Genomic DNA, 144,179 nt, shown 5'->3' on the forward strand with positions numbered 1-144,179 from the left:
TCCCTCTGCGCACTACTCTCATACTCCACTGCTACTCCCTCTGAGCCACATCCCATAAATTTTGGTACGTTGTGTCTTTTTTTCCATTTATTTCAAAGTGTTTATTAATTTTCCTTGTGACTATTTCTTTGAGCCACTGGTTATTCAGGAATGCAATATTTAATTTCTACATTTTTGTGAATTCCCCAAATTTTCTCTTCTTATTGATTTATAATTTCATTCCATTATGATTGGAGAACATACTTTGTATAATTTCAATCATTTTACACTTATTGAAGCTTGTTTTATGGCCTAGCATATGGTCTGTCTTGGAAAAATGTTTCATGAGTGCTTGAAAAGAATGTTTATTCTGCTGCTATTGGTTGGGGCATTCTCTAGATGTCAGATTAATTTGGTCGATAGTATTGTTCCGGTTTTCTGTATCATTGTTGATTTTCTGTCCACTTGCAGCATCCATTATCATGAATAGAATATTAAGTTTCCAACTATTATCATTGGATTATTCATTTATCTATTTAATTTTGTCTTTTTTTTCCCCCAAGCATTTTGGGGATCTTTTGTTAGGTGCATATATGTTTTTAGTTGTTAAAATTTCTTGATGAATCATCCTTTTTATCATTATAAAATGCTTTAACATTTTAAATATTTCTCCAAGGTGTCACATTTCTCTCTAACCCCCACTACTCTAAAGCAGGTCTACATCATCTCTTGACCAAGTGATTTGTCTAAAATGCAAAGTTCACCACATCACTCTCTTACTTAAAATCTTTCTCTTCAATAACTACTAGATAAACTCTGTTGGGCCCAAGAGAGGAAGTAATCTTCCCAAGATCAAATTAAAACAGTGACCGAGCTAGGACTACACCCCAGGTTTCCTAGCTCCCAATTGAATACCCCCCTTTATTGTATGTACCACTGAGCTGGGTACTCTGGACTAGCTTATTCAAACTTCGTTTAATTATCCTTCTTGTTTGAAAAGCTGGAAAGTCAAAAAGTCCACTTTATATACTCACTTGCAGCCATAATTCTGGAGATAAAATAGCATCTATCAATTAGAATCGAATCCTCAAGATTTGGAAAGCAAATGTGACATCTTCCAGTTACATTTGCCTATTCCTGACAAGTGAATTGTACAGACTTGTCACACAAATAATTTTGATGTTCATTCATCAGCACTGTTTGCCAATAATCAGTTATGATGGTGACAGGAGAAGCTGTGGTTTTTCACTTTGGCTTTGGTGTACTCTTAAATTCATGGATGCAGTTGGAGCCTCACAGGTACCAGCAATTCTGGTTAGTTTTTTACTTTTGGTTTTGTTTGTTTGTTTGTTTGTTTGTTTTGTTTTGTTTTTTTGTTTGTTTGTTTGTTTGTTTTGTTTTGTTTTTTTGTTTGTTTGTTTGTTTGTTTTGTTTTGAGGGGTAATCTGTAAATTCTGCCCTAGTTGGGGCTGCCAGAACCATGGATCCATGGTCCCAATTCTAATGGGGACCCCATTTTCCTGGGCCCCAGAGTTCACACTCACAATCTTAGACTGGAGTCCACAGACCCAGTGGAAACACTGTAATCGCCCTTCTGGGAGTACTTAAACTCTCAAGCCCATATTCTGGATTTCCTAAACCCTGTCTTAAGGGCTTCCAGACCAAGAATCTCTGATCTGAGCCCCTGACCCACCCAAGACCCCTAAGTCCAGTTCTGTGTCTCCAAGGCTCAGATTTAAACACACAGCCACAGTGAAAATTACTTACACCAGCTTGGAGCCTCCATCTAGAGAACCCCCACCAGACCAGGACCTCTACCTTTAATGATGCCCACGCAGAGATTCACTCCATGGTCCCTCAAGCCAGATGGGGATATTTTGGATTGGGAAAGGATTTCAAACCTGATCGATCCTTTTCCCCCATCCCACCCATCCATGAGCTACCTTACCCCAGAAGCCCAAACCCTAGTCCAAAAGGACTCTCAAGCCCCCAGACAGAGGACAGGTCCTCACTGCAAGGCCTCATATTATTTCTCCATGTCCAGCTGCCAGAAATGTATATTTTGTAGGGAGGGGGCAGGCTCAGGGCAAAGCAGTCACCTGACTCATTTTTTTCCCTCGGGAATCTTAAGTCTCAGCCATGTTCTCTGTGAGGTGGTTTTTTGAAGGGTGGTGGCTGCTGGGGAAGCAGGGGCCTGGGCAGGGGGCTGGGAAATGTGCTTGCAGGACTTTGGTGGCAGCAGCGGTGGTAATAGAACTCTGGTTGGTTAGTTCTATATTCTTCTGGGAGTTATTCCTTGAGACTCCACCTAGAACCTGTTCCTCTTTTCCTTCCAAATAGTTTGTAGGCATGCAATTTTTCATATTAAACTCCTTCCTACATCTAAAATACAGGTGGGTTTCCTGCTCCTTACCATGAATCCTGACTGATACAAATATCTCCTAAATTATAATTATGACCTCCTTAAAAACATACACATCCTCTAAAATGACATCTTTGCTCTCTAACCAGATACCTTCTATTATCCATACACAAGACTGGATGGATTCTAGGCCTTAGTGTATCTCATTTTTGCCCACTGGTTGGATTTTTGTTGCAAGAGGTTTTTTTTCTCAAGTAATTTATCAGGGAGTCAATAAACAAAACAATCCCATTACTTGATCTCTTAGCCATTTTGTTCACATATTCAAATTAATTAGCCTTTAGCAATGAAATTAAGGTCATTACTAACATGAGTTTGATAGTGTACCATCTTGCCAGTCTCTGTTTTCCCATTGCCTCATTACTCAAAAATGACAAAGAACAGACAAGTTCTTGTGCCAATGTAGACTAGTACTATCATGGAAAAATTATTGGACTCTGAGAAGACCAGGGTACTTATTTCCTCAGTTGTTTTATATTCTCATAATGACAGCTTTTGCAAATTTAAGTCCAGTTCCATGTCAGATTTCACTGATGCAGAATATGACAATGCAAAGCTGTATTCAAGGGATTAAGAGTGTATTCTTGATTGCCTCTTCTCCCTGTACCCCAATCTCAGTTCAGGGTATTCACAGGTTTCAAGAAATCCTCTGTGTTAGTCAGGATTCTTCAGAGAAGCAGAACCAACATGATATTTATCTATCTATATATATATGGTTATATATGACCATACCAATATGATACATATATATCTCCAACACGGCTATAGTTAATATATCTATAATTATAATTATATATTTATATCTATCTGGGAAGCCCAAAATCTAGGCAGAGTTGATGTTGCAGTTCAAGTCTAAAGGCTATCTGCTAGGAGAATTCTCTCTTGCTTGGGGAAGCAAGGCCTTCAAATGATGGATAAGGCCATCCACATTATAGAAGGTAACCTGGTTTACTCAAAGTCCACAGATTTAAACGTTAATCTCCCCCAAAAACACCTTCACAGAAACATCCATAATAATATTCAACCACATATCTAGACACCGTGGCCCAGCCAAGTTGGCACATAAAATTAACCATCACATCCTCTAGGAGTATAGGGAGAGGGAAATACAGCCTCAGAATGTCAGCCTAAAATGGGTGGATAAATTAGGTCTCCAAATTTCTCCTTTACCACTTTTGAGGAGCTGCTTATGAACTGGGAAGTTCAGACAAATAGGTAGGCCCAGGACTCGAAGTATTTTATAGGATTCAAAATTTTCAACTTGTGCCTCCTTTTAGAAATTCTCTTCAGATGGGACCATTGTAGATTATCCAAGTTTTTTTAAAAGGAAGAGAAGTGGAAATAGCAAGTAACTCCATCTGCAAGAATTGAGGTCAGACCTCAATTTTACAATACTTAAAAAAATGAATGGTGTCCATTTATTTAAAAAGGTAAAGCTGCTAATTAGAAACATGGAAAAATAGTTAAGATGACACATTGTTTCAACTATAAAAATAAAAATGTCAATGTTAAAACATTACATATTTAAACAAAAATGTAAACACAAAGATATACTAATGACATGAGGTTTCTTTCTGGATTAATGAAAAATTCTAAAATCACGGTGCCGGGTGTACAACTCTGAATATACTACAATCCATTGCACTGTACACCTTAAGTTGGTGCATTGTAAGACACAAAATTTTGTCTCAATAAAACTTATACAACAACAAAAATAACAAGAGAAAATAAAGGCAGCCAACGGGGAGACTTGGCAATGAAATGGTGAGCTAAGAATAGGAGAGGCATTGATGAAGGAAGGATGGAAGGATGGGCTGAAGAAGGGATGGTGACGGAGGCCGGGTGGAAGAAGCCGAATGGGCTAGGGCCCCGGCCCTGAGGAAAGGGTGAAGGCCTCAGGGTTAACCTCCGAAAGGCGGTAATGGGTGGGGGTGGAGAGAAGAGGGCGTACTCAGCGCATGCGCCAGAAGTCTATTGCGGCGATCCCGGAGAGGCAGTTCTTTAACTGGCATCAGCGCTGCGGCTTAAGGCGCCACTGGTTCTCTTTCGCCTGCCCAGCCACCCTAGACCCGCGGAATCTGTGCCGCTGCTCCCTCTACCCTCTTTTTCGGCGGCCAGCACTAAGAATTCGTGATACGAAGCTCGATTCAGCCAGAAGGTAGGAGAAGAACATGGAGGGCGGCGAAGGGAACTCGGGACGGCGAGATCCTTGATCTGTGTATTCTCCCGGTTCACGAGAGGAAAAAGTGGGGGATAGCATCGGTCTCAAACCTACAAAGGGATGTTGAGCGTGTACTTTCCATTGTGAAAGGCTGCAGACTCCTTTAATCATGGTTAAGGCACATGAGCGTCGGTATTTTCCATAACGTTAAAAAAATTGGGGTTCCTTGTAGCAGAGGTGTATTTAAAGGATGGGCCTTAGGAGTAGGCTTATCCAATTATGAGAGCTTTCTTTGCCTTTGTTCTGGGTGGTGGGTCTTATTACGGAGACTGAGGGTCCTCCAGCTTCTCCCTGGGGGCCGGGGCGGATTCCGTCGAGATTCGCTCTCTGCAGTCACCTGCGGTGTTTCCATTTCCCTAGCGTATTACACGCACCCCCATTAGGAAATGCTGGTAGTGTCCCTCCTTGAGTAGTGGGGCACAGCTTTACCGATATATATATACATGCATCAGGCATGTATATATAAGAAACGGAGGAGGGGGGGCTGGGCATAGGAGAGGACGGGCTTGGTGCGCATGTGTATTTGAGAGGTTGGGGGAGGAGCGGGATCGCGCATGTATATTTAAGAAGGCTCTGATGCGGGGGGGAAGGGGCCCCAGTTGGGGAGAGGGGAGGTGAGCACGCGCAAGCTTGGGGCGTTGCGGAGGGCGGGGGCGGGGTGTTGAATGCGTTAAATAAGAAAGCAAAGTTTCTAGTACACAGTTGGCAGCGGCAGTTGGGAGGGAAAGTGAAGGCGCGCATGCGTACTTAGGGTGAGAGAGGGGCGCAGGCGTATTTCAGACGGAATGACGGGCAGGGAGGCGCGCGCCGTGGGTGTAATTAAGGTTGCAAAATGGCGAGGGGGGAGGTAAGTTGTCTTTGCTTGGCCATCTTGGACTAGGGGGCCCTGCAGAGAAATAGAATCTACCTTTCTGGTTGGGTGAGGGGATCTGTCGACGGGAGATGTCTTAGGCTGTGGCCAAATCCACCGGAAATTCACCCAGAATCTTAGCCTTTCACTGGCCCGTTCATAATATGTGGGTTTGAAAATGCGGAGATGATGACTGTCTAAAAGGTTTCGGCAGCTGACTGTGTGTAGGAAATGCATAAAATTGGAGCACTGGAGCCAGGCCACATTCCGGCTATACACATTTGGAGGGCTCGCTATCAGACTTCGGGCCGCCGTACTTGGCTCTGGACACATTCTCTCATCCCATCTGAGCAGCAGAATACAGTGATCGCAGTATTGTGAGAATGTATTGTTATGTTGGTCAGAAGCCCTTGATTTCCCCCACTGCAGAATACTGGTGTGAGGATTTGGCCGTGTTTCCAAGTGCTTGTTACACTTTAAACCTAGAATTTGGGCAGATGGTAATGATGGTATGAAGGTGATCTGGGTTCATATCCTTTCCTCTAAATTATTTTTTTTTCTGTAAAACTTGAACCTAGGGAAAAGATTTTTTTTTTTTTTTTTTTTTTTTTTTTAGGTAGCTGTACTGTCCTGGATCTCAGAGGGCTGTCAATGAATTTCTACTGTAAATCGCTAAAACTTATAGTTTAGCACTTAAATATGTAGCACAGAGGGCACAGGATTCAAAATAGAAGAGACCGTGGTTGCCCAATAATCCTCGCAGTGATCTCATACTGGGCCTTTTCCTTCTCTGAGCCCATTTCTCTGTAGTAATAATTCTGTTTAAATGTCTGTAGCCCATAAAACTATATGCCAGGTGCTGGTCTACATGCTTTTACACATGCCTTAACTCATTTAGTACTCTCGACAATCTAATGAAATAGCAGTACCATTATTCATATTTTACAAATGAGAAATGTAATTTGCCCACGTCTTTACTTCCATTTGGATGGCTGAAACTGGATTTTTATCCAAGTTGTATGACTCCATAATGCTGTGCTCTTAAACATTATGCTTTATTACCCTGAAATGAGGGTTCAAAATTTAAAAGACCCTTCTTTTATGATTTCAGATTTTGTTTGTAATTTACCTGTGCTGTTTAAGAAAGGCGACCTGCTTGCTCTTGGCCGCTTTTTATTCAGTGCATTGTACAGGGCTACACAGGGAGAAGACAAAAAGTAAAGAATTGTTGATTTGGAGCCTATCCGGGTGGCCATCCTTATCTACCCTTGTCTTCTATGCTTTTTGTTCTGCAGAGGGTTTAAAATGGCCGACTGCGGCAGACTGGACACACCCTTCTTGTTTTGCCTGATTGGAGATCTGGTCAAATGCTTTGAGACAGCGGTCTTTTGCTGCAGTAGAGATTTTTTTTTTTTTTTTTGGTTACCCATTATTAATATTTTGGTGTGTTAATGCAAATGTTCGCTAATAAAGGAGAATTTTTTTTCTTATAATAAAAGACTGAAAATACGTGCATTTCTTTTTTATTATTGGTTAGGATGGATTCGCTGAAGTGGAATTACTATTGTCAGCGTTTTTAACACTCAATATGTATTGACAAATTTCATTATGAAAAGGTCATACCAGTTTTTACTCACACAGGCAATGAGTGGTGTTTGTTTTAAAAAATATGTTATGGATAAAAAACAGTAGTGTTTTAACTTTGCATTTCTTCGGTTATTAGTGAGTTTGGACTCCTTTTTCCTCCATATATTTCTTAGCAGTTTAATTTTCTTTCGTGTGATGTTCAGGTCTTATACTGATTTATCTATTGGAGTTTTAGTTTAGTGTTATTGTTCTTCTATTTGAAAGTGTTCTTCAGATAAAGGCTATTACTCAGATTTCTGCAGTGTTACATACATCAGGTTATTGTTTGCCTTTTAATTTTTGTTTTTAAATTTTGGGTTAGTAGAGATTCGAAAGCAAGTGGCCAAATATCTGTCTTCTATTTTGTAATTTTTCTTCCACTGTTTAAGTTTGAATAGTTCCCTCAATCTAGAAATTTGGTAAATATTCATTGTGGGGGAAAGGATCTGTAATTTCACTGCCCAGAGGTAACCCAGTGTTTATAAATGTGTTCACGTCTTTTCATTCCCTGCATTTTTCTACAGTTGATTTTATATTTGTACTATTTTATGTTGTGTTTTGTGTTTAACATTATAGCATGCATTTTTTCACATTAAACATTATTTGCAGTTGTCATCTAGTGGTTTCATGGTATCTACTTATATGGAAATATTTTTAAATTTTCAGTATTTTAAATGATGTAATGAATGTCTTTTCATTTTCATTTAGTTTTTATTGTTTGTTTATTTTGAGTTATTTCTTTATAGAATGGAGTTCCAGAATGAGAATTGTTCATCAAAAAGTTAGAACATTATAAAGATTTGCTATGTAGTAACATTAAAAAAATTATGTCATTTTTTGTACCCAGCTCTTTAGGTATTTAGAAAAAAAATTTTTGCTACCTTATATGTAAGAGAATGGTATCTTTGTTTTACTATCCATTTCTCTGATCCTGGTGAGGCCGGACTCTCAAATGTTAATTATTAGCTCTTTGTGAACTATTTAATTTGTGTCTGAATGTTATGTATTTGTAAGAGCTCTGTATTATGTGTTCTGTATAAGGGTCTATTATCCTCTGTCATTTATTGCAAATAACAAATGTGATTTGTTGCACATATACTCCTGGTATATGTTGCCACTGAGCGTTAAGAAATGTTTGTGATTCCAAAGACAACTGTTTAATGGGATACATATCAGATTCTTGGTAGCCATTTTGAGATAACATTTGTCTGTCCTTTAGATAGCCCTGTGTTTTTATTTAAATAGAGAGCAGTCTTGAGTGCTGCTGCATAGCATTGGTACACCTTGGCTTTGGGTGTGGGAAGAAGACATGGCAACATTTTGTCCCTAATAAGACACCAACTTAGGCAAGACACAAAACAGTAGAACCCTCTCTCCCATCCGTTCTGGGACTGATATTATTTTGAATACTTAGGAGTGATCTGGAGGAGGATATGGACATAGTGTGATGTCTATATTTACAGATAACATTGAGCTCTTCGGGGGTGTAAAATGCTAGGAGAAACAGACTGTAACACCTGAGAAAGCATTGTGAATGTGGGCTGACAGTGGCAGAATGGAACAGTATAGGCAAGAGCAATAAGAAGACTTCAGGGGGAAGTAGTATGTTAAGCATATAAAAGTGGCCTTGAAGACATTGGGTCCCAAGACGGGGACCTCAGTGTTAAATGGCAACAATCTGTTGATGTCATCAGCTCAGTTTACTGGTTGCAGAGACAGAAGAGCCATTAAAACCCTTGGCCTTATTAAGAACAGTATGGGGCACAGAGAAATTCATCCTGTCTTTGTATAAGACCATCTGAACCAAGTGATTAGTTAACACTAGTAATCTCTCCTCAAGGAGTATCTTATTATCACTCAGTGTTGAAAAATAATTGGGAAAAGTGTATTACCTCCTTGTTTCATATTTCCTATTTATTTTGTTATTTACTATTATGTAGGTAATTTAGATATTCTTAAAAGTTTGGGGGTGAGGTGTCTTAAAACATTTCCTGAGACTGGGTCTCTTATTGGGGTCCAGAGAATCTTGTTTAATTATATTTATTAAGTAAAGCTTTCTAAATTATCATTCCCAATATATGGGCTCTATACTATCTCATATATTTAATAGCATTCTGATGTTTACTTTTTCAGTGAAGGATGGGGATTATAGGATTCAGAGGTACCCAGTGATTTGTTACTTACTGCTTTTTGCTGTCGAATTACACTGGGTTAATCCAGGTAGTTGTAAGCCCCCATTTTCCAGCATTTTGTTAGTTGCAGGTGTTAAAGGAGGCTTGCTGCCTATTGGGGGGAGGTTCACAGATGTGTAATAAGCAAAACAAAACAACAGAGCTTGTAGAGGAGGTGGTTGAGAAGATCCTTTACTGGATGTCTCTGTCTTAAGCGTGGGAGTCCCATTTTACATCATGGCCAGTGTCTAGTTCCCAAACCTATCTCTGATCAGGAGTTAGGGAGAGCGTGGGTATTTGAAATAGCCTGAAAGCCTTAACCTTTGATTTCTACAATCTCTTCCTCCCCTCTCTTGATGTTACAGCCAGCAGCAGCCTGGAGCAGCTCCCCCTGGAAAGAAATTTTACATCGGCCATTATAATACAACCTGATAAGTGTTGCAGCACTTACCAGGTTGTATTGTAATTGTCTGTGTATATGCCTTTCTCCCTTCCTATGTTCTCAGTTAGACTGTAAGCTCCTTGAGGGCAGGGACAGTGTCTTCTTCAGAGCCCAGCCTGGCACATTAGTAGGCCTCAGTAAATGTTTATTGGATGAATAAATGAATGAGTCATCAACAAACATTTATCGTGTGCCTGCTAAGGTGATCTCCACAGGCTCTGGACTGTCAACTGTTTATTCACAACGCATGTGGTCAGAAACGTGGTGTTTCTTTCTAGTTATGTATATAAAGAGTTTTTCTGAGATAATGCTATTTTTGTGTTTGGATTTCAGTCCTTGATACTTACAGATGTTGCTACTGTTACTGCTGCTGACACCCTCTTCCTTGGTGGGACCTGGGTGATGGCTGCCAGATCAGGAGCCTCATCCTCACTGCCCAGGGTGCGCTAAATGGCTCCTATCTGTAGACTCATCCCCTTTTCAGTCCTCCTCAGGTCATCCTTCAAGTGGCGTTCCTAGGTAGGACTGTACGTTCTAGATGAGGTGTAGGCAAATGGAGCCCATGGACTGCCTTGTTTTGCAAATAAAGTTTTGTTGGACCACATGTTATTTGTTGATACTTTGTCTGTGGCTTTTCTGTCCTGCAGCAGCAGCGTTGAGTACATCAGAGACCTGGTGGCCCATAAGGCCTGTCCTTTACAGAAAAACATTGCCTACCCTGCTTTGGATCACTAAGCGACGGTGATGGTTTCACGTTCCTCTCCATTCACCAAAGATATTTTTAGCATCTCAGAAACTCATTTATTTTACCTCATTCATTATTCTTTATAACAGGTCTTTTCCTATTTTACAGGTGGGCCAGCTAGAACACACTTCAAGCTAGATTGATTATAAGGCCTCCACCAGGGTCCGACAGTTAGTCAGTTATACCATATACTTCAGCATCAAGTTTGGAGCTTCATCTCTAGAAATTCATTTCATTAAATCCTAACTGAAGAATGTGACCATATCATACCTTGGTGCCTTATCCCTTGACCCCCTCCTTCCTGCACAGCTCTTTGCAGTGAGAATATGGAAAGTAACAAACTAATGTGAGCTAAAACAGAAAGGTAGTCCAAGGGAAATGTTTACCAGGTCTGAATGCTAACAGACAAAGAAATGGGGTTTCTGAAATACTCACTCACTTAAACGTCATACAGTTAGGAAGCCTGGACTTTTTAAAAAATATTTATTTATTTGACAGACAGAGATGATGAGCAGGCAGAGAGGCAGGCAGAGAGAGAGGGGGAAGCAGGCTCCCCGCCGAGCATGGAGCCCGATGTGGGCCTTGATTCCAGGACCCTGGGATCATGACCTGAGCTGAAGGCAGAGACTTTAACCCACTGAGCCACACAGGCGCCCCAGGAAGCCTGGACTTCAAGAGCTTAGGGCCTTCCCCTTTACCCTCCCTAACCTTCCATATATTGTCCTGGTAACCTGCCTGTGGGTATATTGTGATTCATTTCATGTCATTAAAAAGTTAGACCTCCCAAGTCCAATTCAAGAAAGCTATATCTAAAACCAAAAAAAAGAGAGAATATAGAATAGTCTCATTCTAGGAGTAAAATGGTAGGAAAGGCCCTCACAGCATTGTTTTATGAACTGCTTGTTGGATTTTTCCCAGCATCTACTATGGAAAAATTTTAAATATACATATAGAAAAGTTGAAGAATTGTATATTGAAAACCCATCTACCTACCAATTGGATGTTGCAATTAACATTTTGCTGTATTTGTTTTATTGCATATTCATACATCTTTGTCAGATAGGTTTTTAAAATGATTGTGGTAGTGTCCATTTTGAGCTCATCTGTATCTGACCCACATGGTACTAAAAAAAAGTTTCTTTTTATTCTTACCTGTATTTCCCAAGTTGGAATGGATACTACTGCAGCCTAACTACGTGTAAGCAGATCTGCCTGGCAGTGAGATTCCAGGGAGAGAAGCCATTTGGCGTCTTAAGGAAAATGGTTACAGCTCACTGTTTACTGGAAATGGTAGGAGAAGGAAAGATGGAAGTCCAGGTCCAGTGCCAATGAATCCTTCCAATAAAACATCACCTACACTTCATTCGTTTTACTGCCTGGGGCTGGTTGGAGGGTGGGGTGGGGAAATGGGTCATTCTCCCAGCAGCTTCTACTTGGTTCTTAACTTAGACTTGATGAAGGAAAAACAATGAAGTCACATCAAAATGCCACCTAGGTGATTGAGGATTAGCACAACTATTAGAAGATGGATTTTTAATTTGGAGTACTGTCAAATAATACTCTTTTGGACCTTTTCTATTAGCAATAGCTGCAGAATCATTTAAGGAAGCACCATGAACTGAACTCTAATTTCTCTTCATCATGAACATGATAATGGTAAATGTTACCAGTTTCTGTCTGTCTCCCTTCATTTAGTCTCAAGGGCAGAGACTGTATCTTACTCATCTTTGTAATTCTCTTAATAAATGTTTGAACATAAAAAAATGTATTATTGCATTTAATACCTATCACATGGGCAAATACCAAAAAAATGTTATACCGGTGTTGGTGGGGTTATCCAGTTTCAGTGTAGTCCTTTGTAGGGGCAGTTTGGCTATATATATATATATTATGGCAAAATAAGTATTGTATGTCCTTTGACCACACAGTTTCATTTCTAGGGATATACCCCAAAATATTCTAAAGAAATCCTAAAGAAATGTTCTAAGGATATTCTAAAAGATTTAGGTATGGGAATGTTTACAGTGTTCATAGCAATAAAAAAAATGGGGAAAAAAACCTTAGCTATTCATGAGTGATCATTTGGGTAGGTAAATTTTGATCTACACATGCATGATCATTTGGGCAGGTAAAATATTATTCATGTAATATTACAACATGGCATTAAAATAATCTTGTAGATGAATATTTTACTTGGAAAGATTATCAAGTATATTAATTGAAAAAAAAGGTAGAGGGCAATAGTATGATTTTCATCCACTTTTTGTGAAATAAAAATTAATGTTGTTTGTGTACATGAAAGTAATTGGAGGAACATACCCCAAGTGTTAAACTTCCTGGGATTCTGCGATTTTTACTTTCCATCCTTAACGTATTTCTGGAATTTTTTTCATTCATGACTTTCAAAGTTAGTCAAACATGGAAAGTATTCCCATTTTGAAATTTGTTGACTTAAACAGAAGTGGAATAAACTGAGTGGCAAGGGGGCTAGGAACTGGAGTAGTTTAGTTTAGAAAAGATCTAGGTGGAGTGGGAGAAGGGAGTGGTGGAAATAAGATCTCTGTCTTCAGAGAGAGGCATTAACTACCAACCACTTTCTGTTCTTGGCTCCTTAGTGCAGGCAGTTCATGGTGAGGTGTCTACATTTATATTTGCCATTATTTCCCAATTATGCCCTATACAAATTTCTTTCCTGTTCTTGTCCCTCACGGCTGTAATAAGCTCAATTGCTAGTGGCTGCTGCTGCTTGTAGGTGTGCAGATCTTGTCTAGTAACAGCTGCTTTACTTTATCCAATAAAGAGATGGCTTGAGCTGATCAAGATCCTGCTCCCTTTCCCCAAATGCCTGGCAGCATGAAATATTCCCCACTTACGGTGGGAGAGCTTTCTGCCTGGCTCTCATGATTACTAGTAGATTCTAAGACATTTTTTTTTAATATTTTATTTATCTGACAGAGAGAAATCACAACTAGGCAGAGAAGCAGGCAAAGAGAGAGGAGGAAGCAGGCCCCCTGCGGAGCAGAGAGCCCGATGCGGGGCTCCATCCCAGGACCCTGGGATCATGACCTGAGCCGAAGGCAGAGGCTTTAACCCATTGAGCCACCCAGGCGCCCCGATTCTAAGACATTTTTGCTGACAGGGAATGCAGTAGTTAAAAATGAGCCCTGAGAAACTGCTCCTTGAATTTTCCTGGGGTTCAAGGATTGTCTGCCTCTCATTGGGTAACAAGAAACCTAGTTGCATTTGCTGGTGCTGCCAGCATCTAATCATTTTAATAGCTTGGGCTGTGGGCCATTGCTGAATTGCCAGATTTCTGGGTTGCTTTTCATGCTAAGTAGCTAGGGACTGGGAAACTTAGAGGTATTAGGCTGCTTTCTTAGAAACAAAGGACCCTTGGGGATCTTTGGCTTAATCCTGTGTGGGTCTTAGGTCTCAGAGTTCCATTCTTCCTAGTGGCTGAGTCTTGGGAGATAGGGGAGTAGCCATTGGCCTGCCTAGCTCCCTTTGATCATTTTGGTAACCTGGGGATCGGATAAGGCAATGGATAGTTTAATTCCTTTTCACGCACAGTTAAAGTGAGTCCTGGTGGAAGTTGAGACTGTGAATGACAGGCCTTGGCCCAGAGCCCAGGGTTTTGTTACCTTTCCTCATTAATGTGAACCAAATGCCATCCAATGACCAGATAGATGGAGGTTTCATCTGCTTTGAGGGAGTTCTTTAATTACAGAATGGAAGGTCATAACTGCCAGATAGAGAAGGACCCCCAAGGAATCCAGTTTACCCCCACTCAGAGGTAGGGATATTGAAGTCTAAAGAGGGGGAAAGACTTGCAGGCAGCTAGGAAGATCAGCATGAGTTAATATCTGAGTTCTAACACTTTGATATGGGCAGTTACTTGGTGTCTCAGTATCCAAGTTAATCTCATTTAAAATGGATACAAGAATTCTTATTAAATAATAATCATTGACATTGCAGCGGTCTGCCAGATAAAGAAGAGAGCAAAATCTGAGGTCCAGGGTTTGGGCTGGATGACTTGACTAAGGTGGTAAAACTAAATCAAAGCTATATCTCAAACCTTGGCTATTCGGTGTTAACATTTGTTTCTTCTTTTTTCTTGCTATTCTCCAGGTGGCACCAAGTGTGATCAGAAGCCATGCCACTGGTAAAGAGGTACATTGAACCCCACCTGGCCCAGTGAGGTTACTAGAGAATTGGGGAGACTTAGATCAAATATCCTGCACATGGTTATCTACTCATTGTGAAGTCTTGGTAAGTGGCTAGTGGCTTTGGCGGGCTAGCCCAGTTAGTGGGAAGGGGCAGGGAATATGGTCTTAGTTGGTGTTAGGTGATTACTTGATAATTTCCCCATCACGGTATGAATAAAAAAATGTCTTCAAATGTTTAGACTATGTTAGAAAGTAATGAGAACCTTTCCTTTTTTCATTCTTCCATTTTTGCAGAAGAGGGACTTGCTTATCTTGCCCAAGATTATAGCTGGTTGGTGTAGGAAGTAGATTTGAATGTAAGGCAGTGCTGTGTCTTCTACCCAGTGCTTCCTCTAGGTTCCATCTGAGTCCAGGGAGGCTATGTAAGACAGAAATGTTTTTTATTCCACACTGAAAGATTTTTTATAAAGATTTTTATTTATTTGACAGAGAGATCACAAGTAGGCAGAGAGGCAGGCAGAAAGAGAGAGAGGTAGAAGCAGGCTCCCTGCCGAGCAGAGAGCCCGATGAGGGGCTCGATCCCAGGACCCTGGGATCATGACCTGAGCTGAAAGCAGAGGCTCTAACCCACTGAGCCACCCAGGTGCCCCAGCACACTGAAAGATTTTTATAATAGCCTCTGAGATTGTTCTTACCCAGTGAAGGGAATGTTCATGGTGTAAAAATTTTTTATGCAGAAAATCGCCTGGGATGCCTGTTAAAAATGCAGATTCCTGGGCAACCAGAACCTTGTCATTGATCAGGAGCAACACTAAGACCTACCTGTCACTTACGTTGAGGCTTCTTGCCCAGTGGGTTCATCAGCAAGCCAGAATGAATTGCCATTGCCATGGATGTCCTTTTGAGGCAGTTGGGAATTCTTGGTAAGTTGCCAGTGGTTTGGGTGGAGGTTCCCCAGTTGGGGGTAGAGAAGAAATGGTTGTGATATGGCACTTCCTCCCTTCCTCTAAACAGACAATTATTAAGTGCTCACTAGTTGCCAGAGACTATTCTAGATAATAACAGAGTTCTGCCATCATGGAACTGTCATTCTTGTGAAAGTAAAAAAAGGAATAAAGAAACAGAGCATAAAGTATCATAAATGTTACATCACAAGTAGGGTAAAAAAATGGGTGGGTTAGACTAAGCAACACCTTGTGTTTTCCCCCCACTTCCCATTCTCCCTTTTTAAAAAAAAAAAAAAACAAAAAACATTTATTTGGGAGCAAAGGAAAGCAAGTGAGCGAGCATAAGTTGAGGGAGGGGCAGAGGGTAAAGGAGAGAGAGAGTCTTAAGCAGACTCCATGCTGAGTGTGAAGCTCGATGTGGGGCTTGATCCCACGACCCTGAGATCATGACCTGAGCTGAAATCAAGAGTCGGATGCTTAACTGCCTGAGCCACCCAGACACCCCACCCTCCATTCTCCCTTTTAATACTTGCCATGTCTTTCAGTACAGTGGAGGCTGACTGAGCTGAGGCTGGGAGGGTCACAGATGATGAAAGCAATCTTTTTCCTTTTTGTAACTCCTCCGTAGCCTGAATTGTGAAGGACGTCTTTTGGAAAGTGTTTTAGAGAGTCTGCTAGCTCTTCCACATGAGTGAACATGTAACAGAAGAGGGGATCCTCTTGGTGATTTAGGTAAAAAGGGGAAGAAAGGACGACTGTCCTGACTCCTGTCAGGGAGACTCATAGAAATGTCATTTGCAGGGACCAGTGCCTTTAAAGCCTGCCATTTATTCTGTAGTACATCCTCCTCAAAACAGTTGGGGTAAATTACATGCTTACCCAGTCTGTGATCACCCCTGCAAAGGATCTGAACTGTAATGGTTCCCACGTAAACCAGGTAACATGAGCTACATGTCACAAATATTGTCAGTGTGACACTAATTATATTTCCCTTATGGGGAGAGTCTATTCTTTTTAACCAGATTTGTTGGGAGTTTTTATCAGGCAGTGGAGCTCCATGTATCTTGTCAAAAGTCAGCTCATCGCAGAGGCTCATTATTTCAGTGGCAGCCAAGTATATAGCACTTTGGGTTACTAATTTCAAAGGCAGCAGGGTCTTCTGGATTGCACTTAAATCAACTGGTCTAGTATTTGTTTTTAGCTCCTAAGGGGTCTGCCTCCTGATAGGCTCCAGGGAGCACTTAAATGGCCCAGAGTTAAAGTAGGCAGCATATATAGTATGAACATCCCTGGGATACCTCTGCAGAGGCCCACTCTGACTTGAAGCTTTTTTAGGGAATGCCAGATCATTCATTGGTGTCTGCCATTTTTCATAAAAGTAATAAAGGTCACCTTTTCCCATGAGGATGGTCTTGAGATGGTGCCTTCATAGCATAACGTTCCTCATACGATCTCTGGCATATTTGGATAATTTCTACTGCCAGTATTTAGATAATTAGCCTGCACAGGGAACTGAAATAATAGGAAAATTGTCTTTTCCCTAAGGAGAAGCCTGGGCTAGCCATTTATACAAAGGGAGTCCCTATATTCCATGTCCTTCGCAACTTATTTTTTTTAAGATTTTATTTATTTATTTGTCAGAGAGCAAAAGCAGGGACAGCGGCAGGCAGAGGGAGTGAGAGAAACAGACTCCCCACTGAGCAAGGATCCTAATGCAGGACTCAATCCCAGGACCTTGGGATGATGACCTGAGCCAAAGGCAGACGTTTAACTGACTGAGCCACCCAGGCATCCTCCTTCACAGCTTATTTTAAAACAACATCGGTCTTGTATAACGATACGAGTGTTAACATGCTGTCAAAAAGCACGTCTTTCTATCTCTTTCTCCATAGGGGCCAAAATGGGTTGTATAAATCTGGCTTTTGCTATCTGAACTAGGGCTTCCCTATTCCCATTATCTGCTCTTTATTTTTGTTGACAGCAGGTCTGGGTTTTTTTTTTTTTCTTTGTATCTCTCTTTAGGCTAGCCATCACACCTGTAGGAACACCCATGCACAACTTTTAAAAACTTTGTGCCTGAGGTCATATAATAATAACAGTGATTATCTGTTAATTATAAGTGCCTTTCATGTTCTAGGCAAGTGCTTTACACATATTTGTCATCTCATTTTAACTTAACAGTAACTCTGGGAAGTCTGATTTATTCCTACTTTGCAGATAATAAAGCTGAGGATCAGAGAGGTGGTGTCCCCAGCATGCCACAAGGAGCCAGTGGTGGAACTGTACGTGCCGCACTCCAAAGATCTTAACTACCTTACTATACTTGAAGCACTACAATGTGGCGAGCATATTCTTCGCTCTTGGAACATCCTGCCTCCTCCTGGAGCCCTGGTCACTGTCTTCTTCCAGGACACAGGCATGTGCGTTTCAAAGGGGGATTCAGATGTGCAAGAGAAATGGTGTGAGGGATGTGTAGGTCCTTCAGTTTCTGGAAATAACCACTTTGGATGAAATAGCGATTTCCCCCCTCTACAGCTATTCACTGTGTGTTTATCATCATCTTTTCACCTTTGAGTATTCTCCCCACCCCCATGCTCCTGCATGATGTCTGTGTTGGACAGTATCCATGGGGTTATGTTTTCTTCTACCCCAACAAAAAGGAATCAAAGGAGTCAGAGTCACAACTGAAAATCCACTGTTTACACAATGTTAGCTCAGGTGCAGGCACACCAAGGGCTGGAGCAGCTTGCTGTGCAGATCAGTATGTGCCTGCTGGAATTCAGCATAAACACAGCATTCTGCCAGTGGACGGTACTGATAAAATTACCCTTTGTACGTAGTGAGTGGAAAATAACAGTGATACCGATCAGTTAATACTTCCATAAATTATATTGCTGGTAAGGTAACAGTGTCCAGACAGTTGGCATAGGCTAAGGTTTGGCCAGCTCTGGCCCACATGGCAGCTTGTTTTTGCAAATACGTGGTTTTTTTGGAACAGAGGATCATGCTTATTCTCTCTTGCTCACGGTTCCTTTTGTGCTGCAGCAGCACTGAATAGTTGCAATGAACTCTGGTCCACAACCTAAAGTGTTACCATTTAGCCCCTCACAGAAAGTGTGCCGACTCCAGGCAAAGGTTAAATGTACTGTGTCTACAGATCCACATTTATTGGAACATAGCACCACATTGATGTGTGTGTTGTCTGTGCCTGCTTTTTGCTACAGTTCAGAGCAGTGAGGCAGAAACCACATGGCCTGCAAAGCCTAAATTATTTACTACCTGGCCTTGAACAGAAAAACGTTGAGGTTGTTCTTTTGCAATAGTTACAGATCTCTTAGAAGGATCATCTTTGATGGCTTTAAATGCCTCATTAGCAGTTTTGTCATAGACTATTAGGGACTGTTTTTCTCTTAAAATATGTGGGGGAGATCCTCACTTCGTTATTCCTAGATGTGATTCCCTGACCAATTCCAGAATACTCACATTCTTGGTGAGCTTCAGTTGTGGCTGGAATCCTGTTAGCGATTTCTGGTATTGTTGGCTTCTTTGTTTTCAAGAACCAGACTTCTCTTGGGCCATCCAGGCGATTTGGACCACCTACAGCTAAGTGTGGCCAGCCTCCAAGACAGACAAGGATTGCCTATGAATTCAAATACAGAAAACCCTATATTCGAGTAAAGACAATTTAAAAAATAAAATTCACTTTCCCCTCTGAGGAAAATGGTCTGAGGATTAGACATGGTGGTTCGAAGACCGATCTGGGAACATCGGCAATAGGGGCTTGTATCCTACTTCTGGTATGTCACCTTTAACATCATTTTAAAAAATAAATATTGGATATAGTTAATATATAGACCCAATGTTTTGATATACATTGTGAAATGATTACTATAGTCGGACGCCAAACTATCTTCTCACTTAGTTAAAATTTTCTAGGAAGGCACCTGAAATCTACTCTCTTAGCACATTTTCAGTATTCAGGACAGTATTAATTGTGGATACCATGACATACATCATGTCTTAATTCCTCTTTATTGCTCCTTTTCTTTTCCTTTTTTTTTTTTTTTTTTGTTTCCGCTTCCTCATATCTACTCAAGCTTTAGTTTACCTCCTAGCTTTGTAGTCTGCATCCTCATAAATTTTCAGTTACTCATCATTAAACCTTGCTTATCTCTCTGGTATCCTTGGCTGTATCTCATGTTTCCCAACTCTGTCCTTTACGGTTCAGCTCTCTTGGCTGTGGGCCTCACTGTCTTTGCATTTCACAAACTTCATTGTTTAGTGCAAGAATTTCAGTGGCTTAGCTCAGGGCTGCTTGGGTAGTCACTTTCTGAGTTATGCAGTAACACAGCACTTGGGTGGTGTATTCTGCACCTGGTACATTCTCTTTTGGATGACAGGACAGGTCATATTCTAAAATTTATTGCTCTCTAGGACTTTTGTCCAGAACAACCTCTGGCTGGGACAGTTTTCCTTACATGGGACTATGAGTGTGGCTACCATTTAATTCAGATGTGTTCGTATTACATTTTTACATCTTGACCTCTAAGTATGTATGCTCATCATTTCACATATTCATTTCTAAAAATGCTCTGTACTTTTCCAACTTGTACTTAGGTATAAATGTTGGAGAGTAACTTAAGTCAAGCCAGATGCCATAGTCTGAAGTAATACCATAAAGACACTTTTGAAATTTGCTTTCTAATTTCAGAAGCACTCACCCATCTGTGATCTTCCTTAGCCATTTGAATTTTTGTCTGTTGTGATTGTGTCAAACTTAACATTCACTAGATGTGTGGTCCTGTGACAATAACTTTGCCACACCTTGAGGTTCTTAAAAACAGCCAGGGTTGTGGTAGATGTAGCTGCTCTATATCCCAGCACCAGGTAATAATCAGGTCTGAATATTTCACATTCCTGCCAAAGGTCTGTTCATGTAGCCCAGCTCCTTACTATTTTCTAAATTACATAGGATTTCTGGTTTCAAGAAATAAGACACAGGCTTAGGTCAAGAAGCAGGTGTTTATCAGACAGATACACATAGTAAGGAAAATAGCGATTTCACGGGAATCTCAAGAACAGTGGCATGGAAATTCATCTATGGTGGCTCTAGGGATTAAGCACATGGAATTAGTGGACCTGTTCACTGTTCCACTGACTTGATTCAGCTTTCTATTCGACTGTCTTAGCTACATTTTCCCTCATTCATCTTCCCTCTGCCTGGCTTTGCCATTAGCTTCGGATTTCACCATTAATTACTTTTTCCCATTGTTTCTTCTCAAATTTCAAAGAGTTTGAGCACATCTAATTGGTTTAGTTTATCTTTGTTTGTGTGGTGTCTTTTCATGCTTAGACAGTTTATAGGCTGCTGGCAGTGTATGGATTGATCCCATCAACTGTACTCAGTGGAGAGGATATAATACTGGATAATGTGAAACAAAACCTGATCATAAAGGGCTAAGCAACAGCTGTGACAATAAACAGGTCTTTAGAAGGAGGTGGGTGGGGGCACCTGGGTAGCTCAGTTGGTTAAGCATCCAGCCTTTGGTTTCGGCTCAGATTGTGATCTCAGGGTCCTGAGATGGAGCCCCGCATAAGGCTCCATGCTCATCAGGGAGTCTGCTTGCAATTCCCTCTCTCCTCCACCCCACCATGCGCGCTCTCTCTCTCTCTCTCTCTCTCTCTCTTTCTTTCTCAAATAAATTAAGTCATTCAAAAAAAAAGAAGGAAATGGGTATATGTTTGGAACCAGAACTGACAGAATTAGTCCAGTGATTCTCAGATTTGTGAATCTGTTTTCTATCCATGTTACTCAATGCCTCTTGGAATGGTAACTGAGAATCATGCCTATCTATAGGCATAGAGAAATCTGTAATAGACACAAAATCATGCTTTCTAGTGTCAGCACCTCATGATTGTATCAGAATTTGTACATCATTGTTGGAAGGGAAACTGTCAAACCCTGCTTTGCTTATTTCTTTGAAGTTGCTGTAATACCAGCCACTACAATTGCCTCAGAGCTTCACCCTGAATGGGTACATGTCTGAGTCACAAAGGCAATTGCGTAACTAGTGGCTTTGCCACAATATAAGCTGGACTTCTAAAAAAACGTTTCATCCTGGTATGTGGCGGGGATTGTGTGTGATTTTCACTCTAGAGTCATACCCTAACAATTTCAAATGTTTCTTTCTGTGGAGGGTTTTTCATGCAACTATATACCTGATCCTAATTTCTATACTAATTTGGTTCTTTTGGTCCCAGGAAATGAAGACTCAGCCTACCACGTTAATAGGGGTTTACTGTATGTAAACATGTGGAACCTGGTGGAAGATGGGGATTTAGTGGGACTCTGAATGAACAATATTGAATACGGGAACTAGATTGAAGCAGCCCTGAGGTACCTTAACGACAGTACATTTGGATCGTGCTCTTGTGCGTCACCATTGACATCATGCGGCAGCTCTCTGTTTGCCATTTCCCCTAGCTTAGTGGTTTTCCATCACGGTTGTACTTGAGAATTAACTGGAAAACTTTAAAAATAAACCAAAGCAAGATATTGTGATTTAATTGTCCTCGAGTGGCCCCCAGCACCCACATTTTTAATAAAACTTCTTCCCACTCTTCATTCTTCTTTTGCAATCAGCTGGCTTCCCCAGCCTTTATTTCTCTACCTTCTACCTTCTGCTTCCTTGTGGTACTCATGGATTGTAATACCTCATAAATTTGCCTTTTCTTGGCCTGCATGAGCTCCCTTAAAGCAGAGGCTATGGATAAGGCAGCATAATTGAAGAGTCTACTGTGAGGGTTGGCAAACATTTTCTGTAGAAGTCCCAAATAGTTCATACTTCAGGCTTGTGGGCCACACAGTCTCTTCTGCAATCATTCACTTGGAGAATCAGCCACACACGACTAATGTAAAATCTGTCGGCAGCCAGATTTGACCCATTGGCCCTAGTTTGCTGACCCCTAATCTATGCCCTTCTTGTTCATAGTAAAACTTCTTATTTATTCTTTCCAGTATTTTCTTAAACTACTCTTCCCTAATTTGTTATTAACTGAATTTAAGAAGTATTTTGTAGGGGGTGCCTGGGTGACTTAGTTGGTTAAGCAGCCAACTCTTGGTTTTGGCTCAGGTCATGATCTCAGGGTACTGGAAACAAGCCCCTCATCAGGCTCTGTGCTTGGTGGGCAATCTGTTGGAGGATTCTCTCTCCCCCTCTGCCTCTCACCCTGCTTGTGCACACTGTCTCTCACTCCTTTGCTCTCTTGGTCTCTCTCTCTCAAATAAATTACTACAAGAATTATTTTGTAAAATTCTGCTTTGTATAGGGGCACCTGGGTGTCTCCGTGGGTTAAGCCACTGCCTTCGGCCCAGGTCATGATCTCAGGGTCCTGGGATTGAGCCCCCAATAGGGCTCTCTGCTCAGCAGGGAGCCTGCTGCTTTTTTTTTTTTTAAAGATTTTATTTATTTGACAGACCGAGATCACAAGTAGGCAGAGAGGCAGGCAGAGAGTGAGAAGGGGAAGCAGGCTCCCCGCAGAGCAGAGAGCCCGATGCGGGGCGCGATCCCAGGACCCTGGGGTCATGACCTGAGCCGAAGGCAGAGGCTTAACCCACTGAGCCACCCAGGTGCCCCAGGGAGCCTGCTTCTGCTTCTCTCTCTGCCTGCCTCTCTGCCTACTTGTGATCTCTCTCTCTCTCTGTCAAATAAATAAATAAAATCTTTAAAAAAACTGCTTTGTCTAAAAAATTCACTTGGGGATATTGTAATAGCATTTGATTTGGACATTCATTTGGTCAGACTTAACATGTTTGCAACATTTCTTCTCCCCTTCCAAAAACATTTATTAAACTCTTTTTATATCCTAATGATCATAATTTTCATCATGTGAATCTCTAATATTTCTTAAGTCATTCCTTGCTTATTTGATGCCATATATAGCCAAAAATTAATTAGATTGTTTTCTATTAATTTTAGTAAGTGGTTAATTTTCCTAGATTATTTCAAAATGAAAGTGCTGTTGTTCCTGGTTATAAAGTGAAGAGGTACTTATAAACAATTCATATAACACAGGATATAAAAAATACAGTCAAAATAAGCTGTAATCCCACCATTCAACCAAAACTACCTTTAAACTTTTGGTATATAAACTTCCTGAATGTGAGGCTGTCTTTGTCTAATGTTACTGAGCATTTATTTTATCTAATTATGCCACCTGTTCAAATTCTGTACTGATTAAGCAATTTTATGATATAATTTGGCTACAGGAAAAAGAATGTTCTTCATGTGGAAACAAGTATTCTGGTTGCATTGATGGGGCATGTTTACAATCTTGTAAATTAAAAAATTGGCGTGTTGAAGATTGTTTACTTCTTACATGTCAGCTGTGGTGAATGCCCTGTAATTTATTTTTACACTTGACTCATCGTTTCCTTACCAACTGTAATTTTAGTCACAGAAGCTGCAAGGAATTCTCTCATGGCCCTGAAGTATGGTTTGTTCGCATGGAGAAGAACCTAACAGAAGATTGATAGCATGGACATGTTTCTGGCATCAGGGATGATGGTAAGTATGCATTTGAAAGTATTAAAAGAAGATAATGTGGTAATAAAAATCAACAGCTATAGTTTGTTAGGAGAAACTCCCTCATTTTCTAACTGAACCTAGAGAACTACTTTAGACAGTTTAGAGAGAGCATGTATATATCTGAGGCAGGGTTGCTGGAAGTTAGCTACAGTGGGCTATCAAGGGATTTTTTTACACTCCTTGAAGTCATCCAAGTAGAAATGCTTGAACTGTTTAAACTTTAAAATAAGAATGACTGTTTTTATCTGGAACTTAATAGTAATGTCACTAATTAAAAGTAGGATATGGGATATATTACAACTGAGACCAACAGCTTAAGATCTAAAAAGAACTTTTGCATCACTAAAGAATCTTGCTGGGAACAAGTTAAGGAAACAAATGTACCGCCTTTTTTTCTTTTCTTTTTCTTTTTTATGAAGAAAGGTACCATCTCAAAACAAAACAGAATGATTTTCCTAGCTAGGAAGATGCTTTTTTTTTTTTTTTTGGCCTAAAGAGTGGCTTGACATTTTGTTCTAAGTCAGAAGTAGCTGCCAAGCTGTGAGTTTATGTTCTGTAGATGAAGCCTCATTTTTTGACAGATCTAATCCAATGATTTTACAAATTTGACAATAAGAATAACACCCCCAAACATCTGATTATCATTAATGTAAATAGATGTATGTAATTGTGGTTATAAAAACCCGGTTTTGAAACCTAGAGGAGAATACATAATTTGGCATCTTAATATCAAAAAATAGATGGTTTGTTGGGGGTCACTAGGTCACAGTCCTCAGCATTTGAGCATGTGAGTAGTTGTACTCACAGCCAGGATATATGACAGTAACACAATAAGGATATATAACCATTCTAAAATTGTCATAAGGGAAGAAGAAAGAGAAGGGTGTGGAGAAATCTGTATGCAGGCTTCTGTATGTTCTTCCTCCTGTGAGCAGTCACAGAGTACATCCTCCAGCAACAAAAATGCAGCACCACGTGTGCACTGTTGCTGCCAGGGAGACCTGTTTGATAGAGACACAGTAGCCCATGTTTTTATTGCAGACTGGTCATACTGGCACCTTCTGCTTCGCGTGTACCAAAATTCACTTCTCAGAAGGAAAGTACATGTTCAGCATGATCCACTTTACTTCTACCAGTAATCTAGGCATAGTGAGCCACCTTTATCAGTTAGGAAAAGCTTTCTACCAGCATAGGGAACTGTTTGCCTGTAAAGTTCCCAGGTGCCAGCCAAGGCCAGCCTTGCAAAGCAGGCCTGAGTATAGTAGTCCTAGGCTTGCTTATGTTAACTCTTCTCTGTGTACATGTGTTGAATGTATAATAAAAGATCGGAATTAGAGCATTCCATAATTGATCACATTCAGACCCTGTTGAAGGGAAGAGGGTGGGCCATTTTGATAAGAGTGAGTTTAAATACATGATTTCTGTTCTGTTTGCAGCATGTGAAAAATTTGAGAGTGTCTGTCTGGGACTCTTATGTCAAAGTGTGATTTAAGCTTATCTCTAAAGTATTTTTAACAAAATCTTTGACACACTGGCTTTTTTTTTCCTGCTTCCTTTTTTTCTCATGCTGTTGTGACAGTTAACCATGAAAAGTGTGTTAATTTAAAAATTCTTGTATCATTCCTTCCCCACACTTTAATTTGGAATTTGATGTTCAAGGAACCATTCTTTAAGAAACAAGTCTAAGAGGGGGCACCTGGGTGGCTAAGTGGGTTAAAGCCTCTGCCTTCAGCTCAGGTCATGATCCCGGCATCCAGGAATAGAGCCCGGCATCAGGCTCTCTGCTCAGCGGGGAACCTGCTTCCTCTTCTCTCTCTCTCTCTCTCTGCCTGCCTGTCTGCCTACTTGTGATCTCTGTCTGTCAAATAAATAAATAAAATCTTAAAAAAAAAAAAAGGAAAGAAGTCTAATGGAATGTGAAATTTTTGTTCTGTGGTCTCACATAAATTTAATTAGAAAACAAAGTTGGTTTAAAATAATGGGCCAAGAGATTTAAAAACAGATTAACTGTGCTGTCTGGACATAATTCAATTTAGGTAATCCTGTTTTTGCCCATTATCAGAAATTAAACGAATTGTTGTAACCTCTTTGATGCATTTTCCTGGCAAAGTTAAAAATGTGAAGGGGCCCCTGGGTGGCTCAGTTGGTTAAACATCCAACTCTTCGTTTTAGCTCAAGTCCTGATCACGAGGTCCTGGGATCGAGCCCCAGGTTGAGCTCGCTACACAGCGGGGGGGGGGGGGGGTGATCCGCTTGTCTCCCCCTCTCTCTGCCTCCCCTTGCTCACACTCTTTCTCATTCTCTCTCAAATGAATAAATCTTTTTTTAAAAAAAGTTGAAATCCGTACGCCAGAATGTTCACATTAGTTACCTTTTGAGGCAGGTTTAGCTAAGTAATTGTTATTTTGCGGGGGTAGAGTGGTATTGTGGTTTCCTTGATTTTCTTTTTCTTAATGAAAATATACTGTGTTGAGGAAAAGTAAATAATTTACTTATTTGGTGGTTTAACAATGAGAGATTGATACTGTTCTGTTACTACCTGGCTGTCCTGCAATTCAATTCATTTCTGAGGCCAACTACCCCAAGTTAATGCCATATCCTAGAAGTTAAGGGCAGAGCCTTCCTGAAAACTGTCTTCTCTTCAAGTCTTTTTTTTTTTATTTGACAGAGAGAAATCACAACTAGGCAGAGAGGCAGACAGAGAGGAGGAAGCAGGCTCCCTGCGGAGCAGAGAGCCCGATGTGGGGCTTGGTCCCAGAACCCTGGGATCATGACCTGAGCCGAAGGCAGAGGCTTTAACTCACTGAGCCACCCAGGCGCCCCCCTCTTCAGTAAGTCTTAAAGCTACCTGTATTTCTGACCAGCTGGCTAAATTTGGGAGTTCCCATGGCCATTTCATGTTTGTTAATTTGCTAGAACAGTTTCCAGAACTCCCTGAAAGCACTATACTTAAAGTTTTATTAATAGGGTACAGCTCAGGAACAGCCAAATGAAAGAGATACACAGGACAAGGTCTTGGGGAGTGTGGAGGGGGTCGCAGTGTTCTAGGTAAGGAGCTTCTATACTCTCTCGCCTTGGACTCCAGTAATGTTGCCTTTTTGGCACATCAGTGTTTATCATAATCAGGAAGATCCCTGAAGTATGGGTGTTCAGAGTTTTATTGGGAGTCTTATGTTGTTGGCCACTTGATTAAGTTCAGTCTCTAGCCCTTCTCTCCCTAGAGGTCTAGGAGCTGGGACTGAAAATTCCTGCCTTCTAATCTTGTGCATGGTCTTTCTGGCATGGCCATCCCTTCTCTCTGGAAACTATCCTAAGGCCCACCTTGAGTCACCTCATAAGCATAAACTCAGTTGTGGTCAGAAGGGGCTTCTTATGAATAACAAAAAATTCTCCTTTTCTCTTCGTTTTTTGGAGCTCTGTGCTATCAACAGGGGACAAGACAAATTTATTACGCGGTTTTGTATTTTACCTCTGGCTTTGTAAGATTTTTGTTATGAGGAGCAAAAATGATAGATCCATTGAGGGGATCATAATTTACAAGGCTGCAGGGAACAGTGAGCAGTAAGGGAGGTAGGGATTTTGGTAGAAATCCATGAAAGGAACTGCTGAGTTGGCTGTGCCTCTCTGGGCTGAAAACTGGAAAGCCATCAGCAAATGGAGGCATCTGGAATAACCCTCGATGTTTCTTCATTGGGTATATTTGGTCTACATTTCTGCTCTATCACCCTGCCTTTGATTGTTTTTGTTCCCTCCTATGTCCTTCTTTACCCTTGAGCTTTTGCTGACTCATAATTTCTTTTTTTTTTAATTAATTGTATTTTTTGGGTGCCTGGGTGGCTCAGTTGGTTGGGTGACTGCCTTCGGCTCAGGTCATGATCCTGGAGTCCCAGGATCGAGTTCTGCATCGGCTTCCAGCTCCATGGAGCATCTGCTTCTCCCTCTGACCTTCTCTTCTCTCATACTCTCTCTCAAATAAATAAATAAATAGTCTTTTTAAAAAATTAATTGTATTTTTAAATTTTAATTCCAGGATAATTAACATATAGTGTTGTACTAGTTTCAAGTGTACCATACAGGGATTCAGCAACTCCATATATTTATTACTCAGTGTTCAACTCGGTGTTCATCAAGGTAAGTGTACTCTTAATCCCCTTCACCTATTTCATCCATCCCCCACCACTTGCCTTTTGGTAACCATCAATTTGTTCTCTATAGTTAAGAGTTTGTTTTATGGTCTCTCTTTTTTTTTCCTTTTTCATTTGTTTTGTTTCTTAAATTCCACATATGAGTGAAAACATGTGGTATTTGTCTTTCTCTGACTGACTTATTTTACTTAGCATTATACTGTCTAGCTTCATCCATGTTGTTGCTAACAGACTTAGCACTATATATAATAGCCACCAAATAACATTTTTAGGGCTTAAGTTTCAACTATTAGAGGTTCCAAGGGACCTAATTTTGTACATTAGGTGTTCTGCTAAAATTACCGTAATTTTGCACAAGGAATCATGTCACTCATAAATGTAGCCTTTTTCCTGATGTTCCTAGATAAAATTTTGTCCATTTTTATTTCATATTAAGCTATTGGTGGTCATCCATTTCTTTCTCTTGGAGTCATGGCACTTTGGTACCCTAGAGTGATTTCCAGATTATTTTCATTTTGTAGAAACTTAAAAATCTGTTGAAGTAATGTCAACTTAAGTTCTGACTTAAGTTCTGCTTGGGCATTTCTTTGACCCAGAATGGTAGTAATTTTAGTGAACGATCTTTAATTGGTAATTTGGTACTTTGGGACTGGTTATTTTCTAGTTAAGGGACTACACAATATGTCTGTCAGTACCTGAGTTTGAATAATTGTTATATAAGTATTGCACCCTGGATCTGAAATTACATTGTTAAAACGTAAGCTATAGACTTAACCACTTTCAACAAGTTGTATGAACCTCTTAAAACCAGTGAATTTCTATCAGTCATGGAGGTCAAAGGTGTATTTTAGAATTTTTAGGAGTCCACTAAGCATTAACACTTGAGACTCCAGTTAGGTTGGAATTATATAAGGTGGCCTGCCAACTTGCTTTGGTGTATTTTCCTATAACGCCTGATTAATTTGGCAGCCTAGTGGCAGCTTGGTTGCTGTTGCTGATATATAAGCTTCTTGCTGATATATATATACAAGGATTTGTGCGTCTGTGACAGAGGATTTTTATATTTTTAGATGTGATTCCAACTCTTAAAACTGCCTGGCATGTAGTAGATACTCATTAACTATTGAATAAACGTTGCTGTGGATACAATACCAATACACATATATATGGTACTATATGTATCATCCCCTAAATGCAAACAATGTGTTACATTTATTTATATTTTTTTATCTTAATACAGTTGTTTTTGGGTACTTGGCACTAGTAATTCTGTATCATAATTTATGAGTAAAGAGTAGATAGTTGTAATAATTTGATTAGTTCGGTTGCTAAATTACCCTCTGAAAGTGTTCTAGTCTTCCTCTTGTAGATTATGTTTTTCAAAAACAATACATGCAAATGGTAAATAATATAAAATTCAATTTTTACTAAAGTTAATTTAGTTAAAAGTTTCCTTCCCACCCCTAGTTTTCTAGTCCTCAGTCTTCCTTCTTTCCAGATACAGGTGTTGTTCCTAATTTCAGAGATAGTCTCTACATGCATAAGTCAATAGTCTTGTTATAAAGACAGCATATTGTAGAAAAATAGCCTGATGCAAACTGAAAAAATGAAAGAAATCTGTAGAACAACCTCTTGTAGTGATATAGAAGGAAATAACCCAAATATAAATTTGGTGCGAAGATTCCACAGGGCGGGACCTGTGGCTCAGTTGGTTAAGCATCTACCTTTGGCTCAGGGTCCTGGGATTGAGTCCCACATCAGGTTCTCTGCTCAGTGGGGATCCTGCTTCTCCCTCTGCCTGCTGCTCCCCCTGCTTGTGTGCATTCTCTCTCTCTGACAAATAAATAAATTATTAAAAAAAAAAGATTCCACAAGTAAATTCATGAGGAATACACAGGCAAGTAGTATTCATGCCAACTGTGCAAGGATGGTTCGATTTTGGGAAATATGTGAATATTGTTTAAGACATTATAGGTCAAAGGAAAAACTACCACAAGAGTAGCTCTACAAGTTGAACTTCCTTTTGGTATTTTTTATTTAATTAAAATTACCAATCCATTTGGATCATATTTTGATGTCAGTCATTATATCATCTCACATTTGATTTTTAAAATGGGACAGCCAGTTGTCTGGTACTATTTATTGAAAATCCATCCTTTGCTTACTCATTTAAAATTATATCTGTCAAATATGAAATTTCTCATAATCTGGGTCTACATTTGGGCTCACTGGCTTCTGTCATTAGCTCTCTTTTCCTGGCAATTACGAAATTATTTTGATTTATAAGTATTATAAATGTCACTATTTGGTGTGCTTATTTGCTGCTGTCCACATTTAGATTCATTTGTGATACCATTTTGTAGACTCCAAATTTCTTGGTTCTACACAATAATTTTTGTATCGATGACTGTTCATTATGGTTCCTGACTTCCTCACTTCAACAGTTTACTAGAGTAGGCTCCATCTTGAGTTTTTTCATTATTCTATTTTATGTCAGTTCTGCCCAGGGTTTTGTTTGTTTTTCTTTGCTGCTCTTTTATTTTCTTTCTTCCAGATGGCCCATAAAGATGTCACATGGGATGTGTGTGTATGCATGCACATGCATGTTGTGGAGAGAGATGTTATAATGAAAAATTTACATGTTGAAATTAATATGCAGGGTTATTTTAATCGATGCATGTAATGTAATAGACTTATATCAGAAACAGTATAGGTAATATTTCATGATCAAGGCTTTCTTGCCTTGTTGCTGCACATTGCTATGTTCTTGGTTGAGTAATCATTTTTATGGGATGTTTCATGGCTGTCATAGTCATAAAGAGACATCTCCCTGGCCCTACATCTTTGCATGGCTCAAAGAGGACCCTTTGTCATTACAAGTCACTCAGCTTTACATTCTAAAAATCACTGGTCTTAGTTAACATTTAATGTGACTATAGGCTGTGCATCAGACTACATGGCTCTTAATTTGAAATGAAAATTCATGTATACCATAATTTATTAAATATAATTTAAGAGTTTACTTATTAATAAGCCTTTTGGTTGTCTTTCATAAATAATGGTGCAGTGAAAACCGGATCCATGTATCCTTATTTCTGTATGACCACATGGCGGAATCCTTGCAAAAGTTGATAAAAATATGAACAGTTTTTGGTTATTAAAGCTCCTACCAGTTGCCCATCTAAAAATGTTTTAATATAGGAACGCCTGGGTGGCTCACTCGGTTAAGCGGCTGCCTTCAGCTCAGGTCGCTATTGCAGCATCCTGGGCTCAAGTCCCACATCAGGCTCCTTGTTCACTGGGGACCCTGCTTCTCCCTCTGCCTCTGCCTCTGCCTCTGCCTGCCAGTCTGCCTGCCAGTGTGCGTGCGCTCTCTCTCGTGCGCGCTCTCTCTCTCTCTGACAAATAAATCTAAAAAAATTTTTTAACGTTTTAATATATGACACAGTGCTTTTATTTAACTGTTTTATAGCTGCTTAAGCAATTTTCTTCAAAATACACAAGATTGTGGACTGCTTAACCTATATTTTAGGACTGTATCACAAAACAGGTTTTCCAGAATTTTCCTTGCATACTCGGGGTCTCACAAGGATACAAACTTGATTCAGTTTACTTTGTTGAGTTTGTAATAAGTCACATTTTTAGTACACACCAAGTATCAAAATGTATGGTAACCTATCTATAGAGTAAAAATTTCGAGTGGATGTCACCATTCTGTTCATTATTAAACTTTTTTGTTTTTAGAAAAGTTTTAGATTACATGAAAGTTACAAAGAGTTCTCATATACCCCACACTCAGGTTATCTTACATTAACATTTTATATTACTATGGTACATTTGTCACATTCCCCCTCTCCCTACCCCTTGGTAAACTCTAACCTACTTTCACTCTCAGAATTTGCTAGTTCAGTGTACCTCATATAATCAGAGCAGTGCAGTATTTGTCCCTTTGTACTTAGCTTATGTCACTTAACATATCTGCAAGGTACATCATTGGTGTTACTGCATGTGCCAGAACTTCATGTTTTTTTTTTTTCATTGTATAGTCCACATTTTGTTTAGCCATTCAATTTTTATGTGCCACATTTTGCTTTTATATATATATGTATTAGCATATATATTTATTTATACATGTGTTTTGTTTATCCATCATCTGTCTAATGGATAGCACTGCTCTAGAACATATTTTTGGTTGATTGTTATCACATTTTATTAGTCTAATTAAATTAGTCCTAGTAAACTGTACAATAGGAAATTATTTAACTCTTGCAATAGAATCCTGAAATTGTTTCTGGAGTATTAAGATAAAACTTCAGTCCACTGGAATTATGAAGCATCCATATTTGTATTAGCACAGGCTATCCAAAAATTACCGAAAATGTTTTCTTATTCTAGAAATATTTCGAATCTTTGGCATCACTGTCTGTTTTCCTCAGTTAAAAGTAAACAGTAGGGGCGCCTGGGTGGCTCAGTCATTAAGTGTCTGCCTTCGGCTCAGGTCATGATCCCAGGGCCCTGGGATCGAGCCCCGCATCAGGTTCCCTGCTTGGCAGGAAGCCTGCTTCTCCCTCTCCCACTCCCCCTGCTTGTGTTCCTTCTCTCTCTGTGTCTTTCTCTGTCAAATAAATAAAATCTTAAAAATAAAGTAAAATAAAAGTAAACAATAACACTAATTGGGTGGATAGTTTTGTGATTTAAAAAATATTTTTCTTTTAGTTATAATTTTTTTTAAGATTTTACTTATTTATTCAAGAGAGAGAGACAAGCAGACACCATGCTGAGCATGGAACCCAATGTGGGGCTTGATCTCCGGACCTTGAGATTGTGACCTGAGCCGAAACCAAGAGTCAGACACTTAACCAACTGAGCCACCCAGGTGGCTCAGCTGTTATTTTTAGTGTAGGTTGGTATGTTATGTAGGATTATTATCCACTTCCTGAACATCTCTTTTCTTTCCTTTATTCCTTCTTAGTCTCTTTGTACTTTCTGAGGGCCTTCAGTCAGCTTCTCTGGGGAAGAATAAATTCAAATCTATACCTATTACTCGAAGAATGATTTTCTTTCCTTCATTATACAGTGTATTAAAAAATTACAAAAGGCATAGGTATTTGTAAAAAAAAAAAAAGACAAACCATAGTACAGTTTAAAAAATACATAGAAATACTCGGCCTGTTGGTACATTTTTTCTGGCATGTTTATGTATATTAATAATGGTTTTAGATACTCTTGAGTATAGTTGACATACAATGTTAAATTAGTTTTAGGTGAACAGCTTAGTGATTAGATGGCTCTTGAGTTAACAAGGACATTTTCCTGTCTTTTTTAAAAAAGATGTTATTTATTTGACACAGAGAGACACAATGAGAGAGGGAACACAGGCAGGGGGAGTGGGATAGGCAGAAGCAAGCTTCCTGCAGAGCAGGGAGCCCGATGCGGGGCTTGGTCCCAGGACCCTGAGATTATATCCTGAGCCGAAGGCAGAAACTTAGCGACTGAGCCACCCAGGCACCCCGTATTTTCCTGTCTTTAAATATGAATGCATACAAGTCTTTGCTTTGGGCCATGATTTTTTATATAATATATACATCTTTTTTTTAAACATTAGGATTATTTTAAGTTTCTTAAAATAAAATTTGAACATAAAGTAGTTAACATACTTGTAGAAACATTTTTGTATATGTAACGTCCTTGGTGATTTCTTTTATGATAATCTTATTAGAGACTGATTATTTTTTTGTCTGTTTTGCATCTCTTGACTGGCTAATGTGAATGAAGTCAAGTGTAAAATAATTAGACCCACATTCAAGAAGCAGATATTGTTCATATACCCCCTACATCTCTTCACACTGAATTCATTCTCACCTCTGGCAAACAATCATCCTGTGCCCTGCAATCATCCACTATTCTTTGCTTTCCAAGACAGCCCTGTGTAATGAGATGGCTCTGTTCCTTTCTCTTTCATGAAATGACACACTTTAAATTATCATAAGAGGGGCACCTGGGTGGCTCAGTGTGGTTAAAGCCTCTGCCTTCGGCTCAGGTCATGATCCCAGTCCTGGGATCAAGCCCCGCTTTGGGCTCTCTGCTCAGCGGGGAGCCTGTTTCCTCCTCTCTCTCTCTACCTGCCTCTCTGCCTACTTGTGATCTCTGTCAAATAAAATGTTTTAAAAAATTATCATAAGAGTATTCTACCCTTTTAATTAGTTTTTCCAGCACTTCCCACTAAATTCAACAATTTTTTTCTCATTTCACTATTGCTTAATTGTCCCTTATTCTGTTTCAGGCAGCATTTCATTTTTATGCAGTATTCTTTTTTTTAGTGGTCTTTTGATAACAGTTCACATTAACTGAGCATACACAGTAAGTATTACACACTGTTGTACATCTGCATCAACTCAGTTTTAATGCTCAGGAAGTATATTCTAATATTATCCCTTATTTTTTCAGATGGGGTAATTGAGGTCAGTTACGCTCAATAACATTGCCCCCAAATGTCACAGAGTCAGGTAGTTTGGCCCCAAAGTCTCTGCTCTATAGGCCCTTTCTCTCCTTTATCAATGATGCTTTAGTTGTGGGTAAAAAAAAAAAAATGAGGTCCTTTTCACTGTCTGGTGGTGACTATGCTCCTAGGAAGATCAGGAACTCTCTGATTTATTTCTTTTAGAGCGAGCAAGTGAGGATGCAGGGGAGAGGCAGAGGGAGAGAGAGAATCTCAAGCAGACTCCCCAGTGAGCGCAAAGCCCAGTGTGGGGCTCAGTCCCACAACCCTGAGATCATGACCTGAGCTGAAATCAACAGTCGGAAGTTCAACCCACTGAGCCACTCAGGTACCCTACCCTACTGCCTTTTAGCTAAGTGCAGTAGTGTAGGACGTACTCTTAAGTTAGGAGGTCTTGGATGAGATTTCAAAATAAAGGATTTAAGAAATCCCATACCTTATGTTAGGGCGAGAGCATGTGGTAAGGAATGTAGTAACATGGCTTTTTGCCAGAAGGATGGTTGTAGGCGTTGACCCCAAGAATCATCCGGAACCGTTTCGCAGTAAAAAGAATAATGGCTAGCCCTGCCTTCTTCGGAAGGAGGGATGAACCTGATGCCTTTTGTTTGTGGTACACTTAGCCTAAAATGCTTTTTGATGCCAGTGAACTTGATAAAGGTAATCTTTGATCACTGCCAGCCAGAATGCCTGGTGCACTTTGTATTCAGTACCCTCCCTATATAGGAGTTGCCTGTCCTTTGGATGAGGTGCTTTTACTGTGCTTCCTCTTTAAAAGGTCCCCAAAAGCTTCCTTTACATTTCGTGGCTCACATCTCACCATCAAGTACCTATCAAAAAGATTGGTTTATATTAAGCTTTAAAAGTGATACTGGCAGTGATGGGAACAAAACCAGCTTCTGAATTGTCAGTTTTAGACTCCACAAAAGAGAGAAGGAAAAAAGGGCATTATTAACTGAAAAGCATCTAGTTTTATGCATGGGTTAACTATAAACCAGGCAAGCTTCCTGCAAGGAGGGAGGAATACTTACTACTGTGTCCTCGGAGTGTGGCTGGGATTCAGGCTTTGTGCTTGGCCTTTTTAATGATTAAAAGAAGCCCCATGCTGTGAGTGAAGATCTCTCATCCTTGGAAGTTAAGGTCGGTTTACCCTCATCGCTCCATGCCTGTTTTGCACTAGAGTATGTGAATCAGAAACATGTAGGTCTCCCTGTAGTCTGGCCTGGACCCCCTCCATACACAGGTCCTTTCTAGAACCGCTCAGCACATGGTGAAGTGCCTCCCATCAAACCTCAATACTGATAAATCAGAATTGCCTCAGGACAACATTGATATCTCCTCAAGTGAGATAAAAAGCAAAACTCCATGTGGGAGTTTGCCATCAACAAATATGGACCGATCTTTTAGGTGATGGAATTCTTTAATGCTGTTTAGTCTGAGTTCCTATCTTCATCATGTTTCCTGTCTGAAAAGGTTCTGATACAACTTTTTCATCTGTGTTGCCCCTTCTCTGTGGGAACCAAACGATTGCAATTGCATCTCCACCTACTGGCTTTAAGGACAGTCTTCATGCAAGTGAAGAGGATGTTGTTTTAGTACAGTGCTAGCACTTTGGGTCTGAGCCGACCGGGGTTCTTCTAAACATGTGGTTCTCAACTATCTGCTGATGGGCTGGGTTGGCTTTTTTTTTTTTTAGTTCGTGAATATCTATTACAGTCAGTAGCCATTATTGTTCCTTTCCAGCAGTCTGCTGCCTAAGACATACTCCGTAAATTTTCATAAGTTAAGATTTTACAGCCAATTCCCTACATTGGTAGTGCAACTAAGTTTAGCATGTTTTTTAGTAAATGCTTTTGGAATATTTTGTTTTCTTGAAAGTGTGCAGACTCGTGACTACTGATGGTTACCAAAGAGAAAGGTCGGTGGTCACATGGGTGAAATAGGTGATCGTGATTAAAGGGTGTGCTTGTAATGAGCACCAGGTGATGTATGAAAGTCTTGAATCACTGTATTGTACACCTGAAACTAATACGACTATGTTAACTAAGTGGAATTTAAATAAAAGCTTTAAAAAAAGAAAAGAAAGTGAGCTACCGCCATCCCTCTCTTCTAATTACCCATCTGCTCCTCCTGAGCATGCTCTTGTAGACACTGCTTTGTTGCGTTGCCGACAGCAACCACTGGAGAATCACGGTCCTGAAGTAGGATGCACATCTCAGACATGGTGCTGCTGTTATTTTTCTAGCTGAATTGATTCTTTTTTCATTTTTTTCATTTATTTATTTGACAGACAGAGATCAGAAGCAGACAGAGAGGGGTGGGGAGGAAGCAGGCTTCCTGCTGAGCAGAGAGCCTGACATGGGGCTCCATCCCAGGACCCCGGGATCACGACCTGAGCTGAAGGCAGAGGCATTAACCCACTGAGCCACCCAGGTGCCCCTGAATTGATTCTTCAGACAGGATTTAATACCCAGTCAGCTGCTAAACTCAGCAAAGGATTATCTTGCCATGTATACGGTTGTGATGAATTTCTAATTTGGGTTTCTGTGTGGACAAAGGAGAAGCAAATCTATTATATGTAATTGTGACCTTGTCCTTTGGAAGTTTCTGGTGCACAGCTCTGCTCCAAAGTTTAGACCTAGTAAATTTCTTGTAAAAAAAAATCTGCTTATTAAAAAACATTGTTTCTTAAGGGCTTTCGATTTTTGGAACTGTGTTCATACATACACGTATAAACACATAGTGATACACCAGTCATTATGTTTTTATGTGCAGTATTTAATTTTCATTAGAAAACCTATTCCCTAGTTGGGCTAGTTCCATCCTGTGCAATTAGTACTGTCATATTGCCCAATAAAATTACAGGTTGGACACCCATTTTTCAAAATACTGAGACATTAACCATATTTTGTGGTACAATAATATAGACTACTATCAGGTGGCAGTTTTCTATGGGAAATTCGGCATTCTGATCAGACACTGGGATAGGTAATATCAAAACTCTGGATAGCTATACTTTCACTTATTTCCATATTACATTAACTTGTGTTACTAATATTCTGTACTCTTCAGTCCTCTTCCCTTCATTTGACGACACTGCCTAGAAGCTTACAAATAACAGTCTGGCTTTATGGAGTTCTTAATGGTCTACTCTGCATTGTTCCTTTAGGGGTGGCATTACATGGCAGCTTATCAGGGTCTTTTCTGGTTGCATTTCATCAGAATCCCTCATTTCTGTGCCAATGCGATGAGGCTTTTAAAGAATTTGCTGCAAATTATTGTGCTTTCGTGTTGGCACCTGTGTTGCTCAGCACATTACAGTGCTCCACGTATGTAACTGTTCATTATTTACTTTTAGTTTAGTATTGCTATGTAGATTGGGTATATTCTAGTAGTAGTAACTATTCAGCTGTTACTGTTTAGTATTAACTGTTTACCTTTGCCCCCTTAGTTGACTGCCTGGAATTCTGTCTGTTAGTAAAACATAAGGCATTACGGTCTGCCAACCATGGGTTGAGTGGTTCTGGAAGGACTGTTCTTTGTCATGTTATGAAACCATAGGTCCATGAGTTGTTTAAACTGCCATAATTCACTTAATCAAAAAATATACCCAAGAATTTTAGCATGGTGAGCCGTCATTTGTTTAATAGTATCCATCTAGACCATGGTCACCAAGGTGATCAAATACATTTGGTTAAGTCTTGGACTTTTTCCACATTAAGAAAGTTTTGGTATTTCACTGTCTTGTTTGGTTGTGAGCTGTCAAATTTTCCTGTCTGTTGCCAGAAATATATGTTGTCTAGTTGTTGACTCGCAGTTCCTCTGTATTGTAGATAAGGCCCTGCTAAGATTTTCTTCTTACCACCTGTGGTCAAATGAAGGAGTACCTTCTGGTTTTGAGGTTCTTTATTGACCTTTGTCAAGTCTTGCTTCTGCTACTTCACTAATAGATCGTTATTTAGCCCAGTTGAAATAGGGGATCATCTTTTGACTTCGTGATGTCACTGGAAAACTTACATCTCCTAATGGATGAAAATATTTCAGTGACAGGGCTAATATCCGTGTGGTATTTCTTTATCTCTAATCTTTACTTACATGTTTACATGTTATGCCTACACATACTGGGCAGTTTGATACTTTCACAAATACTTAACCTGCATTCATGGCCAGGATACTGGTAACCACTATTTGGGGGCAACTTGTCAGTAGGGTTATAGCTAACAAGTGTCCTCTCAATTTTGTCATAGGATTAAATGGTTTAGAAGATTAAATGCTGGGGTGCCTAGGTGGCTCAGTGGGTTAAGCCTCTGCCTTTGGCTCAGGTCATGATCTCAGGGTCCTGAGATCGAGCCCCACATCAGGCTCTCTGCTCAGCAGGGAGCCTGCTTCCCCCTCTTCTTTTGGCCTGCCTCTTACTTACTTGTGATCTCTCTCTCTGTCAAATAAATAAATAAAATCTTTTTTTTTTTTAAAGATTACATGTCTGTCTAAGCAACCCTGCTAATCAGTGTAACTCTGAATAAGGCAAATAACTTCTTTTAAAAAAACAATAGTAACGGGCACCTGGGTGGCTCAGTGGGTTAAGCCTCTGCCTTCAGCTCAGGTCATGATCTCAGGGTCCTGGGATCGAGCCCCGCATTGGGCTCTCTGCTCGGCGGGGAGCCTGCTTCCTCCTCTCTCTCTCTGCTTACTCGTGATCTCTGTCAAATAAATAAATCTTTAAAATAGTAACTGTGATATAGTTCATATACTATGAAATTACCCTTTTACATTTCAGTGCCTTTTAATCTATTCATAGAATTGTACAATCATCATTTCTGTACTACTGTAAAACATTTTTATCACCCCAGAAAGAAGCCCCATACCTATTAGCAGTAATTCCTCATTTTCCTCTTCTGCAATCCCTGCAACCACTAATCTAACTTTTGTCCCTGTGGGTTGGTCTGTTCTAGACATTCTTATGAATGGAATCCTACAATATGTGGCTTTTATGTCGACAGCTTCTATCACATAGCACGTTTTGGTGGTTTACCCATATTACGGTATATGTTAGTACTTCATCCGTTTTTATGTTGAATAACATTCCACTTTATGGATTAACTTCATTTCTTCTTTTCATCTGTTGAAGGACATTTGGGTTTCCACCTTTTGACTTTTAACAAATAATGGTATAAACATTCGTGTACAAGCTTTCATGTGAACATCTTTTCATTTCCTTTGGTATACATATACTTAGCAGTGAGATAGCTTTGTAGTATGACAACTCTATTATAATGTCATGAGTAATTTTTACAGACTTTATAAAGTGACTGCACCATTTTATGGTATCACGAGCAGTGTATGAGAATTTCATCTTACCCCATTCTCGCTTGTTACTTTTGATCTTTCATAATAGCCATCCTAGTGAATGTGAAGTATCTCACTGTGGCTTTGACTATTTCTGCATTGAGCAACTTTTTATGTGCTCATTGGCCATTTGTATTTCTTTGCAGAAATGTTTATTCAAATCCTTTGTTAGAATTGGGTTGTCTTTTTTGTGGTTTTGTTGTGAGAATTCTTTCTATACCTGGATAATAGACCCCTATTTGGTATTTTGATTTTCAGATATTTTTCCCATTCTCTGTGTTGTCTTTTAGCTTTCCTGTTTGTGGTATGTAAATTTTTAATATTGATGAAATCCATTTTATCTAGTTTTTGGTCACTTTTGATTTGGTATCATAACAAACCATTATATTGAGGTCTGACCCATTTGGCATTTATTTTTATATATGCTGTGAGGTGTAAGTTCAACTTTATCCTTCCATATGTTAGATATATAATTGTCCTACCACCATTTATTGAAAAGACTATCCTATTGAGTTATCTTGACACCTGTATTGAAAATCCCTTGATTCTAAATTCAAGGGTTTATTTTGGGCCTGTAAGTTTTTTCATTTATCTCTTATATCCTTATATCCAGATCACACAGTCTTTATTATTTTAGTTTTATAGTAAATTTTGAAATCTGGAAGTATGAATCTTCCCAACTTGGTTCATGATTGTTGGACGCTGAGTTTCCATATGAATTTTAGGATCATTTTGTCAGTGGCTATAAAATAAGAGCTGGAATTTTGATGAACATCACATTTAACCTGTAGATCACTTTGTGGAGTATTGCCATGTTAGCTGTTGTTCTCTTAGTCCATTAACATGGGATGTCTTTCCATTCATATAGTCTTTAATCTCCTTCAACACTGTAATTGTCAGGATAAAAAGTCTTATATTTCCATATAAAAATTATTCTAAATGTTCTGCATTTTCTGATGATATTAAAAATAGAATTGTTATTTCATTTTGATTGTTCATTGCTAATATATAGAAGTAAAATTATTCTTAATTCACACTGTATGTTCTAAGCTTTCTGAACTCATTAGAGTTGCTTCTTTTTATTCTAATAGTTTTAATATTAGGTGGGGTATGATGTTTTTTTTTTTGTTTTTTGTTTTTTTTGTTGTTTGTTTTTTTTTATTTATTTTTTCAGCGTAACAGTATTCATTCTTTTTGCACAACACCCAGTGCTCCATGCAAAACGTGCCCTCCCCATCACCCACCACCTGTTCCCCCAACCTCCCACCCCTGACCCTTCAAAACCCTCAGGTTGTTTTTCAGAGTCCATAGTCTCTTATGGTTCGCCTCCCCTCCCCAATGTCCATAGCCCGCTCCCCCTCTCCCAATCCCACCTCCCCCCAGCAACCCCCAGTTTGTTTTGTGAGATTAAGAGTCATTTATGGTTTGTCTCCCTCCCAATCCCATCTTGTTTCATTTATTCTTCTCCTATCCCCCTACCCCCCCATGTTGCTTCTCCATGTCCTCATATCAGGGAGATCATATGATAGTTGTCTTTCTCCGATTGACTTTTTTTTATTGGCAGATTCCTTAGGATTTTTATGTATAAGCTTATATCCCCTACAAATACAGATCATTGTACTTCTTTCTTTCTAATCTCATTGGTTTTTATTTCTTTTTTCTGTCTAATTACTCTGGATAAAACCTCCTGAATAGTATTGGCAAGAGCAGGCTTCGTTGTCTTAGTGAAAATACACTTGCTTTTTTTCCATCAGTTAAAATGATAGCTGTACAGTTTTTGTAGATTCCGTTTGTCAAGTGTAGAAAATTCCCTTCTGTTCCTAGTTTGTTGAGGTTTTTGTTTCTTTAAATCATGAGTCGTTTTCATGAAATTTGTCAAATGTTTTCTACATTTGTTGATATGATCATGAGGTTTCCTCTTTATTCTGTAGAAATAGTGTGTTAGATACATTGATTTTCCAGTACTAAACCAACTTTGCTTTACTGAGGTAAATCTGACTTGGTCATGATACATAATCATTTTCATTTCTAGATTTAGTTTGCTCCTGTTATGTTGGACATTTTTGGGAAATCTATATTCAAAAGGTAACTTGCTCTGTTTTCCTCATTTTATCTTTGTCTGGCTTTGTTATCAGGCTAATATGGACCTCATAGAATGAGTTGGGAAGGGTCTCCTCAAATATTTTTTTGGGAACATTAAGCAAGGGCTTGGTATTCTTTAAATGTTTCACCTATGACCATTAAAGTCATCTGTGCAAGGACTCTTTGGGACTTATATAGATTAATTACCATATGTATTTTTCTATTCAGATTTTTCTTCCTGAGTCAGATTTGGTTGTGTCTTTTTATGTTTAATGTAATTAAACATACTGCTTATTTAGGACTGATGTCTGTTCTTTTCCTTTTTGTTTCCATGTGTCTTAAGACTTTTTGTTTCTCTTGTCATTTATTACTGCCTTCTTTTGTGTACCATTTTAATTCCTTTGTTTCTTTTACCATATTTTCTAACATTCCTTTCATGGTTGCTCTGATATTTCAGGGAACATCTTACTTAAAATATTTGTTTTCAGATTAATATCAACTTAATTTCAATTGTGTACAAAATTTGCTCCACTTTATCTTTGTTCCCCTCTTCTTTGTGCTGTTATTATTATGCAAATTACATCTGTATGTAATGTAAATACCTCAAGGCAATCTTCTAGTTACTTGTTTATGCTATTGTCTTCAAGTCAGAAATGAGCAAAAAATGTTACAAATAAAAATAGAATTTTTTTATCTTTTAAATTTATCCAGTTACTTTTACTTGTCCTCTTTATTTTTCATGTGTATATGAGTTACTCTCTAGTGTCCTTTCTTTGCTGCCTGTAGGACGCTTTTGTACCCCTTGAGGGCATGTCTATTAGCACTGAATTCTTTTAATTTTTGTGTATCTGGGATGTCATCATTTCTCCTTCACTTCTCAAGGATAATTTTGCTGGATACAGAATTCTTGGTCAACATTCCTTTTCCTTCAGTAGTTTGAATATAATCATCCCACTATTTTTGTCTTAGTGAAAAGACAAACCACCCCGCCTACTTGTGCTCTCTGTCTCTGTCTCTGTGGTTTATGAAAACTTACTTAAGATCCATTACATATGATGAGTTGTTTTTCTCTTGCTGCATTCAAGATTCTGAAGTCACTTTGACAATTTGATTATTAAGATTCTAGATTTGATTTGAATGTCTTTGAGTTTATCCTTCTTGGCATATACTGATCTTCTTGTGTAATGTATAGATTAATACTTTATCATCAGATTTGGCAAGTTTTGGCCATTATCTATTCACATATTCTTTCTGCGCTCTTCTTTTTTTTTTTTTTAATTTATTTATTTTTATTTGTTTATTTACAGCATAACAGTGTTCATTGTTTTGGCATCACACCCAGTGCTCCACGCAGTACGTGCCCTCCCTATTACCCACCACCTGGTTCCTCAACCTCCCATTCCCCCCCCCACCCCCCCGCCGCCCCTTCATAACCCTCTGGTTGTTTTTCAGAGTCCATAGTCTCTCATGGTTCATCTCCCCTTCCAGTTTCCCTCAACTCCCTCTCCTCTCCATCTCCCCATGTCCTCCATGTTCTTTGTTATGCTCCACAAATAAGTGAGACCATATGATACTTGACTCTCTCTGCTTGACTTATTTCGCTCAGCATAATTTCTTCCAGTCCCGTCCATGTTGCTACAAAAGTTGGGTATTTGTCCTTTCTGATGGAGGCATAATACTCCATTGTGTATATGGACCACATCTTCCTTATCCATTCATCCGTTGAAGGGCATCTTGGTTCTTTCCACAGTTTGGCGACCGTAGCCATTGCTGCAATAAACATTGGGGTACAGATGGCCCTTCTTTTCACTACATCTGTATCTTTGGGGTAAATACCCAGCAGTGCAATTGCAGGGTCATAGGGAAGCTCTATTTTTAATTTCTTGAGGAATCTCCACACTGTTCTCCAAAGTGGCTGCACCAACTTGCATTCCCACCAACAGTGTAAGATGGTTCCTCTTTCTCCACATCCTCTCCAACACACGTTGTTTCCTGTCTTGCTAATTTTGGCCATTCTAACTGGTGTTAGGTGGTATCTCAATGTTGTTTTAATTTGAATCTCCCTGATGGCTAGTGATGATGAACATTTTTTCATGTGTCTGATAGCCATTTGTATGTCTTCGTTGGAGAAGTGTCTGTTCATATCTTCTGCCCATTTTTTGATATGATTATCTGTTTTGTGTGTGTTGAGTTTGAGAAGTTCTTTATAGATCCTGGATATCAACCTTTTGTCTGTACTGTCATTTGCAAATATCTTCTCCCATTCCGTGGGTTGCCTCTTTGTTTTGTTGACTGTTTCCTTTGCTGTGCAGAAGCTTTTGATCTTGAGGAAGTCCCAAAAGTTCATTTTTGCTTTTGTTTCCTTGGCCTTTGGAGATATATCTTGAAAGAAGTTGCTGTGGCTGATATCGAAGAGGTTACTGCCTATGTTCTCCTCTAGGATTCTGATAGATTCCTGTCTCACGTTGAGGTCTTTTATCCATTTCGAGTTTATCTTTGTGTACGGTGTAAGAGAATGGTCGAGTTTCATTCTTCTACATATCGCTGTCCAGTTTTCCCAGCACCATTTATTGAAGAGACTGTCTTTTTTCCATTGAATATTTTTTCCTGTTTTGTCAAAGATTATTTGACCATAGAGTTGAGGGTCCATATCTGGGCTCTCCACTCTGTTCCACTGGTCTATGTGTCTGTTTTTATGCCAGTACCACGCTGTCTTGGTGATCACAGCTTTGTAGTAAAGCTTGAAATCGGGTAACGTGATGCCGCCAGTTTTGTTTTTGTTTTTCAACATTTCCTTAGCAATTCGGGGTCTCTTCTGACTCCATACAAATTTTAGGATTATTTGCTCCAGCTCTTTGAAAAATATCGGTGGAATTTTGATTGAAATGGCATTAAAAGTATAGATTGCTTTAGGCAGTATAGACATTTTAACAATGTTTATTCTTCCAATCCAAGATCATGGAACAGTCTTCCATCTTTTTGTGTCTTCTTCAATTTCTTTCATGAGTGTTCTGTAGTTCCTCGAGTACAGGTCCTTTACTTCTTTGGTTAGGTTTATGCCCAGGTATCTTAGGGTTCTTGGTGCTATAGTAAATGGAATCGATTCTCTAATTTCCCTTTCTGTATTTTCATTGTTAGTGTATAAGAAAGCCACTGATTTCTGTACATTGACTTTGTATCCTGCCACGTTACTGAATTGCTGTATGAGTTCTAGTAGTTTGGGGGTGGAGTCTTTGGGGTTTTCCATATAAAGAATCATGTCATCTGCGAAGAGAGAGAGTTTGACTTCTTCCTTGCCAATTTGGATACCATTTATTTCTCTTTGTTGTCTGATTGCCGTTGCTAGAACTTCTAATACTATGTTGAACAAGAGTGGTGAGAGTGGGCATCCTTGTCGTGTTCCTGATCTCAACGGGAAGGCTGCAAGCTTTTTCCCATTGAGGATGATATTTGCTGTGGGTCTTTCATAGATAGATTTTATGAAGTTCAGGAATGTTCCCTCTATCCCTATACTTTGAAGCGTTTTCATCAGGAACGGATGCTGGATTTTGTCAAATGCTTTTTCTGCGTCAATTGAGAGGACCATGTGGTTCTTCTCTCTTCTCTTATTGATGTGTTCTATCACACTGATTGATTTGCGAATGTTGAACCAACCTTGCAACCCAGGGATGAATCCCACCTGGTCATGGTGGATAATCTTTTGAATGTGCTGCTGGATCATGTTTGCTAGGATCTTGTTGAGAATCTTTGCATCCGTATTCATCAGTGATATTGGTCTGAAATTCTCCTTTTTGGTAGGGTCTTTGCCTGGTTTTGGGATCAGGGTAATGCTGGCTTCATAAAAAGAGTCTGGAAGTTTTCCTTCTGCTTCAATTTTTTGGAACAGCTTCAGGAGAATTGGTGTTATTTCTTCTTTGAAAGTTTGGTAGAATTCCCCAGGGAATCCGTCAGGTCCTGGGCTCTTGTTTTTTGGGAGGTTTTTGATCACTGCTTCAATCTCATTACTAGATATCGGTCTATTCAGGTTGTCAATTTCTTCCTGGTTCAATTTTGGGAGTTTGTAGCTTTCCAGGAATGCATCCATTTCATCTAGGTTGCTTAGCTTATTGGCATATAACTGTTGGTAATAATTTCTGATGATTGTTTCTATTTCCTTGGTGTTCGTTGTGATCTCTCCCTTTTCATTCATAATTTTATTAATTTGGGCTTTCTCTCTTTTCTTTTGGATTAGTGTGGCCAATGGTTTATCGATCTTATTGATTCTTTCAAAAAACCAGCTTCTAGTTTCATTGATACGTTCTACTGTATCTCTCGTTTCTACCTCATTGATCTCTGCTCTAATCTTGATTATTTCCCTTCTTGCATGTGGAGTTGGTTTGATTTGTTGTTGATTCTCCAGTTCTTTAAGGTGTAGAGAGAGCTGGTGTATTCTGGATTTTTCAATGTTTTTGAGGGAGGCTTGGATGGCTATGTATTTCCCCCTTAGAACCGCCTTTGCTGTATCCCATAGGTTTTGGACCGAGGTGTCTTCATTCTCATTGGTTTCCATGAATTGTTTAAGTTCATCTTTGATCTCCTGGTTGATCCAAGCATTCTTAAGCAAGGTGGTCTTTAGCTTCCAGGTGTTTGAGTTCCTTCTGAACTTTTCCTTGTGATTGAGCTCCAGTTTCAAAGCATTGTGATCGGAGAATATGCAGGGAATAATGTCAGTCTTTTGGTATCGGTTGAGTCCTGCTTTGTGACCCAGTATGTGGTCTATTCTGGAGAAGGTTCCATGTGCACTTGAGAAGAATGAGTATTCTGTTGTTTTAGGGTGGAATGTTCTGTATACGTCGATGAGGTCCATCTGGTCCAATGTGTCATTCAATGCTCTTGTTCTTTATTAATTTTCTGCTTCGATGATCTGTCTATTTCTGAGAGAGGCGTATTAAGATCTCCTACTATTATTGTATTCATATCAATATGACTCTTTATCTTGATTAATAGTTTTCTTATGTAATTGGGTACTCCCATATTGGGGGCATAGATATTCACAATTGTTAGATCGTCTTGGCGGATAGTACCTTTAAGAATTATGTAGTGTCCTTCTGTATCTCTGACTACAGTCTTTAGTTTAAAATCTAATTTATCTGATATGAGAATCGTTACCCCATCCTTCTTTTGAGGCCCATTGGCATGAAAGATGCTTCTCCATCCCTTCACTTTCAGTCTGGGTGTATCCTTAGGTTCAAAATGGGTCTCTTGTAGACAACATATGGATGGGTCCTGTCGTTTTATCCAATCTGCAACCCTGTGTCATTTTATGGGCGCGTTTAGGCCATTCACATTGAGAGTGATTATTGATAGATACGTTTCTATTGACATCGTGTTACCTTTGAAGTCTTTCTGTCTATAGATTGTTTCTATATTTCTGTTCAATGATATTCTTAGGATTTTTTCTCTTTTATAGGACCCCCCTTAATATTTCCTGCAGTGTCGGCTTGGTGGTTGCATAGTCTTTTAAGCCTTGCCGGTCTTGGAAACTCTTTATCTCTCCATCCATTTTAAATGTTAGTCTTGCTGGATAGAGTATTCTTGGTTGCATGTTCTTCTCATTTAGTACTCTGAATATATTTTGCCAGCCCTTCCTGGCTTTCCAGGTCTCTGTGGAAAGGTCTGACGTTATTCTAATGGGCTTTCCTCTGTATGTAAGAAGCTTCTTTGTCCTAGCTGCTTTTAAGAGGGTCTCTCTTGAAACATAATTCCCCATTCTAACTATAAGGTGCCGTGAGGACTTTCGAGAATCTAAAATCTTGGGAGGAAATCTTTCTGCCTCTAGTACATGAACGTTGTTTCCATTCGTGAGATTGGAATAATTTTCATAGACAACTTCTTCCACTATATCTTCTAGACTTCTTTCTTTTTCTTCCCCTTCAGGGATTCCAATAATTCTGACGTTGGAACGTTTCATGGCATCGTTTATTTCCCTGATTCTGTTTTCGTGGCTTCTGAGCTGTTTGTTCCAGGCTTCCTCCTGATCCTTTTTCTCTATCTGTTTGTCCTCCAGATCACTAATTCTATCTTCTGTCTTCAGTTACCCTAGCTTTTAGAGAATTTAGATTGGATTGGAACTCATTGAGAGCATTTTGAACATCATCCCTGGTGGCTTTCAGTTCTGCCCTAACATTGTGAACGTCATCCCTGGTGGCTTTCAGTTCTGCCCTAATCAATTCTGTTTGGTCATCCATGGCTTTCTCCAACCTAGCTATTGCCTGGATAATTGTTAGTCTGAATTCCTTTTCTGACCTATTGTCTATGTCGATAGCCATTAGCTCTGTTGCAGAAGGTCCATCCTCTGTATTTTTCTTCTGTTGGGTATTCCTCCTCCTAGTCATTTTGGTAAGAGATGACTAAACAGATGCAGCTGGACTTATCGATTGTGGTGCAGTCAATGTGCACCCTGGAACGCTTCTGTGCAATCAGGATTCCCCACCCAAATGAGAGAAAAAAGAAAAGAAAAAGAAATAGAGAAGAAGAAAGAAAAAAAAGGGGAAATAAAAAGGAAAAAAAAAAGAGAGAGAGAGATAGGAAAAAAAGGGAAGATAAAAGAGAAGGCTCACCCCAAATGGGCCACAAGGTAAGATTTGTGGAGTATACAAACAAAAACAGACAGACAAAAAGAGTGATAAAAGTATATGACAAGAGAAAAAAATATGTATATATAAGCAAAAAAAAAAGGGAAGAACCTCATCAGAAAGAACCCCAAGTATAAGATTTATATATTATCAGGACAAACACAAATTCACAGAAACACTGACAGAAGGAAAAATTGGGAGAATGGTTATAGATTCTCAGTGTGGGTGAGGAAGGTTATTTTGATTCTTCCTGAAGGTATCTTGATGTTTTTGTTAAGGGACTCAACTTTCCTAAGTTACAGGGGGATTAGAAACTGGTTTGCCTATAGGGGTAGCATTGATTGGGGAAAGGGGATTACCTCGAAGTTTAACTCTATATGTATGTAGAAAATAAAAATTAAAAAAAGAATAAACTAGACGAAACTAAGTTAAAATTAAAAAAGAATTAAAAAAATAGAAAAACAAAAGAAAAACACGGGTGTATGTATCAAAAAGTTCAGGTTAGAAGGTTATTAAAGAATTTGATGTACTGGACATCTCAGTCTGATGGTAAATAGGTTAAAAAATTATCTGTATGTATAAAAAAAAAGAACCAGAATATTGGTAAAGAGTTAAAAATAAAAGTTGTATTTATGAAGTAGTGGTGGTGGTTCTCTTGTAGTCTTTTTTTTTTTTTCTTCCTTCCTGGTTGGTTTTCTGGGGGAGGGGCCTGCCACGTGGGTTTTCAGACAATGATGTTCCCTGAGTTAGGTCCTCCCGCTCCCCTCAAGGGGGTGAGCTCTTTTTTTTTCAGGAAACTGTTTTTTTTCAGCCTTTTGTTCTCTGGGGGTTTTTATGTTCTTTCATCTGCTTTCTCTCGCCTTGACAGCTTTTGATGGTTTTTGGAGGTTTAGAGGAGAGCAAACAGCACCCCAACCTCCCTCTCAGAGAGAAGCCTCAGACTGTTTTTGCAAAAGCTGCTGGCAGAGTCGGTTCTGAGTCACTGTCCCTGGGGATGCAGGAGCTCCTCGTTGTACCCAAAACCAGGGCAGCGGTGGCTGTCTAGGCAGCTCCAGACCGCCAGAGAGGTTCCGAGCAGAGATCGCGCACTGAGATTTTCCCGCTGTCCCGGGCTGGGAATGTCTGGTTTTTCCGGCTGCCAGAGCTCCAGGCTAGCGCCTATGAGCACCTATCCCAAGGGAGGGTGTGGGACGCGCGCGTTTCAGGATTGCCGTCTGGCCAGGCTCCCAGCCCCTCACGGGAGCCAGACCCCACTCGTTCTCGGGCGCGCTGGCATTCAGGTGCACTGGCCGCTCAGGGACAGAGACCTGATTTCTCCACCGCACTCTCTCTGGCTCCGCGCCAGGGGAGGCTGTCCTGGGTCCAGGGACTTAGGTCCCTGACCCTAACCGCCCAGGTTCCCACTATTACCCCCCGCGATCCTTTGCTGTTTGTTTTTTGAGTGCTTTCAACCAGACTCCAAGTTAATGCTGGTCCCCAGACGCAGAGCACTCTCGTGTTGGGGTGTTACTTTCCAATGGGTCACCTCTGGTGGCTCCCTCCCCCTTTTGTTTATCTTCCGATATCAGTCTGATGCTCCCAGTCTGCTTTACCTGCCACTGGTGTCTTCTGCTCCAGTAGAGATCCAGACGTGTATAATTCTGATCTCAGGCTGATTTCATGGGTGGTCGGAGTTCTTTGGTAGGTAATCAGCTCACTTTAGGGTACAGGTTGAAATGGTGCCTCCTCCTACTTCCCCGCCATCTTGACTCCCTTTCTGCGCTCTTCTTACTTTTGTTTGACTTCCATTATATTTGTCATGTTTACTGAGTAATTCTTTTTCATTATTTTATAATAAATAAGAACATAAGGTTCTCTGTAGTACTGGCTGAATCTCTTAAGTGGTGTTCTTGTTTCATTGTTAAGTGTGTTTGATCAGGGGCACCTGGGTGGCTCAGTGGGTTAAAGCCTCTGCCTTCAGCTCAGATCATGATCTCAGGGTCCTGGGATCAAGCCCTTCATTGGGCTCTCTACTCAGCAGGGAGCCTGCTTCCTCCCTCTGTCTCTGCCTGCCTCTCTGCTTACTTGTGATCTCGTCAAGTAAATAAATCTTTTTAAAAAAAGTGTGTTTGAGGGGCGCCTGGGTGGCTCAGTGGGTTAAAGCCTCTGCCTTCGGCTCAGGCCATGATCCCAGCGTCCTGGGATCAAGCCCCGCATCAGGCTCTCTGCTCCGCGGGGAGCCTGTTTCCCCCTCTCTCTCTGCCTGCCTCTCTGCCTACTTGTGATCTCTGTCTGTGAAATAAATAAATAAAATCTTTAATAAAAAAAAAGTGTGTTTGATCATAATTTACATTTCTTTTTTAAGATTTTATTTATTTATTTGACAGAGACAGAGAGCACAAGTAGGCGGGGTGGGGTGGAGCAGTCTCCTCGCTGAGCAGAGAGCTCGATGCGGGGCTCGATCCCAGGACCCTGGGATCACGACCTGAGCCAAAGGCAGAGGCTTTAACCCACTGAGCCACCCAGGTGCCGCTACATTTCTTTTTTTGACCCAATAGTTATTTACTGTGGTGCTTCATGTTGAGAGTTTCTGGTTTGAACTGCCATGTATATACATGAGTATGTGTTATATAATTATGTGGGTATTATATACATAAGCATATAATATATAAGCTTATATATTTTATAATATATAAAATATATTGTTTTATCACATTGGGATTAGTGTGGTTGCTATCCTTTTGCATGCCCAGTTCTTAATAACTTTAGAACAGTAAGTCCCTCATTCTTTAAAAAAAATGGCTTTATTTTCATGTACTTATTCTTCCAGGAGACCTTTAGAAACAACTTGTCAAGTCCTCACCATAAATACCATTGGAATTGCAGTTGGAATGGCACTGAATGCATAGATTTAATTTTTGGAGAGCTATCATCTTTATAATCTCCTCATACATGAATGTGTATGTTTCTCCTCTTATTTAGGTCTTTTTTTTTTTTAAGATTCTATCCATTTATTTGACAGAGTGCCAGAGCACACAAGCAGGGGGAGTGGCAGAGAGAGAGGGAGAAGTAGGCTCCCCGCCAAGCAGGGAGCCTGATGTGAGGCTCGGTCCCAGCACCCCAGGATCATGACCTCAGCTGAAGGCAATTGCTTAACCAACTGAGCCACTGTCTTCTATCTATTCTAGATAATATTGTTATCTTCATTAATTTTCCTTAATTTCTGGAAATAGATGTCCTAGGAACTGAGATTCTGTTTGAAAAGTACAGATGTCATCTGTATAGACTAGATTCTTCAGTATAAAAGGTCATACAAAATATATATTTTTTATATGGTGGTAACATTTCTTCCATGTGACCCTAGGAGTCTGCCTTATTTATAGTATTCCATATCCTTGTTTTGTATTAATTACAGAGATGATGTCTAATAATAGGGAAATTATGTAGTAAGCCATTTGTTTTTAGTGTTGTCCACATCCCTTTGATCCTCTTCTTTCCCATTTAGAAGTGCTTCCTCCATCCTGCAAGCTTCTGGGAACTCAGTGCCCATTGTATACAGGATACGTACCCATTGAAGACCTTCGTGCCCTCCAATATAAGGCTAACTGTGTTCTCACTACAGAAGTTTAGAATCAGAGAGGTAAGAGTCCTGTTCCACTTGATGTTTCTGTTTCAGTCTTAAGAGCAAATCTTGAGAGGGAGCTAAAGAACATCCAGGATTCTCAGAGGGATTTGAACATGGATCCTATGAGAAGCATCATAGGAATTAGAGCTGTTTAGATTGTCGGAGACAGCACGTCCAAAGTAAATAAAGAGTTTGATAATCTATTTACAGATCTTTTGTAGAGTCATGGGTAGTTGATTTTTGCTGCTTTTGAAGGCAGTTGTAATTAATGGATAAACAGATTTAAGAACTGTCCAAAGATGTAAATATTCTCGGAAGTGATACCTAATGGTCTCTATGACCACTTGGAATGGAATTTGAAAATCTCCCTGCACTGTAATGAGAGGTTGGATTACATGCACTTAAAGGTCACATTTATTTCTGAGATTCTGACTATCTCAGTAAGGACAAATGAAACTGAGTATTATTGTGTACTTACTTCACATGTTCCCATTTAATCATCACCACAACTTTCCGAGGCATCCCAGAGAGGTAGAATAAATTTGTCACCTAATTAATGGCAGAGCATACTTCTCCAGTATATCTTAATCCACAATATATCTCCTCTAGTATATATTAATTTACGAGAGTAATTCCTTAAATTTATTTAGTACTTCATCATTTAGAAACCTGTCACAAGCATGGTTTTATTTGACGCTCATAAAAATTGGGCGAATTTGGAGGAACAGATTTCATGTTTATTTTATAAGTGGAAAAACATGGGTTTAGAAACTCTGAGTTTCTCGAGGGTAAGAGGTCTCTGGGAGACCATTCAATACAATCTCCATATTTTGCAGTTGAGGAAACTGAATACCAGAATTAAAAATCAGTGTATTTTATAGGTACTCTTTGATTTGCTTTGGAGGGAGGAGAAGGTCAGGCTGAATGATTTCCTGGGGGTACAGAAGGGTTGTGTTGCTTTATCCATCCTTTAGTATACACTTGATAAATGCCGACTCACCACATTAGATTAAATGGCATTTTAACAGGCATTGATCAGAGGCACTAAGGGTTTAAGGAGAAAACCTAAGGCTTTAGGGAGCAGGTTGTGGAAGATACTTTGGATCATGAGATGGAGCAGGTTGTGGAAGATACTTTGGGTCATGAGATCCTTCTTGATAGCCCTGAAAGCATTTAAAGTGTTTTCTGCTCCTGGTTCAAAGGACACCTGGGAAGCAGGGCATGAGAGAATGGGTTATGTTGTTAGTTTGCGATCAGTCTGGTATGGATGGGAATGAAGCCTCAGCCCCTGCCACGATCCTGGGAGCCAGTAGTCACTCATGGGTGTATGACATAGGCTCAGTGTGATGGCTCTCTTGAATATGGCATAGGTTGCAGATTTAGAACCTCAGGGATGGAAGGACCTTAAAAACCTCATATCCAAACCAGCTGATTTCAGTTTGATCCAAATTCGGGTTCTTCTAAAATATACCCAACAAATGGCCTTTAATTTTGACAGTGGATCGGTACAATTAGTGACGGGGAAGTCCTTCAGCTTCTCTCTTCTTGGAAGACTTCTGTGCAGTATTGAGCGGAAATATATTTTTCTTCAGCTTCAACTTAATCAGCATATTTGTGTTGTACCCCAATTCAAAAATACTACTTTATTGTTCTCTCTCCTGCACCTCTAGTTCTCTCTGCTGCCTTTTGAGCTGCGGCACTATGCTGGGAGATGGGACTATGGAGACGAATTTAGGCACAGTCCCTGCCCTCAGGTGTTCTCAGTCTAGTGAGAGGGTTCGACGTGTACACAGATAATTACAACAGTATGGTATGCTCTACAATGGAGGTATGTACAAGATACTATGGGGTTTAGAAGAGAAATCATTTGAGCATAGAGATGTCAGAGGTTGGAGGAACTGATGCTTAAGTGGCTTAAAAGAAGTAACGCTAAACTAGGAAGAAGACAGGGAAGTACCTGTTAAGCAAAGGCATGGACATTGGAGATAGAATGATGAAATGGGGGAACTACAAGTAGTTCCTAAAATTCAGACATGTGAGCTGACAATAGGTCCTTACGTAGTATTCCATGAAATATGGATTCCATTTTGTTTTTTTGGTTTTTTTTTAAATGAGAGGATCAGCAATTTTTTTTTTTATTTGTTTATTTGACAGACAGAGATCACAGATAGGCAGAGAGGCAGCCAGAGAGAGAGGAAGGGAAGCAGGCTCCCTGCTGAGCAGAAAGCCTGATGCGGGGCTCGATCCCAGGACCTTGGGATCATGACCTGAGCCGAAGGCAGAGGCTTTAACCCACTGAGCCACCCAGGCGCCCCTATGGATTCCATTTTGAGTGTTTAAGTAGGAGATGCTTTTGATAGTCACTCTGGCAGTACTCTAGAATATGTTCTGGAAGATACTCAGATCTGGACAGGGAGATTAGTTAGTAGGTAAGATGATAAATTACCTAAGGCCGGAAGGAGTGGGAGTGGTGGAGGAATGGAGCTAACCTCTTAATGAGAGGCTGTACAAACATGGATATAATAGAACATGGGAAAATTAATAGAGGGGGCAATTAAGGCTCTCAGGCTTTGGTAAATGTGCAGTCATCTATCTCCATCCCTGGCCTTGATGAGAAATCCCCTCATGTTTTCTGGAAGGGCATTGCTGCTGTTTTCTTTTGAACCAGGGCTTGACTGTACTGTTTTTTGCAAGTTTCTTTTTGGGATGGCAGCTGTGTATGAAATGTTGAGTCACAGAAGGACATGTGAACAGCTGCAGACCTCTCATAGGATTACTTAGTTCCTGATCCTTCTCATCAGCAGCAGTTCTCCCTCACTGCCACCTGTCACCCAAAGTCAGAGTGGAGGCTCTCATCTCTCAGACCCCCTGAGGGAAGAGACAGCGCTTGTTGTTACTGTCTCAGTTCTGTTTTGCTTAGGGATTTTAGTGTTTATGGCTACCTCCCAGTAAAATACATTCAGTAATCAAAAATCTCTACGTGCAGTATTCATTTCCTCTTTTTTCAAAGCAGTAGGAACGTGTCCTTCGGAAAATTCTCCACCTAGGGCTCAGAGGAGTGACCTTGGTAATTTGGGGAATGGATCTCTGTGACTAGAACAATTAACAGGAAATTATATTTAATTAGACCTTGGGTATTTTCAGTGGACCCTGTGTAAGTAGCCATCTAGAGGGCGGTAAGGGGAAGAAGGAATGGGAAAGGGAGCTCTGAGTAGGACAGCAAAGCAGAATAGTATAAGTTTGGGCCTGGGGACTAAATAGCCTAGGCTCAGATCTGCTCTTATATTCACCAGTACGTGGTGTCAAGCATGGTTTTTCACCTCTCTGGTACTTGACTTTGTCTTATGTAAAATAGGGGTGGTGATCTTTTTTTTGCAATGATTTGGGGAGGGGGTGATCTCAATGATTTGTAAGGATTTAATGGAATTGTTTGTGTAAATTGCTTGGAATGGGTCTGAAGTATGCTAAATACTGTATCAACTATAATTGCTGCTGCTGATGATGTTAACCATGAAAAGGATTAAAAGAAGATAGTTAACAAGAGGTGCTTATTATATTTTACATTGTCAGTGAGACTCTTGGGGTTCGAGAAAGAAAGGATAACAAACTGATGTGAAGGTTTTCAGTGGTATGCTAGTATGAAGTCAATTCGTCAATTCTCTGTCTTCTTTTTTCTTCTCTGCCAAATAGGTTGGGAAGCCAGATGAAGTTTGTCCATGCCCTGATCACTAATCTATTGCCTTTGCTCTTATTTCCAAATAGAAACCTGTTGAAAAGTTGTGTTATACCTGAATAAAGGTTATCCTAAAAATGTAGAAAAAATGCTTTGGAGTTGGTCAAAACTGGACTTGAAACCTGACTCAACTGCTTACTACCTATGTGATCTAAGGCATGTTATTACTTAACCTCATTGAACCTCAGTTGCTTCATCTAATATCATAATTAATTTGCAGGGTTTCTGTGAGAATATTTGTCAAGTGTATGTCATAAGCACTCTATAAATCATAGCTATCATTGTTAGTTCTTGGGATATTCACCATGTGACAGAGACAACAGCAGGCCCTGGTGGCTGGGAGGACTGCATGGATCCAACCTCAACCTGGAGTTGTGCTCTTCTGAAGAAATCCTACTCGGATGGATATAATACAACCTGCTAAGTGTCCTAGCACTTATCAGGTTGTATTATCATTGTCCGTGTCTATGGCTCTCGTCTACCAGACTCTAAATTCCTTACAGGCAAGGACAGTGCCTTATTCATCTTTGTATTCGGTGCCTAATCCCGTGCACATTGTAGGCCTCATTAAATGTTTGTTGAATGAAAAACTGAATCATCAACAGACATTAATTGGGCGCCTGCTCTGTGATCTCCATGGGCTCAGCTTTTTCCCGCCAGTTGCCTACAACGTCCAAGCTGTCTTCAATATGCTTTCTCCTGAAGCTTACTCCTATCTTCTAATCCTTTTGCTGAGGACTTTTCTGTGTAGTGCAAGGAAAGCAAATATATTTACTTCATCTCAAGTACCATCTCCAACCGATTTGAGAGTACCTTCCTTGATTGTGTTTATAAAAAGGAACTGAAGCCAGGTCTCAGTTCAGTGTGAAAGAGCATTATGACTAATCAGCAATGTTTGACAAGGGTGGGGGAGGGGGGCATAACAGCACAAGGGCCATATCTGTGTCTTATTTGATATTATGTTTTCCGTGAAATACTGTTTCTATGCCTGCGTTTTAGTCTTGGCTACTTGCAGATGTTGCATGGCTGCCGCTGCCGCTGTCCCTACTACAGTTGCTGCTCCTTGGGTAGGACCAAAGTGATCATTGATCAGAAACTTCATCCTCACAGTCTGGGGTTTGCTCCTGTGGCTGGTATTCACAGTTTCCCCTTTCAGCTTTACCTCAGCTATCCCCTTACCTACCACACTGACAGGTAGGCCTCCCCTTTTCGTTCACCACCCAAAAGGCTCATATTTCTTTTCTTATTTCGTATGATTAATTGTTCTTGTTCCATGAGAAGCATTCTTTCTGTTAGAGGATGTGACAACTAGAATACAAGTTAAATGATTCCATCAGGGCACTACAGTGAGTTATATAAGCTTCCCCTTTACTGTGGGAGAAAATTGCAGACTTTGAGGCAGGAAGAACTGAGAAGGGATGTGTGTTGTAGATGTGGGAGAGGAAGATGATAGCAGATGGAATAAGATCCTGGGAAACGATGTAGGTTGGGAGGGTGAAACCTGTGGCTCTAAAATAGGGATGGAGGGTTGCTAGCCTTGTTTGAGAGGAGTTTACCTCCTCACTGGAGCGTAGGGATAGGAGTCAGGAAGAGCAGCTGAGAGGGTTGTTGAAGATTAGTAATTGTTGAGGTGAATGATGGAGAGGAAGCTGACCCAGGACAGGATTATGGAGACAAACCAGAGTCTTAAGGACTATTCGGGCCAAAAGGCTGGAGTGGGGCCTTTTGGTATGTTAAAGTGAGATACTATCAAAGTAAAGGATAGATGATACATTCAGTTAAAGTGAGAAGCCAGTTTGAAACGTGATTAGAAACTCAGGAAATTATAAAGTGGTCTTGGGCCACTGTTGCAAGTAAATCTGATTTGCCTGGGACCAACCTTTATTGACTGAGGAGTAGACAGCTAGCAAGAAAAGGGTTACACAGAAATGAATTTGGAAATCCAGACTATGTGTGGAAGGCAGGTCAGAAGTGAGCTCAAAAGTCTGAATACAAAGAAGACTTGGTGTAATCAAGATGGGTGTGAAGTAGTTGGAAAATTGCAATAATAGGACCTGTAATCAGGGAATAGATTTTTAGAGATTTCACAACTGGAGTGGTCAAGATACTTGTGAAACTGGGATGTCAGATGGTCAGCTACATAAATACTTAAGTGAGCCAGGATTATAGCAGAAGCCGGACTGGGAACAAACACTGGGGGCCAGATAGAATAGGCTTTGGTGCCTGAGGAATGGTTAGAGGTTGGCTCATGGCAGCGGTGCAGGTGCAACAGAGGAAAGGATGTGGCAGGATAATAGGAGCTGCAAAAGAGTGGCAGGGATTATTATAAGTTACAAAAAAAATTTAATTGGCACGTTGCATTGCGGTGTTGGCTTGCAGAACGCCCAGCTAAAATGATCCCCGCATTTACTGAGCTCCTGCTCTCTCCCCGGCACCTTGCTCTGTACTCTCCATTTACCCCCTTTGGGTCTATCACATACCAGGTGTGAGAGAATGAGCAGCAGTCCCAAGCAAGGACAGCTAGGGTAGCTGCTGGCCCTCAGAACTGATGGAATGCTGTGGCCACCTCAACAGACTGGGCAGCTTGAAGTGGCATAAGATTTCCTTAGGATCAAAATTTTCCCTTGACATTGACCTAACTTTATTACATGGTACAAGCTCGTGTTGGCTGTTCCATAATGTACTCTGGCTTCTGAGCCTCTGAGTTGGGGAGTATGCTGGTACTGTCCTTTAAAAAACAAAAACAGGCACAACACTTGAAAAAACACACATATTGATTAACTCTAAAATTTGACAGTCTGGTTTTCTGTTTGAGCTTTTAAGATAAAGGATAGATCAAAGAAAGCTCACATCAGTGGGTGAATAACAACCACTTTGGAAAACCACTCTGAGGTCAGAATTGTCCTGTTTAGTGGACTTAACGCTGTGCTGTTGGGAAGGAGGGCTAGAAATCGAGGCCGAAAATGTCCCTTAGGGCCCAGAAGGTCAAGTTTAGGAGAAGAGAGTCTCTCTGTGGACCCTGTGACATTGCATGTAGTCATTTTTCTTCAGTTACGGTCTTCACATGAGTCATGAAATTTCAATGAAGGTTTAGAGCCACCGTGATAGACCAGGCTCTCAGACAGCCCATCCCCTCCTTTGGGGGCTGCTTTATATTTATTCCTCAGGAGGATCTGGTAGAAGACTTCATGGGGGGAGAAGAAAAGGCAAGAAACGGACAAGGACTACAGCCTGTCTTCATCTCAGCTTCACAAAGCATGATTCAGCAGAGGGATCTCCTCTTGAGACTCTCCAGACCACAGGTGGCTCCTTTCAGTTGCATGCTTAGCCCTCTCAGCTATTTTCTCTGTTCAGAAATTGTATTATATGTGCATATACGAACTATCACTTCCAAAAAGAGTACTCTACTTCCCAGGGAAAAAAAAAGTCCCAAAATAAGGTATAAGGCTCGCTCTGTTAGGTTTCCAATAGTCAAAAATTGCTGGATTCCCCAGTGCTGGGGTATAGGCCACCAGAGAAGAGTTTGGGTTTAAACAGCAAAGGACCCCAGCATCATGGAAGGAAGGCAGTCAGCTGACTTGAAAGTAACCTCCATCCCTACACTTCATATTACTTCTCTTTCCTTCTGCTCCTTGACTAAGATACCACTGACGACAGCAAACCAAAGCCATGCTCTCTTCTCCCACTGGCACTTTTCTGGCCTGCGTGAATGCTGTTAGAAGTCACTCTTTCATTAGCATGTCCTTCCCATTTCTTAAGACCCACAGTCATGAATGCTAGAGTTGGGGTTGAATTTGCTCTACTTGCCTCTGTGGTTGGGGAATACTAATGTTAATCAGCCTCATACCCACTTGCTCCTGATTTCATGACAGATGCTAGAGAAGCTGTAGCCAAGGCTGGGAACCCTGTGGACCCCAGCCGTAGGACTTATTTGATGTCTCAGCTGGTTACAAATACTGGTAGGAGGGCTTGCCTTAACCCAGCCCCCCTTTTGAGTTAGTCATCAGAAATCAGGACTTGTCTTAGGGCATATGTTACATAAGGACAGATATCTCAGGGAATAATAGTAAACAAGATCAGGAGTCCAGGTTACCTTTTCTCTCTTTTGCGGATGGGCGGCATAGGGTAAGTGGAAAGTCTTGTGCCTTTCAGATATATTCCCAGTGATTCCTCAGGATACCCTGGGTCACACCATCTGCTATCTTATCCCGGGTCTTGCCTCTCCTTCAGAGTTTTTCTAGTGCTCTTCTTGGCTCTCACTAACCACCTTTTATTCCCTGCCCAACCCTGTTGGGTTTCAACGGGTGTTTTGTTTTGTTCTTTTCCTTTTCCCTTCCTCAGGCCACCTGTAACAGTCGTCACCTGGGAGGAGCCTTGTTGTGAATGAGTGAATGAAGCCTCAGTGAGTGTTTGTGGAGTAGCACCCATGTTTTTCCTCTGAATATAAGGAGAGGGAAGGAGGCCATGACATCCCATAATAGAGTAACAAAAATTTGACATTTTAGTAGATACTGGACCTAGAAGCTTACATGAATGAAGGAAACAAACCTGAGAGATCTCGGATGTGAGTGAGAGAAGATAGGAGTGAACTCCTTATGACCCTTAGTAATGGAGGAAGAGGGGGAAAAGTGTGAGGGAGGTCATAAAATCCTTTATGTCCCCAGAGGAGGCCCTGAAACTAGCTTCACAAACCAGTGACTTTTTAAGGTGGATTAAAGGTGAGTTGTTGCACTGCACTACTTCCGTTGCTGTTTGTGTTGACAGTTGCTGTTCCAAGCAGTTTTCTCAGGTATAGCTGCCTTTGTGGAGACTCCTCTTGACCCCTATTGAGAAACAGCCCAGAACGAGGTTTGCAACTTAGAACTCTATGGATCAGTTACAGTTTTAAAGGGGTCAAGGACAGAGGAGGTAGCACAAGTGGTACCAAATAGCTCAGGTTTTTTCATATATATATAGGATGGATGGGATAGAAGTGGAGAGCACAATCAATGGTTTTTAGGCAACTCCATACACCTGGTGAGGCATAAGGAAACAGTACACTGAAAGGTCAGCCCTTCAGCCTATTTGTCAATCTCCAGAGCATGATAGAATATCTAAAAGTTGTAAGATTCTTTCCTAGAAGAGATTCAGAAGAGGGGAACTTCCCGTTATGTAATATGGGCATTACAGCTTTTAAAGAGTTCCCTACATAGGTCATGGAGATTGTTACTCATATCAGCCTGTGGGTGACCCGGCGAGTATTAACTTTGAGGTTTCATGCCCTTGGAGAGATCCTGCCACTCTCTTGCTTTGACAGGTGTTCATCTGCAGAATGAGTCCAGTACTTGAAGAAGTAAGAGGACAACAGGCATCCAGGGGACAACAGTGTCTTCAAAGTGAAGATGGCAACAGAAAAGATCATGGACTTGGCTGGATTGAGCTGGGCTTATTTGTTGTTTCAGAATTTAAAAAATACTGGGGCGCCTGGGTGGCTCAGTGGGTTAAATCCTCTGCCTTCGGCTCAGGTCATGTTCCCAGGGTCCTGGGATCCAGCCCCGCATAGGGCTCTCTGCTCAGCAGGGAGCCTGCTTCCTCCTCTCTCTCTGCCTGCTTCTCTGCCTACTTGAGATCTCTGTCAAATAAATAAATAGAATCTTAAAAAAAATACTTTTTTTCTTGACAGTAAAAGTAACAGATGATCATTGTTGAAAAATCAAAGGTATAAAATAAAAAAGTCAAGAACACCTATAATCTTATAACCCAGAAAACAAGTCAACATTTGAGTGTTTCCTTTTGCCCTTTTAAAAAAGGGTGGCTCAGTGGTTTAGGCCACTGCCTTCGGCTCAGGTCATGATCTCAGGGTCCTGGGATCGAGTCCCGCATCGGGCTCTCTGCTCGGCAGGGAGCCTGCTTCCCTCTCACTCTCTCTGCTTGCCTCTCTGCCTACTTGTGATCTCTCTCTGTCAAATAAATAAATAAAATCTTTAAAAAAAAAAAAGAATGTAACACAATTTTTCAAATTTTTATTTTAATTCCAGTTAGTAAACCTACAGTGTTCTGTTTATTTCAGATGTACAATTTAAAAACAAAATTGACCTCATATTGCATATGTTGTTTTCCATTTTTCTTCATTTGAAAATAACGTATTTCCATGTCATTACCATTCTTTGAAAACACGGTATTGGTACATGGTATTTCATAGGGATCTAACAAAATTTAGGTAGCTAATTGAATGCTGCTGGACATTCTGCATATTACCAATTTTGCCTATAAAATGTAATAAACGTATATTAATCACTGTGTACGTTTCTAATTATTTCTTCCCAGTAAATTTCTAGAATTGGAATTACTGAGTTTGATGAGAGCATTATTAGGGCATCTGAAAGGTACTGTTGAATTGTCCTCAGTATAATTGTAAAAATTCATTCCCATCATTGGTGTATGTACGTGCACGTTTCTCCACACATTCATCAAAATACGGCCTTTGCTCTCTTTTTATAAATCTTTGCTCATTTAATAGGTAAATGTAAGGATTTATTGATTGATTGATTTATATATTTATTTAAGAGGGAGAGCATGTGGGGCCCCTGGGTGGCTCAGTGGGTTAAAGCCTCTGCCTTCGGCTCAGGTCATGATCCCAGGGTCCTGGGCCCAGCAGGGAGCCTGCTTCCTCCTCTCTCTCTGCCTGCCTACCTGTGATCTCTGTCTGTCAAATAAAATCTTAAAAAAAAAAAAGGGAGAGCATGTGCATGTGTTGGGGGAGGGGCAAGGGGAATAGCAGGCTTCCTGCTGAGCAGGGAGCCAGATGTGGGGTGCGGAACCCTGGCTTCATGACCTGAGCCAAAGGCAAACGCTTAACTGATGAGCCACCCGGACGCCCCTGTTTTATGGGTTTTGACCTAAGGCAAAGCCAAGAGTTAAGTGTTCAACTTACTGTGCCATGGAGGCACCCCTCCCCGTTCTTTAAGTTTTTTAATTCCAGTTAAGATACATTGTTCTGTCAGTTTCAGGTGTGCAATATAGTTCAACACCATACAGCACCCCATGCTCATCACAAGTGCCCTCCTTAATTCGCATCACCTGTTCCACTCATCCCCCAACCCCACTCCCCTTGAGTAATCATCAGATTGTTCTCTATAATTAGTGTTTCTTGCTTTCTCTCTCTCTGTCTCTGTGTCTGTGTCTCTCATTTTTCCCCTTTGCTTGTTTCGTTTAAGTTCCACATGTGAGTGCAATCCTCATATATTCTTGATACAAGTGCTTAGCTAGGTGTGCTATTTGGAAATGGGTTTTCAGAGTCTGTGGCCTGGTTTCCATTAGCAATACTTTGCTCAGAGCAAAATAACAAGAGTCTACCTTATCCAATATATGACAGTGTAAGTTGGGATGGGTATAAATGGAGTTGAAGTATAAGTGTTCTAAGCCACTTAAATTATCCAGGAGGTGTTTAATTGTAACAAATATTTATTGTAAAACTATAAAGATCTAAAAGATCTGTCATGATTCTTACACTGTGTAATCCCCTTCCCTTAAATGTGGGCAGGATCTGTGTCTTCTAACCAACAGGGTATGGCAATGTTGATGGGACGTTACTTCCATGAAAATATTATGCAATATTGCATATACATTTAAAAATAGCCTCAGAATATACAAAACATTAATAGAAGTCCATGAAGAAACTGCAAATCTACCAAGTGAATGAAATAATTCAACACCTTTTCAGACTGAGAAATCACATATAGGGGTGGCTGAGTGGCTCAGGTGTCTTGACTTCAGCAGCTCAGGTCATGATTCGAGGGTTCTGGGATTGGGCTCCCCACTCAGCAGAAAGCCTGCTTCTTCCTCTCCCTCTGCCTGCCATTTTCTCTGCTGTGCTCTCTCTGTCAAATAACTTTAAAAATACATATTTTAAGGGCACCTGGGTGGCTCCGTCATTAAGCGTCTGCCTTTGATTTAGGTCATGATCCCAGGGTCCTGGGATTGAGCCCCACATCAGGCTCCCTGCTCAGCGGGGAGCCTGCTTCTCCCTCTCCCACTCCCCTTGCTTGTGTTCCCTCTCTCGATGTCCCTCTGTCAAATAAAATCTTTAAAACTTTTAAAATATATATATATATATATATATATATATATATATATATATATATGTCGCAGCCAGCGCAGCAAATCCACCAGGAACGTGAGGGTAAGAGGATGGTGAAAGAAAAAGATTTGAGGGGCGCCTGGGTGGCTCAGTGGGTTAAGCCGCTGCCTTCGGCTCAGGTCATGATCCCAGGGTCCTGGGATCGAGCCCCGCATCGGGCTCTCTGCTCAGCAGGGAGCCTGCTTCCTCCTCTCTCTCTGCCTGCCTCTCTGCCTGCTTGTGATTTCTCTCTGTCAAATAAATAAAATATTAAAAAAAAAAAAAAAAAGATTTGAGACACAGATGGGGACAGGAGGAGCACTGAGGAGGATGTCCAACAATGCCGAGTTTATTCAAGGCAGCAAGGCATTATATAGCCAACAGTAACTATTTTTAACTGATTACAAAAGAATTTGCTACATGCACAAAAAACCCTTCAGACTTCCCCATTATCTATTTGTCACGGTCTGAATGCAGACTCTCCAAGGCCAGTGGTCTCTGTCTTCAGATAATTCCTTAACCAGCTGCACTGACTCCAAAGTAACTCAAAACATACAAGAAGTAACAACAAACCTGAGAGTGATTCATGAGCTGTGCTGGAACAGCAAGGACCAGTTATGAATGTATGACCCCAACCAAATTGCTCTCATCTAACTAGTAAACGTGTGGGGAGCCTCGTAGGTGAGCGCACAACACAGCACAGACCCTTTCTCAGTGCTACTCAACTTTTCCATCCTAAACCTTTTGTTAGGTTATTCGGACCTTAAAGGAGATACAAGTCAGGGCCTGGTTTGGTCCTCGTCTCAAGCCTTATCGTGGCCTCCCACATCTCCCCCTTCCTTTTTTTTTTTTTTTTTAAAGATTTTATTTATTTATTTGACAGACAGAGATCACAAGTAGGCAGAGAGGCAGGCAGAGAGAGAGGGGGAAGCGGCTCCCGCTGAGCAGAGAGCCTGATGCGGGGCTCGATCCCCGGACCCTGGGATCATGACCCGAGCCGAAGGCAGAGGCCTTAACCCACTGAGCCAAGCAAATGTATTTGTGCTTGGGCACGTAGTCGTTGCTGTCCCACACGAACCTGTACAATGCACCATATTAACAATAGAGTAACATAAGAAGTCTAGTAAACAGCCAGAATTAATGTTTTAACATGTTACCAGGGTAAAACCCATGGAGGCTATCTAGGATATGTGCAACCACTTCAGCAGGGTTAACTACATCCAGTCGAGACTGACTAATGCTTGATACATCTTTTTGAAATTCCATTAAATCAAGGCTAACATTAGTATGATAAACAATTAGTTAACACACAGTTGTTACAATGGATGTTATACAGTAGGTGTCCCCCCGGAAAGGGGGTGAGAACTATTGTTCCCGAGCCCACTACCGTAAAAAAAAAGGTCTAGGAACACAGGCCTGTAAGGTTAGGTTGAAATCTTTTGTGGCAGTATAACCGCTCTTAGCTATTTGCACCCCAATTGGTCCCAGGGAAGTAATCAGTTTCCAGAGTTCTGCATGAAACATCCCTCCGGCTGTAGAGAAGATCCCGCTAGGGATAGTCACATTATGCATCGGCAGGCCGGGAGGGTAAGCAGCATATCACAGAGGTTCTTCTCTATCCATTCTTGACCAATCGGTGATGGAGAAATCAGGGATGCCGTGAGGAGAGATGATCAAGGACTTTTCTTGGAGACATTCTGTCCAAATGGGGCCTGGATTAGAATGGAAGCATGGGTTAGAATAGTTTAATTTGGGGGGACAATTAGGGTAACCAGGAGGACGCATATCTCTCTGGGGAGTGTTAGGAGTTTTGTCACCTATAACCTCATAGACTGTCCATCTTTCCAGCCCTATCTCAGAATTAGACCAAATGATTCCACCTCTTGCATATCCTAAAATATAGGTAACTATATGAGGTCTCGATTGGACCACCATACACCCATTGATAAAATCATGGCCAGAGGAGGGTAACTGTAAACATATAGGTACTTGAGCTGCTAGACTAGTCCAATTAATATAATGCTCCGCGCACTCCATGCCATCAGAGCTGCTTCCCCCGAAATAATCTGTAACATTAGTGTGTACTCAGGGAGTGGGATCATCCCAAGTAACAGGCCTTATAGTAGGTGGGTCAGGCAGATATGCCCAATAGGCTATGGCCTCACTATGGGGGAGGCCAACCATAGTTAATAATGTTAATAATATAGTGATCAATGCTTCATTGGGTTGAATCTGATTCACTATCTCTAGGGCCTGATTCAGGAGATCTCTTATTAAGCTCCGACTATAAGGGGGGAGGCGTCTTCTTCTCCGTCTGTTCTGGCCGTTCAGCTGCTGTGCGACCTATATCAAAAAATTTAAAACATAAAGAGTTAATATTAAATGCATATGAGGTGAATATTTCACTGTTCCCTGTAGTATCTCCCCCTCTTTTAATTTTTTGAGATAGGATTTTAGGACTCCATTAGCTCTTTCTGTAATGGCTTGTCCTTGAGAATTATAAGGAATACTCATTGAATGCTTAATTTGAAAGGTTTGGCAAAATTTTTGAAAAGCCTTGGTAAAATAACCCATGTTTCCAATAGTGTCCTGTTATAAGGAGAACAGATTCTTATTGAATTTATGCAAATAACTGATTGCCATGGAAGAAAGAATACTTACTGAGACCTTTTGATTTTCAGAGGGTTCAGACAGGAAAAAAAAAGTTGAATCCTTTGATTTGTTTGCAAATAAAAAATACTACATTTCTGTAAGTCACAGACATCTTAAGAAAAAAAGTTTCCTTAGTCTGGAAGAGCAAACATTAGAGAACCAGCAATGTTTAAAATAAGACAAAACATTAAGAGACACAACACTATAATCTTTTAGTTTATTTAGTCCCATGTTACTAAATCTGGTTTAGTCTGAAAGCAGCTTTAGTTAGTTCTGGAAATTCTTACCCATTTTAGTTTTAGGATTTTTAAGTATATCAAATATCTGTATTTGTCCTGAAAGTTTCCCATATGAATCTTCTTTAAGGCGGAATTCATCTTACAATATAATTAAAACAATTACAAATAACAAAAACTCAGAATAGATATGGCTAGGGGCGCCTGGGTGGCTCAGTGGATTAAGCCGCTGCCTTCGGCTCAGGTCATGATCTCAGGGTCCTGGGATCGAGCCCCGCATCGGGCTCTCTGCTCTGCAGGGAGACTGCTTCCTCCTCTCTCTCTGCCTGCCTCTCTGCCTACTTGTGATCTCTCTCTCTGTCAAATAAATAAATAAAATCTTTTAAAAAAAAGATTTAAAAAAAGAATAGATATGGCTAAATTACCAGGTAATGACCTTATCAAAACATTAAAACTTTAGGAAATGTATAGAACCCTTAGAGTATTTACAGCACTTACCCAAATGCAACCCAAGGTTTATTATTGGTTTAGCAGTACTTACTGAGTAACTTAGTATACCAAAGAAAAGTCTTATGAGTTAAAGAGATCTCATTTACAGTTTAAATCTTGTTGACAATTGCTAAAATCTTATAAAGTTTTAAAACACATGTCTAAATATAATTAGGGTTGTTAAACACCTGATAAAACAAAACATAGAAACTGTATTTTCTGGGAAGGCAAAGAGAAAACCATAACAGATCAATTAACCTAAGAAAACTTTGCCCTTTTAAACAGAGAGAAAACCAGTTTTTTTATACTAGTGTCTTTTTATTTTTAAGCATGCAGTCTTAAGATAGTGGGTTTATTAGATTTCCCTTCCATCGTGAACAATGTTGTAGACAAAGGGAGGGGGATCTTTCAGATGCTGTCCTGCTCGCGTCCCTCGCGGGAACTTAGGAGCGTCTTAGCTAAGGTCTGTCCGTATAAACCCCGGACCCGGCTACTCCGTGGAGTAGATGACCGTTATGCCATATGACGCCCCGCGAGACTCAGGGTGTAGCCCACTCAGACTCCGTAGCTGAAGCAGTGGAGCCATACAGACACATTCACACAGTCAGGCACTCTTCAGATTCATACAGGTTAGACACCCCCTCTGTGTATCCCTGGCTAGTGGGAGGTGATCAGTCTCCCCTTCCATTCTTTATGAATAAGAGTGAGTTTCTATGGTTACAGGCAATGGAGGATGGTAACAGGGTGTTTTCGCAGTCCCTCAAGGTTGGACCACTTTCCCAATCTCTCAAGGCCAAATGGCCTTTCACTTGGAAGTATAATCTATGTGGAGGTATGCCAGGAGCGTGCTAAATCACCCTGGGGGCTGTTTTTCTTTCTTAGTCCTGACCATATCTAAAATTCCTTTTCTGCAGATTTCCCTTTACAAACATTTTACAACTTTCCTTTGTATTCAGGTTTTGTCCCAAGACATTTTTTTTTTCCAAACAACCATCTTATTTAGGACAAAATTACCTTTTATCTTTTATAAAATGCATTTCCATTCCTTAAATATTTCTTATATATCTCTTACTTTCCTCTATACAGAAGTCTTTTCTTTATTTCCATCAGTCTTAGTTACACTTAGCAGAATTTTGTACTCTTAGAAACACCTAAATCTCTAGTGAAGACCAAGTATTAAACAATTGTGAGCTGTTACAACAGAATTCTTTAGATGGCAAATTATGAATCAGTTAAGCACAAAACATGCTCACTAACAGATTTAAGTACTCTTAGTTTCTTTGCTATAAGAAGTTAAAAGCACAAACCTATGTTCAGTAATCAATGCTTTAGTACTTTATTCTATCTGAAAAAGACCTAGATGTCCAACAAATTTAATTTTATTTGTTATTTAAGCAAAGCTTTAAACTTTTAGGTTACCAAAGACTTTGAAAGCTACTTTAACAATTACCCATTAAAACTTTGAGACAGACAATTAACGATCAGTTTAGTAATTTCTTTGCTAACAAATTTTAACAAATAACATGAGCTTACTTGACCTTCAGTAAACTTTGATAGAATAAAAGCTTCACATTTACTGCTGTAACTTCAAAGACATGTCTATCTTAATTAAACCAACAAACTTAACTTAGGGTTAAGCAGTCCAAGTCAGGCCAGAGAAAACAGGGAATTTTCCCGAAACAAAGACAGTTTTGGCAGCTGCTTGGGAATATTCCTTAAGGTCTCTGTCTTGAGTTAGATCAACCCCAGTTGGCTCCAGTTACAGCCATTGGCTCCCCTATATCCTCCGTTGCCTTGGGCAAATCGTCAGTCTCATCTGGAGGTTTCCAGGAAGCTATAGAAACCAGCTCAAAAGAGTGTTGTGGATCTAATGCCTCACGAATATTATCCCAGACCTGCATAGTATCAGGGGGAACAGCAGTCGGGCTGCGTATTTTGATCTGGTTCTTTATTTCTTGCCCCACTCTTTGCCAAGCTTGCAGATTTATAGTTCCCTCTCTAGGGAACCAAGGACAGAGATCTGAAACTACCTCAAAAAATTGATGCAAAGCCTTTTTAGAGACTTTGGACCTTTTCTGCTTTAAAAGGGCCTGTAATGCAGTGACAGAAAGATCCTACTCTAAAGACTGAGAATGCCCCATATTATTTTACTCCTGCTATCACCCGTCAACCCGGGCTCCTCTTACCTGACTGTCGGTAACTACTTACCTGTATGCGCGCTCCCTTGAAATGTGCTCAGGTCCCTGTTCGGGCGCCACTTGTCGCGGCCAGTGTGGCAAATTGACCAGGAATGTGAGGGTAAGAGGATGGTGAAAGAAAAAGACTTGAGAGACAAAGAGATGGGGACAGGAGGAGCACTGAGGAGGATGTCCAACAATGCCGAGTTTATTCAAGGCAGCAAGGCATTATATAGCCAACAGTAACTATTTTTAACTGATTACAAAAGAATTTGCTACATGCACAAAAAACCCTTCAGACTTCCCCATTATCTATTTGTCACGGTCTGAATGCAGACTCTCCAAGGCCAGTGGTCTCTGTCTTCAGATAATTCCTTAACCAGCTGCACTGACTCCAAAGTAACTCAAAACATACAAGAAGTAACAACAAACCTGAGAGTGATTCATAAGCTGTGCTGGAACAGCAAGGACCAGTTATGAATTTATGACCCCAACCAAATTGCTCTCATCTAACTAGTAAACGTGTGGGAAGTCTCGTAGGTGAGCACACAACACATAGCACAGACCCTTTCTCAGTGCCACTCAACTTTTCCATCCTAAACCTTTTGTTAGGTTATTCAGACTTTAAAGGAGATACAAGTCAGGGCCTGGTTTGGTCCTCGTCTCAAGCCTTATCGTGGCCTCCCATAAATATAAATATTTTTTTTAAATCACATATACCAATCAACAGCATACATAAGATTTAAACAACCCAACTCACCCAATGGAAATACTGTGCTTCTGCTTTGAAGAATTACAGAAATAATTCATCCAAAGCATTTGCAACAGTCACAAGAACTGGTTATGCATTAGATCAGAAAGATTACTTACTAATTTAAAAAATTGGCATTATATGATTCATGCTGTCTTACCACACTGAAATTAAGTTATATATTAATAAAGGTAAATAAAACATGTACATTTATTTCATAATTTAAAGCACATTTCTAAATACGGTACTTGGCTTTTTTTGATGGAGTTATTTCACTTAGCATTATACTCTAGCTCCATCCATATTGCAAATGGCAAGATTTCATTCTTTTTAATGGCTGAGTAATATTCCATTGTGTATATATACCACTTTTGCTTATTCATCTCTGGATGGGCACTTGGGTTGTTCCATAAGCTTAGCTATTATAAATGCAATAAATGGGTGCACATACCTTTTGAATTAGTGTTTTCATTTGGGTAAATATCCAATAGTGGGGGGCTCCTGGGTGGCTCAGTCAGTTAAGCATCTGCCTTCAACTAAGGTCATGATCCCAGAGTCCTGGGATAGAGCCCCATGTTGGGTTCCCTGTTCAGCTGGGCATCCCTGCTCTCCCTCTGCCTGTCTCTCCAGCTTGTGTGTGCACACACTCTCTTTTTCTCTCTTAAATAAATAAAATCTTTCTTGAAAAATATATCAGGGGTGCCTGGGTGGCTCGGTGGGTTAAAGCCTCTGCCTTCAGCTCAGGTCATGATCCTGGAGTCCTGGGATCAAGCCCCACATTGGGCTCTCTGCTCAGCGGGGAGCCTGCTTCCCCCCCTCTCTCTGCCTGTCTCTCTACCCACTTGTGATCTCTGTCTGTCAAATAAACAAAATCTGAACAAAAAATACACACACACACACACACACACACACACACACACCCAGTAGTGGAATTACTGGATCATGTGGTAATTCTATTTTTAATTTTTTGAGGAACACCCAAACTGTTTTTCACAAAGGCTGCACCAGTTTGTTTTCCCATTAAGAGTACATGAGGGTTCTTTCTATGGATCAAGTAATAAACGAGGGACATCTTAAAATTTAATGATAATGAAAACACATTAAAAACCTGTGAGATGGGGGGAAGGAGTCAAGATGGTGGAGGAGTAGCAGGCTGAGATAACATCAGGTAGCAGGAGATCAGCTAGATAGTTTATCAGACCATTCCAAACACCTACAAATCCAAAAGGAGATCGAAGAGAAGAAGAGCAGCAATTCTAGAAACAGAAAATCGACCACTTTCTGAAAGGTAGGACCTGCGGAGAAGTGAATCCAAAGTGACGGGAAGCTAGACCACGGCGGGAGGGGCTAGCTCCCAGCAAGTGGTGGAGCAACGGAGCACAAAATCAGAACTTTTAAAAGTCTGCTCCACTGAAGGACATCGCATCAGAGGCTAAGCTGGGGTGGAGTCCACGGGGGGGACAGCATAGTCTCATGTCCCGTGGGGTCACAGAAGTATCGGGGGTGTCTGTTGCAGAACTCGTGGGTATTAGAGCAGAGAAGCCAGCTACAGAGACAGAGCAGAGGAGTGAGCTCTCAACTCAGGGTTACCTTAAACTGTGATCTGTGGCACAGTTAGGCCACTGCTCTTTAAGCAGGGTCCCCACAAGTGGCAGATCCTGGGAGAGCAGCATGGATCTGCTGGATTTGGAGACTCCAGGTGGGGTTGTGTGCCAAAGATAGAGACGCTTGGTCACAGGCTGGGTGAGCTCAGAGGGCTGCCGGAGGTCAGGGAGATGGGAGTGATTGGGTGCTTGTCTCCGAGGGCACACTGAGGAGTGGGGCCACAAGCTCTCAGCTCCTCCAGGCCAGAGACTGGGAGGCTGCCATTTTCATTCCTGTCCTCCAGAGCTCTACAGAAAGCAGAAAGCATTCAGGGAACAAAAGCTCCCAAGAGCAAACCTGAGCAGATTACTTGGCTGGGCCCGTGGCAAAGGCGATGCAATTCTGCCTCGGGCAAAGACACTTGAGAATCACTACAACAGGCCCCTCCCCCAGAAGATCAGCAAGAAATCCAGCGAAGACCAAGTTCACTTATCAAGGAGAACAGTGGAATTCCAGAGGAGGAGAAAGCAAAGCATGGAATTCATGGCTTTCTCCCCATGAATCCTTGTCTTGCAAAGTTAATTAATTTTTTAACTTTTTTTTTCTTACTCTAATTTTTTTAACTTTTACTCTTTCCTCTTGTAACGTATTTAACTAGTTTATCTTAACAATACGTTTCATTAAAAAAAATCTCTTTGAACCTTCATTATTATACTCATATTTTATCCTTCATTGTATCTAACTTTATATTTTGTATACACATAGGGTTTTTTCTTCTAAAAAATTTTGGGATACAACTTCTTCTAATCAATCAAAATAAACCCAAAATCTAGCAAAGGGCTTTGTCTTAGTCTCCAGCCTGAGCAAATTCTCTCCACTCTCTTTTATTTTCTTTTACCAACCAACTTATCAACTCCTTTTTTAGAATTTTTTTAAAATTTTCATCTTTATAGTCATCTTCCATCCCTTCATCGTGTTGACCCTTATTTTTTTTTTTGTGTGTGTATATATATATATATATTTTCCTTAAAATTTTGGGAGGTAGTTTCTTCTAAGAGACCAAAATACTCCCAAAATTAAGTTGGGTGGCCCTGTTCTGCTCAACAATCTAATATATATATTTTTTCTTTTTTTCTTCTTTTTAATTAAAAAAAATTTTTAACTTCTTTTTGCCCCCTTTCTTCCTCCCACAATTTGGGGTCTCTTCTAATTTGGTTAACGCACATTTTTCTGGGGTCTTTGCCACGCTTTTAGTATTTTATTCTCCTCTTCATATATTCTTATCTGGATAAAATGACAAGGTGGAAAATTCACCACAAAAAGAAAGAACAAGAGATAGTACCGAAGGCTAGGGACTTAATCAATATGGACATTGGTAAAATGTCAGATCTAGAGTTCAGAATGACGATTCTCAAGGTGCTAGGTGGGTTCAAAAAAGGCATGGAAGATATTAAAGAAACCCTGTCTGGAGAAATAAAATCCCTTTATGGAGAAATAAAAGAACCGAAATCTAACCAAGCTGAAATCAAAAAAGCTATTAATGAGGTGCAATAAAAATGGAGGCTCTTACTGCTAGGATAAATGAGGGAGAAGAGAGAATTAGTGATATAGAAGACCAAATGACAGAGAATAAAGAAGCTGAGCAAAAGAGAGACAAACAACTACTGGAACATGAGGGGAGAATTCGAGAGATAAGTGATACCATAAGACGAAACAACATTAGAATAATTGGGATTCCAGAAGAAAAAGAAAGACAGGGAGGGGCAGAAGGTATATTGGAGCGAATTATTGTAGAGAATTTCCCTAATACGGCATAGGGAACAAGCATCAAAATCCAGAAGGCACAGAGAACCCCACTTAAAATAAATACGAATAGGTCCATACCCCGTCATCTAATAGTAAAACTTACAAGTCTTAGTGACAAAGAGAAAATCCTGAAAGCAGCCTGGGACAAAAAGTCTGTAACAAACAATGGTAAAAATATTAGATTGTCAGCAGACTTACCCACAGAGACCTGGCAGGCCAGGAAGAACTGGCATGATATATTCAGAGTGCTAAACAAGAAAAACGTGCAGCCACGAATACTATATCCCACCAGGCTATCACTGCAAATAGAAGGAGAGATAAAAAGCTTCCAGGACAAACAAAAATTAAAAGAATTTGTAAACACCAAACCACCTCTACAGGAAGTATTGAAAGGGGTCCTCTAAGCAAAGAGAGAGCCTAAAAGTAGTAGACCAGAAAGGAACGGAGACAATATACAGTAACAGCCACCTTACAGGCAATACAATGGCACTAAATTCATATCTCTCAATAGTTACCCTGAATGTAAATGGGCTAAATGCCCCAATTAAAAGACACAGAGTATCAGAATGGATAAAAAAATAAAACCCATCAATATGCTGTCTACAAAAACTCATTTTAGACCCAAAGATACCTCCAGATTTAAAGTGAGGAGGTGGAAAAATATTTACCATGCTAATGGACGTCAAAAGAAAGCTGGGGTGGCAATGCTTCTATCAGATCAATTAGATTTTTAACCCAAAGACTATAATTAGAGAAGAGGAAGGACACTATATCATACACAAAGGGTCTGTCAAACAAGAAGAACTAACAATTTTAAATAACTATGCCCCTAACATGGGAGCAGCTAATTATATAAGCCAATTAATAACAAAATCAAAGAAACACATCAATAATACAATAATAGTAGGGGACTTTAACACTCCCCTCACAAAAATGGATAGATCATCCAAGCAAAAGATCAACAAGGAAATAAATGCCTTAAATGACACACTGGACCCGATGGGCATCACAGATATATTCAGAACATTCCATCCCAAAGCTACAGAATACACATTCTTCTCTAGTGCACATGGAACATTCTCCAGAATAGATCACATCTTGGGTCACAAGTCAAGTCTCAACTGGTATCAAAAGATTGGGATCATTCCCTGCATAGTTGTGGACCACAATGCTCTGAAGCTAGAACTCAATCACAAGAGGAAAGTAGGAAAGAACCCAAATATATGGAGGCTAAAGATCATCCTTCTAAAGAATGAATGGGTCAACCAGGAAAATAAAGAAGAATTGAAAAAAATTCATGGAAACAAATGATAATGAAAACACAATGGTTCAAAATCTGTGGGACACAGCAAAGGTGGTCCTCAGAGTAAAGTATATAGCGATACAGGCCTTTCTCAAGACACAAGAAAGTTTTCAAATACAAAACCTAACCCTACACCTAAAGGAGCTGGAGAAAGAACAGCAAAGAAAGCCAAAGCCCAGCAGGAGAAGAGAAATAATAAAGATCAGGGCAGAAATCAATGAAATAGAAACCAAACAAAAACAAAAGCAAAACAAAACAATAGAACAAATCAACAAAACTAGGAGCTGGTTCTTTGAAAGAATTAATAAGATTGATAACTCCCTGGCCAGACCTATCAAAAAGAAAAAAGAAAGGACCTAAATAAATAAAATCATGAATGAAAGAGAAGAGATCACAACCAACACCAAAGAAATACAAATAATTATAAGAACATATTATGAGCAACTATACGCCAGCAAATTTGACAATCTGGAAGAAATGGATGCATTCCTAGAGACATATAAACTACCACAACTGAACCAGGAAGAAATAGAAAACCTGAACAGACCCAAAATCAGTAAGGAGATTGAAGCAGTCATGAAAAATCTCCCAACAAACAAGAGCCCAGGGCCAGATGGCTTCCCAGGGAAATTCCACCAAACATTTAAAGAAGAATTAATACCTATTCTCCTGAAACTGTTCCAAAAAATAGCAATGGAAGGAAAACATTTTATGAGGCCAGCATTACCTTGAACCCAAAACCAGACAAAGATCCCATCAAAAAAAGAGAATTACAGACCAATACCCTTGATAAACACAGATGTGAAAATTCTCACCAAAATACTAGCCAATAGGATCCAACAGTACATCAAAAGGATTATTCACCACGACCAAGTGGGATTTATTCCAGGGCTGCAAGTTTGGTTCAACATCCACAAATCAATCAATGTGATACAACACATTAATAAAAGAAAGAACAAGAACCATATGATACTCTCAATAGATGCTGAAAAAGCATTTGACAAAGTACAGCATCCTTTCTTGATCAAAACTCTTCAAAGTGTAGGGATAGAGGGTACATACCTCAATATCATCAAAGCCATCTATGAAAAACACACAGCGAATATCATTCTCAGTGGAGAAAAACTGAGAGCTTTTCTGCTAAGGTCAGGAACACAGCAGGGATGTCCATTATCACCACTGCTATTCAACATAGTACTAGAAGTCCTAGCCTCACCAATCAGACAACAAAAAGAAATAAAAGGCATCCAAATTGGCAAAGAAAAAGTCAAACCATCACTCTTTGTAGATGATATGATACTTTATGCGGAAAACCCGAAAGACTCCACTCCAAATCTGCTAGAACTTGTACAGGAATTCAGTGAAGTGTCAGGATATAAAATCAATGCACAGAAGTCAGCTACATTTCTATACACCAACAACAAGACAGAAGAAAGAGAAATTAAGGAGTCAACCCCATTTACAATTGCACCCAAAACCATAAGATACCTAGGAATAAACCTAACCAAAGCAGCAAAGACTCTGTACTCAGAAAACTATAAAGTGCTCATGAAAGAGATTGAGAAAGGCACAAAGAGATGTAAAAATGTTCCACGTTCATGGATTGGAAGAACAAATATTGTGAAAATGTCTATTATACCTAGAGCAATCTACACATTTAATGCAATCCCTATCCAAATACCATTAATTTTTTCAAAGAAATGGAACAAATAATCCTAAAAATTACATGGAACCAGAAAAGACCCTGAATAGCCAGAATAGAATAGCCAGAGGAATGTTGAAAAAGAAAGCCAGTGTTGGTGGCATCACAATTCCAGACTTCAAGCTCTATTACTAACCTGTAATCTTTAAGACAGTATGGTATTGGACAAAAACAGACACATAGATCAGTGGAACAGAACAGAGAGCCCAGAAATAGACCCTCAACTCTATGGTTAACTAATCTTTCACAAAGCAGGTAAGAATGTCCAACGGAAAAAAGACAGTCTCTTCAACAATTGGTGTTGGGAAAATTGGACAATCACATGCAGAAGAATGAAACTGGACCATTTCCTTACACCACACACAAAAATAGACTAAAAATGGATGAAAGACCTCAATGTGAGAAAGGAATCCATCAAAATTCTTGAGGAGAACACAGGCAGCAACCTCTTCGACCTCAGCTGCAGCAACTTCTTCCTAGGAACATCACCAAAGGCAAGGGAAGCGAGGGAAAAAATGATCTATTAGGACTTCATCAAGATCAAAAGCTTCTGCACAGCAAAGGAAATCGTCAACAAAACCAAAAGACAACTGACAGAATGGGAGAAGATATTTGCAAACGACATATCAGATAAAGGGCTAGTATCCAAAATCTATAAAGAACTTATCAAAATCAACACCCAAAGAACAAATAATCCAACCAAGAAATGGGCAGAGGACATGAATAGACATTTCTGAAAAGAAGACATCCAGATGGCCAACAGACACATGAAAAAGTGCTCCACATCACTCAGAATCAGGGAAATACAAATCAAAACCACAATGAGATTCCACCTCACACCAGTCAGAATGGCTAAAATTAGCAAGTCATGAAATGACAGAGGCTGGTGAGGATGTGGAGAAAGGGGAACCCTCTTACACTCTTGGTGGGAATGCAAGCTGGTGCAACCACTTTGGAAAACAGCATGGAGGTTCCTCAAAAAGTTGAAAGTAGAGCTACCCTATGACAAAGCAATCGCACTACTGGGTATTTACCCTAAAGATAACAAATGTAGTGATCCAAAGGGCACATGCACCCAAATGTTTATAGCAGAAATGTCCACAATAGCCAAACTATGGAAAGAACTTAGATGTCCATCAACAAATGAGTGGATAAAGAAGATGTGGTATATATATACAATAGAATACTATGCAGCCATTAAAATAAATGAAATCTTGCCCCTTGTGATGACATGGATGGAACTAGAGGGTATTATGCTTAGCAAAATAAGTCAATCAGAGAAAGACAATTATCATATGATCTCCCTGATATGAGGAAGTGGAGAGGCCATGTGGGGGGTTTGGGGGTAGGAAGGGAAAAAAATGAAAGAAGATGGGATCAGGAGGGAGACAAACCATAAGAGACTCTTAATCTTACAAAACAAACTGAGGGTTGCTGGGGGGAGGGGGATAGGGAGATGGTGGTTGGCTTATGGACATTGGGGAAGGTATGTGCTATGGTGAGTGCTGTGAAGTGTGCAAAGCTGGAAATTCACAGACACGTGCCCCTGGGGCTAATAATACATGTTAATAAAAAATTAAAAAAAAAAAAAACCCCGTAAGACATGGTGAAAGATTGTTTCAAGGGAAATTTATAGCCTCAAATACTTCTAAAAGAAAAGAGGGTGAAAATGAGGTTAGTATCCAGGCTAAGAATACAGTAAGAAAAATAGGAAAAAGAAAAAGGAGGTATTAAAGGGAAAAGCATCAGTTCATGAAATAGAAAACAAAGACACATTAAAGATTAATAAAACCCCACATTTGTTTCTTTTACAAAACTAATGAAGGGTGTCTGGGTGGCTCAGTCAGTTAAGCTTCAACTATTGGTCGCCTCTGGTCATGATCTCAGGGTTGTAAGATCACATCTCATGCTGGGCTCTGTGCTCAGTGCAGAGTCTGCTTGGGATTCTCACCCTCTGCCACTGCTCGGACTCATGCTCTCTCTCAAATAAATAAATTCTTAAAAAATAATAGACAAATGTTTGGCTGATTCATCAATATAAAAAAGGGTACATAGTAATAATATGAAAAAAGAGGAACATAAAAATACAAAGATTAGGGATAGTAATAATTCATGCTAGTATTATTGTAAATTAAGAGGAAATAGACAAATTCTTACAAAAATGTAACAAAAAACTGACAAAAATAGCTCATAAGACATAAAACATTAAGATAATTTAAGTAGTTATTCAGATTTTCTCAATACCCCACTATATGCTTTCAACCAGAAATGCAATTTAAATAAAAATGCATAGGTAAGTTATATTATGCAACCACTATTCAAAGGAAAGTTGGGATAGCTATATTAAATCAAAAAGTAGATTTCAGAAGAAGGCATATGTTCAGGATAAAGAGCAGGCATTACACAGTGACAAGGAGGGCAATTTACCAAGAAGATAAAACAACACCTGAAACAAAAACTGACAGACTGCAAGGAGACACAGACAAATCCACAATTGTATTTGGAGATTTTAATACTTTAAAGAATTAACAAGAGAGGGAGACAAGATGGCAGGGAACTAGGAGGAGGCAATGTTTCAATCTGTACCCTAAAGTGAGCTGATTACCTACCAAAGAACTCTGATCACCCATGAAATCAGTCTGAGAATAGAATTATACATGTCTCCATCTCTACGGGGGCAGAAGACACCAGTGGGCAGGTAAAGTGGAGTGGGAACTTCGGACTGATATCGGAAGATAAAGAAAAGGGGGACGGAGCCACCAGAAGCAACCCATTGGAAAGTAATACCCCAATACGTACGTGCCCTGCGATTGGGGACCAGCATTAACTTGGAGTCTGGTTGAAAGCACTCAAAAAGAGCAAATGATCATGGGGGGAAATTGTGGGAATCGGGGCAGTTAGGAGCCAGAGAGAGTGCAGCGAAGAAACCAGGTCTTGGTCCCTGAGCCGCGAGCGCACCTGAGAGCGCCTGGGTGGTGGCTCCTGTGAGGGGCTGGGAGCCTCGCCAGCTGGCAGAACCACAGCCTTTTTGCACTCCCCCTGCGTGCACACTGTGCTGTGCTATCAGAATCTGAGTCGCGCCCCACACCATCCCCTGAGAGAGGTGTGCGCAGGCGCCAGCCTGGCACTCTCCGACCCAGAAAGTCTGAGCACTCCCAGCCCGGGCCAGCAGGAAAATCTCAGTGTGCGATCACTGCTTGGGACCTCTCTGGTGGTCTAGAGCTGCCCAGACAGCTGCCACTGTCGTGGTTTTGGGTACAAGCAGGAGTTCCTGCATCCCCAAGGACCACGACTGGGAACGTGCTCTGCCAGCGGCCAAGGGAGAATTTATGTGCTCTGGAGCACCCAGAAGGGAATAGACTGAGGCTTCTCTCTGAAAGGGAGGTCTGGGTGCAGTTTGCTTTCCTCTAAACCTCCAAAAACCATCAAAAGCCATCAAGGCTAGGGAAAACAAACGAACAAACAAAAATAAACCTCCAGATAACAAAAGCCTGAAACACCGGTTTCCTCAGAGCCCACCCCCTAGAGGGGGGCAGGAGGACTTAACTCAGGAAACACTGCCTGAAAACCTACACGGCAGGCCCCTCCCCCAGAAAGCCAACCAGAAAAAAAAAAAAAAAAAAAGACGACAAGAGAACAACCACCACTACTTCATAGATACAACTTTTATTTTTAATTCATTCCCACTATTCTGGTTCATTTTTTATAGATAATTTTTAACCTTATTACCATCACAGTGAGATGTCCAGTACATCAAATTTTTAACCTGAACTTTTGGATACATATACCCACGTTTTTCTTTTGCTTTTCTATTTTTTAATTTTTTAAATTTTATTTTATTTTAGTTTAGCTTATTCTTTTTTTATTTTTATTTTTTTAATATTCATAAAGAGTTAAACTTCAAGGTAATCCCCTTTCTCCAATCAATGCTACCCCTATAGGTAAACCAATTTTTAATCCCCCTTTATCTTAGGAAAGTTGAGTTCTTTAACAAAGATATCAAGATATATCCAGGAAGAATAAAAATAACCTTCCTTGCCCACACTGAGAATTTATAACCACTCTCCCATCTTTTCCTTCCATCAGTGTTTCTGTGTATTTGTGTTTGTCCTGGTAGTATATAAATCTTATACTTGGGGTTGTTTTTGACGAGGTTCTTTTTTTGTTTTGCTTATTTTTATATATATATTTTTTCTCTTGTCATCTACTTTTATCAGTCTTTTTGTTTGTTTTTGTTTGTATACTTCATAAATCTAGGGACCCATTTGGGCTGGGCCTTCTCTTCAATTTTATCTTTCTTTTTCTTTTCCTGTCTCTCTCTCTTTCCTTTTTTTTTTCTTTTTTCTCTCATTCTTTTTCTTTCATTTGGGTGGGGACTCTTGATTGCCCAGAAGTGTTCCAGGGTGCACCCTGACTGCACCACGGTTGATACATTCAGCTACATCCATTCAGCCATCTCTCACCAAGATGACTAGGAGGAGGAATGCCCAATAGAAGAAAAATACAGAGGATAGATCTTCTGCAACAGAACTAATGGCTATCGACATAGACAATATGTCAGAAAAGGAATTCAGTCTAACAATTATCCAGGCAATAGCTAGGTTGGAGAAAGCCATGGATGACAAAATGGCATTGATTAGGGCAGAACTGAAAGCCACCAGGGATGATGTTCACAATGTTCTCAATGAGTTCCAATCTAATCTAAATTCTCTAAAAGCTAGCATAACTGAGACAGAAGATAGATTTAGTGATCTGGAGGACAAACAGATAGAGAGAAAGGATCAGGAGGAAGCCTGGAACAAACAGTTTAGAAGCCACGAAAACAGAATTAGAGAAATAAATGATGAAATGAAACATTTCAATGTCAGAATTATTGGAATCCCTGAAAGGCAGGAGAAAGAAAGAAGTCTAGAAGATATAGTGGAACAAATTCTCCATGAAAATTTTCCCAATCTCGTGAATGGAACCAGCGCTCATGTAATAGATGCAGAACGGTCTCCCCCCAAGACTATAGAATCTCGAAAGCCCTCGAGACACCTGATAGTAAGAATGAGGAATCATAATTGTAGACAGGCTCTCTTGAAAGCAGCTAGGACAAAGAAGCTCCTTACATACAGAGGAAAGCCCATCAGAATAACGTCAGACCTGTCCACAGAAACCTGGCAAGCCAGAAAGGGCTGGCAAGATGTATTCAGAGCACTAAATGAGAAGACCATGCAGCCAAGAATACTTTATCCAGCAAGACTGACATTCAAAATGGATGGAGAGATAAAGAGTTTTCAAGACTGGCAAGGCTTAAAAGAGTATGCAACCACCAAGCCAACACTGCAGGAAATATTAAGGGGGATCTATAAAAGAGGAAAAATCCTAAGAATATCATTGAACAGAAATATGGAGACAATCTACAGAAAGAAAGACTTCAAAGGTAACACGATGTCAGTAAAAACATATCTATCAATAATCACTCTCAATGTGAATGGCTTAAATGCGCCCATAAAATGACACAGGGTTGCAGATTGGATAAAACGGTAGGACCCATCCATATGCTGTCTACAAGAGACCCATTTCTAACCTAAGGATACACCCAGACTGAAAGTGAAGGGATGGAGAAGCATCTTTCATGCCAATGGGTCTCAAAAGAAGGCCGGGGTAGCGATTCTCATATCAGATAAATTAGATTTTAAACTAAAGACTGTAGTCAGAGATACAGAAGGACACTACATCATTCTTAAAGGGACTATCCACCAAGATGATTTAACAATTGTAAATATCTACACGCCCAATATGGGAGCAGCAAATTACATAAGAAAATTATTAATCAAGATAAAGAGTCATACTGATATGAATACATTAATAGTAGGAGATCTTAACATGCCACTCTCAGTAATAGATCACCCAAGCAGAAAATCAATAAAGAAACAAGAGCATTGAATGACACATTGGACCAGATGGACCTCATAGATATATACAGAACATTCTACCCTAAAACAACAGAATACTCATTCTTCTCAAGTGCACATGGAACCTTCTCCAGAATAGACCACATACTGGGTAACAAATCAGGGCTCAACCGATACCAAAAGACTAAGATTATTCCCTGCATATTCTCAGATCACAATGCTTTGAAACTGGAGCTCAATCACAAGGAAAAGTTTGGCAGGAACTCAAACACCTGGAAGCTAATGACCACCTTGCTTAAGAATTCTTGGATCAACCAGAAGATCAAAGATGAACTTAAACAATTCATGGAAACCAATGAGAATGAAGACACTTTGGCCCCAAACCTATGGGAATACAGCAAAGGTGGTCCTAAGGGGGAAATACATAGCCATCCAAGCCTCCCTCAAAAAAACTGAAAAATCTAGAATACACCAGCTGTCTCTACACCTTAAAGAACTGGAGAATCAAGAACAAATTAAGCCAACTCCACACACAAGAAGGTAAATAATCAAGATTAGGGCAGAGATCAATGAAATAGAAACTAGAGATACAGTATAACTTATCAATGAAACTAGAAGCTGGTTTTTTAAAAAAGATTTTATTTATTTATTTGACAGAGAGAAATATCACAAGTAGGCAGAGAGGCAGGCAGAAAAAGAGAGGAGGAAGGAGGCTCCCTGCTGAGCAGAGAGCCCGATGCGGGGCTCAATCCCAGGACCCTGGGATCGTGACCTGAGCTGAAGGCAGAGGCTTTAACCCACTGAGCCACCCAGGCTCCCCTAGAAGCTGGTTTTTTGAAAGAATCAATAAGATCGATAAACCATTGGCCACACTAATCCAAAAGAAAAGAGAGAAGGCCCAAATTAATAAAATTATGAATGAAAAGGTAGAGATCACAACTAACACCAAGGAAATAGAAACAATCATCAGAAGTTATTATCAACAACAACAAAAAAGAAGTTATTATCAACAGTTTTATGCCAATAAGTTAAGCAACCTAAATGAAATGGATATATTCCTGGAAAACTATAAACTCCCAAAATTGAACCAGGACGAAATTGACAACCTGAATAGACCGATATCTAGGAATGAGATTGAAGCAGTGATCAAAAACCTCCCAAAAAACAAGAGCCCAGGACCTGATGGATTCCCTCAGGAATTCTACCAAATTCTTTCAAAGAAGAAATAACACCTATTCTCCTGAAGCTGTTTCAAAAAATTGAAGCAGAAGGAAAACTTCCAGACTCTTTTTATGAAGCCAGAATTACCCTAATCCCCAAACCAGGCAAAGACCCCACCAAGAGGAGAATTTCAGACCAATATCACTGATAAATATGGATGCTAAGATTCTCAACAAGATCCTAGCAAACAGGATCTAGCAGCACATTAAAAAGATTATCCACCATGACCAGGTGGGATTCATCCCTGGGTAACAAGGATGGTTCAACATTCGCAAATCAATCAATGTGATAGAACAAATCAATAAGAGAAGAGAGAAGAACCACATGGTCCTCTCAATGGATGCAGAAAAAGCATTTGACAAGATACAGCATCCGTTCCTGATTAAAATGCTTCAAAGCATAGGGATAAAGGGAACATTCCTGAACTTCATAAAATCTATCTATGAAAAAGCCAAAGCAAATATCATCCTCAATGGGAAAAAGCTCACAGCCTTCCCGTTGAGATCAGGAGCACAAGGATGACCACTCTGACCACTCTTGTTCAACATATTATTAGAAGTCCTAGCAACAGCAATCAGATGACAAAGAGAAATAAAATGTATCCAAATTGGCAAGGAAGAAGTCAAACTCTCTCTCTTCGCAGATGACATGATACTTTATATGGAAAAACCAAAAGACTCCACCCCCAAACTACTAGAACTCTTACAGCAATTCAGTAACGTGGCAGGATACAAAGTCAAAGTGCAGAAATCAGTTGCTTTCTTATACACTAACAATGAAAATACAGACAGGGAAATGAGAGAATCGATTCCATTTACTATAGCACCAAGAACCATAAGATACCTGGGAATAAACCTAACCAAAGAGGTAAAGGATCTGTACTTGAGGAACTACAGAACACTCATGAAAGAAATTGAAGAAAACACAAAAAGATGGAAGACCATTCCATGCTCTTGGATCGGAAGAATAAACATTGTTAAAATGTTTATGCTGCCTAGAGCAATCTATACTTTTAATGCCATTTGGATCACAATTCCACTGGTATTTTTCAAAGAGCTGGAGCAAATAATCCTAAAATTTGTATGGAATCAGAAGAGACCCTGAATTGCTAAGGAAATGTTGAAAAAGAAAAACAAAACTGGCTACATCACATTACCTAATTTCAAGCGTTACTACAAAGCTGTGATCACCAAGACAGCATGGTACTGGCATAAAAACAGACACATAGACCAGTGGAACATATTAGAGTCCAGATATGGACCCTCAACTCTATGGTCAAATAATCTTCGACAAAGCAGGAAAAAATATACAGTGGAAAAATGACAGTCTCTTCAATAAATGGTGCTAGGAAAATTGGACAGCTATATGTAGAAGAATGAAACTCGACCATTCTCTTACACCGTACACAAAGGTAAACTCAAAATGGATAAAAGACTTCAATGTGAGACAGGAATCCATCAGAATCCTAGAGGAGAATATAGGCAGTAACCTCTTTGATCTCAGCCACAGCAACTTCGTTCAAGATATGTCTCCAAAGGCAAAGGAAACAAAAGTGAAAATGATCTTTTGGGACTTCATCAAGATCAAAAGCTTCTGCACAGCAAAGGAAACAGTCAACAAAACAAAAAGGCACCCCACGGAACGGGAGAAGATATTTGCAAATGACAGTACAGACAAAAGGTTGATATCCAGGATCTATAAAGAACTTCTCAAACTTAACACACACAAAACAGATAATCATGTCAAAAAAATGGGCAGAAGACTTGAACAGACACTTCTCCAGTGAAGACATACAAATGGCTATCAGACACATGAAAAAACGTTCATCATCACTAGTCATCAGGGAGATTCAAATTAAAACCACATTGAGATACCACCTGACACCAGTTAGAATGGCCAAAATTAGCAAGACAGGAAACAACGTGTGTTGGAGAGGATGTGGAGAAAGGGGAACCCTCTTCCACTGTTGGTGGGAATGCAAGTTGGTGCAGCCACTTTGGAGAACAGTGTGGAGATTCCCCAAGAAATTAAAAATAGAGCTTCCCTATGACCCTGCAATTGCACTACTGGGTATTTACCCCAAAGATATAGATGTAGTGAAAAGAAGGGCCATCTGTACCCCAATGTTCCTAGCAGCAATGGCCACAGTCGCCAAACTGTGGAAAGAACCAAGATGCTCTTGAATGGATGAATGGATAAGGAAGATATGGTCCATATTCACTATGGAGTATTATGCCTCCATCAGAAAGGATGAATAACCAACTTTTTATCAACTCGGACAGGACTGGAAGAGATTATGCTGAGTGAAATAAGTCAAGCAGAGAGAGTCAAGTATCATATGGCCTCACTTATTTGTGGAGCATAACAAATAACATGAAGGACGTAGGGAGATGGAGAGGAGAAGGGAGTTGAGGGAAATTGGAAGGGGAAGTGCACCATGAGAGACTATGGACTCTGAAAAACAAACTGAGGGTTTTGAAGGGGCAAGGTTTGGGAGGTTGTGGGAGCCAGGTGGTGGGTATTATGGAAGGCACATATTGCATGGAGCACTGGGTGTGGTGCATAAATAATGAATTCTGTTATGTTGAAAAGGAAAAAAAAAAAGTCTTCAACCGAAGAACCAAAAAAAAAAAAAAAAAAGTATTAACGGAGGAATTAGATAGAATGTTAATAAGAATAAATCTAAACAACACTAGAATCAACTTATAATAACTGACATTTGTAGAACACTATACCCATTAAAAGTAGAATTCATATTCCTTAAAACTTCACATGAAATGTTCACCATGATAATCTATATCCTAATTCCAAAATAAACTGAAAGACTGGCTACTTTCACTTATCAATATACATTTACATTTAAATGTCCTCCCTGTCTCTTCATGGCTGAGTATCTCATTTTTAAAAAGATTTTATTTATTTATTTGGCAGAGATACAGGGAGAGAGGGAACACAAGCAGGGGAAGTGGAATAGGGAGAAGCAGACTCCCCACTGAGCAGGAAGCCTGATGTAGGGCTCAATCCCAGGACCCTGGGATCACGAACTAAACTGAAGGCAGACACTTAATGACTGAGCCACCCAGGCGCCCCTCATTTCTTTTTGTCCCTGGATAACATTCCATTTTATGGATGAATCTCACTTTAACCATTCACCTGTTATGGGACATCATGGTTGTTTCCAGTTTGGGGCCACTATTAATAAAGCTGGTATAAATATTCATGTGCACATTTTTGTGTAATCATAAGTTTTAACTCATTTGGATAGGTGCCTAGAAGGGCAATTGCTGTACGACATGGTAAGTCTATGTTTAGCTTTGTAAGAAACTGCCAAACCTTCTTCCAAAGTGACTGCCATTTTACATTCCCCCAGAATGAGTTCCTCTTGCTCCAAATCTTTGACAATAATTGGTATTGCTAGTATTTAGGAATTTAGCCATTCTAAGAAATATGTAATGATATCTCACTGTTGTTTTAATTTGCAGTTCCCTAATGATATGATGGTGAGCATTTTCTCATATACTTATTTTCCATATGTATATTTTCTGTGGTAAGATGTCCAGATTTTTTCCCCATTTTAAAATCAGGTTACTGTTGAGATTTTAGAATTCTTTGTACATTTTGGATAACAGTCCTTTATCTGATATATCTTTTGCAAATATTTTCTCCCAGTCTGTAGTTAACTGCTCATTCTCTTGACAGTGTCTTTTGCAGGGCAGAAATTTTTTTTTAAGATTTTATTTATTTATTTGACAGAGAGAAATCACAAGAGAGGCAGGCAGAGAGAGAGAGGAAGGGAAGCAGGCTCTCTGCTGAGCAGGGAGCCCGATGTGGGACTCGATCCCAGGACCCTGAGATCATGACCTGAGCTGAAGGCAGCGGCTTAATCCACTGAGGCAGGGCAGAAATTTTTAATTTTAAAAAAGTCCACTTTGTCACTTTCTTTCATGGATTATGCCTTTGGCACTGTATCTTAAGAAGCCACTGTCAAACCCAAGGTTAACTAGATTTTCCTCTATCTTCTAGAATTTGTATAGTTTTGCATTTTACGTACAGGTCTAGGATGCATTTTAGGTAAATTTTTGTGGAGCATATAAGGTCTGTGTGTAGCTCCCAGTCAAGGCTTACCATACCTCACCTGGGTGTCAGCATTTCTTCTGCCCTCCAGTTCCTAGTTGGAAATATCAAATTCCTGGTGAGTACAGCCAAGAGTCTGAGGGCTCTTTTTCTTCATCCAGTTCCTATTGATAGGGCAGATATTTTACTCCAAGCATGGCAGGACTAGAACCCTGGAACCCTGACTTCTCACCCTTGCCCCAGCTTTTTCATGGGGCAGAGGTTCCACAGAGGGAGAGAAAAAGCCAAGAGACTACCACTTCACCCAGAACCCATAGTAGTTTTTCAGAGAGTTTTTCAGGGGCAGAGAGTCCATAAGAAAAGTGAGCTCCAAGCTATACCCAAAGCAAACGACTGAGAGTGTAGGAGGTTCAAGTCTAAAGGGCACTCTTGGCAAATGACTACTTGAGAGTGTAGGAAGTTCAAGTCTAAGAGACACACTGAAATAATTAGTTTTGGGATGCCTGGGTGGCTCAGTTGGTTAAGTGTTTGCCTTTGGCTCGGGTCATGATTCCAGTGTCCTAGGTTGGAGTCCTGAGTCTGGCTCTCTGCTCAGTGGGGGGTCTGCTTCTCCCCCTGCTTATGATCTCTCACTTGCTTGCTCTCTGACAAATAAATAAATAAAATATTTTAAAAAATCAGTTTCTCCCATTTAAGAGCAAGAGGTTATATCATAAGCTGGCTAATTTGCCAGAGAAACTAGGGGAAAATACATCTAAAAAGAACTTCTCTGGGAATAGAATAAACTACAAAGATTGGTTTCAAACTATACCTTTGTGAATTTAACTAAATCAGACTGCTAAGCAATTTATTCTTCAGAGCATTGTTGAAAACATTGTTAACTGTCAGATGGTAATTAGTGGAGCCTAATAGGTGAAGTATAATAAAGCAGATAATTGAAAAGAGAGGTCAGGAAAAGAGTCAAAGAGCACTGCTACACTGCTACACTGTCTGTGATCCCAAGATGACTATGCACATGCTCAAGTCTTTCCCCTCTTAAGAACAATATCCAGTGCTTCACAGCACAAGCAAACAGACTTCACTAAAACAGCCTAGCCACAAAGCAACAACAACCAAGTAAACAAGAATAAAAATGAGTCTTGGAGAGGGTTAGAAATTAGGATCCAGTCTTCAACATATCATCTAAAATGTCCAGTTTTCACAAAAAATAGTGAGATATTCAAGGAAATAAGAACAAGTAACCTATAAATGGGGGGAAAAGTAGATAAAAACTGCCTGTGAAAGAGAGCAGATGACATATTTAAGAGACAAACGCTTTAGGTAACCATTAGTTCAAAGAAATCACTTCAAAGCACTAAAGGAAGTATGCCTAAATAAAGGAAGGAGAGAATATTATGAAAAACTATATACCAACAAACTGGAAACCTAGAAGAAATGGATAAATTCCTAGAAACATACAAACTACCAAAACTGGGGGCACCTGGGTGGCTCAGCGGGTTAAAGCCTCTGCCTTCAGCTCAGGTCATGATCCCAGGGTCTCGGGATCGAGCCCCGCATTGGACTCTCTGCTTGGCTGGGAGCCTGCTTCCTCCTCTCTCTCTCTCTCTCTCTCTCTGCCTGCCTCTCTGCCTACTTGTGATCTCTATCTGTTGAATAAATAAATCTTTAAAAAAAAAAACTACCAAAACTGAAGCAGGAAGAAATAGAAAATTTGAACAGACCAATAACCAGCAAAGAAATTAAATAGATAATCTAAAAACTCCTGACAAAGAAAAGTCCATGACCAGATGGCTTTACAGGCAAATTCTACCAAACATTTAAAGAAGAGTTAATACCTATTTTTCTCAAACTATTCCAAAACATATAAAAAGAAGGAAAGCTTCCGAATTCATTTCATAAGGCCAGCATTATCCTGACACCAAAACCAGATAAGAGACACCACAAAGAGAGAGAGAGAGAGAAAGAGAGAGAAAGAACTATAGGCCAATATCCCTGTACATGGATGCAAAAATTCTCAGTAAAATACTAGCAAATGAAATAGAACAATGCATTTTTTTAAAATTCATCACAATTAAGGGGGATTTATTCCTGGAATGCAAGCATGGTTCAACATTCACAAATCAATCAATGTAATACATCACAACAAGAAGAGAGGATAAGAACCATATGATCATTTCAATATGTTCAGGAAAAGGTACAACATTCATTCATTCATGATAAAAAAAAATAGGTGCAGAAAAAGTATATTCATTCATGATAAAAAGCCTCAACGAAGTAGGTTTTAGAGGGAATAAACTTCAACATAGTAAAGGCCATATATGAAAAACCCACAGCTAATATCATCCTCAATGGGGAAAAACTGAAAGCTTTTCCTCTGTGGTCAGGAACAAGATGAGGATGTCCACCCTCACCACTTTTATTCAATATTGGACTAGCCCCACCAATCAGACAACACAAAGAAATAGAAGGCATCCAAATTGGCAAGGAAGAAGTAAAACTTTCACTATTTGCAGATGACATGAGACTACACATAGAAAACCTGAAAGATTCAACCAAAAAACTGCTAGAATGGATGAACAAATTCAGCAAAGTTACAGGATACAAAATCAATGCACAGAAATCTATTGCATTTCTATACACTAATAATGAAGCAACAGAAAGAGACATCATGGAATCAATCCCATTTACAACTGCACCCAAAATAATAAGATACTAAGGAACAAACCTAACCAAAGAGGTAAAAGACCTGTACTTTGGAAACTATAGAACACAGATTAAAAAAAGTAAAGGTGACACAGAGAAATGGAAAAACACTGGATGCTCATGGATTAGAAGAATATTGTCTATATTACCCAGAACAATCTACACATTTAATGCAATCCCTATCAAAATACCAACAGCATTTTTCACAGAGCTACAATAAACAATCCTAAAATTTGTATGGAGCCACAAAGACACCAAATAGCCAAAGCAACCTTGAAAAAGGAATGCAAAGCTGGAGGCAACACAATTCCAGACTTCAAGTTACATTGCCAAGCTGTAGCAATCAAGATAGTATGGAACTGGAACAGAAATAAACACATAGCTTAATAGAACAGAATAGAAAACACAGAAATGCACCCACAACTATATGGTCAATTAATCTCCAACAAAGCAGAAAAGAATATCCAATGGAAAAAATACAGTGTCTTCAACAAATGGTTTTGAGAAAACTGGATAGCACCATGCAAAAGAATGAAACTGGACCATTTTATTACACCATATAAAAAATAAATTCAAAATGGACTGAAGACCTAAATGTAAGCCAGGAAATCATTAAAATCCTAGTGGAGAATACAGGCAGTAACCTCTTTGATATTGGCCATAGCAACCTCTTACTAGATATGTCTCCTGAGGCAAGGGAAATAAAAGCAAAAACAAACTATTGGGACTTGATCAAAATAAAAAGCTTCTGCACAGCAAAGGAAACAATCAACTAAACTAAAAGGCAGCCTATGGAATGGGAGAAGATATTTGCAAATGACATATCTGATAAATGGTTACTATTCAAAATCTATAAATAACTTATAAAACTCAACACCAAAAAAAAATTGAATAATCCAGTTTAAAAAATGGCAGAAGAGGGGTGCCTGGGTGGCTCAGTCGGTCAAGCTTCTGCCTTAAGGCTCAGCTCATGATCCTGGGATTGAGCTCCACATTGGGCTCTCTTCTCAGCAGAGAGTCTGCTTCTTCCTCTGTAAATGAAAACTATAATGAGATATCACCTCACATGTGTCAGAATGGCTAAAATCAACAACAAAAGAAACAACAGGTATTGGTGAGGATGTGGAAAAAGGGGAACACTCCTGCAGCATTGGTGGGAATGCAAACTAGTACAACTGCTCTGGAAAACAGTATGGAGTTTCCTCAAAAAGTTAAAAATAGAACTACCCTATGATCCAGCAACTGGACTATTTACCCTAAGAATACAAAAATACTGATTTGAAGGGATACATGCACCCTGATGTTTATAGCAGCATTATGAACAGTAGCCAATTTATGGAAAGAACCTAAATGTCCATCAACTGATAAAAGGATAAAGAAGTTGTGGTATATATACATGCAATGGAATATTTCTTAGGCATAAAAAAGAATAAAATTTCACCCATCTGTGGATGAAGCTAGAATATTATGCTAAGTGAAATAAGTCAAATACTTATTTGAAATTGAAATTGAAAGACAAATACTATATGATTTCACTTATACATGGAATTTAAGAAACAAATCAAATGCTAATAGGGGAGAAAAAGAGGCAAACCAAGAAAGAGTCTTAACTATCGAGAACAAACTAATGGTTAACAGAGGGGAGGTAGGTGGGGGAATGTGTTGAATAGGTGATGTGGATTAAGGAGTGCACTTGTTGTGATGAGCACCAGATGTCATGTGTAAGTGTTGAACCACTAAATTGTACATCTGAAACAAATATTGCACTGTATGTTAACTAACTGGAATTTAAATGAAATCTAAAAAATAAAAATTAAAAAATAATAAAAAAGCTGAATGACAAATGTGTATATTCTGTACTATTCCATTTATTTATTCATTTATTAACATACAGTGTTATATTACTTTCAAGTGAACTATTTGATGATTCAACAATTCTATATTCAGTGATCATCATAAGGGTACTCTTAATCCCCTTCACCTATCCACCCAGTTTGTTCTCTAAGAGTCTGCTATTTTGTTTCTCTTTCTCTTTGATCATTTTTCTTTCTTAAATTCCAGGTAGGAGTGAAATTATATGGTATTTGTCTTTCTTTGACTTACTCCACTTAGCAATATACCCTGTAGATCCATCAATGTTGCTGCAAATGGCAAAGATTACATTCTTTCTTATGACTAAGGCAAGATTTCATTCTTTCATGTGATTATGGGAGGAGAGGTGAGTTGGGGGAAATTGGAGGGGATGACAAACCATGAGAGACTGTGAACTCTGAGAAACAAACTGAGGGTTTTAGAGGGGAGGGGGGTAGAGGGTTGGATGAGCCTGGTGGTGGGTATTAAGGAGGGGACGTATTGCATGGAGCACTGGGTATGGTGCATGAACAATGAATCTTGGAACATTGAAAAAAAATAAAATTAGATTTTTCAAATTTGGAAAAAAAATAGGGCTTTTAGACTTTTAGTCTTTATTATACAAACCTCCCAGAAGAAGACCAGTTGAAGAAGGGCTTAATGGAAGAGATTTTGTGGTGTGGTATTTATTCACAGAAGACCAGAAATTATTTTTAAATAATTATTTTAAATGACAACATAAAGGGGCACCTGGGTGGCTCAGACGGTTAAGCCTCTGCCTTCGGCTCGGGTCATGATCTCAGGGTCCTGGGATCGAGCCCCGCATCGGGCTCTCTGCTCAGCGGGGAGCCTGCTTCCCTCTCTCTCTGCCTGTCTCTCTGCCTACTTGTGATCTCTGTCTGTCAAATAAATAAAATCTTTATAAAAAATGACAAAATAAAAACACCACAAAAAAGAAAAAAAGGACTTTGAACCCTCAAAATCTACTCGAAGTGAGCAAACTGCAAAAGCTACACAGTTGAAAGTACAGGTTACCTATCATATAAAAGGAAGGGTAATATAGAGGGTGGAATAAAGTACCCTGAGGGAGAACCAAGAACCAAGGAAAATTATTCTTGGTCAGGAATGGGACTGAGTCCTAACAAAGAAATTTCTAAAATTTTCCCACTTTCATTTCAGAATTTCTATGTATTCCTTTGTACCTCACATTTTCTCCCTATTTGAATAGGAATGTCTATGGGGGTTTTCCTCTCATAGTCTCACACTGTATGTTGAAAAAATGAGATGCACACAAGTTCAGATTCAGGGGAACCATACTTGAGGTGATTTACTTAAAAAAGTATACCTGAGAAAACTCATCTGCACACGAATCTGATTTAGATGATGAAATCATGGACTTTGGGCTAATGGTGTAATGAGAGAAGGATTTTGTGGGCCTTGGTAGGAGTTGAGTGTATTTTGCATGAGGGAGGGTTGTAAATAACTTGTGGCCATAGAAAAACCTATAGGGTTTTTAAATTCAAATAAACTTTACATGACATAAAACTCACCATTTTAAACAATTAAGTGGTTTGGGGCACCTGGGTGGCTCAATCGTTAAGCGTCTGCCTTCAGCTCAAGTCATGATTCCAGGGTCCTGAGATCCTAGACCTGCATCCAGCTCCCTGCTCAGCAAGGAAACTGCTTCTCCCTCTCCCACTCCCCCTGCTTGTGTTCCCTCTCTCGCTGTGTCTCTCTCTGTCAAATAAATAAATAAAATCTTTTTAAAAATAAAAATAAAAAGATAAATTAGTGGTTTGTGATATATTCACTAGTTTTGCAACCATCACCATGATATTGTGTATATTTATCTAACTCTAGAATATTTCAATGGACAACCCCCAAAAGAAAGAATCATACCTAACAGCAGTTAGTCCACATTCATCTTTCCTCTTATATGCTGGGAATTACTAACCACTTTGTATCTCCATCGGTTTGTCTATTCTGATTATCTCATATAAATGAAATCATACAACAGGTGGCCTTTTGTATCTGCTTCTTTCATTTAATGTAATGTTTTCAAGGTTTATCCATGGTGCAGCATGTCTCAGTACTTCATTTCTTTTTATTGTTGAATAATATTCAACTGTGTGGTTATATGACATTTTATTTATCCACTCAAGAGTTGATGGACGTTTAGGATGTTTTCCTTTTTGGCTATTATGAATAATGCTGCTATAAACCATCATGTATGATTTATACATGTATATGTATAAGGGAAAAGGTATTATAAGCCCAAAATACAGTAATACTGGCTTTTACATTTACCTGTTTAGTTATCTTCCCTGCTGTTCTTCATTTCTTTATGTGGAGTTGAGTTACCATCTAGTATCCTTTCATATCAGCCTAAAGGACTCCTTTTCACACTTGTTGAAGGGCAAGTCTGGTAGTGAAATACTTGGTTTTTACAGATCTGAGTATGCCTCAATTTCCCCTTCATTTTTTATTGTGGTAAAATATATGTATTTTTTAATCATTTTATTCATTTGTAAGTGTAAGTGTAAAATTCAGTGGCATTAAATATACTCCACAATGTTCTGTAGAACATAGCATTACCAGTAAATCAATACCAAAAACTTATTCATCATCCCCCCAAAAACTCTCTACCAGTTAAACAAAGACTTGCCCTTCCCCTAATTTATATAGTCTCTGGTAACCTCTATTCTACTATCAGTCTCTATGAATTTGAATATTCTAGGTATGTCATAAAATTGAAAGAACACAATATTTGTCATCTGTGTCTGGCTTATTTCACTAAGCATAATGTTTTCAAGGTTCACCCATGTTATATTTCATATCAAAATTTCATTCCTTTTTATGATCAAATAATATTCTATTCATCTGTTGGTTGACACAGATGGTTGGTTCCATCTTTTGGCTATTGTGAATACAGTTTTAATAACATTGTACAAATATCTGTTTGAGTTGCTGTTTTGAATTCTTTTGGATATATGCCTAGGAGTGGAATTGCTATGTCATATAGCAGTTCTATGCTGAACCTTTTGAGAAACTGCCAAACGATTTTCCTTGGTAACTGTGCCTTTTCTGCTCATTGCCACCAGCAATGAATGCAAAAGGGTTCCAAATTCTCCATATCCCCACCAACTCATTTTTTTCTTTTTTTTTTTTTTTAACTATAGACATCCTTAGGTGTGAAATAGCATCTCACTGTGACGAGATTACTGGCAATTTGTATATCTTCTTTGGAAAAATGTCTCTAAGTCATTTGCCCAACTTTGAATTGGGTTCTTTGTCTTTTGTTGTTGAGTTTTAGGTGTTCTTTATATATCCTGGATACTAATCTCTTATCGGATGTATGACTTAAAGGTTGTATATCTAATTTCTTTATAGTGCTCTTTGATGCACAAAATTTCTTAATTTTCATGAAATCCAATTTATTCTTTCATTTGTTTCTTATATGTTTGGTATCATATCCATGAAATCACCAGATCCAATATTAATATGATTTTCTGCAGGGTTTTCTTCTAAGAGTTTTATAGTTTTACCTTATAATTTTAGGTCTTTGATGTATTTTGAGTTAATTTGTGTATATGGTATAAGTTAAAGATCTAATTTTATTCTTTTACATGTGGCTATCCAGTTTTTCAAGCTCATTTGTGGAAAAAAAATACTGTCTTCCCCCCCCCCCCCCATTGATTGGTCTTGGCAACTTTGTCAAAAATCAATTAATCACATATGTGAGGATTTATTTCTGGGATTTTATCCTATCCCATTGCTCTTTATGTCTGTCCATAATACCTATACCATACTTTTTTTACATACTGTAGCTTTGTGGTAAGTTTTGAAGTTCAGAATTCCAAGTCCCCCAAATTTATTCATTTCTTTCAAGAGGGTTGCACTAACATGGGTCTTCTGAGATTTTACATGAATTTTAGGACAGGTTTGTCTATTTCTACAAAGAGAGTCATTGAAATTCTGATATGGATTACACTGAATCTAGATTATTTGGGGTAGTATTCTCATCTTTTTTAAAAAAGATTTTTTATTTATTTATTTGACAGAGAGAGAGAGAGATCACAAGTAGGCAGGCAGAGAGAGGGGGAAGCAGGCTCCCCACTGAGCAGAAAGCCCAATGCAGGGCTGAGATCATGACCTGAGCAGAAGGCAGAGGCTTAACCCACTGAACCACCCAGGCACCCCAGATAGTATTCTCATCTTGACAATATTAAGTCTTCCAATCCATAAACACAAGATGTCTTTGCAGTTATTTAGTTATTTAGATGTCTTTGCAGTTATTTAAGTCTAATTTAATTTCTTTCAGGAATGTTTTATAGTTCTTAGTGTACAAGTCTTTTGCCTCCTTGGCTAGATTTATTGCTAATGATTTAATTTTTAATTAATTTACTCTTTACAGGTCTTACTTAGGAAAGTATGCACCAAACACATTCACATTTCTTTTTTTTTTAAAGATTTTATTTATTTATTTGACAGAGAGCGATCACAAGTAGGCAGAGAGGCAGGCAGAGAGAGTGAGAGGGAAGCAGGCTCCCTGCCGAGCAGAGAGCCCGATGCGGGACTTGATCCCAGGACCCTGAGATCATGACCTGAGCCGAAGGCAGCGGCTTAAACCACTGAGCCACCCAGGCGCCCCTCACATTTCTTTTTTTAAGCAAATGACAAAGACCCAGCTTTCCAGTTTTCACTTTTATAAACATAAGCTTAATGTTACATATTTAAACAATTGTTAAAACTTGCTAGGTTGGCAGTATTTCATACACAATGAGAAAAGTCCTCAATTTACACTAAATCAGACGTGTTATGATTAATACATTATTTTTCACTCCTGGATACTAAAAATAATTGAAATTATTTTTGTGGAAAATGCATCTTGGCCCTATTAACTTCACAGAACACTGACACTACTTAGCTCACATTTCAAACACAATGCAAAAGCAGGTCTGTGCTGGTGTTAGTGAATGAAAGTGTCAGGGCCACCTTGGATTACATTTACTAAAAAGGCAAATTACAAACAAAGATTTACAACAATTTCAAAGATAAAATATGCTACTATCACTACTATCAGGTAGTACCAAAAATAAACTCAAAAGTCTATGACAAATAGGGCCTCCAATGAGCTGTTTATAAAAACTTTAGATGAGGTGCACTTATACTGAGAGTTTAATTCTTTTGAAATCTTCAAAAAATGTTCCTGTTAACCTGAAAATAGTGCTTGTTATAGTTTAACATTTCTGTTAACTCCATGCATTGAATTACTTGTTACCCAAGGATAGCTGCTGCTCCTGCCATTTATTGTTAAGAAACTTACCTGGCCCTCTTTAATTTCTTTCTTAAGCATGTTTGACAATTCTCTTTGTAGTGATTTTCTGCCATGAACAATTTTAGTAGAAGTTAACATAGATTTGAAGTTGCTCATCCCACTACCACGAAATGACATGGAAGAAATGAAGTAAGCCCCTTCATTTCTGACCTAGTAAACCAAAGGAAGTAAATCCTGAATCAAAAACAAAACAAAACAAAACAAAACAAAACAAAACCACCTCCAAAAAATGGAAGAAGAATGGAAAATGGTGTCTTCCACCACAAAATGTCCTGAAAAAGTCATCTGGATTGTGGAATGTGAAGCCAAACTCAAGCAAGCTATCAAAATTACTTCCATTTTCCCCTCCATAATTTAATCTTTCTTGGAATATTTGTCATAGATGTCCCATTTTTTTAGTATCTGTTAATGCCTTACATGCCTCAGCTACTTGTTTGAATTTTCTCTCTGCTTCTTCTTTATTCTTGGGATTTTTATCTGGATGCCACTTCAGTGCCAGTATTCAATATGCCTTTTTAATATTCTTGGCTGAGGTATGTCTCTGCATGCCTAGTACTTCATAGTAATTCACATGTTTTTTTTTTTTTAAAGATTTTGTTTATTTCACCCAGAGAGAGAGAGAGATCACAAGTAGGCAGAGAGGCAGGCAGAGAGGGGGAAGCAGGCTCCCCGCTGAGCAGAGAGCCCTATGCGGGGCTCGATCCCAGGACCCTGAGATCCTGACCTGAGCTGAAGGCAGAGGCTTTAACTCACTGAGCCACCCAGGCGCCCCAGTAATTCACATGTTTTAAGAGGCTGTTGGAATGAGTCTGAGGACGCAGGAGTAATTAGCAGAAAGGAGGAACAATGCGGTAGCAGCCTGGGGCTCCCCTTGGTTCTGGCATGACTGCTCTGGTGAAGGCGTCAGAGGCCACAGCTTCTCCTGCTTTACTCTCCTTAGATCTAATATTTTAAAATATTATTATAAATGGAACTGCATTTTTCATTTTTGGAATATTTGTTGTGGTTTATAGAAATATAAATGTTTTTTATATGTTGATTTGTACCCTCCAACTTTAAATATTTGTTTTTTGGTTCTAGTAGCTTCTAGTGGATTCTTTAGGGTTTTCTAAAAATTGGATCATATACTCTATGAATATAGGTAGTTTTACTCATTCATTTCCAGTTCTGATGCTCTTTCCATCTTTCTTTTCTAACAGCTCTGACTAGTACTTCTTGTAAAACACTGAATTGCAAAGGGCGAAGGTGGGCATCTTTGGCTACTGAATTTAGGAGTATAGTTTTCATAGTTTTACCATTGAATATGTTGTTAACTGTGGGGTTCTCATAAATGCCCTTTCTTATATTGAGAGATTTCCCCTCTGTTCTCAGTTTTCTGAAGGTGTGTATTACAAAAGCATGTTGGATTTTGTTAAATGCTTTCCTAAATCAATTAAGATGATCATGAGGTGAAAGAAATTGAGGAAGACACAAAGAAATGGAAAAATGTTCCATGCTCATGGATTGGAAGAACAAATATTGTGAAAATGTCTATGCTACCTAGAGCAGTCTACACATTTAATGCAATCCCTATTGAAATACCATCAATTTTTTCAAAGAAATGGAATAAATTATCCTAAAATTTATATGGAACAAGAAGAGACCCCAAATAGCCAGAGGAATGTTGAAAAGAAAACCAAAGTTGGAGACATCACAATTCCAGACTTCAAGCTCTATTACTAAGCTGTAATCATCAAAACAGTATGGTACTGGCATGAAAACAGACCTACAGATCAATGGAACAGAATAGAGAGCCCAGAAATAGACCCTCAACTCTATGGTTAACTAATCTTTGACAAAGCAGGAAAGAATGTCCAGTGGAAAAAAGACAGTCTCTTCAACAATTGGTGTTGGGAAAATTGGACAATCACATGCAGAAGAATGAAACTGGACCAATTCCTTACACCACACACAAAAATAGACTAAAAATGGATGAAAGACCTCAATGTGAGAAAGAAATCCATCAAAATCCGTGAGGAGAACACAGGCAGCAACCTCTTCAACCTCAGCTGCAGCAACTTCTTCCTAGAAACATCACCAAAGGCAAGGGAAGCAAGGGCAAAAATGAACTATTGGGACTTCATCAAGATCAAAAGCTTCTGCACAGCAAAGGAAACAGTCAACAAAACCAAAAGACAACTGGCAGAATGGGAGAAGATATTTGCAAATGACATATCAGATAAAGGACTAGTGTCCAAAATCTATAAAGACCTTATGAAACTCAACACCCAAAGAACAAATAATCCAACCAAGAAATGGGCAGAGGACATGAACAGACATTTCTGCAATGAAGACATCCAGATGGCCAACAGACATAGGAAAAAGTGCTCAACACCACTTGGCATTAGGGAAATACAAGTCAAAACCACAGTTAGATACTACCTCACACCAGTCAAAATGGCTAAAATTAACCAGTCAGGAAATGACAGGTGTTGGCGAGGATGCAAGCTGGTGCAGCCACTCTGGAAAATAGTATGGAGGTTCCTCAAGAAGTTGAAAATAGAGCTACCCTATGACCCAGCAATAGCACTACTGGGTATTTACCATAAAGATACAAATGTAGTGATCCGAAGGGGCCCGTGCACCCAAAGGTTTATAGCAGCAATGTCTACAATAGCCAAACTATGGAAAGAACCTAGATGTCCATCAACAGATGAATGGATAAAGAAGATGTGGTGTATATTTACAATGGAATACTATGCAGCCATAAAAGAAATAAAATCTTTCCATTTGCAATGATGTGGATGGAACTAGAGGGTATTATACTGAGCGAAATAAGTCAATCAGAGAAAGACAATTATTATATGATCTCACTGATATGAGGAATTTGAGAGGCAGGGCAGGGGTCATTGGGGGTAGGGAGGAAAAAATGAAACAAGATGGGACTGCGGAGAGAGATAAACCATAAAGGGCTCAGTCTTAGGAAACAAACTGAGGTTTTCTGGGGGTTGTGGAGGAGGGATAGGATGGCTGGGTTATGGACATTGGGGAGGGTATGTGCTATGATGAGTGCTGTGAATTGTGTAAGACTGATGATTCACAGACCTGCACTCCTGAAGCAAATAATACATTATATGTTAATAAAAAAAGATGATCATGAGGATGTCTTCCTTTGTTCTATTTATCTGATATCTTACATTGATTTATTTCCTTTTTGGAACACCCTTGGCATACTGAGATAAATTCCACTTGGTCATGGTGAAGGATCCTTTTTAATATGCTACGGATTTGGTTTGCTAATATTTTGTTGAATACTTTTGCATCTATATTCGTAAAGGATATTGATTTGCAATTTTCTTAGTGTCTTTTTTTTTAAAGATTTTATTTATTTGACAGAGAGTGATCACAAGTAGACAGAGAGGCAGGCAGAGAGAGAGGGGAAAGCAGGCTCCCTGCCGAGCAGAGAGCCCGATGCGGGATTCGATCCCAGGACCCTGAGATCATGACCTGAGCCGTAGGCAGTGGCTTAACCCACTGAGCCACCCAGGCACCCTCTTAGTGTCTTTTAAAAGATTTATTTATTGAAAGAGAGAGAGGGAGAGAGAGAGAGAGAGAGAGAGAGCGGAGGGGCAGAGGGAGAGGAAAGAAGAGGATCTCCAGCAGACTCCCCACTGAACAAGGAGCCCCACAATCCACCACCCCTAGATCATTACTTGAGCTGAAACCAAGTCAGACGCCCAACTCACTGAGCCACCCAAGCACCCCTCTTGTAGTGCTTTTATTTGGCTTTGGATCAGAGTAATGCCAGTCTTATAGGATAAGTTAGCAAGTGTCCTCTTCTGAATTTTTTGAAAGAGTGCTAAAAGTACTGGTATTGTATCTTCTTTAAATGTTTGAAACAAACCACCAGTGAAGCTATTTAACTCAGGATTTTATTTTCTTGGGGGGTTATATATTCAATCTCTTTACTTGTTATGGGTCTATTGAGATTTTCTCTTTCTTCTTGAGTTAGTTTAGGGAAGCTATGTATTTCAAGGAATGTGTCCGTTTTTCTGTTATCTAATTTGTTGATGTGCCATTTTTGATATTGTTTTCTTATAATTCATTTAAAGTTATTAATAATGATGCCACTTTCATTTCATTTTAGTTATTTGTATCGTCTCTTCCTTTTCTCAGTCTAGCTAACCATTTGGTGATTTTTTCTTTTCAAGGATCATCTTTTTATTTCATTCATTTTCTTTATTGTTTGCTTAGTCTTTATTTTGTTTATCATTGCTTTAGTCTTTATTATTTCCTTTTTTCTGTTAGCTTTGAGGTAGTTCAGTCTTTCTTTTTTGGTTCCTTCAGGGATGGCGTAGTTATTGATTTGAGATCCTTATTCTTTTTTGATGTAGACATTCACAACTATAAATTTTCCTCTAAGAACTATTTTGTCTGCATCCCATCATTTTGATGTGTTGTGTTTTCATTTATACTTGTTTCTAAGTATTTTCTAATTTCCCTTGTGAATCTTCTTTTACCCATTGATTGTTTAAGAGTGTGTTGTTTAATTTTAATATATTTGTGAATTTTTTAGTTTCTTCTGTTATTGATTTCTAACTTTATCCTGTCATGGGCAGTTAATATATTTTGTATCATATCCTTTTTACAACAATTGAGACTTGTGGTTTACTGCGTACTCTATCCTGAAGAATGTTCCATGTGTGTTTCACATATGTGAGAAAATGTGTATTCTCCTATTCTTGAGTTGAGTGTACTTTATATATCTGTTAGGTTTATTTGGTCCAGTGAGTTGTTTGAGTTTTCTCTTTCTTTACTTATCTACTCTGTGGTTGCTCTATCCATTATAGATAGTAAAGTATTGAAGCCTCCTACTTCTTATTGAAGAATGTCTGTTTCTCCCTTCAATTCTCTTCACTTTTGCTTCATATATTTTGAGGATCTGTTATTAGGAGATAATTGTTACATCTTCCTCGCACAGATGGCCAATAAACACATGAAAAGATGTTCAACATCACTAATGATCAGAGAAATGCAGATCAAAACCACAATGAGATTTTACCTTATGCCTGTCAGAATGTCCAGAATCAAACAGACAAGAAAACAAGTGTTGGCAAGGATGTGGAGAGAAAGGAACCCTTAGTGGGAAAGTCAACTGGTACAACCAAGTGGAAAACAGTATGGGGTTTCCACAAAAAATAAAAATGTAAATACCATATGATCCAATAATACCACTACTGGGTTTTTATCTAAATTAAATTAAAACACTAATTTGAAAAGATAAATACACCCCTTTGTTTACTGCCACATTTACAGTAGCCAAAATATGGGAGTAATCCAAGTAGAAAATGTGGTATATATTTGTGGTATATATTTACATATATATGTGGTATATATTCGTGGTATATATATATATGGTATATATATATATATGCACACACACACAGAGGAATAAAAGTTACAGCATAAGAAATATATTCAATGACATTTTCATAGTGTTGTATGAGGACAGATGGTAGCAGTTTTTTAGAAGTTTTTATTTAAATTCCAGTTAGTTAACATACATAACATATGTTAACATATATACTAACATATGTTAGTTATATTAGTTTCAAGCATACAAGTTAGTGATTCAACACTTACATACAACACCCAGTGTTCAGCACAACACGTGTACTCCTTAATCCCTATCACCTATTTAACCCATCCCCCCACCACCTCCCTTCTGGAAACCATCAGTTTGTTCTTTATAGTTAGGAGTCTCTTCTTTCTTTTTTTTCTTCTTTTTTGATTATTTATTTATTTGACAGAGAGCACAGGCAGAGGTAGTGGGAGAGACAGAAGCAGGCTTCCTGCCAAGCAGAAAGCCCGATGTGGGGCTTGATCCCAGGACCCTGGGATCATGACCCGAGCCAAAGGCAGATGCTTAACAACTGAGCCACCCAGGCACCCCAGGAGTCTATTTTTGGTTTGCCATTCTCTGTCTCTCTCTTTTCCTTTGCTTATTTGTTTTGTTTCGTAAATTCCACATATGAGGAGTGAATGTCTTTCTCTGACTTATTTCACTTAGCACTTAGCAAAATGCTCTCTAACTTCATCCATATAGTAAAAATAGCAAGATTTCATTCTTTTTTATGGCTGAGTAATATTCATATTCATATATATGTATACATATATATATGTGAGTATATACACCATATATATGTGAATATATATATGAACATATGCACCACAACTTCTTTATCCATTCATCAATTTTGGGCTTTTTCCACATTGTGGCTACTGTGGACATTACTGCTATAAACATTGGGGTGCACATGCCCCTTTGAATCAGGATTTTTTTATCCTTGCGTAAATACCTAGTAGCACAATTGCTGGGTCATAGGGTAGCTCTATTTTTAATATTTTGAGGTACCTCCATACTGTTTTCCAGAGTGGCTGCACCAGTTTACATTCCCACAATGTTAGAGGGTTCCCTTTCTTGACATCCTCACCAACATCTGTTGTGTCTTGTGCTGTTTGTTTTAGCCATTCCGAATAGACATTTTTTCTTTTTGTTTGTCTCTCTTTCTTCTCCTCTTTGTTCATTTGTTTTATTTCTTAAATTCCACATATTATTGAAATCAAATGGTATTTGTCTTTCTCTGGTTGGCTAATTTGACTTAGCATTATAGTCTGTAGATGCATCCAAGTTGTTGCAAGTGACAGGATTTAATTAATTTTTATAGTTGAATGGTATTCCATTATATATAATATACATAATATAATAATGGAATTATTGGAATATGGAAATAATGGAATATATATAATGGAATAATGGAATACTATGCAGCTATAAATATTATACACACACACACACACACACACACACATATATATCTCACATCTTCTTTATCCATTCATCAATCCATTTACACTTGGACTACTTTCATAGCTTGGCTATTGTAAATAATGCTGCAGTAAACATATATGACTTTGATTTAGTGTTTTCACATTCTTTGCATAAATACCCAGTAGTGTGGTTAATGGATCATATGGTAATACTATTTTAACTTATTAAGGAACCACGATACTGTTTTCCACAGTGGCTGCACCAGTTTGCATTCCTACCAACAGTTCACAAGGGTTCCCCATTTCTCCATATCCTTGCCAACACTTGTTTCTTGTGATTCAATTTAGCCATTCTGACAGAGGTGAAGTGATACCTCATTGTGGTTTTGATTTGATTTCCCTGATGATGAGTGTTGTTAAGCATCTTTTCATGTGTTTATTGGACATCTATTTGTCTTCTTTGGAGAAATGTCTGTACACGTCTTCTTCCTATTTTTCACCTGGATTATTTGTGTATTTGGTGTTGGTTTGGTGTATATGTTCTTTTTTTTTTTTAAGATTTTATTTATCTGTTTGTCAGAGAGAGAAAGCACAGGCAAACAGAGTGGCAGGCAGAGGTAGAAGGAGAAGCAGGCTCCCTGCTGAGCAAAGAGCCCAATGTGGACTTGATCCCAGGGCCCTGGGGTCATGACCTGAGCCGAAGGTAGCTGCTTAACTGACTGAGCAACCCAGGCATCCCTGTTCTTTTTTTTTTTTTTTTAATTAAATTTTTTCAGTGTTCCAAGAGTCATTGTTTATGCACCACACCCAGTGCTCCATGCAATATGTGCCCTCCTTAATACCCACCACCAGGTTCACCCAACCCCCACCCCCTTCCCTCCAAAACCCTAAGTTTGTTTCTCAGAGTCCACAGTCTTTCGTAGTTCTGTATACGTTCTTTTTTTAAAAAAATATTTTATTTATTTGACAGAGAGAAATCACAACTAGGCAGAGAGGCAGGCAGAGAGAGAGGAGGAAGCAGGCTCCCCGTGGAGCAGAGAGCCCGATGTGGGGCTCGATCCCAGGACCCTGAGATCATGACCTGAACTGAAGGCAGAGGCTTTAACCCACTGAGCCACCCAGGCGCCCCCGTTCTTTTTTTTTTTTTTTTTAAAGATTTTATTTATTTATTTTTCAGAGAGAGCACAAGCAGGGGGAACAACAAGCAGAGGGAGAAACAGGCTCCCCATTGAACAAGGAGCCCAGTTTAGGGACCTGATCCCAGGACCCTGGGGTCATTACCTAAGCCATAGGCAGACACTTAAAACAACTGAGCCACCCAGGCATCCCTATAAGTTCTTTTTCTATTTTGGATACTAATCCTTTATTGGTTATGTCATTTGCAAATATCTTCTCCCATTCTGTAGGTGGTCTTTTATTTTTTAAATATTATTTATTTATTTATTCATTTAAGAGAGAGAGAAAGCACGAACTGGGGGAGGAACAGAGAGAGGAAGACAAGCAGACTCCCCACTAAGCAGGGGGCCTGAAGCAGGGCTCAGTCCCAGTACCCTAAGATCACGACATGGGCTGAAATGAAGAGTTGGATGTTAAACCAACTGAGTCACCCAGACGCCCCAGTAGGTTGTCTCTTAGTTTTCTTTGCTGTGCAAAAGTATATTCTTGCCTCCATTGTTGAAGATGAATTAATCATATAATCACTGATTTATATCTGGGATTTATATTCCATTCCATTGATCTATGTATCTATGTAGTTATGTGGTCCCAATAGTCCATTTTTGCTTTTGTTTCCCTTGACTCAGAAGTCATATCTAGAAAGATGTTGTTATGGCCAATGACAGCAGTTACTTCCTCTGCTCTTTTCGAGGACTTCATGATTTCAGGTCTTCCATTTAGGTATTTAATTCATTTTGAGTTTACTTTTGTGTATGGTGAAAGAAAGCAGTCTAGTTCTCTGTATTTAAGGTCTGATTCTCCTTTTGTTAATTTATTCATTTGTTTTGGTTTCTAGAATCCACGTATAAGTGAAATCATATGGTATTTGTCATTCTTTGACTGATTTATTTCACTTAGCAATATACTCTTTAAGTCCATCTATGTAGCAAATGGAGCAATTTTACCCTTTTAAGGCTGTGTAATAACCCATTTTATACACACACACACACACACACACATTATATGTGTGTATACACACACATACACCCCCCCACATCTTTCTTATCAATTCATTTATTGATGGACATTTAGGTTGCTTCTCTATCTTGGCTATTATAAATAATGGTGCAATAAACATAAAGCTGCATATATCTTTTCAAATTTGTGTTTTTTTTATTTTTGTTTTATTTTTATTTCTTTTCAGCGTAACAGTATTCATTGTTTTTTGCACCACACCCAGTGCTCCATGCAATACGTGCCCTCCATAATACCCACCACCTGGTTCCCCCAACCTCCCAACCCCTGCCCCTTCAAAACCCTCAGGTTGTTTTTCAGTGTCCATAGTCTCTCATGGTTCATCTCCCCTTCCAATTTCCCTCAACTCCCTTCTCCTCTCCATCTCCCCATGTCCTCCATGTTCTTTGTTATGCTCCACAAATAAGTGAAACCATATGATACTTGACTCTTCTCTGCTTGACTTATTTCACTCAGCATAATCTCTTCCAGTCCCGTCCATGTTGCTACAAAAGTTGGGTATTCATCCTTTCTGATCGAGGCATAATACTCCATAATGTATATGGACCACATCTTCCTTATCCATTTGTCTGTTGAAGGGCATCTTGGTTCTTTCCACAGTTCGTTGACCGTGGCCATTGCTGCTATAAACATTGGGGTACAGATGGCCCTTCTTTTCACTACATCTGTATCTTTGGGGTAAATACCCAGCAGTGCAATTGCAGGGTCATAGGAAAGCTCTATTTTTAATTTCTTGAGGAATCTCCACACTGCTCTCCAAAGTGGCTGCACCAACTTGCATTCCCACCAACAGTGAAAGAGGGTTCCCCCTTCTCCACATCCTCTCCAACACACGTTGTTTCCTGTCTTGCTAATTTTGGCCATTCTAACTGGTGTAAGGTGGTATCTCAATGTGGTTTTAATTTGAATCTCCCTGATGGCTAGTGATGATGAACATTTTTTCATGTGTCTGATAGCCATTTGTATGTCTTCATTGGAGAACATATCTTCTGACCATTTTTTGATATGATTATCTGTTTTGTGTGTGTTGAGTTTGAGAAGTTCTTTACAGATCCTGGATATCAACCTTTTGTCTGTACTGTCATTTGCAAATATCTTCCCCCATTCCATGGGTTGCCTTTTTGTTTTGTTGACTGTTTCCTTTGCTGTGCAGAAGCTTTTGATCTTGATGAAGTCCCAAAAGATCATTTTTGCTTTTGTTTCCTTTGCCTTTGGAGACATATCTTGAAAGAAGTTGCTGTGGCTGATATCGAAGAGGTTACTGCCTATGTCCTCCTCTAGGGTTCTGATGGATTCCTGTCTCATGTTGAGGTCTTTTATCCATTTTGAGTTTATCTTTGTGTACGGTGTAAGAGAATGGTCGAGTTTCATTCTTCTACATATAGCTGTCCAATTTTCCCAGCACCATTTATTGAAGAGATTGTCTTTTTTCCACTGTATATTTTTTCCTGCTTTGTTGAAGATTATTTGACCATAGAGTTGAGGGTTCCACTGGTCTATGTGTCTGTTTTTATGCCAGTACCATGCTGTCTTGGTGATCACAGCTTTGTAGTAAAGCTTGAAATCAGGTAACGTGATGCAGCCAGTTTTATTTTTGTTTTTCAACATTTCCTTAGCAATTCGGGGTCTCTTCTGATTCCATACAAATTTTAGGATTATTTGCTCCAGCTCTTTGAAAAATACCAGTGGAATTTTGATCGGAATGGCATTAAAAGTATAGATTGCTCTAGGCAGTATAGACATTTTAACAATGTTTATTCTTCCGCTCCAAATTTGTGTTTTTGTTTTTTGGGACCCAGTAGTGGAATTATTGGATCATATGAGATTTCTATTTTTAATTTTTTTAAGATTTATTTATTTATTCAGAGTAAGAGAGAGTGAGGGGGTGGGGCAGAGGGAGGGGAGAGAGATAATGCTAAGCAGACTCTCCGTTCAGTGCAGAACCTAACAGGGCTCAATCCCACAACCCTGAGATCATGACCTGAGCCAAACCAAGAGTCAGATATTTAACCACCCCAGCACCACTCTATTTTTATTTATTTATTTTTTGTGTGGTAACTTCATAGTGTTTTTCACAATAGCTGTACCAGTTTACATTCACAACAGTGTATTGAGTTCCTTTTTCTCTACGTCTTCACCAACACTTGTTACTTGTCTTTTTTATTTTAGTCATTCTATCAATTAGTCTTAATTCATCCTCCTGTTAGGTGATGTATCACGCTGATTTAGTTGCAAATGTTGAGCCACCTTTGTGTCCCTGGAATAAATCCTACTTGATGATGCAAGATGATTTTTTAATGTATTGTTGAATTCAGTTTGCTAATATTTTGTTGAAGAATTTTGCTTCTATGTTCATTGATTAGTGGCCTATAGTTTTATTTTTTACAATTTTTTGGATCATCGGTCTTGTTTTGGTGTTAGACAAATGTCTTCATATAAGAAATTTGGGAGTTTTCCTCCCTTTTCTCTCTTGGAATAGTTTGAGGATAGACATAAACTCTCCTTTAAGTGTTTGGTAAAATTCATTAAATTCTGGTCTTAGAATTTCATCTGGTCCTGGACTTTTGTTTTTTGGGAGTTTCTTGATTACTGATACAATTTCATTACTAATAGTCAGTCTGTTCAAATTTTCTATTTTGCCTGTCTCAGTTTTGTGAGAATATGTTTCTAGGAATTTATTCATTTCTTCTTGGTGTCCAATTTTTTGATATATAGTTTTTGATAATATTCTCTTAAAATCCTTTGTGTTTCTGTGATGTTGTTATTTCTTCTTAATTTCTCATTTTATTTTTTATTTTTTTGAGTCCTCTCTTTTTCCTTGATGAGTCTGGCTAAAGTTTTATCAATTTTGTTTAACATTTCAAAGAACTAGCTCTTTGGTTTCATTGATCTTTTCCATTTTTCTTCATCTCTATTTCATATCTCCTCAAATCTTTATCATTTCCTTTTCTCTACTACCTTTGGATTTTGTTCATTTTTTAAAAGATTTATTTGTTTATTTTAGGGTGAGAGAGAGAGACAGCAGAGAAGGGGTAGAAGAGAATCTCAAGCAGACTACACTCTGAGCATAGATCCCAACATGGGGCTCGATTCCATGACCTTGAGACCATGGCCTGAGCTAAAACCAAAAGTCGGATGTCCAACTGACTAAGCCACCCAGGCACCCCTATTCATTCTTTTTTCTACCTCCTTGAGGTTTAACTTTAGGTTGCTTGTTGGAGATTTTTCTTGTTTCTTGAAGTATGTCTGTATTGCTCTAAACTTTCTTAATGCTGATTCTGTTGCATTCTAAAGGTTTTGTACCATTGTGTTTTCACTTTCATCTGTCTAAGAAATCTTAAAAATTTCTTCTTTGATTTGTTGGTTCACCCATTGTTTAGTAGCATTTTGTTTAGCTTTCATATATTTGTGTTCCTTCCAGATTTTTTCTTGTAATTGATTTCTAGTTTCAAACTGTTGAGGTCAGAAAGGATGTTATTTCAATCTTTTTAAATTTATTGAGAATTATCTTGTTCCCTAACATATGATTTCTCCTGGAGAATGTTCCATGTGCACTTGAAGTTAATGTGTATTCTTCTATATTTTTATTAAATGTTCTGTATATATCTGTGAGGTCATTCTGTTTTAATGTTTTGTTCAAAGTCACATTTTCCTTACTGATTTTCTGTCTGGATTATCTATCCATTGATGTAAGTAGGCTGTTAATGCCCACTACTATTATTGTATTACTGTTAATTTCTATGTTTATATCTCTTCACATTTATTTCTCATGGTGTTCCCATATTTTTTGCATAGATATTTACAGTTGTTATATTCCCTTCTTCATTTGATCCCTTTATCATAATGTACCACCTTTCTTGCTGTAGTCTTTGTTTTAAAGTCTGTTTTGTGTGATACAAATAATGCTACCTCAGATTATTTTGTTTTGCCTCCATTTGCATGGTGTATGGTTCTCTACCCCTTCACTTTTAGTCTGTGTGTGCCTTTAGATCTGAAGTGTGTCTTCTGCAGGCAGCATATAGATATGTTTTTTTTTCTTTTCTTATTTTTTTCTATTTTTTAAAAATTAGTTTCAGGTGTACAATGTAGCAATCCAACGTTTCCATACAATACCCAGTGCTCATCACAAGTGCACTCCCTATCCCCATCACCTATTTAACCCACTTACCCATCCACCTCCCCTCTGATAGCTATCAGCTTATTTTCTATGATTAAGATTCTGTTTCTTCTCTCTCTCTCTCTCTCTCTCTCTCACACACACACATTTCCCCCCACGCTCATTTGTTTTGTTTCTTAATTCTACCTATGAGTGAAATCACATAGTATTTGTCTTTCTCTGACTGACTTATTTTGCATAGCATAATACTCTCCAGCTCCAGCCATGTCATTGCAAATGGCAAGATTTCATTCTTTTTTATGGCTGAGTAATATTCACAAACACACACACACGCACACACACACACACCCCACATCTTCTTTACCCATTCATCAGTCAATGGACACATGGGCTGTTTCCACAGTTTGGCTATTGTAGATAAAACTGTAATGAATGTCGGGGTGCACATATCCCTTTGAATTAGTATTTTTGTATTCTTCGGGTAAGTAACTAGTAGTGCAATTTTTGGATCACAAGGTAATTCTATTTTTAACTTTTTGAGGAACCTCCATAGTGTCTTCCAGATTGGCTGCACTAGTTTTTATTCCCACCAAAACTGCAAGGGAGTTCCTTTTTCTCCACATTCTTGCCAAAACCTATTGTTTCTTGTGTTGTTGATTTTAGTTATTCTGATAGGTGTAAGGTGATATACCTCATTGTAGTTTTGATTCGTATTTCCCTGATGATCAGTGATACCGAGTATATTTTCATGGGCCTTTTGGCCATCTGTGTATCTTCTTTGGAACAAGGTTTATTAACATCTTCTGCCCATTTTTTTAAAGATTTTATTTATTTATTTGACAGACAGAGATCACAAGTAGGCAGAGAGGCAGGCATAGAGGGAGAGAGGTGGAAGCAGGCTCCCTGCCGAGCAGAGAGCCCGATGCAGGGCTTGATCCCAGGACCCTGAGATCATGATCTGATCCGAAGGCAGAGGCTTTAACCCACTGAGCCACCCAGGTGCCCCTTTTCTGTCCATTTTTAATTGGATTATTTGTATTTTGGGTGTTGAGTTTTGTAAATTCTTTATACACTTTAGATACTAACCTTTTATCAGATATGTCATTTGCAAATAGATTCTCCCATTCCATAGGTTGCCCTTTAGTTTTATTGATTGTTTCCTTCACTGTGCAGAAGTTTTTTTTATCCCGATGAAGTCCCAATAGTTTATTTTTGCTTTTATTTTCCTTGCCTCAGAAAACATATCTAGTAAGAGGTTACTACAGCCAATGTCAAAGAGCTTATTGCCTGTGTTCTCCTCTGGGATTTTGATGATTTCAGGTGTCACATTGATGTCTTTCACCTATTTCAAATTTATGTCTGTGTATGGTGTAAAGAAAGTGGTCCAGTTTCATTCTTTTGCATGGTGCCATCCAGTTTTCCCAACACCATTTGTTGAAGAGATGTCTTTTTTCCATTGGATAGTCTTTCCTGCTTGCTTCAAGACTGGTTGATCATATAGTTACGAGTTCATTTCTGGGTTTTCTATTCTGTTCTATTGATCTATGTGTCTGTTTCTGTCCCAATACCATAGTGCTTTGATCACTACATCTTTGTAAGATAACTTAAAGTCCATAATTGTGATGCTTCCAGCTTTGCTTTTTTTTTTTTTTTTCAAGGTTGCTTTGGCTATTCAGGGTCTTTAGTGGTTCCCTGCAAATTTTAGAATTGCTTGTTAGAGTGCTGTGAAAAAAATGCTGTCAGAACTTTGATAAGGATTGATTAAATGTATAGATTGCTTCATGTAATATAGCTATTTTAACAATATTTGTTCTTCAAATCTATGAGCATGGGATTTTTATCTACTCCTTTGTATCACCTTCAATTTCTTTCTTCAAAATGTAATACTTTTCAGAGTACAGGTCTTCCACCTCTTTGGTTAGGTATGTTATGGATTTTGTGCAATTGTAAATGGGAATGATTCCTTGATCTCTCTTTCTGCTGCTTCATTATTGGTATATAGAATTGCAACAGATTTCTGTACATTGATTTTATATTCTATGACTTTACTGAATTCTCATATCAATTTTACCAAATTTTTGGTGAAGTCGTTTAGGTTTTCTATATAGAGTATTATGTTATCTGCAAATAATGACAGATTGAATTCTTCTTGCTGATTTGAATGTCTTTTATTTCTTTTTGTTGTCTGATTGCTGAGGCTAGGACTTCTAGTACTATATTAAATAACAATGGTTAGAGTGGACATACCTATCTTGTTCCTGACCACAGACAAAAAGTTCTGTTTTTCCCCATTGTGGATATTAGGTGTGTGTTTTTCATAGATGGCTTTTGTTATGTTGAGGTATATTCTCTCTAAATCTACTTTGTTAAGGATATTTGTCGTGAATACCCTTATTGTATTTTGTCAAATGCTTTTTATGAATCAATGATAGGATCATATGGTTCTAATGTTTTCTTTTATTAATGTGGTGTATCAGGTTGATTGATTTGCAAATGCTGAGCCACACTTGCAACCCAGGAGTAAATCCCACTTGATCCTGATAATTATTCTTTTACTATATTGTTGGTTTCAGTTTGCTAATATTTCATTGAGAATTTTTGCCTCTGTGTTCATCAGAGATACTGATTGTAGTTCTCTTTTTTAGTGGTGACTTTTTCTGTTTTCTTTCTTTGATTATTTATTTTTTTAGTAATCTACACCCAACGTGGGGCTCAATCTCAAGACCCCAAGATCAAGAGTCATATGCTCTTCTGAAGGAGCCAGCTAGGCACCTTTTTATCTGGTTTTGGTATCAGGGTAATGCTGGCCTTATAGAATGAATTTGGAAGTTTTACTTCCTTTTTAATTTTTTGGAATAGTTTGAGAATAAGTACTAACTATTCTTTAAATGTTTGGTAGAAATCACTTGTGAAAGCTATCTGGCACTGGACTTTTGTTTGTTGTTTTGTTTGTGTATTGTTTGTTGAGAGATTTTTGATTACCAATTCAATTTCTTTGCTGGTTATAGGTCTGTTCAAGCTTTTCCTTTCTTCCTATTTCAGTTTAGGTGTTTTATATATTTCTAGGAATTAATCCACTTCTTCCTGGTTCTCCAATTTGTTGGTATATACTTTTTCATAATATTCTCTTATAATTTTTTGTATTTCTGTGGTGTTGGTTTTTCTTTCTCTCTCGTTTATGATTTTATTCATTTGGGTTCTTTCTCTTTTCTCTTTGATAAGTCTAGCTAGAGGTTTATCAATTTTTTAGAGGTTTATCAATTGTATTAAGTTTTTCTATGTCGTAGTTCCTGATTTCATTGATCTGTTCTATTGTGTCTTTTTGTTGTTGTTGTTCTATTGTGTCTTTAGTTTCTATATCATTTATTTCTGCTCTAATCTTTATTATTTCCCTCTTGCTGACTTTAGGCTTCATTTGTTCTTCTTTTTCTAGCTCCTTTAGGTTAAGTTGTTTATTTGAGATTTTTCTTGCTTCTTGAGTTCTTTATTGCTATATACTTCCCTCTTAGGACTGCTTTAGCTATATCCCAAAGGTTTTGTACCACTGTGTTTTCAGTTTCATTTGTTTTCATGTTTTTTCTTTTTAATTTCTTCTTTGATTTCCTGGTTGGCCCTTTCATTGTTTAGCAGCATGTTGTTTTACCTCCATGTATGTCTCGTCTTTCCAATTTTTTTCTTCTGGTTGACTTCAAGTTACATCGTGTTGTGGTGAGAGAAGTTCCGTGGTATGATCTCAACTTTTTTGTATTTGTTGAGGTCTGATTTCTGACCCTATATGTGATCTATTCTGGAGAATGTCCCATGTGCACTTGAAAAGAACATGTGTTCTGCTGTATTAGGATGGAATATTCTGAATATATCTGCTAAATCCATCTGGTCCAGTGTGTCATTCAAAGCCATAGTTTCCTGTCTGATTTTCTGTTTAGATGATCTGCCCATTGTTGCTAGTAGGGTGTTAAAGTCCCCTACTATTATGGCATTATTATGAATGAGTTCCTTCATGTTTAACTGTTTTTGTGTCTCCCATACTGAGTGCATAAATATTCACAATTGTTAGATCTTCTTGTTGGATTGTCCCCCTTATTATGATATAGTGCCATTTCTTTCTCTCTTGTTAGAGTCTTTGTTTCAAAGTCTAGTAGTATTGCTACTCCAGCTTTCTTTTGACATCCTTTTGTGCAGTAAATATTTCTCCATTCCATTTTATTTTTTTTTTAAGATTTATTTATTTGACAGATAGAGATTACAAGTAGGCAGAGAGGCAGGCAGAGAGAGAGAGAGGAGGAAGCAGGCTCCCCGCTAAGCAGAGAGCCCGATGCAGGGCTCGATCCCAGGACCCTGGGATCATGACCTGAGCTGAAGGCAGAGGCTTTAACCCGCTAAGCCACCCAGGCGCCCCCTCCATTCCCTCATTTTCAACTGGAAGGTGTCTTTAGGTCTAACATGAATCTCTTGTTGGCAATATATGGATGGGTCTTGCTTTTTCTTTCTTTTTTAAATCTATTCTGACATCTTATGTCTTTTGATTGCAACATTTAGTCCATTTACAATTCAGACTAATTTTTGACAGATATGAAGTTAGTGCCATTGTATTAACTGTTATTTCATTGTTTCTGGAGATTTTCTCTGATCCTTTCTTGTCTTTGTCACTTTTGGTCTTTCTTTCTCACTCAGGGAGTCTCTAATATTTCTTGCAGGGCTGGTTCAGTGGTCATGAATTCTTTTGTTTGTTTCTCTCGGTATCTCTTTCTCCTTCTATCCCAAATGATAGCCTTGCTGAATAGAGTATTCTTAGCTGCAGATTTTTCCCATTTGGCACATTGAATATATCATGCCACTTTCTTCTGGCTTGCCAAGTTTCTGCCTGCTTTTGTTCATTTTGATGGGAGTTTTCTGTGCCTTCTGAATCTGGATGTCTGTTTCCTTCCCCAGATTAGGAAAGTTTTCAGATATTATTTCCTCAAATAAATTATCTGCCCCCATGTTTCTCTCTTCTTCTTTTGGGACTCCTATAATATGAATGTTATTATGTTTGATGGAGTCACTGAGTTCCCTAAGTCTATTCTTATGTTCCATAACTCTTTCTCTCTTTTGTTCAGTTTTATTGATTTCAATTATTTTGTCTTCTTGGTCACTAATTCCTTACTCTCCTTCTTCCAGACTGATGATCATTGCATCCAGTCTGTTTCCAATTTCATTTATTACATTCTTTATTTCGGATTCTTTTAAAACTCTTTTTTTCTCCATGGTAAGGGTCTCCCTGATGTTTTCCATTCTTTCTCAAACCCAGGGAGTATCCTTATGTTTTAACTTCTCCATCAGGCATGGTACTTATATTTGTTTCACTTAGATCTCTGGCCATAGCCTTACCTTGTTCTTTCATTTGGCATGAACTCCTCCATCTTGGCATTTTGTCTAAGTATCTGCCTTCTTCTCTGTGTTAGAAAAGCCAGTTTTGTTCTCTGCTCCTGAGAGTAATGGCTTTATAAAGAGGTCATGTAGTGTCCATGGCCTGGTGCTTCAGGGAGTGTCTTTAGTGTGTGCTGTGTGCACTCAGCTATTGTATTTTGGCTGCTCTATCCTTCAGGCCAATTGTCTGCAGAAGCTCTCCTTGCCTGCAGTGGGCCAGTGTTTGGTCCTTGACCTGAATGTGGCAAGTTTTAACTAGGTGTGCTCTAGCCTGCTTGTTAAATGAGACCTGATACTACTTTCACTAGAACGGAAGCCCTGCAGAACTCTTGTTTGGAGGTGTGTTGTGGACAGAGTCTCCTGGGGGAAGGATTCCACCACCCTGGGACTGAGGCAAGCTTGACCAAGAAGGGCAGTCCCATCAGAGAGCAGGGAGCTTGGTGTAAGCAAGTTAGGCAGGCAGTGTCAGCACTGCACTGCTTCCCACAGATGGCTCTGTGTTTATGTTGAGGAGTGGGGAAGGGGCATGGTGCCAGCCAGCTCCTTTGCCCCTGGAGAGGTGTCTCTCTGTAAACACTGCTTCTCAGGGATGCACTGGGAGAAGAGCAAATAATCTACACCCTGTGTGTCCCAGGTGTTCTTCAGATAGCTGTTTCCATGCTGTCTGCACCCAAGTTGTTTGCCTGCCTTCTCTGCAGGAGCAGGGCAGTGCCCTCAGTGCTCTATCCCAGCCAAGCCTGCTGACCTTTAAAACTCAAGACCTACTAGTTTCAAGAACTCAGGAAACTAGCCTCTCTCATTTGTCCAGCCAGTGGCTTTGAGGAAATGTTCTCCTATGTGTTCCCATGTGTGCTGTACTCTCTCTTACCCTTCTCTTCAACCATAGCTCTCTCCCCTCCACAGCACTCATGATCCATTTCTCTCCTAAACCAAGGCTCCACACGTCTTACTTTCTTCAATGTGGTCTCTTCTCTCCTTTTAGTTGTGCAGTTTCTTCTTTCAGTCTTCAGGTTGCTTTCTAGGGTAATTAGAGTGAGTTGATAGTTACCCTGTTGTGTTCATGGACAGGATGAGCCTAGGCTCCTCCTACTCCACTGTCATCTTCACACAGTCTTTTTAAAATCTATTCCATTACTCTATGTCTTTTGATTGGAGTATTTAGAACATTTACATTAATTATTGATAGCTATGTACTTATTGCTGTTTTGTTAATTGTTTTCTCATCATTTTTATAGTTCTTCTGTCTTCCTTTCCTCTTCTCTTGCTCTCTTTCCTTGTGAGGGACAACTTTATTTTGTATTATACTTGGATTCCATTCTTTCTTCGTGTGTATTAGTTTTTTGATTTGTGGTTACCATTAGGCTCATATTAACATATCATATGCATAGCAGTCTATATTAAGTTGATGGTTCCCTAAGTTCGAGTACATTCCAGAAGCACTAAATTTTTATTCTCCTTTCCATGTTTACATATATGATGTCATATCTATCTTCTTTTAATTTTATGTATCCCTTGACTGATTTTTGTAGATAGAAATTATTTTACTACTTTCATGTTTTATTTTCTGTGTTGGCTTTATAAATGACTTATCTTCTACCTTTGGTATGTGTTTGCATTTACTGTGAAATTCTTTCCTTTTATAATTTTCTTACTTCTAGTTATGGTCTTTTCTTTCCACTCAAGGAATTCCCTTTAATGTTTCTTGTAAGGCTAGTTTAGTGGTGATGAACTCCTTTAATATTTTTTTTTTCTGGGAAACTCCTTATCTCTCCTTCTATTCTGAAAGTACATGTAAGCCTTGCTGGATAGATTATTCTTGGTTGCAGGATATTTTCCTTTCAGTACTTTGAATATATCATGCCACTCTCTTCTGGCCTGCAAAGTTTCTTCTGACAAATCAACTGAAAGCCCTAAGGGATCTCTCCGGTATGTAACTGTTTTCTTTTGCTGTTCTTAAAATGTTCTCTTTATCATTACTTTTTGCCATTTTAATTATTATGTATCTTTGCATGGACCTCATTGGGTTAATCTTGCTAGAGGCTCTCTGTGCTTCCTGGATCTGATTAGGGATTACTTCCCCCAGATAAAAGATTAATTAGTAAATTAAAATGCCACAATTTGCTGTTCTCATTGAGAATCAACTACAGTTTTTGGAATAAGAGTTTCCCAGGTTGATTTAAGACTTTGGTTTATTTCCACAGTTTAAATAATGTTGATTTTGACAATTTTTGTCCATTTGTTCATTGATTTTGTGGAGGGACAAGACTAGGAGTCTTTTACTCTGTCATGATTGCTGAAATCTCTCCTATAATGGTTTAAAAATATGTCTACAAGGGCACCTCAGTGGCTCAGTTGGTTAAGCATCTGAATCTTGATTTCAGCTCAGGTCATGATCTCAGGGTTGTGAGATCGACCCCTGCATCAGGCTCACACGGGTCATGGAGTCTGCTTATCTCTATGCATGTCTCTCTCTCTAAGAAAAAGTCTACAAAATCTCTCTCAAAGTAAAAAAAAAAAAAAAAAAAAAGGCTTACAATCTCTCTAGTATCCATCCTTTAAATGGTGGCATCTATCATTCTATAAATGTGGGTTGTATTTAATGACTCAATCATAATAAATAGAAAAAACTGGAAGTAATAGTACATGACTCAGAAGGACTAAGTCACAAAAAGCATCTTTCTTGCTCTCTCTCTCAGACTATTCACTCTTGGGAAAGCCAACTGCTGCATGCTGTGGGCCACATAGAAGGGAGCATTTCTACCCAAAACAATGTGATTGAACAATCTTACAAGTTAATCCTACAACCCAGTCAAACCGTCAAGGTAACTGCAGTCTGAACAGACTCCTTATCTCCAATAGCCAAGGAGATGCTGTGCCAGAGCTATCAACTAAACTACACCCAAATTTCTAACTCTTAATTACGTAGTTTATAAACCATGTAATTAATGTTTGTTGTTTTAAACCATTACATTTCGGGGCAATGTTTGTTACAGTAGATAGCTCATAAACCCCCTTATAGAAAAAAAAGATTAAAACTTAAAAAAAACATTTTTTTTAAAGATTAAACTTTTAAGAGCATTCCTGAAAAATATACCAGATGATAATCGTTTCCAGTGCTAATCAAATATTACCAGGTCAAAGCCTATTCAAATGTATTCTAGATATAGTTCTTGACAACTATCTGTTATACTCTGAAATGATCTCTATAGAGAAGGAGAAAATATTTATAAGCAGAGGGTCAGTTTCTGCAGTGAGTTTGGAAGTTTCTGAGCTGAGCTAGGAAAAATATGTGACCACAAGGTGGCAGTAGCATACCATGAGCTTTATTCAGGTAGTATTTTTTTTTTTTAATTTTATTTGTTTATTTGACAGACAAAGATCACAAGTAGGCAGAGAGGCAGGCAGAGAGAGAGTAGGAAGCAGGCTCCCCGCTGAGTAGAGAGCCTCATGCAGGGCTCGATCCCAGGACCCGGAAATCATGACCTGAGCCAAAGGCAGAGGCTTTAACCCACTGAACCACCCAGGTAACCCCTCAGACATGATTTTTTTTTAAATGAGGTGAATCTTACAATCTGTGTAAAGTCAATGCAATCCTAAACAAAATATCAGAAGCCTTTTCTGTAGAAATTGAAAAGCTGCTTCTGAAATTCATATGGAAATGCAAACAAACAAAACAAAAAAACCAAGAATATTCAAAACAAGTTTAAAATGAAGAGCAAATTTGGAGGGCTTATACTACCTAATTTCAAGACTCATCATAAAGCTATAGTAATCAGACAGTCTGGTATTGACAGAAAGCTAAACAAATAACAGAACAGAACAGATTCTAGAAATAGGGTTACATATATCTGGCCAATTGATATTCAAAAAAGATGCAAAGAAAATCCAATGGAGAAAGAACAGCTTTTTCAATAAATGGTGCAGGGACGACTGGATTTGCAAACAAACAAATAAGAAATTCGTTACATTCTCACATCATGTAAAAATCAACCAAAATGGATCAGAGACCAAAAGTAAAACCCCAAATCACAGAACTTCTAGAACACATAGGAAAAAATCTCTGTGACATAGGGTTAGGCAAAGACGTCTTAGGGCGCCCAAACCATGATTTATAAAAGACATATTTTATAAATTTGACCTCATCAAAATTTAAAATGTCCACTCTTCAAAAACATTAATAGAAGGAAAAGACAATCTACAGAATGAGATATTTGAAAAAATCACCAATCTGATAAATACTCATGTCCAAAATGCATAAAGAATTCTTAAAACTCAAAAAGCAAACAACCCAATTTTTTAAAATGGGCAAGAGGTACTCAAAGTGTAACACACTAGATTGTGGTAGGTCTTGAGGACCAAGCTCCTGGCCCCAGTTCAATACTTTTTTTTTTTTTTTTAAGATTTTATTTGTCAGAGAGAGAGAGAGTACATACAAGCAGGCAGAGAGGCAGGCAGAGAGGAGGAAGCAGGCTCCCTGCTGCGCAAGGAGCCCGATGCGGGACTCGATCCCAGGACCCCAGGATCATGACCTGAGCCAAAGGCAGCGGCTTTACCCACTGAGCCACCCAGGCATCCCTACTTTTTTTTTTAATTTAATTTTTAAATTTTTTTTATAAACATATAATGTATTTTTATCCCCAGGGGTACCAGTCTGTGAATTGCCAGGTTTACACACTTCACAGCACTCACCATAGTTCAGGTAGTATTTTAAATAGATTTCTATGACTAGGGGATGGGTTCGTTCCTTACAGCATGGGACCTTCCAGAGTCTCACCACTCAGAAGAGGAGGAAGCAAAGAAACTTCAAGGAAAGAAGGGAATAGGAAAGGGGTCTTACTGTATAGGTAATACCACTCAGCCCCAAGATGCGGACTTTTGCTCGGAGAGCTCCACAGGGCAGAAGCAGCTTGGGTCATTTATAGTACCGGGGTTTACCTTATCTGTGACCAACAGATTTATAAGGACAGTTTTACAAAGAATGCATATCAGGCAAGCCCCAAAAGGCTAAACATATGCTTGTAAGGGCTACATTTAAAGCAACTGCATAAAATGTATACATTTGTAAAAATTGTACAAATTTTTAAATGTGTAAAAAATTGAGTTTGCCACTAGTGGGCGTTTAAGCTAATTGTTCTGGTCTGTTGTGGAGGAAATACAGGACTAACATATAGGGGCCATCTTTGGCTTATTTATATAACAGTTTCCCATATCACTTAATCTGAAGACAATCTTCAATGATACAGAGGTCTATGCAGGTATGTTTAATATTTAGAAAATGTCATTCAAGACAAAATAGCCTCTTCGCATTGCACGTCATGGGAATTTTCCATTTAATTCCCTATAAGGTAAATCACAATTAAATACTTACTTTGGGAAAGGATTTTTTTTTTTAAAGATAGGTTATTTAGAGAGAACCAACTAAGATTCACATTAAGCTTTGTATTTGTTCTCTATTCGTGCCTAAAAATTATCACAAACTTCATAGTTTTAAACAACACACATATATTGCTTCATCTTTTCTATGGCCAAGGTTTTGCGACAGCTTAGTTGCATCCTCTGTTTAGGGTCTCACAAGACTGCAATCAAGGTGTTAGATGGATTGCATTCTCATCTGCAAAAATAACTGGGGATGAATATACTTCCACGTTCATTCAGATTGTTGGCAGAATTCATGTTCTTGTGGCCATGTAACCGAAGTTTCAAGCTTTTTGCTGGCTGCTAGCAGGAAATGGTCTTCAGATCCTAAATGATGCACACAGCTCCATTCCCACGTGTTTCTCTAACATAACTGCTTACATAGTCAAACCAGCAATGAGAATCTCTTCCTCCACTCTAACACAATCTTATACAACATGATGCTATTATAGAAGTGATGTTTGCCACGTAACATAACCTAATCCAGGGAGTGACATTCCATCAACTTTGGCCATTGTTTATAATTTGCTATTTGGTTAGAAGTCACAAGTACCATGTGCACACATGGGGAAGGGAGTAAACAAAGGTGTGAACATTAGTAGATAAGAAATCTTTAGGAGTTACCTTATGGTCTGTTTGCTACAAATTTATTTTTTTAAAGATTTTTTTTATGTATTTGACAGACAGAGATCACAGGTAGGCAGAGAGGCAGCCAGAGAGAGAGAGGAGGGGAAGCAGGCTCCCTGCTGAGCGGAGAGCCTGATGCGGGGCTCGATCCCAGGACCTTGGGACCATGACCTGGGCCGAAGGCAGAGACTTTAACCCACAGAGCCACCCAGGTACCCCGCTACAAACTTATTTTAAAAAGTGACAGGAACAATGGGTGTTGTTACCTAGACATAGTTCCATATTTTTAAGAAAACACTCAGCTACTGTGAACTCTATATGTATATAAAATAATTTACTTGCTTTCCAATGTTTTTATTAAAGCCTACAATTGCAATTTACTCTTCAATAACTGGCATATTTAATATCATTACAGTAAAAAAAAACCAACAAAGCATTAACTTTATTTCTATTAGTCTACAAAAAAATCTTGATGACAGACACTTGTGAATATATTAGAAAATATTTGGGGGATAAAGTATCATTAGTGTAGCCCAACGTAAGAACACTGATAAGTGGTTAAAATGGTTCTCAAATAAATTTGCCAGAGTAAGATATAATTGCTCTACTGGTAAATTTTTCTTTTTCATTTTGGGGGGGGGGGCAAAAGGAAGAGGAAGAGAATCTTAAGCAGGCTCCATCCCCAGCACAGAGCTTAACATGGGGCTCAGTCTCACAACACTGAGATCATAACCTAAGCCAAAACAAGAGTCAGACTCTTAAAAGACTGAGCCACCAAGGAGCCCCATCTACAGGTAAATTTTTCTAATTATAATTGCTCTAACCTTTTAATGTTAACATTTGATGATATTAAGAAACAGAAATGAGAATTTTAATCTAATGGTTAAAAATCAGTCTTCCAAAATGAATTTGAACATTCTAAGCCCTGAGATTTAAATTTGAAAGTGTTATTTCTTACTACTTCACTTTACACACAAATAAAGTTGTATTAGTCAGGGTTCTCCAGAGAAACAATGTTCTATCATATAGATCTATATCTATATCGATATCTCAGATATATATGTGTATATATATATATAACTTTGTGATATATATATATATAACTTCATGTAATACACACACACACACACACACACATATACGCAAATGTGTCAGAGGAGATTTATTATAGGATTTGGTTTATGTAGTTATGAAGGCTGAGAAGTCTTATGATCTGCTGTCCGTAAACTGGACAAATGGAAAATCTGGCGGTATAATTCAGTCTGAGTCTGAAGTTCTGCGAACCAGGGGAAACAATGGTTTAACTCTTAGTCAAGACTGAAAGTCGGGGGTTAAAGCCTCTGCCTTCGGCTCAGGTCATGATCCCAGGGTCCTGGGATCGAGCCCCACAGCGGGCTCTCTCCTCAGCGGGGAGCCTGCTTCCTCCCTCTCTCTCTGCCTGCCTCTTTGCCTACTTGTGATCTCTGTCTGTCAAATAAAAAAATAAATAATCTTAAAAAAAAAAAAAAGACTGAAAGTCGGAGGGGGCAGAGGTGCTGGTAGAAGTCCTGGAGTCTGAAGCCTGGGAAACAGGAGTTGCAATGTCTGAGAGCAGGAAAGAGAATTCCTTTGCCCTTTTGCTCTATCCAGGCCCTCAACAGATTGGATGGTGCCCATCCGCATGGGTGTTAAGACATTCTTTATTTAGTCTACTGATTCAAATATTAATCTCTTCTGAATACACCCTCACAGAAACACTCAGCAAAAAAAATAGAATAGAATAGAATAGAATAGAATAGAATAGAATAGAATAAAACAAAACAAAAATATTTTAAAACTATCTGGGCATCACTTAGCCCAGTCAAGTTGAAGCCTGCTGTAACTTTGTTAAATTAACATTTGTTAAGAACTGCAGGTTGTCAAACGGTGATTCACGGCTCAACAAAAGACTGCAAGGGAAAGTGAAATAGAGAACTTTGTTATTTACAGGTCCTGGAGGAGGTACATAGCATCCTCAAGGGGCCACATGAGGGTATTCAAGGCAGGGTGCAGGCAGAGAGAGCAGGGAAGGACCTAGGGCACATGCCCTTATTAGGGTCTGCAGGTAGAGTGCTTGGGGTTCTCAGGCTAAGGGCAGATTGGGCAATGCAAACCAAAAAGAGCAGAGTTTTGTAAGTTTCTTGGGGGGTCTTATGTAAGACATGCACAAGGGGAAGGCTCTGGCAGATGGGGAGAATGCTTATCACAAGGGCAGTTGCTGTAGTCATATCACGAACTTATATTTTTTTAAGAGTCCCTTTTAAAAAGAGATTATTTACTTATTTGACAGAGAGATCACAAGTAGGCAGACAGGCAGGCAGAGAGAGAGGGGGAAGCAGGCTCCCTGCTGGGCAGAGAGCCCGATGTGGGGCTCGAGCCCAGGACCCTGAGATCGTGACCTGAGCCAAAAGGAAGAGGCTTAACGCCCTGAGCCACCCAGGTGCCCTATCAGGAACTTAGATTTACTTATAACTCTGTGGGCTGTTATCTAGGGGATTCCTGGGAAGGCTAGTGTCAGTTCAAGGTTCTACAGGACTCTTGGCCATACAAAATGAATGCTGAGGCAGCAATATTATGGAGTAGTTTAGCAAAACTCCCCAAAACATATAAAATCAACCCTCATGGTAGTCAACTATATATTACTTTTCATCCATCCTCCATTAAACAAATACATCCACAATAGGAACGTGGAGAAATTAAAAAAAAAAATTCTGGTGAACTAAATAAAATGTACACCAGAATGCATAAAATTTTAAAATATATATGCAAAATCTATGATGTTGGATCATCATACTGAATATAAATCAATATATTTTATACCCATATGATACCTTGCATTGAATTTTTTAAAAGCTAAGATCTCACCATTGTTATATTAAACAAATGGAAAACTGATGTATAGGGGATCCTCAAACTTAAAAATGGGTTCTACATATAAAATGTATTTGTAAAGTATTTTCATTTTGTCATTCATTTCATCACTCAATCATACAAAAATACTTATTGAACACAATTTAGTAGGCAGGCACTGTATTAACTTCTGGGATTGTTTAGAATACCATTAATTCTACTGATCAACTTGGGAAAACTGGCATCTTTACTATATACACTGAGTCTTCCAATCCATGAACACAGTGTCTCTCAACTAATCTAGGTCATTGACTTCTTCCACCACAATTTTGAAGTTGTGGCTGGTTCCGTAGTGTAGTGGTTATCACGTTTGCCTCACACAATTTTGAAGTCGAAAGGTTATTTAACTATAAATTGAAGTGCTTTCATTAATATGAACTTATTTAGATTTTCTATTCGTGGGAGAGTTGTAACAGTGTTTTAGTATTTTTTAATGTCTTTAGGGTATTAGTGAGGTCACCTCTTTTACTCCTAATTAGAATAATTTTGTCTTGTCTCTTTTTTCTTGCATATTTTGGCTGGTAGCTTATCAAATGCATTGATTTAAAAACCTTTTGTTTTTGCTAATTTCCCTTTATTGTTTCCCACTTTCCAATGTACTGATTTTTGCTCTCATATTTACTATTCATTACTGTTGCTTGCCTTCACTTTGTTTTTTTCTAGCTTTTTCAAGTTTCAATTAATTTAAGACATTTCTTTAATTCTTTTTTTTTCATTTTATTTATTTTTTCAGCGTAACAGTATTCATTCTTTTTGCACAACACCCAGTGCTCCATGCAAAACGTGCCCTCCCCATTACCCACCACCTGTTCCCCCAACCTCCCACCCCTGACCCTTCAAAACCCTCAGGTTGCCCCAACCTCCCACCCCTGACCCTTCAAAACCCTCAGGTTGTTTTTCAGAGTCCACAGTCTCTTATGGTTCACCTCTCCTCCCCAATGTCCATAGCCCGCTCCCCCTCTCCCAATCCCACCTCCCCCCAGCAACCCCCAGTTTGTTTTGTGAGATTAAGAGTCATTTATGGTTTGTCTCCCTCCCAATCCCATCTTGTTTCATTTATTCTTCTCCTATCCCCCTACCCCCCCATGTTGCTTCTCCATGTCCTCATATCAGGGAGATCATATGATAGTTGTCTTTCTCCGATTGACTTATTTCACTAAGCATGATACGCTCTAGTTCCATCCACGTCGTCGCAAATGGCAAGATTTCATTTCTTTTGATGGCTGCATAGTATTCCATTGTGTATATATACCACATCTTCTTTATCCATTCATCTGTTGATGGACATCTAGGTTCTTTCCATAGTCTGGCTATTGTAGACATTGCTGCTATAAACTTTCGGGTACACGTGCCCCTTCGGATCACTATGTTTGTATCTTTAGGGTAAATACCCAGTAGTGCAATTGCTGGGTCATAGGGTAGTTCTATTTTCAACATTTTGAGGAACCTCCATGCTGTTTTCCAGAGTGGTTGCACCAGCTTGCATTCCCACCAACAGTGGAGGAGGGTTCCCCTTTCTCCACATCCTCTCCAGCATCTGTCATTTCCTGACTTGTTAATTTTAGCCATTCTGACTGGTGTGAGGTGATATCTCATTGTGGTTTTGATTTGTATTTCCCTGATGCCGAGTGACGTGGAGCACTTTTTCATGTGTCTGTTGGCCATCTGGATGTCTTCTTTGCAGAAAGACATTTCTTTAATTCTAATATAAGCATTCAATGTTAAAAATGTCCTAGTTCATGTGCTATGGTGAGTGCTGTGAAATGTGTAAAACTGGAGATTCACAGACCTGTACCCCTGGGGCTAGTAATACATTATATGTTTATTAAAAAATTTAAAAATGTTTAAAAATATTCTAGTACTGTATTAGAAACTTCCCAGCTTTGATGTTATATTTCCTTTTTATTCAGTACAAAATATTTTCTAATTTGCACCAAAATTTCTTAGACCAATCAACTTTTGGAGAAGTTGTTGCTTACTTTCCAAATATTGTGGTAATTATTAGAAGTCTGTTATTGATTTCTACTTTAATTCCATTATTGCCACAAATAATGCTTTCCGTGATTATATTACATTTGATCAGATTATCTTTTGGTCAGGTATATGGTGAATACTTCTGAATGTCTCAAGTGAATTTGCAAACTACTGTTGTGGAATGGAGTGTTCCATAAATGTCATTTAAGTCAAGTTGATTGATAGTGTTCAGTCTTCTACATCCATGATATTTTCTGTCTACATATTTTAATAAATAATGAGACAGTGAGTGAATAATAATAAATTAATGAATAATGAGAGTATAACTAAGGTCTCCAAGAATAATTTTGGATCTATTTCTTTTTTCATTTTTAGTTTCATGTATGTTGAAAACCTGCAGTTAGTTGCAACCAAATTTAGGAATAACTTAGGTAATTTTCTCTGTTCTGAAGTCTTGTCCTTCCATCCTTCTTTTGATTCATGTTCACAAGATTTATCATTTTTCTTCCTATTACTATTGTAACATAACTTTGTTACTCTATTTAAAGTGGGTATTCATAGGACACCTGGGTGGCTCAGTCAGTTAAGTGTCTGCTATCAGCTCAAGTCATGATTCCAGGGTCCTGAGATCAAGTCCTGCATCAGGCTCCCTGCTCAGTGGGGAACCTGCTTCTCCCTCTGTCTGCCATTCGCCCTGCTTGTGTTCTCTCTCCCACTCTCTCTGACAAATAAGTAAAATTTTTAAAAAATTAAAGTGGGTGTTCTTTTTTTTCTAGGTGATTTATATTTAAATAATTACGGAGACACAGAATATTGCAAAGCCAGTACTGAAAGTTACTCATACCTCTCATCTAGTTTTCCCCACAACTAATACTGTAGCATCACTGTAGTACAATATCAAATCCAGAAAAGCAATGTTGATACAAAGTGTGTGTATAATTACATGATATTTTATCTCATATGTAGATTGGTGTAGCCACGACAGTTCTAAATTCAGAACTATTCCATCATTACAAAGAATTCCTGTAACTGTCCCTCAGAACAATTTATTACTTAAAATATAACCCATGAGAAATTTAGTTGCCAAGCATGTTTAGATATAGGCTTAAGAAAAATATATACTGGCAACAGGCCTCAGGGAAGAGGACGATATACATCCTTGAGGCCAAGCAGCTAGGAACGCCCAGCCAGCTCAGGCGCTCAGGACAGAACGCTGCCTGCTTCTCCGTTCGCTGGAGAGCACCTGTGGCTAATTAGATGATCCCTTTGAATGTGCTTGCTCAACTATAAACTTTATACTGCCTGGCCAGATATATTTTGCCTTCCTTCTTGTTTATCTACAAGGCATATGATTAATGTGTAGCCTTCTTCGGCTCCTTCGTTGATTACTGTCTATATCTAATAAATACGGGACTGAGGAGTTGTTCAGGGTGACAGTCTTTTCTACTGTTGTCCCCTGCTCCCTTTCTCTTATGGCTGACTTGTTTGTACCTCCTTCTTCTCCTGCATGCCATCAGGAAGCGGCAATTTCCCTTGTGCTACTCCTCTGTAATCACACCCACCAATACCATCTGTCCTACCTAACAGATGACAAGTAATAATCTGTTTCCATCTGAATGATTTTATGTTAAGTAATCATGCATATGTGACCATTTGAAATGAGTTTTTCATTCACTATACTATACTTGAGAAACATCCAAGTTTTTGTTGTATGTCAACAATTCATTGTTGCTGAGTAGTATTCCATGGTATGGATGTACCACAAAATTTTAACCATTCACCTGTTGATGGAAATGTAGATTGATTTGTTTGTGACTATTCCAAATAAAACTGTTGTAAATATTTAAAACTGTTGTAAAACTGTTGTAAATATTTAAATATAGGCTTTTGGGTAGATACTTTTCATTTCTCTAAAATAAAAACCCATGACTGAAATTACTGATTCTTTTTTTTCCCCCATTTTATTTATTTTTTCAGCGTAACAGTATTCATTGTTTTTGCACAACACCCAGTGCTCCATGCAAAACGTGCCCTCCCCATTACCCACCACCTGTTCCCCCAACCTCCCACCCCTGACCCTTCAAAACCCTCAGGTTGTTTTTCAGAGTCCATAGTCTCTTATGGTTCGCCTCCCCTTCCAAATTTTTTTTTTTAATAAATTACTGATTCTTAACTGTGTGTTCAGTTTAAAAAGAAACTTCTAGGGTGCCTGGGTGGCTCAGTTGGTTAAGCGGCTGCCTTTGGCTCAGGTCATGATCCCAGGGTCCTGGAATCGAGTCCCATATCAGGCTCCCTGCTCAGCAGAAAGCCTGCTTCTCCCTCTCCCTCTGCCTGCCGCTCTGCCTACTTGTGCTCTCTATCTCTCTGTCAAATAATAAAATATTTGTATAAAAAAATATAAACTGGTTTTTAGAGAGTGGATTTGATGTTCCCATCATGAATGTGTAAGAGCTCCAGTTTCTCCACATCTTCCTCAGGATTTTGTATGGTCAGTGTTATATATTTCATTTTTTTAAAGATTTTGTTTATTTATTTGACAGAGAAAGACACAGCTGGAGAGGGAACACTAGCAGGGGGAGTGGGAGAGGGAGAAGCGGTTTTCCTACCAAGCAAGGAGCCGGATGCGGGGCTCAATCCCAGGACTCTGGGATCATGACCTGAGCAGAAGGCAGATGCTTAACGACTGAGCCATCCAGGTGCCCTCAATGTTATATACTTTAACTCTTGTGACAAGTATGTAGTTTCATGTCATCATGGTATTAGTCTGAATTTCCTTAATTGCTAATGATTTTTAGTATCTTTCTATGCCCTTAGTGACATTTCTCTAGCCTCATCAGGAAAATGCTTTTACAACTTTCTTGCCCAATTTCTAACTATATGGTTTGCATTTTTACTGTTGAGTTTATTTTTTTAAAAGATTTTATTTATTTATTTGACAGAGAGATCACAAGTAGGCAGAGAGGCAGGCAGAGAGAGAGGAAGGGAAGCAGGCTCCATGCTGAGCAGAGAGCCCGATCCGGGGCTCGATCCCAGGACCCTAGGATCATGACCCGAGCCAAAGGCAGAGGCTTTAACCCACTGAGCCACCCAGGCACCCCCTTTACTGTTGAGATTAGAGGTTATTTATGTGTTTTAGGCACAAGTCCAATGACATTAGTGCTCTGTGAATATTTTCTCTGAAAACGCACTGTCTTTCCATTTTCTTCATAGAAAACTATGCAGAGCAAAAGTATAAAAGCTTAGTTTAGTCCAACTTACCAATTAATTTTCTTTAATGGGTTGTGTTTTTATTTTCATGATTAAGAACACCTTGCCAAAGAAGATATGAACAGACACTTCTCCAATGAAGACATACAAATGGCTATCAGACACATGAAAAAATGCTCATCATCACTAGCCATCAGGGAGATTCAAATTAAAACCACATTGAGATATCACCTTACACCAGTTAGAATGGCCAAAATTAGCAAGACAGGAAACAACGTGTGTTGGAGAGGATGTGGAGAAAGGGGAACCCTCTTACACTGTTGTTGGGAATGCAAGTTGGTGCAGCCACTCTGAAGAACAGTGTGGAGATTCCTCAAGAAATTAAAAATAGAGCTTCCCTATGACCCTGCAATTGCACTGCTGGGTATTTACCCCAAAGATACAGATGTAGTGAAAAGAAGAGCCATCTGTACACCAATGTTTATAGCAGCAATGGCCACGGTCAACGAACTGTGGAAAGAACCAAGATGCCCTTCAACGGACGAATGGATAAGGAAGATGTGGTCCATATACACGATGGAGTATTATGCCTCCATCAGAAAGGATGAATACCCAACTTTTGTAGCAACATGGATGGGACTGGAAGAGATTATGCTGAGTGAAATAAGTCAAGCAGAGAGAGTCAAGTATCATATGGTTTCACTTATTTGTGGAGCATAACAAAGAACATGGAGGACATGGGGAGATGGAGAGGAGAAGGGAGTTGAGGGAAATTGGAAGGGGAGATGAACCATGAGAGACTATGGACACTGAAAAACAACCTGAGGGTTTTGAAGGGGCGGGGGGTGGGAGGTTGGGGAACCAGGTGGAGGGTAATAGAGAGGGCACGTATTGCATGGAGCACTGGGTGTGGTGCAAAAACAATGAGTACTGTTACGCTGAAAACAAATAAATTAATTAAAAAAAAAAAAAGAACACCTTGCCAAGCCTGAAATCCTGTATTTTCTATCACTAGGTCTAAATGTTTTATAGTTTTGCATTTACATTTAAGTTTATGATCCATTTTGAGTTAATTTGGGTAGGAGATACATGAGATTTATGTCAAGGCTTATTTTTAAAATTTATAAATATTTAATTGACCCAGAACCTAGTATTGAAAATACCATCTTTCTTTTATTGAACTGGCTTAGAAATTTGCCAAAAGCCCAAAATAGGTATATTTCTGTAGGTCAATTTCTGGGTTCTCTATTATTTCATTGATATGTCTCTTTCCTTTTATCAAAACCATGCAGACCAATAATGGTGACAATTCAGTGTCTTAAAATCAGGTAGACTGATAACACTCACTATACAAATCTTTTAATAAATTGTTTAGCCATTCTAGGTACATTGTGTTTCCTACTAAGGGACATTTTATTTTAGTTGCTTCCAAATTTGGGCAATTATGAATACTGATGCTACAAATATACATGTGCATGTGTTTGTGTGGACATAAAATTTCAACTCCAATCAGTAAATAACAAGCACAATTGGTGGGTCATATGGCAAGAGTATGTTTATTTTGTAAGAAGCTGCAGAAACATCTTCTAAAGTGGCTGGCTGGACCACTGTGTATTCCCATCAGCAATGTATAAAGCTCCTATTACTCCAGAGCCTCATCAGAACTTGAGGTTGTGTTCTAGATTTTGATTAATAGGTGTGGAGTGTTATCTCCTTGTTTTAATTTGCATTTCTCTGTTAACATATGATGGGGAGTGTCTTTCATGTGCATATTTCCCATCTGTATATCTTCTTTGGTGAGGTGTAAGTTAAATTCTTTGGCTCATTTTAAAATCAGATTGCATTCTTATGCTGATTTTTCAGAGATCTTTGTATATTTTGGCTAATAGTCTTTTCTCAGATGTCAGACTTGCAAGTGTTTTCAGTGTCTTTTATTAGTGTCTTGCAAATATCTTCTATCAGTTTCTGGCTTGTCTTCCTATTCTCTTGGCATTGTCTTTTGCAGAACATGTTTTTAATTCTACCGAAATCTAGCTTTTCAATGACTTCTTCCATGGATTGTGCCTTTGGTGTTGTACCAAAAAGTCACTGCCATATCCAAGATCATCTAGGGTTTCTCCTATTTTTGAATAAGTTCTCAAACAAGTTGAGGATGTTATGCTCTATTTTTAAGTTACTGAGAGTATCTTTTCTCGTGAATGGGTTTTAGATTTTGTGAAATGATTTTTCTACATCTATTGATATGATCATATATGATTTTTCTTTTTTAAACCTGTTGTGGATTACAGAAACTGATTTTTGAATGTTGAAACCATCTCACACACAGGATAAATCTCATTATAGGAGTCTTATAATTTTGCATTTTACATCTAGGTCTATGATCAATTTTTAGTTTTTGTACACAGTGTAAGGTCTACGTCTAGATTAATTTTTTCATGTGTAAGTCCCAACTGTTTCAGCAACACTTGTTGAAGATACTATCTTTGCTGCATTGTATTGTCTTTGCTCCTTTGTCAAAGATCAGTTGATTATATTTATGCAGATACATTACTGGACTCTCTGTGCTACTCCATTGATTTATTTGCCTATTCTTTCGCCAAAACCACACTGTCTTAATTGCTGCAGCTTTGTCGTAGGTGTTGAAGATGAGTATCTTCAGTTCTGACTTTGCTCAACCTTCAGTGTTTGTGGTGGTAATTCTGTCTTTTGCTTTTTCATATAAATTTAGAGTTAGTTTGTCAAAATCCACAAAATAACTGAGATTTTTACCTGGATTGCACTGAATCCATAGACCAAGTTGGTAAGGACTGACAACTTGACAACATTAAGTCTTCCTATCCATGAACATCAAATATCTACTTATCTAATTCTTTTATTTCATTCATCAGTGGTTTGTAACATATTCCCTTAGATTTAGACCTAATTATTTCATTTCAGTTTGTGTGTGCATGCTAATATAAATGGTATTTGCTTTTAACTTCAAATTCTACTTGTTGATTGATGATATATAGGAATGCATTTGACTTTTATTTTTCTATTTTTTTTAAAAAAGATTTTATTCATTGGACAGAGAGAGACATTGAGAGAGGGAACGCAAGCAGGGGGAGTGGGAGAGGAAGAAGGCCCCCCACTGAGCAGGGAGCCCAATGTAGGCTCCAACCCAGGAGCTGAACCGAAGGCAGCCACTTAACTGACTGAGCCACCCAGGCGCCCCAGCATTTGACTTTTAAATATTAACTTTGTATCATACAACCTTGCTATAATCACATTAGTTCAAGGAATTTTTTCTTGATACTTTGGAATTTCTACATAATTATGTCATCTCTGACAAGGGTCGTTAAATTCCTCCTAATCAATCTGTGTCATTTCCTTTTCTTGTACTATTGAGTTAGGCCACATGGTCCTCTTGGTCCTCTTAATTGATGCAGAAAAAGCATTTGACAAAATCCAGCATCCGTTCCTGATGAAAACGCTTCAAAGTATAGGGATAGAGGGAACATTCCTCAACTTCATAAAATCTATCTATGAAAGACCCACAGCAAATATCATCCTCAATGGGAAAAAGCTTGCAGCCTTCCCGTTGAGATCAGGAACACGACAAGTATGCCCACTCTCACCACTCTTGTTCAACATAGTATTAGAAGTCCTAGCAACAGCAATCAGACAACAAAGAGAAATAAATGGTATCCAAATTGGCAATGAAGAAGTCAAACTCTCTCTCTTCGCAGATGACAGGATTCTTTATATGGAAAACCCCAAGGACTCCACCCCCAAACTACTAGAACTCATACAGCAATTCAGTAACGTGGCAGGATACAAAGTCAACGTACAGAAATCAGTGGCTTTCTTATACACTAACAATGAAAATACAGACAGGGAAATGAGAGAATCGATTCCATTTACTATAGCACCAAGAACCATAAGATACCTGGGAATAAACCTAACCAAAGAGGTAAAGGACCTGTACTTGAGGAACTACAGAACACTCATGAAAGAAACTGAAGAAGACACAAAAAGATGGAAGACCATTCCATGCTCTTGGATCGGAAGAATAAACATTGTTAAAATGTGTATGCTGCCTAGAGCAATCTATACTTTTAATGCCATTCCGATCAAAATTCCACTGGTATTTTTCAAAGAGCTGGAGCAAATAATCCTAAAATTTGTATGGAATCAGAAGAGACCCCGAATTGCTAAGGAAATGTTGAAAAACAAAAATAAAACTGGCAGCATCACGTTACCTGATTTCAAGCTTTACTACAAAGCTGTGATCACCAAGACAGCATGGTACTGGCATAAAAACAGACGCATAGACCAGTGGAACAGAGTAGAGAGACCAGATATGGACGCTCAACTCTATGGTCAAATAATCTTCGACAAAGCAGGAAAAAATATGCAGTGGAAAAAGGACAGTCTCTTCAATAAATGGTGCTGGGAAAACTGGAGAGCTATATGTAGGACTCCCAGCATATTTTTAAAAAGAGATGAGATGAAATATCCTTGCCTTGTTTCTGATCTTAGCAGAAAATTGGCATATATTATCACTTTTTATAATTAATTTTTTAAAATATTTTTTACTTACTTATTAGAGAGAGACACAGTGAAAGAGAGAACACAAGCAGGGCAGTGGGAGAGGGAGAAGCAGGCTTCCCACTGAGCAGGGAGCCCAATTCAGGGCTTGATCCCAGAACCCTGGGATCACGACTGGAGCCGAAGGCAGACACTTAATGACTGAGCCACCTAGGTGCCTGGCATATACCATCATTAAATATAATACTGCCTGTAGGGTTTTTGTATAAGTTCTCAAACAAGTTGAGGATGTTATGCTCTATTTTTAAGTTACTGAGAGTATCTTTTCTCGTGAGTGGGTTTTAGATTTTCTGAAATGACTTTTCTACATCTATTGATATGATCATAGATTATTTTTCTTTTTTAAGCCTGTTGTGGATTACAGAAACTGATTTTTGAATGTTGAAACCATCTCACACATATAGGATACATCTCATATGCTTGTGGCATAAAATTTTTAGACATTGTCAAAGTTAATATGCTAATATTCTGTTTGGAATTTCTGCATCTGTATTCATGAAAGATACAGGTTTGTAGTTTCCTTATAATGTCTTTGTCTGGTTTTTGATATATAGTAATGATGTCATTGTATGAGTAGGGAAGTATTTTTACAGCTTCTATTTTCTGAAAGTGATTGTAGAGTATAGGTATAGCTTCTCCCTTTAAATGGCTGACAGAATTCCCCAGTAAATCCATCTAGACCTTCTGGTTTTCTTTTGGGAAGGTTGTTATTCATGGATTTAATTTTATACATAACGGCTTTTTCGAATTGCCAATTTCTTAAGGAATTTCACAACTATATTTAAGTGGTACTAATCTGTAGTTTAATTATATTTTTACTGCCTTTGCCTTTGGTATAATAGTAACACTAACCTTACAAAATGAGTTAGGAAATGTTTTTCCTATTTTCTGTAAGACATCACATACAAATTGGTGATAATTCTTTAAATATTTGGTTTAACTTTCCGGTAAAACAAAGTGGGCCTAGAGATTATTTTCCCAGGAGTATTTAAATTATAAATGTAATTTACTAAGTTTGCATTGGGTATTCATTTTATTTCTTTTGTAACTTATAATTTGTGTTATTTGAGGGATTGGTCCATTTTATTTAACATCTAATCCAAGGATGACAATTACTGTTTCCCCTTATTATCCCCTTAAGGCCTTTATGATTTATTGCTGTATCTCATTTCACTTGTGTTATTGAGAATCTGTGGCTTGGCTTTTTCCCAATCTTGGTAGGTTTATGAATTTCAACCTTTTCAATGAAACAGCTCTCATTTATTCCATTGTTTTGTTTAATTAATTTAATGTAATTTAATTGATTTATGGTCTTATTTCATTTTCATTATTCTTGCTTGGGATTTAACTTCTTTCCCTGTTCCTTAAAGTGTTTTGTTTACTGATTTGAAGTTTTTGTGTTTTCTATTAGAAGTATTCACTGATATAAAGTTCTCTCAGCACTGATTGACCTCTGTCTTACATTCTTTATATTTTAAATGTAATTAATTTTCATATTTTTATTACTGTTAAGACATCATCTTTGACTAATTGCTTATTTAAAAGTATGTGGTTAGTCTCCAAGTGTTTAAAAATTTTCCTGCTACCTGGCCATATGGGGGGGGGGGGTCTGTGTTCAGCAGGGAGTCTGTGGATTCTCTTTCCCTCTACCTCTGCCCCTGCCTCTGCCCTGCAGAGAGAATGCATGCATTCTCTCTCAAATAAATAAATATTTAAAAAATAATTTCCCATTACCTTTCAGTTACATATTTCTACTTTGACACTGTGTGGTAAAAACCCTCTGTATGATTAAAATTCTTTTCAACATGTTGAGGTTTTATAACCCAAAATTTATTTTCTATATGGCCTATACGCATTTGAAAAGAAAGCACTTTCTTTCTTGGAGTGTTCTACACATGTGAATTAAATCAAGGTAACTCATAGTTTTTATCAAGTCTCTACTAATTTTCTAATTCTATCCATTACTGCGAGAAATGTTGTATTTATCAATTCTATTTGTTAATTTTATTATTTCTGTATCTGTTATTGCTTTCTCTATTTTGGAGTTCTGTTGTTTGATGCATAAAATTTAAAACTGTTCTATATTCTTAGTTGATTGTTTTGTAATGCAATCTATTTCTAGCCTCCACAGTTTCTAACGACAAATCCGTCATAATGCATTTGACCCCCTCTGGCCACTTCCAGGATTATCTTTTCTTTTCAAAGCTTTGGTTATTAATGTGCCTCAGACAGTTTTCTTTGGGATTCTAAGGCTTAGGTTAGGGTTCACTAAGCTTTGTGAATCCATAGGTTTATGTACTTTCAAACACTGAAGCAATCTTTGGTCATTATTTTGTCAAACACATTTTGGGCTTAACCGCTTTCTTCCCCCCTTTTACAACCCCAATGACAACAATGTGGATCTTTTATTATTTTTTTTTAACCTTCTCAAACACCATTGAGGTTTTCTCCTTTTTTTTTTTTTTTTAGTCTGTTTGATCTCTGTTGCTCAGTCTGAATAATTTCAATTGTTTTAAGTTCACTAAGTTTTTTCTCTGCCATCTCCATTCCATCTAGTTACCTATTATATTTTTCAGCTGTAAAATTAAACACTTGTTTTTTCATATCCTTTTTCTTGACTTTCTGGTATTTTGTTTCAACTGTTTGTAATTGCTTGTTAAATCATTCCCATAAGGACTGCTTTAACATTCTCATCAGGTAATTCCAACATCTGTGTCATCCCTATGATGCAGCTATTTATTGTCTTTTCTCAAAGTTGAAATTCTCCTGGTTTATAATAATAATGGGTGATTTTTTAAATCCTATACTAGACATTTAGGATACATGAGACTCTGCAATTCATTTGAATCTTATTTTTACAGACCTCCTCTGAGACAACTCTGGGGAGGAAGGGAGATTCTGCCATCTAAGTACCAGGTAAGGGTGAAAATATAGTTCTCTTCTTGGCATTCTTTGAACTCTAAGAGTGAGGAAAGGCTCATTACTGTTGTCATATTGAGGCATGAGAGAACAGCATACTTTATTAATTCTCCTCACCATATGTCCTCTCCAGATACCAAGATGGATGGATCTTAATGAGGGCTGGCTGGTCAAAGTACCAGCTTTCCACATGGCTTCTATCTGAAAACCAACAGGGAGTGGGAAGGGCTTTGCTTTTACTGGATGTGAATATAAATCCAAGATGTCCGCAAGGCCTCTACTTACGCTGTGATGGGATTAGTCTTGCCTTCAGTAAAGAAGTAAAGACTTTGCTGTGCAGTGGGTTTTCTCTGATACCATCCTGACACTGGTTGAGGGGGGATGAGAGGCTCATTATAGCTTGGTACTGCGTAAAGTCTATGATCTCCACTCAGCCTTTGCTGATGGGGGTATGGACTGAGTGATTTTTAACCTGAAGTTTGGATGGAGTAGGGCAGCATTATCCAACTGTAGGAAAAGGGTTCCCCTAGGGCTTTGTTCTATTTTGATTTTTGGTCTCTGCCTGTAGATCTATTTGCTAAATTCTCCAGCACTTAACCTGAGATGCATTAGGAAAAAGGGGAAAACAAAACTAAACAGGCATACAATGGAATACTATGCAGCCACCAAAACCCCCCAAATCTTGCCATTTGCAAAGACATGGATGGAACTAGAGGGTATTATGCTAAGCAAAATAAGTCAATCAGAGAAAGACAATTATCGCATGATTTGATATGAGGAATTTGAGAGGGAGGGCAGGGGTCATGGGAGAAGGGAGGGAAAAATAAAACAAGATGTGACCAGAAAGGGAGACAAACCGTAAGAGACCCTTTATCTCAGGAAACAAACTGAGGGTTGGGAGGGAATGTGCTATGGTGAGTGCTGTGAATTGTGTAAGACTGATGTTTCACAGATGTGTATCCCTGAAACAAATAATTATATTAGCAAAAAATAAATAAAAATAAGGAAAATGGTAACCATATACTTTAAGTGCCTCATTGGGTTTCATCAAAAAATAATAATTTCACTTTTGGAAGTGATTGGAGAATAGATAGTACATTCTGGGGAGCATCCTCAGTAACTGGTATTTTATTTTAATGTCGTTTCAAAATTACATAACAAAATCTGATACACAGAAGACAGTATAAATTACATGTATATATAAAGGGTAATTTAACAAGCCTAAGGAAGAAAATATTCCCAGTATCACTAAAGTGGCATGTCTTCTACTTTAATTATATTTTCACCCAGAGGAACCACTATCCTGACTTCTTGTTAATACTTTCGGCTGCACTGCTGAAAACAACGTGAGATACATATATAACATATAGTTACAGTTCATTATTTTTCATTGCCATAATCCACTAAAAGAAAACACCACCAAAATTAATGTATCTATTCTGCTGATAGATGGTTGCATGTTTTCCAGTTTAGAACTATTACGAATAGTGATGATACATTAACACAGGTCTTTAGGTGAACATATATGTATCTATCTTTGTGGTCATATATATGTAAGTTAAATTTTGGAATCACAGGACATGTGCATGTTCAGCTTTACAAACATATTATTAAAAGGTCTTCTAGGGGCGCCTGGGTGGCTCAGTGGGTTAAAGCCTCTGCCTTCAGCTCAGGTCATGATCCCAGGGTCCTGGGATCAAGCCCCATATCGGGCTCTCTGCTCAGCAGGGAGCCTGCTTCCTCCTCTCTCTCCCTGCCTGCCTCTCTGACTAGTTACAATCTCTATCAAATAAATAAATAAAATCTTTTTTTTTAAAAAAAAAAAGGTCTTCTAACATGAAAGATACCTGTTAGCAAAATACTCACCAATATCTGGCATCCTCAATCAGTTTCATTTTAGCTATTGTAGAGGGTGAATATTAGTACTGTTTATAGTCTGTTATTTTTCTGTTGCCAAATGAACTTGAGACCCTACAGCTGTGTTTTATGTGGAAAATGCTCAAATCTTTGGCAATCTCCTATGGGATCAACTGCCAATTTCATACTGATTCCAAAGAGTTGTACAGAAATTCAGAAAAATTAGTATTCTGCAAAGTCAGATATAACTACTATAGTCTGAGTGATGTCTTTAGTCATCTCATAAAAATCTATAATTAGTTGTAATAAATAGATTGCAAATTAACTTAAATAGACCCAGGCCAAGGATTAGTAAACTACACCATGCAAGCCAAATCTGGCTCTCCACCTATTTATTTTTTAGGTAACCAATTCGTTTAAATTTTTTTTTTTTTTTTATTAGACAGAGAGCACTAGTAGGCATAGTAGGCAGAGAGGCAGGCAGAGAGAGAGAGGGGGAAGCAGGCTCCCCGCTGAAGCAGAGAGCCCGATGTGGGACTTAATCCCAGGACCCCGGGATCACGACCTGAGCAAAAGGCAGTGGCTTAACCCACTGAGCCACCCAGGGACCCCTCCTTTAATTTTTTAAATGAGGTTAACATCTACATAAATAAAATTCACCATTTTATGAAACTTTATTTACCATTTTATTAAATTTTTTACTTAAATTTTTTTGACACACAATATTACATTGGTTTCAGGTGTTGCTACGTTTGGTATACTTGTACTTTATTAAGGTTTTTGGCATTTATAGTCATAAGGTACACTGACCTATAGGTTTTTCTTTGTGTTCATCTGACATTGGTATCACGGAAATGTCTCAAAATCAGTTAAAGTGTTCCCTCAATTCTGTTTTCTGAGAGAGGCTGAAGGCAGGTGTTAATTCTTCTTTAACATCTGAAAGAAGTCACCAGTGAAAACATGCGATACACTAGGCTATTCTTTTTGACAGATTATATTTTAAACCAAAATTTCCTAATGTTAAATCCATATAACATTAAAGTAACAATTTTAAAGTAAACAACTTAGTAGCATTAAAGCACATTAACACAATCTAGTTGCAAACTGTTTACCTCACTCAAAAGTAAAATGCTATAGTCATTAAATGGTTTGTCCACACTACCTCTCCTCCCAGGTCCTGGCAGCCACCAATCAAAATTCTTTGTTTCAAATGAATTATCTCTATGTATGGAATCATCCAACATATGACCTTTTGTGTCTAGTTTTCATTCACTTAGCATGTTTTGTAACTTCATCTACACTATATAGCATGTTCTCAGTAATTCGTGCCTTTTTGTGACTGAACAGTATTGATTCCCTTTTATGCAAAATTTAACCAAAATATTGTTATCTTTGGAAATTTGCGCTTTACAACAGCTGAACCATTTTAAATAGCAGTTATGGAAACAGGTTTCAACTTATGCACATTTTTGCCAACACATTATTTTTCATGCTTTTTAAATTACAAAGTAGTGGCTGTGAAATGATCTCATTGTGGTTCTGATTTGCACTTCACTTATGTCTCATATGAAGAATCTTTCATCTGTTTTTTGTCCAATTACTTTGAAAAAATGCCTTCTTAAAATGTTGCTCATTTTTATTTTTTTAAAGATTTCATTTATTTGAGAGAAAGAGCACAAGCTGGGGCAGGAGTAGAGAGACCGAGAGAAACAGACACCCTGCTGAGTAGGGAGCTCCTAAGCCAAAGGCAGTTGACTGAGTCACCCAGATGCCCCAAAACGTCGCCCATTTTTTAACTGTCAATTTGTTATTGAGACCTAAGCAGTTTTTTTCCCCCCAAGATTTTATTTATTTACTTGACAGAAACACAGTGAGAGAGGTAACACAAGCAGGGGTAGTGGGAGAGGGAGAAGCAGACTCCCCGCCGAGCAGGGAACCCCATGCAGGGCTCCATCCCAGGACCCTGGGACCATGACCAGAGCTGAAGGCAGATGCATAAGGACTGAGCCACCCAGGCGCCCCTGTAAGCAGGATTTTAAAAAATACATAATATACTCTTGATATAAAACCCTTATTTAATATATGGTTTGTAAATATTTTCTCATCTTCTGCATATTGTCTTTTTACCTTCTTGGTAATGTCTCAATGAAAGTATTAAATTTTTATAAAATTGAGTATGTCTCTTTTTGCTTCTGCTTTAGGAATCACAATTAAGATACCATCATCAAATCCAAGGTCATGAAGATTTATTCCTGTTTTCTACTTAAAAGTTCTAGAGATTTAGCTCTTGTATTTGGAATGCTGATGCATTTTGAGTTTCGTAGAAGGTGTAATGTAGAGGTCCAACCTCATTTCTTTCCATGTTGTTGTCCAAGGACTATTTGTTGAAGGGATGGTTCATTCCTATAAATCATCTTGGGACCCTCATCAATAATAAAGTGGATATAGGTATATGGATTTATATCTAGAACCTCAATTCTATTCCAACTCTACTAAGCTTTGAAATACAAAAAACTTGAGTCCTCCAACTTTACTCTTTTTCAGGACTGATTTGGGTAAAAAGAAACCGTAGCAATTCTGTATGAATTTGTGGATTAGCTTTTTCACTTCTGCATAAAAGGCTGTTCAGATTTTGACAGGCATTGCATTAAATCTGTAGATTACGATGGGTGGTATTGACATCTTAAGAACATTATATTGCAATACATGAACACAGGATGTTTTCCCATTTATTTACATGTTTTCCTTTTTTTTTTTTTAAAGATTTTATTTATTTGACATAGAGAGAGACAGTAACAGAGGGAATACAAGCAGGAGGAATGGGAGAGGGAGAAGCAGGCTTCCTGCTGAGCAGGGAGCCTGATGTGGGGATCAACCCCAGAAACCTGGGATCATGACCTAAGCCGAAGACAGATGCTTAACAACTGAGCCACCCAGGTGCCCCAGTAAAGTTGCTGTTTTTTTTTTCTTTTTTTTTAAAGTAGGCTCTACGACCACCAGAGTCCAATGTGGGACTTGAACTCATGACCGTGAGATCAAAACCTGAGCTGAGATCAAAAGTCAGACGTTCAACCAACTGAGCCACCCAGGCACCCCTATTCCAGCAAAGTTGTGCAGTTTTCACTGAACATTTATTTTACCTCCCAGGTTAAATTTATTCCTAGGTATTTTCTTCTGTATGCATGAAATTATTTCCTGAAATTTTTTTCAGGCTATAATTAGCTTAAGAAAAAAAGCAATTGATTTTATGTGATTTTTTTACCCTTTAACTTTGTTGATTGTCTTAAACTGTGCCCCATAGGTGTTAATGAGGTTGAAACTAGCAGAAAATTTAAAAGCCTGTGTTTCAAAGAACTGTCTTCCTCTGATCAGTCATTGTGTCTTTTCATACCCCAATAACAAATCCACTCACTGTCTCTGCAGAAGCCTGGACTCAAAGTCAACTGATATTATTCCAGCTTATGAACAAGCAAAATCCTACGTTCCTTAACCAAAGGTAAGGAGCCCAAGATTCCATCTAGTTTGTACCAGTTCTGAATGCATGCACAGAGTTCCTTCTCCTTGTCTTAAGATAACCTCCTGACCATTAGGGGCTGAAGTTTGCCTCATTCTCATGTTAAATTTCTACCCTAAAGTCAACATGGAATGTATGTTCCATATGTTTGCTCAATGAGCATGTTCCATCTTCCCTCATGAACAGTCACAAGTTCCCCCAACCATTTCATCAAAACCATTTGGTGTTTACCAAAACATCATCTATATGTAGGCATTTTCAATACAGATTCTTTCACCTACCAAAATCCATTTGAAATTCACCTATATTGCTCATGTATCAATAGTTCATTATGCATTACTGCTTAGTATTACAATATATGGATGTAGCATATTTTATTCATTCAATACCCTTTCAGGACCCTTCAAGTTCTTCCCAGTTTGGGATGACAAAAAAAAAAAAAAGCTACTATGTTGTAATGGTACACAACACTAATAAGCAGTCCTATGTTAAAGCACAGGTTATTATTTCAACTTGGATAAATACCTAAAGAAGTAACCACTTAGCCATACAATAGATGC

The 144,179-nt window shown here is 38.9% G+C and overlaps 1 long non-coding RNA gene and 1 pseudogene across 1 annotated transcript; one reads left to right on the top strand and one right to left on the bottom strand.

Annotated features, from left to right (window-relative positions):
* The first annotated feature begins 4,375 nt into the window (after positions 1–4,375).
* LOC123934802 lies at positions 4,376–61,604 on the top strand. Its single transcript, XR_006816827.1, has 11 exons — positions 4,376–4,559; positions 14,585–14,725; positions 15,360–15,545; positions 17,787–17,989; positions 21,831–21,966; positions 24,024–24,136; positions 28,188–28,288; positions 52,325–52,459; positions 54,115–54,272; positions 59,345–61,025; positions 61,474–61,604. It is a non-coding gene; the product is annotated as an uncharacterized LOC123934802 (long non-coding RNA).
* Positions 61,605–66,559: 4,955 nt separating this feature from the next.
* Positions 66,560–98,639, bottom strand: LOC123934666 (annotated as a pseudogene).
* Between the last annotated feature and the right edge of the window lie 45,540 nt (positions 98,640–144,179).

This window comes from Meles meles, chromosome X, assembly GCF_922984935.1.
Source record: "Meles meles chromosome X, mMelMel3.1 paternal haplotype, whole genome shotgun sequence".
Lineage (NCBI taxonomy): Eukaryota > Metazoa > Chordata > Mammalia > Carnivora > Mustelidae > Meles > Meles meles.